General features: G+C 36.0%; 12 protein-coding genes and 1 long non-coding RNA gene across 29 annotated transcripts; 9 read left to right on the plus strand and 4 right to left on the minus strand.

Annotated features, from left to right (window-relative positions):
- Positions 1-34: 34 nt before the first annotated feature.
- On the plus strand, positions 35-6,487 carry LOC109856306 (nose resistant to fluoxetine protein 6). The gene is made up of 10 exons (XM_020431428.1): positions 35-46; positions 2,560-2,861; positions 2,961-3,136; positions 3,635-3,792; positions 4,158-4,295; positions 4,387-4,946; positions 5,112-5,417; positions 5,574-5,748; positions 5,824-5,966; positions 6,043-6,487. Exons 2-10 carry the CDS (start codon positions 2,616-2,618, stop codon positions 6,169-6,171), a joined length of 2,031 nt encoding a protein of 676 aa, XP_020287017.1. The 5' UTR covers positions 35-46; positions 2,560-2,615; the 3' UTR covers positions 6,172-6,487.
- Positions 6,488-6,738: 251 nt separating this feature from the next.
- LOC109856308 (26S proteasome non-ATPase regulatory subunit 5) lies at positions 6,739-8,604 on the minus strand. Its single transcript, XM_020431429.1, has 2 exons — positions 8,332-8,604; positions 6,739-8,138 (listed from the first exon to the last, which is right to left on the minus strand). The coding sequence occupies exons 1-2, from the start codon at positions 8,511-8,513 to the stop codon at positions 6,812-6,814; spliced, it is 1,509 nt and encodes a 502-aa protein (XP_020287018.1). The 5' UTR covers positions 8,514-8,604; the 3' UTR covers positions 6,739-6,811.
- Positions 8,605-8,873: 269 nt separating this feature from the next.
- Positions 8,874-10,799, plus strand: LOC109856288 (protein FRG1 homolog). Its single transcript, XM_020431387.1, has 5 exons — positions 8,874-9,082; positions 9,236-9,312; positions 9,394-9,686; positions 10,234-10,433; positions 10,637-10,799. The coding sequence occupies exons 1-5, from the start codon at positions 9,021-9,023 to the stop codon at positions 10,782-10,784; spliced, it is 780 nt and encodes a 259-aa protein (XP_020286976.1). The 5' UTR covers positions 8,874-9,020; the 3' UTR covers positions 10,785-10,799.
- Positions 10,800-10,952: 153 nt separating this feature from the next.
- LOC109856287 (SHC-transforming protein 1) lies at positions 10,953-15,659 on the minus strand. Of its 8 annotated transcripts, none has more exons than XM_020431383.1 (11): positions 15,508-15,659; positions 14,323-14,438; positions 14,172-14,242; positions 14,030-14,090; positions 13,714-13,887; positions 13,459-13,625; positions 13,121-13,338; positions 12,825-12,983; positions 12,281-12,408; positions 12,046-12,156; positions 10,953-11,787 (listed from the first exon to the last, which is right to left on the minus strand). In XM_020431383.1, the coding sequence occupies exons 2-11, from the start codon at positions 14,419-14,421 to the stop codon at positions 11,653-11,655; spliced, it is 1,323 nt and encodes a 440-aa protein (XP_020286972.1). In that variant the 5' UTR covers positions 14,422-14,438; positions 15,508-15,659; the 3' UTR covers positions 10,953-11,652. The 8 variants fall into 8 exon arrangements, with proteins under 8 accessions (XP_020286972.1, XP_020286971.1, XP_020286969.1 ...); XM_020431382.1 differs by having other exon boundaries at positions 15,467-15,659; XM_020431380.1 differs by having other exon boundaries at positions 15,058-15,659.
- A 920-nt stretch (positions 15,660-16,579) lies between these two features.
- On the plus strand, positions 16,580-18,796 carry LOC109856289 (60S ribosomal protein L11). Its single transcript, XM_020431388.1, has 5 exons — positions 16,580-16,677; positions 17,110-17,289; positions 17,435-17,584; positions 18,138-18,285; positions 18,601-18,796. Exons 1-5 carry the CDS (start codon positions 16,672-16,674, stop codon positions 18,726-18,728), a joined length of 612 nt encoding a protein of 203 aa, XP_020286977.1. The 5' UTR covers positions 16,580-16,671; the 3' UTR covers positions 18,729-18,796.
- A 4,635-nt stretch (positions 18,797-23,431) lies between these two features.
- LOC109856282 lies at positions 23,432-34,136 on the minus strand. Its single transcript, XM_020431366.1, has 9 exons — positions 33,985-34,136; positions 30,333-30,560; positions 29,442-29,725; positions 27,849-28,133; positions 26,968-27,513; positions 26,625-26,861; positions 26,416-26,511; positions 25,590-25,691; positions 23,432-24,628 (listed from the first exon to the last, which is right to left on the minus strand). The coding sequence occupies exons 1-9, from the start codon at positions 34,004-34,006 to the stop codon at positions 24,419-24,421; spliced, it is 2,010 nt and encodes a 669-aa protein (XP_020286955.1). The 5' UTR covers positions 34,007-34,136; the 3' UTR covers positions 23,432-24,418.
- Positions 34,137-34,945: 809 nt separating this feature from the next.
- On the plus strand, positions 34,946-39,827 carry LOC109856294 (RNA-binding protein 33). Of its 3 annotated transcripts, none has more exons than XM_020431397.1 (4): positions 34,946-35,409; positions 35,778-35,893; positions 35,983-36,180; positions 36,325-39,827. In XM_020431397.1, the coding sequence occupies exons 1-4, from the start codon at positions 35,178-35,180 to the stop codon at positions 37,999-38,001; spliced, it is 2,223 nt and encodes a 740-aa protein (XP_020286986.1). In that variant the 5' UTR covers positions 34,946-35,177; the 3' UTR covers positions 38,002-39,827. The 3 variants fall into 3 exon arrangements, with proteins under 3 accessions (XP_020286986.1, XP_020286987.1, XP_020286988.1); XM_020431398.1 differs by having other exon boundaries at positions 34,946-35,059; XM_020431399.1 differs by having other exon boundaries at positions 35,324-35,545.
- A 4,481-nt stretch (positions 39,828-44,308) lies between these two features.
- Positions 44,309-53,340, plus strand: LOC109856314. 2 transcript variants are annotated; one of them, XM_020431436.1, is made up of 6 exons: positions 44,309-44,879; positions 45,232-45,398; positions 49,107-49,431; positions 49,762-49,995; positions 50,739-50,974; positions 51,334-53,340. In XM_020431436.1, exons 2-6 carry the CDS (start codon positions 45,365-45,367, stop codon positions 51,558-51,560), a joined length of 1,056 nt encoding a protein of 351 aa, XP_020287025.1. In that variant the 5' UTR covers positions 44,309-44,879; positions 45,232-45,364; the 3' UTR covers positions 51,561-53,340. The 2 variants fall into 2 exon arrangements, with proteins under 2 accessions (XP_020287025.1, XP_020287024.1); XM_020431435.1 differs by lacking the exon at positions 44,309-44,879 and having other exon boundaries at positions 45,035-45,398.
- Positions 53,341-53,557: 217 nt separating this feature from the next.
- On the plus strand, positions 53,558-58,775 carry LOC109856295. 5 transcript variants are annotated; one of them, XR_002250378.1, is made up of 7 exons: positions 53,558-53,775; positions 54,611-54,898; positions 55,289-55,562; positions 55,759-56,028; positions 56,784-57,025; positions 58,015-58,221; positions 58,374-58,775. XR_002250378.1 is itself a non-coding variant. In XM_020431400.1 (6 exons), exons 2-6 carry the CDS (start codon positions 54,630-54,632, stop codon positions 58,100-58,102), a joined length of 1,143 nt encoding a protein of 380 aa, XP_020286989.1. In that variant the 5' UTR covers positions 53,558-53,775; positions 54,611-54,629; the 3' UTR covers positions 58,103-58,775. The 5 variants fall into 5 exon arrangements, 4 of the variants coding, with proteins under 4 accessions (XP_020286989.1, XP_020286990.1, XP_020286991.1 ...); XM_020431400.1 differs by having other exon boundaries at positions 58,015-58,775; XM_020431401.1 differs by having other exon boundaries at positions 53,558-53,763; positions 58,015-58,775.
- Positions 58,776-59,659: 884 nt separating this feature from the next.
- Positions 59,660-76,333, plus strand: LOC109856284 (UPF0676 protein C1494.01). Its single transcript, XM_020431368.1, has 6 exons — positions 59,660-60,420; positions 71,033-71,148; positions 74,143-74,258; positions 74,351-74,492; positions 74,725-74,907; positions 75,426-76,333. The coding sequence occupies exons 1-6, from the start codon at positions 60,294-60,296 to the stop codon at positions 75,774-75,776; spliced, it is 1,035 nt and encodes a 344-aa protein (XP_020286957.1). The 5' UTR covers positions 59,660-60,293; the 3' UTR covers positions 75,777-76,333.
- On the minus strand, positions 76,012-79,892 carry LOC109856283 (translation initiation factor IF-2, mitochondrial). Its single transcript, XM_020431367.1, has 10 exons — positions 79,786-79,892; positions 79,355-79,496; positions 78,608-79,279; positions 77,974-78,244; positions 77,597-77,850; positions 77,266-77,524; positions 77,033-77,197; positions 76,831-76,971; positions 76,587-76,759; positions 76,012-76,255 (listed from the first exon to the last, which is right to left on the minus strand). Exons 1-9 carry the CDS (start codon positions 79,821-79,823, stop codon positions 76,587-76,589), a joined length of 2,115 nt encoding a protein of 704 aa, XP_020286956.1. The 5' UTR covers positions 79,824-79,892; the 3' UTR covers positions 76,012-76,255.
- A 29,496-nt stretch (positions 79,893-109,388) lies between these two features.
- Positions 109,389-110,400, plus strand: LOC109856309. Of its 2 annotated transcripts, none has more exons than XR_002250380.1 (3): positions 109,389-109,537; positions 109,683-109,846; positions 110,003-110,400. It is a non-coding gene; the product is annotated as an uncharacterized LOC109856309 (long non-coding RNA). The 2 variants fall into 2 exon arrangements; XR_002250381.1 differs by having other exon boundaries at positions 109,389-109,524.
- Positions 110,401-110,603: 203 nt separating this feature from the next.
- LOC109856297 lies at positions 110,604-114,109 on the plus strand. Of its 2 annotated transcripts, XR_002250379.1 has the most exons (7): positions 110,604-110,766; positions 110,929-111,172; positions 111,362-112,078; positions 112,414-112,660; positions 112,811-113,045; positions 113,510-113,698; positions 113,915-114,109. XR_002250379.1 is itself a non-coding variant. In XM_020431404.1 (5 exons), exons 1-5 carry the CDS (start codon positions 110,707-110,709, stop codon positions 113,013-113,015), a joined length of 1,473 nt encoding a protein of 490 aa, XP_020286993.1. In that variant the 5' UTR covers positions 110,604-110,706; the 3' UTR covers positions 113,016-113,124. The 2 variants fall into 2 exon arrangements, 1 of the variants encoding a protein (XP_020286993.1); XM_020431404.1 differs by lacking the exons at positions 113,510-113,698; positions 113,915-114,109 and having other exon boundaries at positions 112,811-113,124.
- The last annotated feature ends 4,090 nt before the right edge of the window (positions 114,110-118,199 follow it).

Genomic DNA, 118,199 nt, shown 5'->3' on the forward strand with positions numbered 1-118,199 from the left:
TTTTTTTTTTTTTTTTCTAAGAAGAGGTTTTTTGTTAGTGAAATCGGTAAGTTACATCTACTGTTCAGGTTCTTAAATGAATCGCAATTTACTTTCTTGTGTTTTATTCTTGAAAAATAAAATTGTTAATTTAAGAGGAAAGTCGTAAAAATGTTGTAATTTACTACAGAAAATAGTGGTCTGGTGTTTTCTACACGGCAATTTTGTAGTCGAGCACGCGAGCTTTGTTATCTTTGAGATGTCTCAGTGAATGTCAGCGAACCATTGCGTTCGTGAAACTTTATGACGGAAAGAAAGACACCTTAACGGCATTGAAACTTTCACTCTCCACGATGCGCGTCATTGTTGCGGTACTAGTGAATTTCGCGGATTTTACTGTTGAGGAAAGGTGAAAGGTACCGCTGTGAGTTTATTTTCTCACATACAATATTCTGCACATCCGGATGCGCGTTGTTGTATATGTGAAAAACCATCGCTTCTTTAGTTTCTATTAGTCAAGTTTAGATCTATTGAAAATGATTTCGTGGTCAATTGACTCGTGTGCGTAAATCGAGATTGTGTAAAATGCATTTTTTTCTTTTTCGCTTCGAGAGACTTATTTATAAATATTATTTAAAACAATTTAAAAGTACATATATTTACGTAACAAGTTGATAACTCTGAAATTATAATACACTCAAGAAATACAAGAGATGACTAAGAATCAACTGTTAGGATATTATATATTACGCAACATTATATTTCCTAGTTAATAACCATATATTCTCGTGAATACGATTCCTGTTTTATCTCGTTGATTGAGTAATTTCTATGATGTAATCTAACATCTCTCTCTCTTTCTCTCTCGTGCACAAGCGACGGATGATTATAGATTACAGTTGCTTGCGATAGACAGTGAAATTAAGTGAAATTAATTGCTATCAATAAAGTTCAAATCGGTAGCAACATTGGTGTCATTAAACGCAACTGTCGTCGCAACAATAGTCGATACGATATTTGTCTCTAACGTTATAAAATGTCTTTTTTAGATAAACGTATGTACTCGCGTAATGAACAAGTTGATGTTGTTGTTTCGTATAATTTTAGAATTAATTTTATTCTTTATTTCAAAAATATTGTTAAATTGTGAAAATTGGTTAAACATACAAAGCGCGATGTTAATATATGTTACAAAGTTCAGAGAAAACCAATCCTGTAATAAAAAAGACGAAGTGAATGAGAATATAAGCTATTTCTAAAGCGAAAACCTTGTTGTTTTGCGCGGTTTTTGTTTTTGTTTTTTTTTGTTTTTTTTTTGTACACGACTGGAGAAAAAAAATTTGTATTTTTGTTTGCTCACTTGCCAGCGATTAAGAAAGTTGTTACTTTAGCAATCGATCGTTCTACCGGTTAATTATAGATTTGCTGTAAAACGTATGGGAGAGAATCTATTGTCGTAATATCGTGACCATAAATAACAGTTGAAACGCTGCATTAGAAACTGAATGCGTTTTCTTTTATGTATCGAGATTATCAAGTACGCCGTATCCATGTATGCAAATAGAAAAAAGAAAGTCACCTCGGAATCTTTGCGGGTGATATATTTCACGTTTTGTGTTTATTGTTGCATATCTAAAGGTCGTGAACGTTACGTGACTTAAAGTTTTATTTTTTAATTTTTTTGTACGTTATTTAATCTTTTGAATCGACTTTTAAAATTAAAAAAGAAACTAGTATTGTTCGACATCTGACGTAATTGTTTTGTAAATTGAAGCTGAACAAATATGTAACAAAACCAACCAAAATATTATAAAAANAGTATAAATGGATAAATATAAATTTTTAGCGCGCGTAAAAAACTGTTATCGTACCCGCGCGGCAAATATGCAACCGCAAGTGACGTAACGAGTTCGCGCGATCGAGTCGTCTATGCAATACTGTCCTGTAACTCTTCCGACGTACTGGATTGGATAATATTTTTTACTTTCTTCGTAGAAAGTATACTTTATCGAAAGCATTTTCCTATGCGAGCCTTACCTACTTTATCCAACGTCACGCTTTAGCGGTGATGATTGAAACACGCGGCTAATACGCGGTTTGCGACGACAACCCTGTAGAATAATATCGTAATATGTAGGCTTTCAGAAAAATAATACTTAAATTTAAATAACGGTGTATAATAAAATTAATACAATTGAATAAGAAAATACATTTTACACGAGTATCTGTTGAAAAAATATATCCACAAATGGAATAAGAGAATTTTTTATGATTTCGAGAGTTTCTGAAACGAGTTATCGAACACGTGAAAAGATTTGATATTTGTTTTCCTCTGGCACGAGTTAAAGTCGTTGACCTACTTAGAATAAAAGTACTTTCGCCGCAACAACTGATTATTTCCGGTCCGATCGTCGCAGCTCTTGGATGAAAGCGTTCCTCGCGTTACACATATTTGCTTTCATCGTGGTGTTCCAGAAATCGCAATGTCAATTTAATCGATAAAATTAATATTTCTTTGTTTGTTAAAAAATCTTGGGCGCCAGACACGTTAACGCGTCAAATTAATATTTCTTGTTGTAGTGGATGACGCATCGGGTAGATATACCAATGGCTTTTTTTGGGGTAACTCGTATTTTATGGGATCGGCTACCGAATGCAACTATATAGGGCAAAATTATGTTCTAAGAGATTCGAAAGTTGGTACAAAATCGTCGATATACATAGAAGAGGTACAGGAATTTAATACGGAACCGCAAAAAAGAATCAATTTGGATCTTACCGGGACCAATATGTGGACCGATATTCAGTCGAGCGATACTCCGCCGTATCGCTTAGGATTTTATATGATGAAAATTTCTATAAATGCGTCTCAATATGCATTGGTAAGTAATATTAAGATCTCTTTTTATTTGTAGTTGTTGTTGTCTTAAAAAACTAATTTGTATGTAAATCTTCTCCGTTCGAAAACTCTTATTTTTCAGACAAGGTTGATTTATTTGGGCGTTTGTTTGCCATTTTCATGTACCGCCTCCGACGTCGCCGTGATTGGAAAACTTGCTTCGGGCGAATTTGCGGCGAAACACTCGTTGATCGAAAGAGTTAGAGATCAACATAATCCGTACAACGTGTATACGGACCCGGTGTTTTGGATTTTATTGTAAGTTGAGAGGAAAAAAATCTCGAAACAAAAGTTAAAACACTCGAACCGCTTGTTTTTCGCGAATTCTGACAACCGAGTCGTATTTTAAATGAGAAATTATCTACATGTGCCCGAATGAATAATATCATCTGTAATATACATACGTGTATAAATATTAGACGTTTGTTATTTGTTACATGGAATTAAAGTTGTGCAGAACTATTCAAATCAAAGTGTAGATTAGTTGAGATTAGATGAGTTACATTAGTATTATTAGATATTTTGGATTAATTGATTTAATTTTAATTATGAAATAGGATTTAATTGTAAAACAATATAATAATTTTGTTTGAATTTAATTAGGAATATGTACAAATTGCCCGTCATTCATACTTCCATAGGAAGACGTTCTAATAAACGTTATTGCGTCTGCGTGAATATATGTTTAAGTAAAATGTTAAGTAAAAATTGTCAACGCGCGCAAATAACATCGCACGAAAATTTGACGTGTTTCAGTGGTGTCAGTATGTTATCCCTGGTGCTAATGATTNTCGGTACGGGATACGATTATTACTTATCGAGAGAGGTAGCCCGCAAGAAAAACGTTATCTACGACTTGGAAAAGCACGGAAAACTCAATCATTTTACCAACAGCGATCAAAAGGTCTTAAATGGTAAACGATTCTTTGAGTGCAAAAGTTTTTTTTTTATTGTTTCTTCACTTGTCGTTACTTGCCGCTGTTACAAGTTGGGCTAAAACGCCGATATCAAAATAATCAAAACCAAAAGCTAAGACAAAACTGCTAAGACATTTTGTACCGAGCGGAGAATTATATAAAAAAAAAAAAAGTTATTTTTGGTTTTTGTTCCGGTAAGTTTGAAAAATGTTGATTAAACGTAGATAATCAGTGTAGCGATATATTGTGAACTATTACAAGTGTGGACTAACGTAAAACTTACGCGACTATCGCTCACAGATCGAGACGTAGACGAGGACGGTATAAAAAATAGTGACGCAATTTATCGTTATATTCCGCAGCTTTTCAAGGTAAGGTCTACCTTCCTGTTCCAGTAGCAGATTCTGTGACCAACAGTGGTGTGCAACCGATTAATAATAACAACGATTGCGCTAATGAGTCGCAGCCGCCTTCAACCGTAATAACCGGANGTCAACTTGGTACGTCGAATTTTTCTCTGTTGTAACACAATCGTTGAATTATTTTCATTGAAGGTGTCTTCTTTTACAATAATGTATTGTATTTTTACAGGTATCTTCGAGGAACTTTTGATTTCGTTTTCCATTCGCGCTAACGTCAAGATCATATGCGACCGTAACGTAGGCGGAGACACTATTAGCACCGTGCACGGACTTCGAGCGATATCAATGGCCTGGGTTATTCTCGGGCACACGTGCATCGTCCTTTTCAAGTACTCGGACAACATGGAGTATCGCAAGGTCGTACAGAAAAAACTTCTTTTTCAGACCATCACGAACGGAGCCTTCAGTGTCGACACTTTTTTCTTTATGGGAGGCCTGCTCGTGAGTTTTTTGTACTTCAGAACAAACGCCAAGGGTGACCTAAAGAGACTCACACAGGGCACACGAGGTTTTACCGCGGGCAGCCTGAAGTTCATCGGGCTTCTTCTGTACAGATTCAGCAGACTCACCGCGCCGTACATGCTTGTGTTGGGAGTTGTTGAGGTTTCGATGAAGTATTTCCATGCAAATTCCATCTTTGAGCCACCAACAGCAGATCATTATAATTGCCCGAAATATTGGTGGAGGAATCTTCTTTACATCAACACCTGGTTTCCAGTCGAGCAAATGGTGTGTTTTTTTACGAGACTCAAAGAGACGCGATAGAAATTTGCAAATTTTAGATATTCATTTAAAGAGAGTTTAAAAAAAGTTGTTTTTTATAAAGGTTTTAACGCGAAGTTTATTGCTCTTATATATGTATATATATGTATATATATGTTTTTTCACACTTAGTGCATGTTGTGGAGCTGGTATGTGGCGNACGATACACAGTTTTATGTTATTGGCGGAGTCATTTTGATACTTGCCACAAATCACTTCAAAATCGCAGCTTTTGCGTTAGTCACCCTATTGATAAGCTCGTGGGCAACTACCGGTTATATCGCTTTAGTTAACAATCACATGCCGAGCTCGGACGATCCATTGGCTCTTTTTGACAAGATCTACGATAAGCCGTGGACGAGATTAGGTCCTTATCTGATTGGAATGTCAGTTGGATATTTTCTTTTTAAGACTGATTGCAAAGTGAAAATGTCCAAGGTGTGTTTTATAATATTTTATATAATTGCAATTGGTGTATCTTTTTCGTTTCCGCGAATAATACATATCTCAATCGTCGTCGCGGACATCCGCGAGATGACCGCGGAAGCTATCGCGGAAGCTTTAAAAACGAGTAAGAAGAATGTTCATTTCTAGACTACCGTTATCATAGGATGGCTTTTGTCTTCNGCGTGTCTTTTAAGTTTGCTTTACGGCCTGTACGAAGCGAAACTTGCACCTGCTACAGCTGCTGCGTATTCCTCGTTGAGTCATTCCGCGTGGGCACTTGGCTTAGCGTGGATCGTAATAGCGTGCAGCACTGGCTACGGAGGTGAGATTAAATCTACGTAAATCAGGTTACATAAATTAACCGTTGTTGTTAATTAACGAACGATTCTATTTTCAGGATACGTAAACAAAATACTATCGTGGCCACTCTTGTATCCTTTTAGCAGAGTTACCTACTGCGCGTATTTGGTTCATCCTCTTGTGATTNGTTTGACCGCAATGAACCTGGATAGTCCTTTTCATCTTGGAAAAGACGTAGTAGTAAGCGTTAAACGGAATTTTTCTAATAACATGCCTACGCCACAAAACTTGTTGTAAAATGTTTTATTTTTTTTAGATGATAACATTTTTGGGACAACTAGTGTTATCTTACGCGTTATCCTTTGTTGTGTCGGTCGCTTTTGAAGCGCCAATCGTCAGTATGCTCAAAATACTGTCACCGAAGAAACGAAGACGTATACAGTAGAGAATAAATAAAACATTTCCAACATCGAATGCTCATACAATTATTTATACATTTTTATTTATACATTATATATAAGATTTTTGTGTTTGCAAAGACGAAACTAACATATATATATATATATGTTTATATGTATATATATATATGTGTATGTATGTATGTGTATATACACATATATGTTGTAAACCTCATTACATACATGTTATACCAATAACTAACAACTTTGTTTACTTCGAATACAACACATTTTTGTGTAATTGTTAGATATTCAAATACTTTTGTTTGTATATCAATTTTTTACATAATTTATCGCGCGCAATACACATACACACGCTGCTCTTTTAAATTAGATATTTCTTTTAAATAAAATATAAAAAATATATAAAATTGTACAGATCGTACGCAACTTTAAAAAACGTAAGAAATAGTTTAGTGAAATTGGATCGTTCTTGTAATAAACTTCAAAGTGAAAAAAATACAACACTTTGTTGATAAAACGTAAAATAAATATTATAATTCTTTTTCTCTCTAAATTTGAAACAACTGTTTGTAATTAATATATGTGTATATTACATGTATTTATACGATATAAATATTGAATATAATATAATGCGCGGAAATAAATCAAATGTCTTTTGTGTTTTTACAAAGCTCCCTCTATCGCTACTTCTGTATTGACGTCAATGAAATACGGACCCTCGCTGACAAATTGCTTGAATTTCTGCATAGTATCCGCATCGAATATATCTCGCTCCGCCTGAGACAGACGCTTGACGATTTCGTATTTCGCGTCTTTGCACTCTTTAAACGATTCGATATTTCTATCTAAGAGGAACTCTGTCAATCCTGGATAATTAGATATGTACTCTTGTCCCCAGACTTGCGAGGCGATGACTGCTAGTACTTCTAAACCAGCTTGTCTGATATCTGCAAACGGTTGTCTGCATATCGCCGCGATCATACCCAAAGAATCGTCGCACATCGAGTCGAACCACAGCTTTGTCAGGGACAAAATCCTGTTATCTTGGTTGACTTCTTGTACTTCGAGTATAAGAGCTAAGTTATTCAGGCCGCGAATTCTCAAAGTGGTAGGCATTCTCTGCACTATTTCGGCGATTTTCTTCATAGCGCTGATCATTGTGTCCCCTAGAGCTTGTAGCGCGTATTTACCTTCAACGCTCGCGGATACAAATCCCAATGTGTCCAATGCTGTTCCCATGATATTCTGATCTCCGCTGTCTATCACCTCAAATAGCGCGGATATTATTACGGGATATCTGAGAAATAATTCGCTGGGCCAATGACGTGCGACGTTACCAAAGAATTTCATTAATCCGGGAATCAGTAGATTTGATAAAGGATTCTCATTGGCTTGAGCTATCTTTTGAACTAATTTGCTCAATACTTCTTGCTGTTCTAAATAACTAAGACCTTCTTCGAATATAGCTAATTGAGTCAGTATCTCCAAGGCGTTTAACTGAAGCAGTATATCCTCGTTTTCCAACAAATCGATTAAACTGGTCAAAAAACCTGATTGAGCTGATATTTCTAAAGCTTCTCTTGACATTTTGGCTATGTTCACGATAACTTCGTAAACGCGAAAACTAATGGTATTTTTCTGCAACAACCTAGCGAATGCTTTCAGAGGTTCACCTTTGTAGAGAACATGTAAACCGTTTGGAGTTTTTCCAATTTTTTCTACTAAACTCATAGCGCATTCGGCAACCGTTAAATCGTTGTCGCCAATTCGATCTATAATCGAGATTAGAAGAGTGGTTTCCAGTAATTGAGAAAGTTTTTCCGGATACGAAGCTGTACGCAAATATTCATGTAACACGAGCAATCTCACGCTAGCATTTGAATTAGTTAACAAGGTCAAAAATTCATCCAAGTATCTTTGATAAATTTCTCCAGGTTCGAGTACATTGAACAGAATGGCCAGAACGTCACATATCTGCTCTACTATTTCTCTGTAAAAGAAATACAGACAAATGTTAAATTGTCACGCGTATTTTTGGCAAATCGCGGTAGTATTATATTGTACGAAATAGCGGTATCTTATATTTTAGAGAGCGTAATGTTTTGTGTGTTAATTTAAAAAAAAAAAATGACTGACTCGCAAGTATTGTATAAACTCCGTAAAATTTATCTGTGTCATTATACCTATCGTTACAGGTTAACTGTAAATAGAATGGTCTATAGTCCAAATTCCTAGCAATTTGTTCGGCATCTCGATTGTTTAAGTTATTGAATTTGATTTTGATGTCCGTCAAAACCTCCCTCTTTTCCTCCGCGTTATTCAATTCGCACAAGCGCGAAATCTTTTCTCGATACCAATCCGTCATGATCGATTCATTGACACGTTTGTTTTTTTTTAAGATGCTTTTTAGCAAAAGATGCGTTTCACTTGCTAATCAAGTTTGATTGTTGCAATGTTCTGTCACATTGGCCGTGTTCAGTGCGGAACAATTGCTGAGTGTTCGTCTCGTCACCAGTCGACGTTGATTTGTTGGTTCTGAGAATAAGAGCGAATCACGTTCTATTGCTACGTAGCAGCTTGTGCTCCGCTGAACGCGGCCATTGGTCGATTTGCCGGACATAACCAATGCGATTGGACAATGTGGATGCGACTTACGCTCGCGATCGTTGTGACTTCCAAGTGGAACATACTCGAGCGGAATAAGTTTATATAGGGTTGAGTGCATTCGTCTGTTGGAGCGTTTCAACAAAGTTTAACCTGATCTAACCTCGTTGTCGCATCGTTGAGTGTAGTACTGTGTCAAAAGTAAAGAAAAGAAAGGAAACAACTGCAACATCGAAAATCAAGAAGAAAAAAACAAGTAAATTCTGAAATGTCCGAATACGAGAAAGTAAGAACTGGAAAGTTAATATTGAAAGGTGAAAAACAATTAAGGTACGATTAAAAAACTCTCGTGTTAAATATTTATAGTATATCTCTTTCTTCTTAGATTTTAAGTAAATAAAATTTAAATATATATATAAGAGAAACATGTACTTTTAAAGTTTTAATAACTTTAATATCATATTTTATACATTTATATATTAGGTCAAAGAAACGAAAGTCCAAAAGACAAGACAAAGAACAGGATATAACTATAGAGGATAAAGATACTATTACTCATGGTATTTGTTTAATTTCGTATTTTATATGATGGAAAACAATTGTGTACATGTCTGTATAAATAATACTTTTTTTTTTTCTAGGAGGATGGTGGAAAGTTAAGAATATATCAGAGATTACGGGAACAGTAGCTATTGAATTTGGCAATCATACTTATATGAAAGCTTTGGATAATGGCTTATTTACTCTTGGTATTCCACATAAAGAAGGAGAAGGTCCGTCACCTGAAGAAATTTTGACGGCACTGCCTATAAGTGAAAGCAAAATTGCTTTAAAGTCAGGATATGGCAAATATCTTGGTGTTGACAAAAAAGGTGTTGTTATTGGACGGTGTGATGCTGTAGGATCTATTGAACAATGGGAACCGATATTCCAAGTAATTTCTACATTTATATTGTAACAGATATAATCTGAAAAAATTTTACACATGGTTTATAATTAGTTTTAATGACTTTTGCAATTTTATGTTTTATATTACAAAATTTTATAAATTTGTAAAGGGAAAGGATGTCGATGAACTCGAAATTGTAATTTAAATGATTGGTTTTCCTCTCATCATTTTGAAGCAAAAATCCAATAATCCAATAATTATTTTGTTAGTTTTTATCATATTGTAAGCATATTACATTAGCGAGAAAAAATAAGGGCTAGATACACGAACGATGGAAAAAACAATGGCGCGTTGTTCCTAAACAGCGTGAACATAGACGAGAACGCTTATTTGTTAACTTTAATCTGCTTTTATTAAAAAATTATGTGTTGGAGTTGTTTCTTTTGGTGTAAATGATCACATTTATTCCGCGCGAGTTTTTAGACACTTAGTACGTACGTTGTGTGTGTACACATTTTATATTTTATATTTGTGTGTGTATATGTATATATACACACATACACACACAAATTTATCCTTTTTTTTTGTGTAGGACGATAAACTTGCTATATTAAGTAGTACAGGATGTTTCATGGGTCTTACAAGTGATGATGACGTAATTTGCCAAAATAGAACAGCTGGTCCATCGGAGTTTGTCATTGTAAGAAATATAAGACAACGTTCTCAAAGTCCAAACAAAGATATTCCAAAAGAAGAACAAGGTTCCCTTACAGAAGTTGAAATAAATTACGTGTGAGTATAAAAGTTTGTCAGTATATTTGTATGCAAGTAGATATATCGATATCTATTTCTAGAATTTTGATAATTCTGTCTAAATGTTACATGTATGTGATACATAATCTGCTACTAAACTGTAGCTTCGTGTCTCGTTTAAAAAAAAATAAAAATATTTTTGACATATGTGTATGTTCTGATAGTAATATATGATTTTGCAGACGAAAGTTTCAAAAATTTCAAGATAAAAAATTGAGACTAAATAAGTCTGATCGATCTGAATTGGAAACAGCAAAAATAGAAGGAAATTTACACGAAACTCTGCTGGATAGAAGAAGCAAAATGAAAGCTGACCGTTATTGTAAATAAATTCAGTTTTGATTATGTGATACTCGTCAATATTTTGCTTTATTTTATACATTATATACACACACGCACACACCTACACGTATATATACGTACACAGCGCGTCATTGAATCGCGGAATAGGCGCGGGGATCGGAGGGCAAGCGGGTCGTACGATTCGTACGGCGCTTGTTGGGGAGCAACCGCGCGCGCCCCGCTTGTCCTCCGATCCCGCGCCTATTCCGTGATTCAATGACGCGCTGTGTACTGTGAAATACTAAAACGTGTCTAAAATATTGCGACCACTTTCTTTACAATTTATATATTGTACCGAAGTAAAGAAGACGGAGAAGGTACTGGAAAAAAAATGATGCTTGGAAACTATTTGTGTATATATTTTCTATTTCAAATAATGAAATAAAAAATTTAAAGAGGATAATTGTAATACGTTATAATTATAGTTTACATATGTTGGTATATAATATAAACACGTTAGTATGTTTAAAGAACACACACAATGTAAAAGGATAAATCTTTTCATTTAGCGATATCTCTAATAAAATAGACGAATAGTAAATAAATTTGAAAAAAGGCAAATAATAATTTATATAAAAACTATACTTTGCTTTGGTTAGAGTGGCACATTTTTATATAGAGATTCACTGGCAACTATTTTTCCTCGCAAATTGTCTATTCGTTGCACAACGGAAAGACAAATAAAATTTGTGTGTGTATTTTTTCTTATATATTCAAAAAAGAACTCGATTTAAAAAATATCAAAAAGCCATAGACTTGTCAAAGATTCTCATATAAAAAATATATGCGAAATAACTATTTAGAAAATCGCTGCCAAGTCTGTGCGCTCTTGTTATTTGACATCTCGTTACAAAATTTAATAATTTATGTCTCTTGGAATAGGGTGACGCAACACTAGAACACTGTCAGCCGATATGATAGGTAATACGTTGTCGCAATGATGATTCACTAAGTGACTTACGCTATCAAATACACGATCTTTCGTGCGAACCTGTAAATAAATGTTTGTTTATTTAGTTACGATACGTTATTTTTGTACGTTTGTTTGTTTACAATTAGTACTTTTTAGTGTTCAAATATAATTTTCAAATGAAAATAATATTAAAATCGCATCTCAGTATTTAACTGTATATAAATAAAATTATTGTTTATAAACTGTATATAAATTTTACAAGCACTGCAATAATTTTCATTGCGTAAAGTTTATTTTACGCTATATATATATATATATATATATATATATACTTACGACGCCTTCTGGATCTATCAGAAGTAAATGCTTTGCGGTGCCATTATGCATACCAGTCAATACATATTGATCAGGAGAACCGTGCGATTCTCGGACCAAGAAGTCGCCATCCTTGTAAGTAAAATAAATAGTAAAATACATAAAATTTATAATAATCTGGTTTGATATACATAATATCAGGTCTGATATAATTATATATAATTCTGATACGATAGATAAATATAATAATATTTACTCGTGTAAGCATAGATTCTGCTTCGGATCGGCTGACGCTTCCGTGAAACCAAATTTCTTGTTCCAACTGCTGTTTTTGCGAATGGGGACTCAATCTACTCATATCCGATATAGCGGAACTAAACGGTTCTGAAAGTCGTAAATAAGTTTTAATGTAACGCAAAAAGAACTAGAAACAAGTTCTGTATGTTCACTCGGCAACACTGATTTTGCACTCCCATTTCGAGTAATATGTTTTCGATAATGACAAAGATGATTTAATGAGAAGTGGTAAGTTGAAAAAAAAAGAGTTTCTTTTCGTCATTTTACTTCTTATCGAGCAATCGCGGTTGAAAAAAAGCTGCGCGCGTAAAAGTCAATCTTTTTTTTCTTTAGCGAAAGGCGATTCGTTGGTTCCGAGTGTGTATACCGTATACGGATAAAAATAACACAAATTGTACAAATATTAAAGTAATGATTACTAATTGACAGCAATTTGAAAAAAAATATATTCATTAAGAAATTGAGAATAGAATTTCTAATACTATGTAGGCAATTATACTTACGCATATCAAAAACATCAAAAAATGATGTTGGATCGCGATGATTATCTCTGTTGGCAGCTATAACACTATCATTCACATAATTATGCTCAGATGTTATATTTACATTCGTTGATGAAGAAATAGCATCGTCAGAATTTAAATCAATCAAGTTTCCAGTTTCTGTCCAGAAGATTGAAATAAATTAAGTCAAGGTATACACAGATACACATGTATAGGAAGAAGTTTTCTATTATTGTTCTAAAAGAATTCTACTAAACACTTTTACAGCTCTGTAAAAAAAATTATAAAAACATTACCTGCCAATTGTTGTGTCTCAGGAGAGAACAAATCGTTATTTTCTTTCTCTCTTTGAGTACGTGTTGAGGCATGATTTTGATGATGCTTGAGATTAGGCAGTGTGGATGCTATAGTGGGTAAAGGAGGTACCGGTGGTGGACCAATGTCTGGTGGTACTTTTCCTGGTAAATCATTATAATAATCCCTATCTATTTCTCTGGCACCATTTAACCCAGGGCTAGAAAAGTAGATATAAATATATATAGATATGTATGTATAAATATGTAAAAAGATTAAATGAAACACAAGTTTATACGTAAACCCGTATAAATGAATCTTTGTGTAATGAAAAACTTACTGTAAGAAAGAACTTGGTTTTGTAAGAAACTCTTTAAATCTAAGTTCAAAAGCTTGTCCAATAGTAGAAATAACATCCTGCGCTAAACCATTTGTGCATTCGAGCACGTAACATGCGCGCCACTCTTGCATATTTTTAGCAACGTAGGCAACAAAATCCAATATTTCCTGTTGCATAAATAGATTTTATCTTATTGTAATAAAGTATTTGTATATAAATATACGCAACATTACCGACGTAAATATAATGCTTTACCGTATCACCACCTGAAGCAAAAGATATTCTTGGCATATCATGTTTAGCAATAATATGTCCAGTTTCGATATTAGTTAGAGATAAACTACAACTACTGATAGTTAAATTAACAGTAGCGGTAGTATGTTCCATACGAGGTTTATCTGCGATAGCTCTCAATACTTTCCTGTCGACCTAACAAGAATTTTATTAAAATTATTGATATACAAATTATAATGCACAATATAATTTGTGTATATATATCAATAATTTTGTATAATATATGTATAAATATATATATATATATTTATTTATTTATTTATTTATTTGTATGTACCCTGCGTTTTTTATCAGCTGATTTTAATCCAGCAGCTTCGCAAACTCTATTTATACATTCTCTGTAATAAAAATGAAGATTATTGACACTTTAGTTTTAAGAATGAATTTTTTAACAGACTATGATGCTCGCAACAACTTACTTAGCTACACATGACCGTGTTTCAAAATCTAAGCTTTTCATAGATGTATATACTTCGAGACATCCTATGTACTGCAATTTTGTATACATATTTGTAAGTTATATATATACACGCACATACGCACAAAGAAATAAAAATATAATGTACATACCTTTACGGTATAAGTAATTCCTTCCGTACTTACTAGATGATCCGGATGTAACCATCCTCGTGGTGGTTTACTTATAAAACTACTACTACCAGTAGCCATTGTTTCATTGATACAGCCTAATTTTAAAAGTATATACACATATGTATATACATATACATATGTGTATATCTTTAAAAGTATATACACATATATGTATAAACAAAGAATAAAATTTAAGCTATACCTTTCAATGAAGAAACTTGTGAAAAGATTGTATTAAAAATCATATGCTTATAAAATATTTACAAGCATATAATTTTTATATCAATGAGACTTTATTTGATTTTATATACAAGCTGAAAAACAATTTCTTTATTTTGCAAACTGTCAACTGTTTATTTTGTTGATGATTTTTAATCAAAACGCAATAATAATCAAATACTTTTATGCCTGTTGTTTTTATAATTTATTTAACATGTTCTCAGCTTCAACCAAAGACTTTGCGAAGCATCTTATACCTCACAATTTCACAAAAGATGCAATATAACGAACGTATATTCGTATATACTGCTTTTCTTATGTTATATGCTTTTGTGCGAACTTCAGAAACTGCCTATTAAAACTTGAAATCACATAATTTACATATCTTAAGAAAGACATTACTTGCACTTTAAAAACATTATATTAATATTAAATTATGTCTAATAATTTTTTGAAGATATAATTATAACGTTTGCAATCAAAATAACAACATACGTGACATCAGTGATCAAAATGTGTTATATAAAACTTTACATTGTGGTTATATATATGTATATTCCGTACGCACTTAGTATTATATGTATGTAATAAAAAAATTATAAAACGATTCATCTTGCTTAGCGCACAATATCAAAAGTATCGCAAAATGTAATACGTATATACGTGCTGCAGAAAACACGCTTGATAGTAGTGACATTTCTACGCTGTCAATGACGAATCGCACAATTTATTCTTGCGCGATAGTGATATTTGAACGTGAAATTATATAATAAATAATTATTGAATTATTTACGAGCGAATTGATCACTTCTTAATTTGTCAACGTAATATCAAATTTGTAATAAAGTTTTGGGCGTTTCTCGTTCTCTCAGATAAGCTTTCACATGGTCTTGCGAGTGCTTACACTACACACTACACACAGCGGTGCAACTCTGCCATCGGTACCTTTGACCTTTGATGGTTGGATGTTGGATGTTAAAACGTCAGCGCGTTAAAGCAGAGAGAAGATTGAGAGCGGCCAAGGCCCATGAGAGAATGTGTATTTGCTTTTCCGCTCTGTAAGCCAGCGCAATGTGGGGTGGTGCACATTGGCAACTACGTACTCAATAACTTGTCGGTACGTACGGTACGGAAAAATTTGTGCATACGAGTAGTTGCTACGAAAAGTTGTGTCATCTCAATTCTACTTGATCTATGGTCAGTGCAAAATTAATATATATTTGCATATCTCATTACAATCTCCATACAATAACTAGTCCACACCGTTGCATGATTGAACATAGAAAAGTATTATTTTTCCAAATATTGCTCATTCTTATAAATAATATTTAATTTAAATAATATTTGTTTAATGATCTTATTCTAAGTATTTTCTTCACTGTTCATATTATATTATTATTTCTATATAACTTTTTTTACATAAGTTTTATATATTATAAAATGTTTCTATAGTAATTTCTTATATTTAAAATAAACTAAAAATGAAAAAAAATTATCTTGGCTAACCTGAAATTTCTCTTTCTATTTTCTTCTAAAAATCATTTTTGATTGGTCAAATTATATCTTATGTTTATTATTGTTAAGTACAGAGGCTTATGGCTATTCAATGATTGGTTAAATTATTCTATACGTTCATTCATTGGCTAATTCCTACGTTACGTCGTATGCTTAGGGCTATGTCCCATTGAGCGGAAATCTATAGCGGAACCAGCTCGACCAATCGTAACCGCAGAAAAAGCGAAGGAAAGAAAACGGAATGGCTATGATTGGTCGAACTGGTTCCGCACATTCCGTTCCGCTATATATTTCCGCTCAATGAGACATCGCCCTTACTGTTATGAAGATTCATGTGCGATGGCCTTAAGAAATTGACTAATCACAATCGATTATTCTTCTGTGATTTATTTGTGATTGGTCAATTTCTTACGACTTAAAACTTACGATTGTATTGTAAAACAGGCCTTAAATAATTTTATGTGTGATGACCTTTACACAGCGCCACTAGTCGTCTGTGTAGCTTAGCTGGAAAGCACTCTGTGTATACTGGCTCCCACTATCTCGGTGCTAGTTGGCCAAAGTTTGCCACACTGCTCACATTCTTCTACTACAATGGCGGTAAGCAGATGTTTTTTGATCCGAAAACATTTATTTGTATCTAAGTAAATCCTTTGCATCATATAGTTCTATTAAATAGTATCTTGCTGAGAAAATAGCTAATACCGTTGCCGAATTATTAATAACATTTGTTCAAAACAAATTTGTTTATGTTTAAACTTTTGTCTCTTTGACAATGTTACAGCTTGTTTCAATCTGCAGTATATATATCATCTATGTAGTGAATTTTATAATAGAATTTTATTGTTTATTTACTTCCCACCAATAAACTGATGTAAAGTCGACCGACATAATCGATTAATTTTATTTTTTTAAATCGTATGTTTTCTTCGAGTAAATTATAATAAGACATTTAATAAATATTTGGTTATGTACATGTTAACAACATTTTTCTGGAGTCAGAAATTAATTCAACTTATATTTTAATATCAGGATGTAGCGAAAAAAGTACCAGAAAAGAAGGTCGCAAAGACCGAAAAGGTACAAAAGAAGAAAGTGAAAAAGGAGCCAAAAGATGCTTCAAAAAATGTAATGCGAGAAGTACGTATTAGAAAACTGTGTTTGAATATTTGTGTTGGAGAGTCTGGTGACAGATTGACACGTGCTGCCAAGGTAAATTTATAGATTTATTCTTTTTTTCTTGAGTAAAATATATTTATACATAATAAATTTATATTTCATATATATATATAAAGTAAAACATATATAATATTGTAGTAGATAATTAAATTATTAAACTCTAGCCCTTTTCATTTAGGTATTAGAGCAACTGACTGGTCAGCAACCTGTGTTCTCTAAGGCTAGATATACTGTACGTTCTTTTGGTATTCGTCGTAATGAAAAAATCGCTGTACATTGTACTGTTCGTGGTGCAAAAGCTGAAGAAATCCTTGAACGAGGATTAAAGGTAGAATAGAGTCATTGTGCAAACTATTTGTGTTTATTGTTTTTTTTTTCTTTTTTTTTTTTTTTTTTTTTTTACATGGGAGAAATCCTTTATGGATACCCTAACTCTGGGGGAAGAGTCAGGGTTATGTGGGAATCCCTCCTCCCACCCACAAGCGGGAGGAGGTGTACCCACTAAAACTCCCATGGTGTGTCTTCTCTGCTCATAATAGGGAGGGACCCGGGATTCCAGTATCAGGATGCGCGCGGGTCCCCCCCCTGGAGCTTAGCTACTTTCTGGAGGGAAAGGTACAAGTCCTCTCCCTCACGTACGGGGCGTACAAAACTTTCTCTTGGTGACACCACGGGACACACACCGCAGTGTCACCTCTACACGGACCGCGTGCAAGACGAGCTGAGGCCCCCACCTCAACTCGTCACGGTCCTGCGGCGACTTAATTGTACAAACAAAACATTCGAGGTGGACGGTACCACCACGGGAAAAATAACGGTCGCCGCAAATCTCTACGTGTGATTCTAATCTAACCTAACCTAACCTAATTAATCCAACGTAGGTACGTGAATATGAATTAAAAAAAGAAAATTTTTCTGGAACTGGTAATTTTGGTTTTGGAATTCAAGAACACATTGACCTCGGAATTAAGTACGATCCCAGCATTGGTATTTATGGGTTAGACTTCTATGTTGTACTTGGACGTCCAGGTTAGTAAAAATGATTTTTCTTAAATATGACTTGTATTAAATAGTAGCGGAAATATTGCACATTACTTGGTATCGTATAGATATTCCTGTTTTATGGCAATGTCTATAAGTGTTTTAATACATGTGCTAAAGAAAATGCTTCATATTTGCAACTCATATCCACTTCATTTTACTGGGTGTGTTACTTAATTGAGGCAACACTTGTGAGGATATTTATTGTATAAATTTATTATATAACTTTATCATAAATGTAATAGAAAATCAAATTCCTTGTACGTTACACGCATTAATAAATTTAAGTTTATATTTCTCTAGGATTCAACGTAGCTCACAGAAGACGAAAAACTGGTAAGGTCGGTTTTCAACATAGACTTACCAAAGAAGATGCGATGAAATGGTTCCAGCAAAAGTATGATGGTATTATTATAGCTGGAAAAAAGTAATGTTGTCTAATTTGTATGTACTACATCCTTAAAATACAATTTAATAAAACTAAATTATTGATCTATTATCTTTATTTCAACCATTTATCTCATACTATTCATCATATATATAGTCACGTCCGTGGCAACAAGTTGCGTAAACAAGGAGACCTGGTTTATTTCGAAGGAACTTTATTAACAAAGATCAGCGAATAAACATGCATCGGGCTGTCTTACGCGCGACAGAATAGGCTGTGTTCTTAGGCTGGATGCGCGCTGATTAGCGAATCTTTATTAATTAATATTTCGTTAATTATCGCGAATTTTGCAAAGTGGTATAGAACTTTTTGTCTTAAAATAACCCTTTCTATCTACCTATGAGCGGTTAGACGGCAATTATATATATGGGACACTCTGTATATATATTATATTAATTTATAAAATAAGAAATTTGGATAGACAGTTTAGATTTTCTATATTTTTATTTCTTTCCTCACACATTCTTTACAATTACCATCAAACTTGATAGAATAAGAATAAATTAGTGATTTTTTATTTCAATGTATAAAAAAAGGAAAATTTAGAAACTCTTTACAGAGAGAGCACTATACAGTAAAGTACACTATATTGTGCGCGGTCGTCTCCTACTATCGCACGCCGCTTTCTGGCCTCTGGCCAGTTACCGCAATGAACATCGCGATAATAGCGATGTTTATGTATTACTATAATATTAACACGAGCATCGACGAAAAGAATAATCCTTTGTTTCGAAAATCTGATACAAAATAAAACAATGATAAATACCTATTTAAATATTTTAATATTTGTGTATAAAATATAATTTTTATTACAAGATAAATTGTAAATTTTTTAATTAAATGTTTTACTTATTTGCATTCACCATAAGTAAATTTTTCACAAAAAGCAAATAATCGAATAAATAAACATTAGGATATACATTTATATTCAAACTAAAATTATATTTAAAACTTTAATATGTACGCACACATAAAATAGAATTTTTTATTATTTTCAATTTTTTTGTAATATAAAATTTTATATTTTTATGTGCACATTAAAGTATCTAAAAAGTGGCGTTTTATTAGCGAAGTTTTTGTTGTCAGATATTCGACAAATTGTTTTTTATATTCATGATAATAACGTTGTCATAGTAAAACATGAGCATCGGTATTATATCGTCGGATATATAGTCAGATCTTGAGTCGTTGGCAAAAGGCAGAGTAGAAGGCGGTCAGAGAACTACTTCCGACCATGCACAATATGATACATTCTATTGTACGTAATTGCACGTAATTATTTGTCAAAAATATTGCATCAACAAATTTATAGTTCTATTCAAAAGATATGAAACGTTTAACAATTTCTTTTGCATCGATATAAATTTATCGATATTTATTTTTCTGGAATGACAAAGCTGTATATATATATATATATATATGTATATATAATCTTTGTAGTGTCCGAGCTTATAGATAAATACTTAGATCTAGCATCGCGCAATGCATGCAAAAGAAACTTTATTATAAAATGAATATCATAACTGAATTTTTTTATAAATCATTTACAATTCACAAAGTTAGATACTTTTGAAAAGTAGTCACTACGTGACTACTTTTAGATATATGTGAAATTATTGATATTGGACGTTTTGATAGAGTGTATATTCGGCTTTTTGATTTATAAACATAGATCAAAGGGAAGAATGTTATTTTAAGATCTGTATGTGGTATGAAATTACATTATTGGCACCTTAGGCATACATTTTTCACACTAATTGCGTCAAAAATAAAACAAAAGTGCTTAAAACATCGTTATCTTCATTTTAATCGCAAATCCCACTAATATAAAACATGCAAAAGTAATAAAACCAAAGTTTATTTCATTCTATATTGCAATTTACTGCAATATTCTTAATCTTCTTGAGCAAATCTAAATTTTAAATTAAAAGTTTTATATAAGTTTTATATGCAACGGTTGATACAAGATCAAGCGTTAATAAAATATCTATGTGTAATAATTATAATTGCCTTCAACTTCTCTTTGGTTTTTTAAATAACAAAAAATATATATATCGTGAAAAGTAAAGAATTATAGTTAAGACATAGGAAGAGTTTTGTGTTTGTCGTGATCTACTAATAGTTGCACTTGAATATTCTTTCGTAATATCTACTTAAACTTGAGAAATAGTTATAAGCAGATAAAAAGGCAAGATATATCCTTCAGTCTCGATATTGTTTCCTTATCTGGACGTCTCATATCACCAGACTTTGATATAGATAATATTTACACAAGATACAAGATTCAGAATTACGATGTCTGAATTTCTCTTTTCTATAGTCACGCTATAGATCTCTTCTAAGTCAAAATTTTTTCCGTCACATATATATGTATGCGTCAGAAAGTTTGACTGACGGAAACTCTGATTTATCTTGTAATACATGTAATGTACATGTTATAAATTTCTTTACATTCTTGGTGATTTACATGTTAACGAGAAAGATACCAACTCTTTCATGTACACCTTTGTTTTGTCTTATACTTGCGTACAAAAAGAAACGGGCGTATGTATGTACAGTAGTTCCTCGCTAACGTGCCGAATTTTTTTCTCGGTATCGTGCCAGGAGTCATCCTCACCAATTCCTAGAAGTGCTTCGCCGAGGCTTCGCGCGAATTGATAGGAATGACTCTGCGGCAGTCGAGCCCATGGTCAAGCCAATCAGAGATAACAGCCAGCAATTCTCGGAACATATACCTTACTTGATATCCATTTGCGGAATCAAGAAGCGAAAAGTTAGTGAGGCACTACTCTGTATTTCAAATAATATATAATTCCATAAAGATAAATTCTTCGAGAAATCGATTTTACACACACTCTCTTTCTTTATCTATATAACTTCTCATCTATATATCACATATCTTGTTCAACTTCGTAATGTTTCATATGTATTTGAATGATATACACACGTAATAAAATCCATTTAAAGAGCAAACTTTGACTCTTGCATAACTAGACAATATATTTTTTCACGTATTAACTAGAATATATATTTTGAATATATTAATTTAGAGCATATAGATCGTGCAATATTAATTTGCAATACATGACTATTTTCGTAGAACAGTCGATACTTTTAAATAAATATCCCTTTCGCGAGTCCAAAAGCCGTATATGTACAATTTATATTTAAATTCCAGAACTTTTAGATAAATATCTCTAAAAGCAACCTATGTAATTTCTTCCTAACATCGCCAACTAACAACTCACACAGCATTGTGATAAAACTGTGATGTGATGATGATGGTGATAATGATGTATGTGTGTGTGTGTGTGTGCGCGCGCGCGCGTTAGATTTGAAGTATTTTTACACTTACATATTTCATAAATCGGTTAATATGCATTTTAGGTCACACTTCACCGATTTTGTTGCGCTTTAAATATTTAGTTGTAGACCAGGTCATACTGAGTTCTAAAATTATTATCTTAAACAGTTTTGCGGGGGACGGCCTTGATTTTTGAGGTATGAAATTGAGGTTTAAGACTTTTAATGCTTTACTCTAAATATTATAAGCTAATATAAATAGTTAAGTTTGTCGAACTGATGTGTTGAGGAATGTAAAATAATTAAATGTCGCTTCATGTCGAAAGTGTCTACGTGTTCTTCGAAGGGGAGAGCAGGGAGTGGCAAAACCTCTTTCTGCCTACACGCTTATAACACGAACAAAACGAACATAGTAGTATTACAAAAATAGTAGTATTGTGCAGAAACCTTAAATTGCCATTTCCAAAATCAAGACCGTCCCCAACAAAATTTTTTTAGATAATTATTCAGTATGACTTGCCCTACAACATATCTAAAGCGCACCGAAATCAGTGAAGTGTGATCTAAAATGTATATTTAAATCTATCTAGAATTATTCTGCGCGTAAATGCCAGATTGTTTTTCTTATACTTCTTGCATCGTGAATATAAATAAAATTTAGTGAAAATGTGTATATATCTGAAAAGACTTGTATAAATTCTTGCGATTAAATTACATTAAAAAATTAAAATTTTTATTACTTTACAAAAAAAACTCGATGTCTTATGCGTGGCGTAGTAAGAAAAGACAGTGTCCGGAACGGTCTTTTTTTCCCAATATCGCTTTCCTTATTAATAACATAACTGTATATTCCGTCGCCAATTTTGGAACATTCAATTTTAGATAAATGAGAGAGAGAGAGAGAAATATGAGCACTCAAGAAAGTTATTATTTATACTTTAGATTACCATTTCTACTTTATTATTGCACATATATGCAACAATTAGACAATTTAAAAATAGCAACCCAAACAAAGCGTCTAATTCTGGCCAATCGTAAAAGAGTCGTTTTTTATTACGCAAAACTACACACTTGCAAAACAGACCTTGCGCAACATAAAAGAACTAAAATATCATATGAAGCACTGAGATATCATATCAAACTTACTGCATTTATTTTTATATCGCACTATCAGATTATCACTTCGATCATTGCAAAACTATATAAATGAAAAAAAACGTGCATTTTTGGAAACCAATAAAAACTTTTTTTTTTCTTCACCGCAAAACTGATGTCTTATGATCGAGGCATCCAGAACGTTGGGAAAAGATGATTTTATCTATTCTTCTTCGAGTAGTTTTTTTTTTAACTTTTTAATAAGCGTTTTAACAGTTAAAATAATAAAAGAATAGTCAATAATCAAGTTTAGATGTAAAATTTTTCACTCTAATTGTGGTATCAATTATTTTTTAAAAAATGAGCATAGCATTAATGATATCAATGAGATTATTATCTACTTTTGATTTTTGGAAATTCTCTTATGACAAAAAACACTTCAATTTGGACAACATATATCCAAGACAAATTAGCCAAAATCAGAACAAACTGGAACGAGAAAACTAATTGCGATGGAAAATAAAAAATCGAAACTATTTCGATACAAACATTGATACAGATGAGTCACCTCGTTAGAGTACTGATAGTAACCATCCAATAAACTAATTAGCAAATAGCTTTTTTAGTTTAGTGGCCTACGGTTAACTATATAGTAATATTCGCGTATTCGTTTATAATGTAGAAGACCATAGATAGTAGAGTCAAAAGCGTAAATGACTTGTTTTTTTCCGTGCGATTCAATTGTTTCAGAAAAGAAAAGAGCGCATTAATAAGTAAGAAAAACCAAAACAGTTTTTTTTTTCTGCGCTGAAAACTATAGTAACATTAAAGAGAGAAACGTCGACTTTTATAAAGAAATACTCCGTGCTTTTATTACGCAAGTCGGAGAATTGAGAATAGATGAAATAGAAATGATTATTTTATTAAATTAAACAATGCTCTAGCTCGGAGGAATAAAAAAGCGTTTAAATTGCGTTCCTGCTAAAACAATATCCGAGATGGATGGATCTTCTCTGTTCTTCTTTACTATGCCACTGATTTTTATGATGAAGTAAAATATACTAACTTCTGTCGTTTGTCATAAATCTTCTTCGTTTTTTCAGTAAACAAATGTCAAGTGAAGTTTATACAAATTTTTTAGATACGTTTTGTGTGTGTGTATTTTTAAACCAGCTACCACGGCGGAGGAAGTTTTAAAATATCTGGGTGTTAAAGCCGTTTAACACCAGATAATTATTATCAATGATACAATTTGAAATAAGATTTCAGGAAATGCTACTTTCTCACCGATCGATATAGCTTATCGATGGTATGTTTCTCCGCGTCGCTGAAACCCAGGATACTTTCAATTGCGTTTAGGTGACCCTGATGATTCTCCTTGTCGGTTAGAAAATAGTAAATCGCCGACTTTAGGAACTGCAGAGTGATTTCCGGATCGAGAGTGCCTTGTTTGCTTCTCGCCTCTACGATACGTCGATACATCGCCTGATCGAAGAGAAAAAACAGAACTTGTAAAAACCAAAACTGTTACAAAAAAATCAGATTCTTTGACATAAAATACTATTGACAGTGTAAAACTGTTGGTGCATATGTGTGTGTCCGTGTCTTATCAACTTTGAGTTCAGACATAGTACATCTATCTCTCTAATCAAGAATTTTATAATGATATAAATATATTATTATAATGTAATGTAAATATATAGTTTCTGATAATTAATAAATACACTTTATATTTAACAATAAGATGTCGCAATATTACTACAATAATATTTTTTCAACGATTAAAAGCAATAAACTTACAATTAGTATTCATTTATTTCCTATAATTACTAATACTATTAGCTGAACTCAAAGATGTAATATATTATACTGTATGCAGTGATGTAAGCGTGCGTCGGAGGCTGTAAGCACGTGCAAACTTACATTGACCGGAGGTATAAAGAGGCTGTTTCTTCCAAGTGCTCTGGATAACATCGCCCGATCTAAGAGCAACGTATAGAAGTATGTAAACCATCTACTTTTTTGTGCTTCATAATCCACATGCAAATATTGCAGCAAAGCATTCACTAAATCGAGTATATAAAAAAAAACAGGAAAAAGATATATAATATATGAACGCAATAGTGCTCTTTTCCACAAAGCCCTTGTTGAAAGTACGAGAATTTTTTTTACGGACGATTGAGCAACGTTAACTGCCGGAAAACTCATATAATGCTTGAGTTACAAAAATTTGTTGTATCGACTTTAGGCGATTAAGTAAAAATTTATAATTACAGAAGCTATGCAGCTAATATTGCGTTTTGTAACTCCTTTGTTATTAAGGAACAACATCGACAGAAGATCGGTGCGTCCAAGAAATGCAAACAAACGCTACTTTAAAACGGGCAACAGAAGGTGGATGAGAAAATTGCGTCACGTTGGCAGTTCGAGTTTTAAAAATACAGACCTTACGTGTGCCAAGGACCCAGAGAGAAACAGCCTCCTGAGCGGTTAATAAACTTGGGCTACATTCGGCTGAAATGTGAGGTTCAGGCGAGTAGCTTGTGTCCTGGAGTGTGAGGCGGCGACCAAAAAAAGGTGGTACATAGTTAGTACAAGAGTATTGTGAAGCTACGAAAAATGCTCGTAATGTGATGTACACATTTCTCTCACATAAAAGTGTATGTTTGCGAAATATGAAAAAAAAAAAAAAAAAAAACTGAACAATGCCTGAGAAAAAACCAAAACATACAAAGCTAATTATACTTATGTGTCGGAACAACTTCGCATTCGAGATTCGCTTTATCAGGCGTGTGTTATTGTGGTTAGCGCATTAATTAATCGCGAGAGGATTTCTTGTGTTGTTTCAGTCGTGAGAAGATTGCGAAAAAAGATTACTACACGAGTTTTCTGGTCGTTCAAAAGTATAAAACACACATCTAGAGAGGAAATAAATCATACGATCATAATGGTCGTAAGCGAACAAAATTAGAAAGAATGCACATGTCAAACCGATCAGAATATCGTTATGTGCAAGTACAGCGATGCAGTTGATGATCATGAAAAAGTTGTCGTGGGAGACGACAAAAACAACAAATTTGCTGAAAAAATTGATTATATATTATATATATAATAACTTCAAAAATCTGTACTGCCTTATTCATTAATATTGATTGGAAACTGTCTGATATAAAATATCGAGTAATCTGCGACATATTTTTGTACTGTCATAATTGTCAACGTAAACGGCTTGGGAATAGTAGATTACATATGTAAATAAGTCTACGTCTCACCTTAACATTGTCTAATTCAGCTTGTGTGACGGTCAATTGTTGAAGCAGTTCTGCGACGGAAACTTTTGGCGGTGTTTGATGCGCTTGCACGAGTATCTGGAAAATTTTACAGTAAGTACATTCAATGAGTACTCAATTTTATTAACGTGTATATCTTCGATATTCACATATCTCGATTTCCACGTATCTTCGATATACTTATCACGTACTTGATCGGCTTGTTCAATGCGAGCGGCTTCTTGACCTTTGGCATACATTTTCAGGTACATTTGCTTATTTCTCTCCTCCTGTTCGCTAAAGAGCGCTTTCTGCTCAGTAAGCTCAGTCTTCACAGTCTCTAGTTCTGCTTCCAATTCGCGCACGCGAGCCTCTGCGACGTCCACGGCCGGTCGCACCTCGCAGTAACGAGTATTAACCTCAGACAGTTGATTCAGCAAGCTTTCCACCTAATAAGTATGTTTCTTTTTAATCTTTTAATTTGTGTAGAAAGAATGCGGAAAAAAGTTACACAGGTACAGTTAAAACAAGTATGTTTTTTTCTCAAAAATTTACTTTATCATTGTGCTTTTGTTTAAGTTCCTGCAGCTCGTCAACATGTCGCCTGTGCATGTCCTCAATTCTATTTTCGTAATGACTAACTAATCGACGTCTTTCCTCATCTCTCTCTAGACTCGTTGGTGTTATGGGAAGTGTATCCGGAACGACATCGCGAGAGATCACATCGGCATGTCTCGGCGTACTGATGACAACTTCCGGCTGCGACTCGGGTAGGCACACAGAATCTTTCGAATGGACGGAACCGTCTTCGAAGTGTCCGGAATCGGCCAACGACGAGGGAAGATCCTGAGCGCGTTTCTCCGGCGTTTCCGGACTAGCGATGGACTTGTCCGCGGCACTTTCGTCAGGAAGATCTTTGCTCGGCGACTCTGGCGAAAAAGGATTGTTTTCGCGCACAGTGAGAGCGTCGCTGCTGTCCGTACGTTCGTCCGGACTGTTCAGAGATGCTTTGTACAATCTCAGCTCCACAACTTCCTTCGTCAGGCGAAGGATTTCTTGATCCTTCTCTTCAATTTCTTTACGCGCTTCTTTTAACAAAGCCTGAACACAAATAAGGTAAAATTAAAACCATTTATATTTAATTTATCAACGAAATTTATATAATCACTATAAATATATAAATACATGCATATTTAATCACTTCAGTTAAAGTTTTTAACTAATTTTAAATTGTTTTATTAATAAAGAACAATTACCGTAACGTGTATTGTATTTCTCAAGATCAACATTTTAGCGAAACATTAATGAATTGAAATCCAAATAAATAAGTAAAAGAAAGTGATAGTTTCTTAATTAAACTCGCGTGTGTATGATTTTGAAAACGCTATAGTTTGAATTAAGAATCGAATAAATACTAATTAATAATAATAAGATACCTGAAACTTCCGAATTTGTCTGGCGGCTCTTTGAGTCGGTGTAAGATACTGCTCGTTATCGCCGATGTGATTTGAGCAATGAACAACATATTTCCGCGATCGACCAGACCAAGTAGTGCCGTTCAGTGCAAAAGAGGCGTGTTCGCAAGCGCTCGCTGTACTGCAAGCGCTGCTGAAGCTCTTCACGCTCTCGACATCGCTGTCATCGTTGACTCCCGTCGCTGTCGTCGTTCCCCCAGAGGCCGCGTGACCCGGTCGCGGCCTCACCGGTGTCAGTGAGAGACTCTGTTCAATTAACAAGATCCGTTAGCGCGAGAACTCATTAAAACAGAATGAACGATGTAAGTTAATTGCACGTCAGTACTGTCAATTTCGCGGAATACAATGCTAATCTCTCATAGAGGTAATTGAAAAAGTAGATAAATACAAAGAAAATACAAGAATTTCTTTTATAACGAGAGCTACAAAAAATTTCAAAAAGATAACTAATAATTTTCAGAAAAGAGATTTTGAATGAATTTGTAAAAAAATCAAATAATTTTGATCATCTAATAAAAAATACAAAGGAGAAGTGTTTTTCTTTGCACTTGAGCAAATTACGAAGTAATGCTAATTACATAATCAGTGGTTCTCACTTCTTTATATCTCTATATCTTCGAGTGCGAGAAAAATTCAAAGTGACGAAGAGAGGTGAAACACGAATAGTTCACACAAGTCGAACGTGGGCGGATTTATAATGAGGTGCCTACCTGTTGGACACAATTTCTTATATTTACCGTTTATTTAGGATAACGATACTTATCTCTCTCCGGAGATACCATTTGGTCACGCGAGCGGAGCGAACCGTGACTACACACTTTATACCGTGCGAACGTGGTGATCCGTTAATCAACGGAACTTCAAATGCTACGAACTCTCTCGCGAACAAAGGCAAAGGTTTCTCCAGAGAATTTCGAGACATATTCTGTATGTATGCAAAAGCCAAAGATCAATTTCTTTACGCTACAGACTTGCCGAATAACATAAAGCGGATCTCAAGAAACGAGCGACGCAATATATAGTTTTGCAGTGTTCTCGTTTCTTATCATAATGCAAGAGGACATAAGAAAGAATATAAATGTTGAATATTTTATATAAAACTCGCGGTGTGTGACATAAAAATTGATCAAAATGCTTAGTTCTTTCTCGAAAACGCTACGTTGCTCAGGTTTTTTTAGAGTATCTTTCAATTAAAAAAATAATCATTATTTCTATTTTTGTTTTTACGTTTCTCTTTAAAAAAATCATATTGATTGTATTTGCAACTAAATAAATAAAATACATCGTCGATTTTTTGTGTTCGAGCAAACATTATTGATACTTGAAATGTACGGCCTAAGAATCTCCGAGAACTTCCGACGTAACGCGAAGAGTCAGTTGCCGAGAAAAGATAGTGCTTGCAAAACTTACATCATCAGTTGATGAGCATGTAAATAATACAGAGCGTAAAAGAAAAAAAAATTAAATGCGAAGTTAACAACTTTCTGCGCTTCAGGATAGTCGAGATTTTTGGAAGAGAACGCGACGACGAGCAAACGATAGATAATTACTCACGAGGGATCGTTGTCGCGGCGAGTCGGTTCCATTCTCCGTGATGATCGGAAAAGTGCGATAATCAGGATGTTGATACTGTTGCGACGATTGCAGGAGGTGGTTGTGACGGCGGTAATGGTGCTGGTGGCCGCTGACCAGGGCCGCGCTACTCGCAGCTGTACGCGGATAGTGCGGCGGCGAAGGCCGTTCACCGCGCAGACGCAGACTGGTGGCACGACGCAGAGCCGACGGCGATGGCCTCGGTATACGGGAGTCTACCAGTGGCGACGGCGGCGAGGTGGCAGCTATACTCAATGGTATATTGCTATTTAATAATTAAAGCGGCGTGGGAAAGATAAGCACAAAACGCGTAGTCGGATCAAAGACGGATGTTATGAAAAGAAAAGCTCGTTTCGAGAACTCGTGATTCTCTTATCAGAAACTCAAGAAATATTTAATCAAGAGTTAATTTTTTTAACTTGCAAGAAGTTTTATCTTGATAAATATGCATGAAATCGCGATAAAACACCATGGAATTGTATTCGCCTTCGAGTTTTTAATTTTTGTTCTCCAACTATTTCTGTGTGTATACTTTGTGACATTTATAATTCAAAAAGAAATATAGCACGGAATTTAATTAATTTGTCTGTTAACCGCTAAGAAGCACAATCGCGTTGTTTGAATTAATATTATGAAAACCTGACTATAGAAAGTCTCATCCTGCGCTTTCGATAAAAAAAAAAACATCTACAGAAAAAATGAGTTGATTGAAAATGACAGTGGAAACTAAATATATAAGAAGAATATCTATAAATAAAGAATAAACAAGTACATAAAAAGTATATAAATAATATTATCACGTTTAAACTGCTAATTAATGCAGGAGATATTAAGACTGGTAATTTAGCTTACTGGGAGTATCAGCTGATCCGGCACTTGGCACGTGAGCAGAACTGGTAGTGGCAGTGACCTTGATCAGGCTGACAGCACACGTTGTCATCATCGATACCGTAGGAGACGTCGAGGCGGCAGTACGAGTTGAATGACCCGAGTGCACCGGCTGTAAGGAGTGTAAGGACTGTTCGCTGCCATAATGAGCCATTCTGTCTGTACAGTTCATCTTATGACCGAGACGATCGCCTGTGAAAGAAAAGTTCACATCGGCAATGTTCGGAGTATAACAAATTACTTGTATGTTACAAAACTGTTCATTAATAAATAAATTGTCTTATCTATTATATCATCGTGATTAAACACAAATTATTGCTCACATATTATAACTTCTCATTAACACGGAGACTTAGATCATTTTTAACTCATAATATTTATGTATTACGCTAGACTAATGCTTTATTTATCTATCTCTATTTATTCATTCATCCATCCATTGAGCTCTGTTTGGAAAATACGTAGCGTTTTTTTAATGAAATTTTAATAAACTATATACACTGTGCTATTCAATGTTTTTGATATCTGCACAATGATTAGGATATGTTGCTATCTATTAGATTGGTAATGCCATTTTTTAGAAAGCTACAAACTTTTCAAACAATCAATCATTTACCTATTCATCTAGATGAAGAAGGCTAGAATTAGAGAGAAATTTCAAAAAGGAATTGCCAGCAACGTTTTTTCGATTTGCATGCGTTTAAATATTAATCCTTCGTAGACTCACTTCCAAAAGCCTACTAGTTGGACTGAAAATTACGAGGGTGTATCCCACGCTGTATATACATGTGTATGTACATACAAGTTCTGGATATCAAATATATATAAAAAATAATATTTCAAGAAAAAAATACTAATCCTCTAAGAGTTAAATGACTCAGGAATTTTTGTTTATTACTGTACATTTTAGAAACATGATTTCATCGTAAGTAAATGGTTCTGCAATACATCGTAAGTAAAATGATATTATCTTAAACACGAAAATTTTTTATCTGCCATACAAAAGGAAACAAATGCGCACGACACATCTCGTTTGTCAACCATTGATACTGTTATCTCTGCACAACAAGCACAGTTCTTTTAGACAACTTTCTAAAGTAAAACGAATAAATCATAAGATAGGAAAGATACAGTAAAAAGGAGGCGGGATCAGAGACATATCAATTGCTCTCTGAGCCTAAGTTAGTTTGTGTGCGTGAGTAATTCAATCTCCTTGATTCAATTATCTTTAAAATTGCAGCATAATAATTTATCACAAAATCGAACCTTTCAGAGAAATGAAAAAACGCATGTATGACGTTGATGTGCATTTATTTCGCGTAGACAACGGCGCCCAACATCGACAATTCGCGCATTTATTGAGTGCATTAAGCGCGTCGTCGTTGTGCGGTTTGTTAATCTAACTATTCCGTCTTTGTACGCGAAAACTAGATACAGATTGTAATTTTACAGCGACGCGTATTCTTTGAAGAATAAATCGCACGAGATTCTGAGACGAGAGATTCAAAGAAACCGCAAAAACCGCGAACACACATCTCTTTGAGCGTGTCGCTTTCTCAAGTGATATAAGAGAACCTTTGAACGAAGAAAATTTTTGAAGCGCAAAAGAGATTTTTTACGATCGCATACAATTTTCATGAATAAAAATCGATAAAAAAAAAAGATTACGAGCTTATGAACGCGTTCTTCCTCCATACATACGGCGCTTTCATATGCTGTGTAATGAGAGTATCAATTTCACTTCGGTTCTAATTTAGAATCGCCGAGACGGTGGAATCCTGTCGATTTCGGATGACTGGACGAGATCGCGATCGAAATCGAAGTGAAAGGCTCGGAGGAAAACTAGCGGCCTTTATAGAAATAAAACGATCGATTCGCGCGTTCTATTTCAAGGATATTGCTGCATTATGCATCATTTACTTGACGGCGTCAAGTGCAACAGCAGCGATTTTACGTTAATAAATGACCCGATACCGGCCACTCGTAAATAATTTTATGTAAAAGAATTTGTTGCGATACGAGTGTCCGTGAAACAACCATCCCAAATTCGTATTCTCCAGCAAGAGAAAAGAATATGATATCAATTGGTGCGCATTACAACAAAAACTTTTTAACAAATGTAACAATTTTCAGCTCATATTAATATCAAACTAACGTAGATTAATTCGGTTGTGTGAGCCAATGTGTTAAGTGTTTATACAAAATATTTTTATTTATTTTCAATTAAATTTTCCAATAGAATTCAATTCAAATCATGTGTTATATTAATTCACACGTTTAAAATATAAAAATATATTTTGTTTAAAAAATACATATTTCGCACGAACACCTAGCACATTGCATCGCACGATCTTTCTAATCTTATCTCGTATCTCTCTCTCAATAGAATTTTATCTTTCTATTTAATTTCATTTGCTCAATAATTTATTTCTTATTCATTCGAACGCAAAGTGATGCTGTATTAAGTAGGTATCTATTAATTATAAAATATCAAATGTATAGTTCTTTAAACAAACGGCGAGTGAAAGTGAATCTTTTGACATCTTGCTTTTTGCATTTACGAACATACTTGACCGGTCGATCACGAAAATATAGCGAACGCGCGTTACATAACGCAAATAGATTACATACGCAAATTATTTACTGGTGGGCCTGACGAGCTGCGAATATGTAAAACACTTGCGATTATTGCTTCGTAAGCATAGCGACGAGTCAACATTACGTTGCGCAAAAAAAAAGAAACCTAACTTTCACCGCATTTCGCTGGGCGTTCGAACTGTTTTGAGAAAAAGTGATGGATGTTACTTTGGCAATTGTTAGTCATGCATGTTTATTTAATGCGGTCTGTAATATCTTGTGATATCTCGCAATAAGACAGATTGGATTAATTTTTTTATTCGCATTATCGTTCTCAAAGGATAAACAATTAAAGATACGCACGCTGAAAGTTCGTTATCTGCGAAATCGATTAGCTCAAACAATCTGTTTTGATTGGCGGCGATTTTTCTTGCACTACTGATGAAACCTCTTTTTTCTGTCTTTCGCAAGACAAAACTTCTTATGTAGATGCTCCGAGGATCGAAAAGATCGCGGACACTCACCTCAAGATCATTGCAGAAGACACGATCATATAAGTACGCTCTCACTTTTCCGATGTGTGAATTGCGATAAATCTCCAAAACAAAAACACTATTTAAAGGCACGATCGCAGCTGCACTCTGTGTACAGATAGTAACCCTATTCACGAGAATATTGTGTCCACTACTGTTGCAAGAGCAGACGAATGTCGATCGTCATTGCGCGTATATACATACGTCGTACTTATTGCACAGCACTCACTGTCAGCCACGTGGGCTTTTCCTAGAGTTGCGATCGAGAATCCGAAAAGAGAACCAGGATCCCGGATTCAACCTCGCGTATGTCTACTCGAACGGCGTGAATGTTACCGCAACTGTGACGAGCGCGACCGGCGACAGGCGCGCAATTCACGCAAATGGCGAGCCGCATGGAAAAAAATCGGCGGCGTCGCACTGGCGTCGCAAGGACATGACGCGAATTGCGGACATGTGACGTTAGCACAACAAAAATTGTATCTATCCACCACCTTCATACATACTTTGGTATTGGTATTGGTGCATATTGGCTCAGTGGACCTTTTTCAGGTTAGTCCATACGCCGTTCTAGGAGTCTTTAAAGTTGATAAGTCAAGTAGATCCCAGATATCTGGGGTTTGTATTAATTGATTATTATTCCCCTGCACTCAGGCTGACTCGAGACCATTGCGCCGGTCCTCTCAGGCTTCTCTCTGTCAAAACATGAACAAAGAAAAAGTGTGAAGCCTGTTCTCCATTGATCGCAAGCGCAAACGCAAGGAACAGGTCTGGTAGAATTGACTAATCGATATTGATCAAATCAGCCAATTGACCAGCGTGATTGGTCAATTCTACGAAATCTATACCTTGCGTTTGCGCTTGCGATCAATGTAGAATGGGCTTAACGTTACACTAGATTTACACTACCTCTCAAGGAAGTGTAAAAAAAGTGTAATGGGTGCGTTCAGACAACTCAACGGTTGAGAGATCATTACTTATGATAGGACTATTCTTCAAAATCTTGTGCGGTTCCAAAAGTATGATCCAATCAGAAGTGATTATCTCTCAACCGTTGTGCAACTGTTGAGTTGTCTGAACGCACCCAATGACGTGATCAACGTCACTTCCGGCAAGAAGAACGCTAAAGTGTACAAAGTGTATGCAAGAAAAACAGACCTAATGGGTGCGTTCAGACAACTCAACAGTTGTACAACGGTTGAGAGATAATCACTTCTGATTGGATTATACTTTTGGAACCGCAGCAGATTTTGAAGAATAGTCCTACCATAAGTGATGATCTTTCAACCGTTGAGTTGTCTGAACGCACCCAATGTCTATGGGTTTCTTTCTGATCTATACTATACGTGACGTGTACTATAGAAAATAAATGCGCGCATATGCGTGAAACGGAACGCAGTCAGAAAGTGTTGGCAGCGTGAAGAAGAAAGTGGGAAAAGAACGCCATGATCCTTGCGCAGTCTCAGGAACAATAATAAACAAAAGAAACGATGAATCTTCTTTCGTGAATCTGTTTGATTGCGCCGTGTTGAATCCGTGGTTGTTTGAGTGTTTTTACGGGCGAAAAACACCACCACGGGGGTGAGTCGTTACGAGATGAATTGTCCGTGTAGCGCGAGAAAATTACACGAATTGCGGTCGCTGTGGAAGCGGCCGCGGATGAACGTATGAGCACCTGTGTCCTGCGGGCTTTGGGGTTATGTTGACGGATCACAGCCTTGGCCGCGGCCGCACGACCTCGTTTGCTTGGAATCCGCTCACAAAACCGCTCTTTCTCGTCGTTGCGTTACATAATGATTTATCGGCTCGCTCGGACCAACGCACAGTGTTGCAGAGGCACCGCGCGGTACTCGCGAGCGCATCTGTCATAAATGTGCAGTCCTCCGGCCGTTCGCTTCGCCATATTGGTGGCACAGTGTTTTTATTCCGATGTAAAACTCGTGTTCTCCTCAAACATCCTATATAACATTCTGTTACAACAAAGACGTAGAAACTACGAAGAACAAAAATTTTTCAATAATTGCAATCTGCAGCAAAAATTGAACTACTAGTCGCAGATCGCGCTATGTAAATATAATTTCGGACTTTCGGATTTTTCGTTCATTTCTCTGTGGTCACTTCGAAGTCACAGTTTGTGTAGATAGTATTTGTGAGACTAAATAATGTCAGAAAATAAAGTCAATTGTTGTGTTCACAAGTGTAATTGATATTGAAAACAAATATTTATGAGATGGAAACTGTTTTGATGTTACAAAAGGTTACATAAATGTTTTTTAGCACAGTGTTCATTACTTTTCAGCTGAGAAGATGGATCCAGTAGAAATCAATGCGCCTTCTCCCAGGATAAAGCGCAATGGTGCACGCATATTTAAAAATCCACCACAGCCACATATGTGTATACAGGATTGCATACAGGTAACATATTAAAAAAATAGAGTATTTTATAAATAAAATTAGTTTAGTAAGATATTTTTATTATATAAATGTTAATTTCTTTAATAAAGGGCATCACTGCTCCCTGTTACGTAAATGTACTATCATGGGAGAAAATAGCAATGCCTCGTAGACCTTCACTGCCTGTGCCACTCTACGGAGGCATGAGAATGCCACCGCCTCGCACAAAGACAGAAGCCATTGTATTTGCTGTAATGGCAAATCCGGAAGTTTTACGAATAAATGGCAAAAATGCTCAAGACCCAAAGGTAAACTGACCAATTAAAAGACAAATATTTTATTTTCTTTCTCTACGGAATTTTATATCGTCACAATATTGTTGCAGTAAATCTTTATAAATTAAGATAAAGTATTTTGTTGAGATACTCACCGCATGTATATCTTTTCAACAGAAGCGTATGAACTTTATCGAGTTACTATTAGACTTCATAGAAGCGATGAATGTGGGAGTAGTTTTTGCTCGTCGCTACACGATACTGAAGGACCGCGATATCACGGGTGAACTAAAAGAAGTGTGGAATGCCGTGCTGGCCATACGCGAGAACGAACAACGTCCTCAGCAGGAGACCTGGATAGACGCTCAACCTGCCATACCCGCGATGGCGCAATATCCTCAATATATGGAGCAGCAGGCGCAAGTGCAACAGCAGCAACCGCCACCGCAGCCGTCGCTGCCGGAATTCGTGCCGCCGATGCAGTATCATTCGAACATCCCTTACGGCAGAACCATGAGCGGCGATAACATGCACTACGAAAACTACCATCAGCCTCAAAACCCGATAGTTCCTAAGAACGAGCCGATCTTCGCGCCCGGTCCTATTATGTCGCAGCAGACATACGGCACCGTTCCTCAGATGGGCTACAATGTACGCGATATAAGCAGAGAGGCTAATATTCTCATGCAGAAGATCATTACGGCGCAGCAGCAGTCCCGTATGACGTGGCCGCAGTTGCCGCATGTAAACATGCGTCCCAACCCTTACGGGCCAACAAACACCTCGCCCGCTCCGCCAATGAATCCATCAAACACAATGAAATCCTATCAGCCGTATATTCCTTATCAGCAGCAACAGCAGCAACCGCCGCCGCCGCCGCGTATGGACAACGCGATGCACGTTGACGTTCGCAGATTGCAACAGCAACAGCAACCGCCACCGCCACCGCCGCCGCATCAGATGCATCTGAATCACACGCAATCGCCATACGAACAATCCGGACCATTTAACGTGCAACCGAATATTCAGAACAACGCGCTTAGATCAGGCAGACCGCACATGGGAGTGGCACAAAAGAACAATGCGACAAGAAGACAAGCAAACTCGCCGACGCATAATTCTTCCTGCACAAATTGTCAAACAAAGGAAGATCAGTCTACGGCGAAATCAAAAAGTCCCGTAAAGGTACTTCAGAGAGAGATTCTGACAGAGCGGCAAGACACAACTAATCATACGGAGAACACCAAAGCTCCGACAAAGGAAGAGGAGCCAAAAAATGTCCCGGTGACAGATTTAGACGAAGATCTTAAAAAAGAAAACACATTAACAAGGAAGGAAGATACCGACACTTCGGAAGCTGCGCGTACTGTTGATAACTCTCCAGTGTATGAGGAAAAATCTGTGAAAATAGAAAAACTTTTGCAGGAAACGAAAGAGACGGAAGCGTCAGCCACGCAACAGAGTCAACAACAACCCGGTCCGAAAAATCCCAATAGATTTGGCAAGGGCAACGGACGAACGCGACGAGGATCGGGTGGTAAGAGTGACAAGGGTCACAACTCTCTTGCGTCGGAGATCCCGAAGCGTCCGCAGCCAACTATGATGAACAACATCATCAAGAACGTGTTCAAAATTGGTCCGGGCGGATCCGGCGAGGAGACGTCCAGCAAGAGGAAGACGAACGGCCAGGCGAAGGCGGTCGCCAATGGCAAGGCGACGTGCGAGACCGAGGAGCAACAGCCTGGATACATAATACTGAAGAAAGAGGCTCAAGAGAACGTGGTGAGCGAGATCGCTCAATTATCCATTCAAGACTGCAAGGACACGACCGAAGTCGGTCCCGTGCTCTCGTGATAGCCCGATTCGCAGCTGATACACGCAGCTGTGCCATCGCGCGTCCGAGGGCTCCGTTGTAAATAGATAGGACGTTTATTCAATAGAGGAGTTATGAGAAGAAACGGTGTGGAAGACCTCGCGCGCGAGAGACACGCACATCTTTGACTATCAGAGGAACACATACATACTCACTCTTCCACAAAAACCTTTCGAGTCCTCCCGAAACAGATCCATGCGTCTTCCGAGTCTTCGGGAAAGCTTCGATGGTCAGATATCGTCGCGCGAACATCTTTCGCGTTGTGACGTCACGTGACTCCCGGGGGATTGCGACAAACTATCACCGTCGGATCCTTCGATACTTGAAAACATTGTCCGAAGACAATTCGATAGTCGATATTTGAATTTTCGATGACAATGTCAATCGCTCAACGCACTTCGAGGCTTTGTTTTTTTTTTTTAATTATTAAAAAAAAGACATTTTATTCTTTTTGAGAAATTAGGATGAAATCGAAGCTAGATAAGATGGTTTAATCAGCAGGCTGCGAAGGTTGTAAACGTTACGTAGTAATGGTATCACGAACGTGAGAGTATTACTGTAAGATCAATGGATTTGTTTACCAGCTACCATCGACTATGGAAATGTCTGGAATCTCATTCGCGGTCTGAAGTGGGTGCAATTTGAATTGATGCACAGTCGGATTTGTTCCTTTTTACACAATGACCATACAACTATGGACTATCTTTCTAAAACTGTTTTTAAGAATTCTTTATTATATTTTCTGAAATTTGAGGCTAACACAATGGAATTGATAGTTTTTATTTATTAAAATATATTTATAAAGTATGAATATATCTATTTTGTGTGAACAAAAGAACCAATTTTTTATTTTTGTACCCACTACGACAGCGAATGCGGTTACTCGAATGTGATCGCGAGTCTCGCATATTCGTTAATTCGTTTGTCTAACAATCGCTCTGTTTTTGATCTCTCAGACGCTCGTGGCGGACATGAAAACGGACGGATAGAAAACAAAACAGTGATATTAAAATACCTATAAGTGTACAAGAGAGAGAGATTCCGGGACTCTTTGTCCCTACGCTGAACGTACGAGAATTGAGATTTATCTAGGATTTGACTACTAATTAATAAGCACCAAATCAGAACAAAGACGCACGTAGCTCCGTTTAAGTAATAGCGGTGTTGTCGACAGTCTCCCAGTTAAGGAATAGATTTTTAAGCCGGAGTTAATTATATCGGGCGCGATTATCGTGTCATAAGTTGAATCAGAAGTCATTTTTATCATAGAGTGTACAATAATAATAGCTAATTATCTCGTACTTATCTTTCCAACAAGATAAAATCGAAGAAAAATTTCTTTTTCGAAGTGCGCAATCAGCGAGTCGATTTCTTTCATCTTATTATTAAAGATATTAAAAGTTATGTACGAAAGAAACACCCGGATATGAGGATCCGTATTTTATTTCGTAGGTGCTCTTTTTACATTATTTCTCACACATTCCAAGAGTTTCAAAAGGTGAAGAACGCTGATTTTACGATTCGTCTCGTACGTTAGCTTTGTTGTATTTTTTTGTTTTCCAACAATAAGAAAAAGTTTAACAAAACAAAATGTAAAATGAGAATCGAGAGAGAGAGAGAGAGAGAGAGAGAAGGAATTAACTTTATATCTATCCGTTTCATATATTTTAATATATGAAAGCACACGTGCGAATTGGACTTTTCTATTTCCGGGTGTTTCTGCATCTGACACTCGAAATTTTCATATATTTATATATTTACATATATATCGTTTTATATATATATATATATATTATTTTACAGGAAACAGCGTTTTTAATTTAACTAAACACGCTGTCTCCTTTTATTCTTTTATATGCAACTCGATATTTTATCAAATTACTTGATTGGAAGGAATTTAGAATTAGAATTGAAGTGTTTTAGGCGACTCGCTGATATTGTTTATAGACAGAAAAAAGATCGTTTCCCTGTAATTTCTCAGTTGCAAATCGAGATCTTTTAAAGAACTCGATCGGTTTTGTTTCGATTGTTCGAGCAACAATGCTTGATACACGTTGGAAAAGAAGTATTCAAAATTAATTACAAAACTTCGGAATGTTAAGAACAGAATCCGTTATTATACAAATTTTTTACATTTCACGTTGTCGAAAAGATACATGAGAGCTGCTATATAGACACCATCAAATGGTAATGATGTCTGAGGACACGCGTTTTATTGGTTGGATGATACTCTGCCAGTTTTTATCAGCCTAAAAGAAAAAAACAAGTGCGCACCGCACCTGATCGAGACTAGTTCGATTACTTATCGCTTACGTAGTCGCTCATCAAAACTATCGATTGGTCGCGATTAGGTTGGGCGTATTATTTTCTTATATGAATCTTTGACGTAAAAAAACCAATAGATTCTAGCACACTTTGATGTATTAATATTAATGCATCGAGTAGCTATTGATATACTTGTAACATTGACGAACGGTCTTCTACTAAAGCATAAAAGCTAATGTTCGGCCTTCGACATAGATGACAACACAGACGCTGTCGTATATATAAAATATTATATTCTACTAAATTGTCCGCCACACCAATGAGAATGGCGGATAAAGCTGCCATTTTTAAATTGAAATAGTTGGAAAGAGTCGATTTTTTAAACGTTCAAATAGTGCCACGGATCGTGCGCATAATATAATAATAATAATAATAATAATGATATATATAATAATAATAATAATAATAACAATAATGACTAATAATAATAATAATAATAAATAAATAAATGATTGGCTGTCTTAATAGATCGATCGATTAATAAAAAAAAGATCAACTTCGTTGAAAAAAAATATATTTTTATACTTCATAATGTGAGCTTTTGGATAAGAGCGGGACTGCTTAGGAATTGCGAGATTTTTATTCTCGGAAGTTGTTATTTTTTATAAATAACAAAAAGTGCGTTGTAACATAATTAATTATTCAGTGACGACGAAATCATTACTGTGCACACAATAACAAAAATGAAATATAATTTAACGCTCTACGATTTCTTCGACTTTTGAGTTATAACTTTGCAAACATTTCCTCTGCAAAGTTACATCTTTTATTTTGCATCTCTTTTTAATTTTTCCAATAAAATTATCATTGAAACATTATAAGAAGCGCGAAACATCTTTTCGCTTCCTGGTCTAATTTTTTAAAGGAATTATATATATTGAGTTCTTATATTCTTTTTAAATCTAGCTCTTATACTTGATAACAAGCACAGAAAAATAAGGACAAAAGATATGTTTTTGAGTGTTATATACATACATATATATATATATATATATATACATATATACAGGATGTTCAGTATAATTGCCGTAACACCGCTTGAAGGCAGGTAGAAAGGGTTATTCTGAGTCGAAAAGTCCTATACCATTTTGCAAGATCCGCAATAATTAACGAGATATCAATTAATAAGGATCCGCGAATGAGCGTGCAGCCACGTGCATGACAACACAATGACAGCTCAGTGTTTCGCGCTCTCACTCTGTAGCAACGGAATAGAAGCTAATAAATAACATGTGATATACATAAACTATACATAAAAATCAATAACTACCGACAACTATCTTTTCGTAAATAAGAGTAACTACATAAATTTAGAAAAAGAACTCATTTTCGACACATTTTGACATTAAACTTATTTATTTTAAAAGAAATAAGGTGCATGCTTTCGCGTTTAGTTGTCGGTAATTATTACTTTTTATGTATAGTTTATGTATATATATCACATGTTATTTATTAGCTTCTCTTATTCCGTTGCTACGGCATGAGCGCGAAACACTGAGCTGTCATTATGCACGTGGCTGCACGCTCACATTCGCGGATTTTTAATTATCTCGTTAATTATTGCAAATCTTGCAAAGTGGTATAGGACTTTTCGACTCAGAATAACTTGTACTTGCCTACGAACGGTGTTACGGTAATTATACTGGACACCCTGTATATAATATATATCTAGAAGTTTAAATGTAAGTACGTAAATGTCTACAAAAAAACAATGTTTTTAAAATAATAATCCGCTTTGACCGAGTTTATGCCGGTGTTTTTCGATAAATCCGGATTATATCGATAGTTTTAAGAGATGCGATTCGGATCTACGGAGGAGACTCTTTGCAACTATTTAAATTTGTGAACCGCACTTTTATTATGTCGCATGCGCTTCTCCATTACTTGCTAAGTACATATTTGCGAGAGCCAAGTTTTTTTTGAGAACTGATATAGAGAGAAAAACAGAAAGAGAGAGAGAGAGAGAGAGAGAAAAAGAGAATCGCCTCTTTGTAAATTTTATTGTCAGACATTAACACCAACGTTTGTTCAATATGCGTTCGAGGGTGCTTCGTCAATAACAATGTTTTTTTTTTCGTTTTCGAGATCTCAGTTCGCGCGAGTTATGTACAAATATGATATGACTCACGGAAAGGACCAAGGAATGCGCGAAGAGAGACGCTGTGTGCAATCGTTGAAAACGGATCAAACATGCTGCATATGGAAAATGTGATGTGAAAAATACCTCTGTTTCATTTTTTTTTCTTTTTTTTTTTTTTTGAAAAATAAGAAAATCTCGTTTTCATCACACAATTAGCAACATTAGAAATGATTTATATAGGAATAAGGCTGTGTACCTACTATAATAATAATAATAATAATAATAATAATAATAATAATTTATATAATAGAATAATATATTTATTATTATTGTTATTATTATTGTTATTATTATTATTATTATTATTATTAGCGTCATTTTTGCGACCTAAGTTCTTCTCCCTATCTTCTATACAATGAGATATTAATTGTATTTAAGTGCACTGATCACTAAGCGCTTTCCTCTCTAAAGAGAGCAACGATTATTAATGATCTGTTTGAAATCTCATCAATAAAACGAACAGATCATGTTTGTATATTACGCGACGTCTTATTTGTATAATCGATTATTAATTCAGCACAATTTTTACTTATGAATGCGAGAAGAAAGACATTTGACATACTGAATAGAAAAAAAACGAACGTGTCCGAAGTTCATCGGAAAGAAACTATAATACTAAAAAAAAACTAAGTAATTGACACAACTGCGTTGATATGCAATTCCGAGAATTACTGAAACGCTCAGTAAACCTCGTTAAAATTACTCAATAAGCGATAAAAATTACTCAGTGATATTAAAATTTATCTTTTTTTTTTCCATGTGCGTAAAAGCGAATCTTCGTTCTTTGATGTTTTTGATAAAAGAAAGATATATTTTAAACGCGATTACAATGAGATTATTAATACGTACGCGATATTTATATATTTGCGAAGGACGTTTTCTGTTTATGTTTTCTGTTAATTCTGAAAAATATGATTTATCTTATATTTATCTGCGAGTAAAAAAATATATACCTTCATATATTATATATATGTATCGTGTTTTCTTTTTGTTATATTTTATTTCTCTTTAACGTTTCTTTCAACAACGCGAATACGGCGCTTAGTGTGTTAGCGGACATTTAATTTGTAAGTTTATTTAGGCGAGAATTAAAATTTATGTATCTTGCAATGTGTGCGAATCTTCAATAACGATATACTGAAGCAAGCGCATGATTTTAAGTGGTTCTTTTAAGAAATACATCTTTAAGAAAAGTAATCCGAACCTCTTTCCCTTCTCCTCATTTCAAATGCTGATGCTGGCTTGAATTTTGTCCGTATTAATGTAGCATTTCTCGCGGCATTTCTCTTTTAATTAAAAACTAAAATTCGGATAACGGCCCGCGTTCCTCTCACATCGTCGGAAGATTTTCTCCGACATGCTGCTCTCATTATTTCCTTTCATTAATTGTTAACATGTATTCAGTATTTGTGTTATTTTAGATTCTTATTAAAATATTGTCAGGTATATTACCGTTTATTATACCAATTATTACCACAAGCATATTGTGTAATGTATTATTATTCTACAAAAAATACATGGTTTTTCCAAAGTCGGCCTATTACCATTCTGTTGCTGTGTCTCATATTATCGATCTATGTCTAATTTAAATGTCCGATTGTTCAATCGAACTTAATATCTGCTGAATTATAAATATCTGCTTGCGGAAAATCCAAAAGAGCAATTTTTTCGATAAAAATGAGTGTACGATAAGTTTGTCATTTCTTCTTTGTTGTTCTTGTTTCTTCACTTAAAATCTATTTTCTTAGCTTTGAGTTTTCTCATTGGTTATTTTCATTTCAAGATCAAATAGAGTAATAAACATTTTTATTTTTTTCAGAAATCATGAAATAGACAAATGGCGGTCGAGCGAAAACACGATACTTTCACTATGTGTTACGTCTATCGTGACGAAGCCAGTTTGTATGAAGAGTAGAGCGAGAAAACTTTCCTTCCCTGTTTTTAGCGAAGAAAGCGAACGATGGCTGCACCGCGAGACGTTTCCCACGAAGTTAGTTCCAGTGGTGTACCTGCCACCGATCAATTTGCAACAATGACACGCGCTTTTCAAATGAACGCGACGATTCGCGCGAAGACATTATCAGCAGATTTGATTGTGATTTTCTCTTAGGAAAGGCGTCGGAAGTGCCACACGAAATTGACAACATGCTTTTGGTGTATATCCACGTGACGACATTGATTAGAAAATCGATCGCGCAAAGTCGCTTTATCTTCCGTTTCTTGATGTGAAAGCGACGTGGCATCACGCACCGCTTTTGTCTCGCGCATTTCAAAATAGATTTGAACTTGTTATGTAAGAAAAAACAAATAATCGTCGTTGTGCGAACAATATAGCGTGAGTGTGCTAATAAACGAGCCGACGATCGAAACGTCGAAACTTCAGTGGATCAAGCTGTATACTTTCATTTTCTCAAACGGAAATTATATAACGCGTTTTATTTTATTTATTTTAAAATTATTTTGAATCTATTTTATTTATTTTAAAATTATAAATTATATAATTTTTAAAAATGTCAAAAAACAGCGGTGTTAGAAGCGGATACAACAATGGAAGTCTTCACGATGAAATTAAATTTACTGTAAATTCTCCTCTTCAGAATCATGTTTGCATATTTCGACGGGTTACTCTTGAAAATGCCAAGGATTTGCTGCGTCCCCCGTAATCTTGAGAACAGGAAAAAAGAGGGGGACTGCACACCTTTCACTGGAAGAGATACATGAACTGAAAACTTACCTATTCTTGCAGCGATTAGTACGACTGAGATCTCGACAGAACACGCTTCGTTTATGAAAAAGCCGCGTTTTAATTTTAATCGATTTACTTAATCAGTGTAGTGTTATTTGTTTATAAATTTTCCTGTCAAATTGAAATAGTCAAGATGATCAATACTGTATCCAGTGACATCATGGAAGGTTGGTACTCAATTGTGAAAGAAATAATGTTTCATATTTGAGAGATTATTTAATAAAAATAATGTGAACTCCGCAAAAATTTGCAAACTTGGTACATATAGTTAAGTTCAGTAATATGTCAATGTAAATACAAATATAGTTCTTAGAATTAATATTTATTATTAAAAAATATTTATTGAATCTGATATTTGATGCTTTCGTGTGTTAAATGAAGGAGAAGAATTCCTAAAGATAGTTTTCGGATTTAAATTGCGTCAGTGTTTTTAGAGTTTCAAGAGCAGCCTGATCATCAGACACGCAATGATACAATAAGTAATGTCCACAGTAATGTCCACAAAACATTGGTGTAAAACTGATACCAACGCGGTTCAAACTTGAAAACTATTTTCAGAAATGTTTATCAATTCTTTGTTAAAGGAATTTAAGGAGCGTCTTTATCTTGTTTATCTTAAAGAGAGATTTTTATTTTTTATCTGAGACAAGAGACAGCATTGATAATAAACATTGATAAATATATTTTTAAAATAAAGAACAATACAAAGAATCTAGCAACCAATTTGGTTGAGGGATGTCGCGATTTTGTCGCCAACTGTCAGCGAAATTTGGAGACCAAAGGTCGTATCGTCTAATACAAGCGAGTTATTTCATGTAAACGGCTACAAATATAACTGCGTATTTTTAACACGTCACTTACACAAAAACATCAAACTTTTTAGTAGTTTCATTCTCTAGCAAAGGCGACGTTGTGTATGTGAAGGAGTTATCGCGTATGCGCAGAGAAGAAAACTAGGTAATCATTATAACTCTAAAATATGTATTTAACACTTTTATGTCATAGGCTTCACTGTCATTTCAATTCGCTCAAATGTACACATATACTATAAGTGATTTATGTAGTTCATGTAGTTTTGTCAATTTATTGCATATTTTGTCGCGGTATAAACTTAAACTTTCTACAATTTTTTATTCCCTAATATGAGACACGCAGCCGCTCTTAATATATGAGGTACTTTATATTAAAAATCTGTCAAGTTCTTTACTTGATGTATATTAGTACGTTTTTAGTAATCCATATTTTCAGATGGAGGCAAAGAAGTAATCGTGGTCTAACAGTTAATTAAAGGCTAAGAAGCAAAGAAATGAGATATTCAAAAGCATCTAAACAATTCAGTGTCCCAGTGCATACTATTGAGCAATATGTTAAAAATGACAATAGTTCTGTTGTTGCTAAGATTCCTATAAGAAAGATCTCTTGTGTCTCATATTAGGAGCCCTTTTTTTAATCAGCAAACTCGGTACTTTTGATTTAAAAAATTCACACAAAACAAAGTATAGCAATTATCGATTGCTAACTTTTGGGGATAAAACTTGAATATATTTTTCATAAGTGTGACATAAAACTAAGGTTGCATATTTAATAAATTATAATACTTAAAAAAAAAAAGTATCTCATAATGGACATTTTATGCTCTTTACCCTACTACAAATTAACAAGCGTTTCATTTAAACTACTTTGTTTACATAATTCTTTATATTGCGCAAAATAAAAATATCAAAAGTGAGAAATGTCACTTATTCTACATTTTCTATCTAAATGTGTCAATATATTAAATACACATCGGCATACCACAAAACTTGTGAAATGTAATGTCGTCATTTTAGTTTCTTACTTAGTTTCTTCAAGGTCGCGCATAAATCGTCGTGTGTAAATTTTGTAAGATCAAGAAATTATACATATTTGCTGTGTGTAATTCATATTATTTATTAATTTGTTGACGTGAAGTATTTCATAAGGATCGATTATTATTAAATCCTTTGATTGTAGTTATTTGGTGAGTGGAACAAATAATATACAGCGAGCGAGTGTAGTTTTATCAAACATTTGTGCAAGGCAAGTAAATACCTCCAAAAAGGATCTCGCAAAAATTACAACAAAAATAAAATTAATAGCAAGTTGTTAATCAATTTCTCATATACATGTAAAAATATTAAAAGCGCGTTTATTTTACAAACACACAGGTAAGATTTAATCGCGACCACATAAATGTAAAATTTATTTGGCACGAACGGAAGGAAAGCTCTCTGCACAATTTTCAATTGCCGTGAGACACGAGCAATCCGTGTCTTAGCATACACAAACGCGGACATATATTATGTCCAATTGTTAGAGACACGAGTTTCTTCGGATTCTATTCACGTGTGGATGCACAAAAGTTAACGTTTGTTTGGACATTTTGACATGCGAAGCGTGTCTCGTACAAGTGTTCGCCCGGTGTTTCTTCTCGTTCCGTCGTACAATTGGAAATTCCTGCCACACACAGCGAGTGATTTTCTTTTTGGAGCTTTACCTTGATTAAAGTTAAGGTATAAATATAGAGTTGGCGACAATAATATAAAGCAGTACGAATTTAGAAGACATTAGAATTTTATATCTTAATGTTTTAAATTATATTATTTCAGTTTATCATGTGAATCCTTATCGGGTAAAACGCGCCTCCGTGCGTAAGTTTACGCGCAATAAAAAATGCTCTGTTTAGATAGGTTGTTTTCCAGCAAGAAAACACACACAAATAAACAATAAGTCTATTTTTTGTAGTTGAACTTCTTACATAGTTTTATCTTTTTTCTTTTTTTGTTCACTTTGAAGAAAAAAAGATGAAAGATAAATGCAAAAAGTTTAGCTCAAAAGAACAGATCTACAGTGTCATGCACAGAAGAGCTGTGTGAAGTTGTGTGTGTTGGAACATCATTCAATTCTGAGTGAAATCGGTGGATCGCGCTTTATATACAAATTTATTGAATAGTATTTCTGGTCAGCACGTTAGTTTCTGTTTAACATACGATATAATATGTACGAAATAAATCTATAGATTTTAAATTTGGAATGTAAAAATTTATGTATATGAGAGAAAGAGAAAAAGAAAAACTAGAGAATAATAAGTATAATTTATATATGTTTTACATATTTTATTTCATGTTAAATAAAATGTTAATTAAATAAAACTGTAATAAAATGTAATATATGTTGTCTACTTTAAAAATTAATTTAAATTCTTTAGATGAATAACGCGATAACAATAAGCAATGCCAATACTGCATTTCTAGTATAAACAGTTTTTGCAATAATAAAAAGTTACCGCATTATTAATAATTTAATCAGTTATTAATAATTTAATCAATGTTTAATTATGTATTTTATTTTATTTTATACGTTGTTTTTTATACGTCGTTGGAAAATTAAATGTCAAATAATTTTCTTTGATTGTAAATTGCGTTAACAGCTCTTTCTCAAGTGCAAAAACGTTATCTTTCTCTTATCAAGATGTAAATATATGCTTGCAAACATATATAAATGTTTGTTGCTAAAAGATTAACAATAGCATTTATTCAATTCAGATTATTTATTTACTTGCATCTTCCATTGTGTATAAAATTTTATTCCCCGGGAAAAGAAAGATTAAATCTAATTTAAATCTAACGAGATAAAAAATAAAAAATTAGATCCAAATTAAATCTAAGTAGATGTAAAGTAGGTCTAAATATATATATATATATAAGTAGATCTATGTAAATTTACATTTTTATTTATTATTAGATCTGCTCAGATCTAATTAGATTTAAGCAGATCTGAATAGATCTGAAGTGAGATCAAAAAAATTACGCTTGTTTTTTGTAATAACAAAAATAAGAAAAAGAATTTTTATTTAGATTCGGTAGAGAAACACCTGCGTATTATCATAAAAGAAGGCGCGGAGACACCAATAAGCTATGAATGGGAGAATCCGGAATTGCCGCCATTCTACGACGAGAAGAAATTTCGGATCGGTCAGCAAGCCTTTTCGAAGAATTACTTTTCCATGATGATTGCAAAGCTCTGTGGTCTCGTGTCCCTCTTGGCTATCAAAACCATACTGGATGTGATCATATTTACCAAAAGAAGCGGAATCCCTTGCTTGGCGTATCGCAGATATGCGTCGACGATTCTTCACACATTAGTATGGCACGAAAAGAACCCCAAGGGCAAACCCAACGAGTGAGTACGTTATCAGAAAAAACAGTGTAAAATCAATTATCTGTTACAACTATATACAATTTATACAATAATAAATGAATTTTCAAGAGACGCGGTAGCGTCTCGACGTCAAGTTACATAAAAGTATCCGCCGAATGAATGTCACTGTCAAGACGCTACCTTGTACTTTATACCGAGTTTTTTCTCTCAATGAATTTGACAAAATATTTCGTAAATTATGTATAACACTAATGAAAAATTATTGTATTTATATTTTTATAAATACAATATTCTTTTGTAAATAAAGTAAACAATTGTTACAAAAAATATTTGTATGTCGTGTTACAATAGATTCTTAGAGTCAGTGAAGATCGTGCGGAAAAAACACTGCGTTTCGTTCAGAAGAAGCACTGAGGCTGGTGTTCACAAACCGACGCAACTGGATATGGCACTGGCGCAGTTCGGATTCATCGGATATACTATAATCAGCGGGGACTATCTGGGAGTGAAAGTCACTCACGACGAACTGGAAGGTGTTGTGCATCTGTGGAGGGTTATCGGATACATGCTCGGGATGGACGACAGGTTTGTACCTACTTGTTCTTTTACTGAATAAAAATAGTAAAATAATGAAATCGAACAATTTTGTTTTCCGGGAAAAAATGGATTAGATCTAACTTAAATTTAACAAGATAACATTATAAGATAAGATTATTCAATCACGAAGAATGTATATGAATTCTAATTGAAACGTAAAAATCTTTCACATCTGAGAGATTGTCACCCTACTTCTGACATAAAAAACATATATATGTTGATTATGTGTCATAATTTTACAAGTGTGCAAAGTTGTCTCATCAAAATCAATAAGTTTCAATGGACAGTTTTGATTTATTTGTGACGTATCTTACAATACCGATACTATTTTCTCACTCAACTTAGTAACTTTGACCTCGCGTATCTCCGAAATGAAAAGTAGGCTCAATCTAAAATTTTTCTGCGATCAATGTCTCATCATAAGCTATCATTTAGAATACTATTTGGTTCAAAATTTGAGAACTCCAAGACGGGCGAAATTTCACCCTATTTAGGATCCTCTATATATAAATCTCTACTTATATCTATTTAAATCTACTTTATATTTATTTAGATCTATTTTATATCTATCTAGATCTAATTAGATCTATTTTTCGATTTTTTTACCTCGTTAGATTTAAATTAGATCTAGTTTATTTTTTCTCGAATTAGTAAGAGAAATAAATATTTAACAATGTTTTTGAAATTTTCTTGATTTTAACTTTGATCGCAAGATTAATTTTCTATTCCAGATTCAATCTTTGCGCAGGAACCGTGGAAGAAACTCGTGCTCTTTGCCAGAGATTGTTAGAAGAGGTGTTTCTGCCTTCTATGGCAAACAGAAACGAGCACTTCGATCAGATGGGCAACGCGATGCTGCAGAGCATGTGGCCCGTCTCCTATGACATCGAACCGATAGCATTTATTACATTCACATTTCATCTTGCGTCTACGACTGCACGCAACAATAATCAGTTAATCAAAATAGGTGATTAAATTTAATGCAACATGTTGAATACAATAAGCAACAATTTTTCTTATTTCAAGATTATGTTGCATATAAAAAGGAACAAATTAAATTGTATCAAGAAAGAAGTAAGTATTGAACTTTACTGATGATAACAGATAATAGAATTTTTATTGATATCTTTATTTTTATATCGTACGATTAATGAGCAACATCAATTTCATTATTTTACTGCCAAATTGTTGCCACGTGTGGCTCGCAACATTAAAATAAATTTATGCCAAAATTGGCATAAATTGTCACTTGAAGCGTACAAAGTTCGATACACGTAAAAAGTGTGAAATACATCACGTAAATGTGTGTTATATATGTTTTCACAGATACGTCGAGTATGCCGTTTCGCAGCTGGTACTTGTTCAATCTGCAGTGCTTTGTCTTGAAATACTTAATGCGACCGGATGCCTGGTGGTCTGTATTTTTCCGTGCATTTTTCAACAGCCTGTTACGACTCTCGATCTTTTTTATGAGACATTTTCCGTTTAACGCTTATTTGTGTTTCGGGAAGAAATACGCCAAAGTCGATATTTTTCATGATCACTATGACTAATAAGTAACATATAAGTATTTTTATAGTCAATTTATCGAGAAAAAAAGATATATACTGCCATTAAACAAATATACAATTATAAAAATTAACAACTTCGATTATAAGAAAAATTTATGACGTGATTAAGCATGATGTTTCACAATTAATTATAGCAATAATTTATTAATCAACACATTTATTGTTATACGGGTATACAGGGTAATATATAATAATGATTGGACAATGAATAATTTTCAAATAATTATCGTAAAATATCAAGATATCACGTTTTTACGATACACAAAAAACTTCTCAGAAAAAATTAATTATATTCTATACGAAACGATTTTATATGTAAACTATATAGATAATTATTTAGTATAAAGGAGGTAGACTTTCGATGACCTTGACATACGTCGTCAAGCACACTCTCCCGAGTAATCTCTAAGAAGTTTTAGCTGTCGCTTATTGTTTATTAAAAAGTTATTTACAAAAAAACTTATGCAACGTTGCTTTGCGTGGAAAGTTATGAAGACAGTGTGTTCCGCCTCCTACGGAGAGGCTCCATTATCAAAGAAAACTAAACATAGGTTTGGGTTGAATCTATTGTATAAAGAACTTGCTACAACAAACGACGACTAAAACCAAGGTTCCACATGGGTTCACAATTTTCCATGCAAAGCGAGATTCAATCCAAATTTATGTGTCTCTAGACACACACACACTTTCTACGCGAAGCGACGTTCCACATGGTACATCAGTAGAGCATTACAAATTCTATTTAGTTGAGTTTTTATTTAAACATCGTTTTGCCATGAACGTATAGACAAATTTTTCACTTTCATGTCAGAAATGTATCCTCTCAGTGATATTTTATTACAAGATACTGAATAATATTTATGTGTCATATTAATAACAAAAATTTGTAGTGTTGTATAATATTGCAAATAATAAGAAAAATGTTGGTTTTTAACATTCGTTTGTGTGGTCATATTTATGAATAACTTTTCAACAAATATAACGAGCGACGGCTAAAAACCTTGATTGTTAATCGAGTATATGTTCTTGACAACATGATCAACATCATCGGAGCTGCTCTAAACTAAATAATTATCATTATGTATTACATATAAAATATCATTATGTATTACATATAAAAAGAAGAAGTGCTCCTGACAACATGTGTACTGTAATGTGGCCTATGTAACGTAATTGATCATCACGGCTAAGCGGAACGAAATGGTTCTTCTAAGAAAACAACACGTGCCTGAAAGCAAAAAGTCAAGTCTTTTTATTCTCAATTTTTTTATACGTTAGCATACAGTGGTAGTATTAAAATTTACAGATAAAAATAACCAAAAATTTACAAACAAAAACTTACAGCTATATTTGATGTATATATTTAAATGTGTATCTTTAAGAGAGTACAACGCAGTGCTCGAATTTTATTTGCATCGAAGGATTTTCATAAGTGTTACGCTGCTCGCTTTCTCTTCCGTGCCGCACTTATCTCAGCGACGGTCATTGCTTTGTCATCGGTGGTGAGACGCGTTTTGATATTGCAACGGGGACCATCGCTGAAGTAAGTGCGGTGAAGAGAAACTGAGAGAGGCGTAGCCGCATACGTATAGCGCTCAAAAAAAGCTTTCGGCAGTTGCAAGTAAATTCAAACACTGGAATAGAGAATAAATTTCTTTATAATTTAATTTTTTTGATCTAATTAACAGAATCATAATTTACATGTTTTAATTATAAACGCGATATATTATACATATTTATAAGCAATATAATAAGGAAATGAAAGTAAATACGTATCTATATATGTATATAAAACATTTCAAAAAAAATATATATTTTATTAAACACTACTTTAAGTAAAATTCGAATTTCTTTTTGTTTGATATGAATATCAATAAATTAAATCAGCTAAAATAAATTAATATTGAAATCTCGATATATCGTTATCGAGAGCAACGATTACTGCATGTTCAGTATACTTCACGTCGGACGTATTTTAACCACGTTATGCAACCACAATTCCCATAACTGTAAATTTCCCTGTAAAATTCAAGAAGTTCGTCCCGTTTTAACATGCCTGCCGGTAAATGTTCTTCGCGTCTTCGCTAACTGACTTTGATCTCAAAGTCGATCTTGACTTTAAACCGAGTTAATGTTATCTAACGCCAAGCGCATTTAAAAGAAGCATTAAACCGCACTCTTCCAAGTAAAGGATCTTGTAAATAAGCTAACAACTCTATATACATAATACTAGTTTCCTCGTTTTTCATGTAGATATTATCTGTTTTCAACAAAAAAACGCTTCTCTTAAATATTTTAACACAATATATCAAATTAGTTGAGTACAATTGAGTAAAATGTTTTGAAAAACTCAGGGATAATTGAAAGAGACGTAAAGACTTTACTGCGACAAATTTATATCTCGGGCGACTCTAGCACATCGTGCACATTTAGGATACGTGCGAGAAGCACGTGCGATCCACACGTTCAATTGCGCGGACCCTGATGAGCGCGACTAATTGTGCCTCGTCAAAATAATTTTTTAGTTCGCATACTTCTTCCGGCACGCACGGCGACAATGAGTAATAAACAGCGACGGCCAACAATTCCTCGCGTTGCGACACGGCGTCACGAAGAACGTTAATGTTGTTTAAAATAGTAATAAGCAACATTACATCAGCATGAAATCATGCCTTTGCTGTTTTTTACGTGGACATAACCAAAACGGCTTATTTTATATTACTTTATATCCTAATATAATGTTGATAACGCGAGACAGTTTTATATTGTTTTTTATACAATATAAATTTTTACATAAATTTTTTTATATAATTTTCTTTGAGATATGCACAAAAAATATTTAATATAATTGAACGTGGTGCAATAAGAATAAAATAAATAAATTTCTTCAATTAACTTGATACTGCACTTGACGCAATTAGTTCTATAAATAAAATGCTGTTACGTACAAATTGCTAGGCGTGTACCGAGCTATTTTGCGTACACATGACCTTTAAGAGAAAAAATAGAACGAAACCGATTAATTAAAATAGACGCGGCGCCGTGCGGCCGATGAATGACCGAAGACAGTCTCGACCACGTTTGATCCATGACCGCGGAAAAACAAACTGCAGTTGCGGATGGAAGGAGAGATTCGGTCACGGTGTGGCGTTCACGCTCGCCGTCTTCGAAGCGAAGCGTCTCCTCGTGCTCGCTCTGGAGATACTTGCGGAGTGGCAGGTGATCTATTTTGCAGGTGGCCTACAGCCAGTCGCCCTCACCCTTGCGGATGTGGTCTTAGGGTTGCTATGTGCTATCATAACCGTACGTGCTATACACAGGTAATGCTCGTCTATCCTGTGACGATTAAAAAAAAGCTAAGAAAATAATTAAGAATTTTTTAATATTATGTATTTAACGAGATGTTGACTTTATTGATAGATGTAGAATTATAAACGTCAAAAAGAGTTAATCAGAGCCAAAAACAATTTTTTGCGTCAAAATTATTACAATTGTAAATTTTTATAATTTGACGATTATAGAGTGTTTTATTTATTTTAAATTATTTTTAATTTTTATGACTAAAATATTGTTTTTCTATTTGTGATTTTTCAGTGTGTAGTTCCTCATTTGTGTCAAAGGGAAATAAGTAAAAAACAGATTATATTGTCTCATTATTAATTGTGTTTTATTAATTATTTGCAATAAACGGATAAGAGACATTATTGCAGGCGTACATTATCGAACTTTCGTCCGAAGACTAAGCGTGTTCTAAGGTACCTCCTGATAATCATAGCCGTGTGTGCCGCTATGAACACGGCGACCTTAGCCTCAATAGGGTACCACATCAGTGTGAGACAAGAGACGTTGGTCGACGTCTTTAATACCTCGATGCGAATGTACGGCAGTGCAGCATCTTACAAATATGCCATCGATGAAATACAATTCATGTTACAATGCTGCGGTCATACTTTCTATACTGACTGGTTCTTCTTCGACTGGCAGGTAAAATTCTGAAAAGTGGTTTTCTCCCTTTTTCTTGTGAAGTACACAGAGCGATAGCGGATCTATACAAATATTTATTCACATTGTATGCTTATCTATACTCAAATGAATAATATTCAAGTAGCCTGTTTTAGATGTCCCGTTCTATATATTCTCACTAATGTATATGTATAATATTCAATGACAACTTTCTAAGAATGTAGATTACGCATCTCGAGAAGACATGACGAGACAAAGCCGGATCTCGGACGAGGATTACAGAGATCGCAGTGTCCCCTTCAGCTGTTGCAACTTGCGTGTAATGACACCTTGCATGCACACGGAGATGACAGACGACAAAACGATAAACGTGAATGGCTGCGCCGCTGCGATCAGCCCCATTCTTCTCAGAATCGTCATCGTCGCTTACGTCATGACCAGCACCTTGATCATTATACAAGTGCTATTAGCGTTTTTAATTACTAGGGTGCGTTATCGTACTTAATCTTGCTGCATTAAGCGCTTTTAAAGTAACAATCGATACATTATCGGTGTTTCATTGCAAGCAGTAATAAAGTAAATTGCATTTCCATTCCATCTGCGTTCATGATAAAGCAAACTAACTTCACACAAATCATTTTTACATAACACAGAAGCAATTTGTTTTTTTTATAGCTCATTTCGGGGCCGCCAAAAACAGAGTTAGTCACAAGATTAAAGAGAGATAATATCTTTACAAGATATTGTAAAATTTTATGACTCATTTTTCGCAATAGTGATAAAAAAAAAGATCTTATAATGAGAAAATGGAATTAACTGTTTATAGAAAACATTATTTTGATATTTTTACATCAATTTTACTTGTACTTTATAACACATTGACTGTCACGATAATCACACAGAGAGAACGGTTCCTTTAAATTTAATAATCCGATTTGTTTGACTCATATTTGTGTTACATTCAAACAACATAATTTTATACCAAACAACAATTTTGTTGAATGAAAATTATATTGTTACGTTAAAATAAATCAAACAGTTTATCAAGATTAATCAAGTGCACTGTAGGGCCAGTATTTATAGATGATTACTAGCAAGATAAACGTATTATTCAACCATATTACTTAATAATTTATTATCACTATATATGTAGAGAATATGCTCAGAATTATGAAAATTCTATTGTGACAAAACATATAAAACTAGCGTAAAGAGCAATATGTAACATCTACTGTGTCACAGATGGTCTCCACGTTTGTTCCGCCTGCAATAACATTTCCTGCTCGATGTCATGCTGCGTTACAAGCAAGTCCAGCGTTGAAGATCTGTAGACAACAATGTTCTCACAAAAAATCAATCGGGAAGAAAAAAGCAACGAAACAACAATTTCCGTTATCGACAGAAAAAAATAGTTGCTTTGAAAAATCCAAACTTAGATGTTCCGTTACCGGACGAGGTTGTTCTAACTCAAGTGACAAAAAGTAGTAAGATATAAATTTATCTTCCCATAAAAAATCATATTTTATTTTTTCTAACACTTGATTTTAAAACCTCAAAAAACTTAGAATTGAAAAGAAATTTATTATAGTCGGATTTTTCTTTAGAATGTTGGCTGATGGTACATTGTTGCTGACATTCTTTTGCAACTTGTGCCTGTAGACTTTTCTGAAGTTTCAATTTTGTTATCTGATATACCCATAGCATCGTTAGTAGCACAAACGTTTCTGCAACGGGTTTTCCGAAAACTTAGCAACGTTTCGTTAAAAGTTTCTAAAACGTTAACGTAGCAGAAACGTCGAAATGTCCGCTTTTTAAGTTGCGGTCCGATTTCGTAGAAACGTATAAAAAACGTTGCCCGATAAGTTGCAAAGTTTTTAATGTTTAAATTTTTATAAACATTGTAAAATACTAATTTTTGAAACCATGCAGGTTTTGTCTGCTTAATTTAAAGATTGCCTGATTAATTAATTAATCAATCCTTTCTGGAGAATAAAACCAAGCAGGCAAAACCTGCATGGTTTCAAAAATTGCAATAAAGAATCAGATTTCTGTTTTACTTATTATTTCGTCGGAACCGAGATTTTTTCGTTATTTATTCTCTTCCATCTCTACTCCTTAGTCTTTATTAACAATCCAGCGCAATATGACCATGTCATAACCAAAATGCTTGAAAAGAGACACTCGCCAACTCTGTGGAGACTAATTGGTTGAAGCGTAGTCCACTTCAACCAAGATCCACGAGTTGGTGAGTCTCTCTTTTCAGAAATCATTTGATTATTTTTATTCAAATGTAAGATAGTAGAATGTCAGCACGAGAGAGGAAAAAGTAACTTTAAAGAGAAAAATTTATGAAAAGGATAAAAATTAGAATAATAATAAAAAGTAAAATATAATCTTTAAATGATGTAAAATTATTAGTTAAATATATGCAAATTGAAATAATTCTTAATCCGATATTTGTAATTTTCGACAGTATCCAGGATGTAGCAAAGATCAAACCGAGCGTTCACGAGGAGCACAGAATATCTATAAAACGTCTTCATAACGTCTGCTTGTATTGAAGCTCTATCGTATTGATGACTTAGAAATTTTCGAAGCAACAGTTCTTCCAAACAAATTTATTAATGACGGTAAAATACTAGTGTCACGATAAGAGATAAGTTGAGAGACAAGTAGTGAGGTAAATAGATTTCCTTTTTATATATTCAAAACGTCAGATTCAGTTCAGTTCGACTCGTGAAACAAAAATACGACGTTGGCTTTGTTATAAAGCCGTTAGTTATCCGACCATAAGCTTGTGTTAATTAACTAAATCTGTTATATCTTACTCAGCTATTAAAAGTGGTAAAATGACTTCTCAATTTTGATACAAAAGTCAAAAGCAAGAAAAAATCACACAAAAGTAGTACGTCAAGATTTAAGTACGTTGAGAGGCTTTGTTATTGTTATGCATAATTATGCTTTGAATTGAGCATCAGAAAATGTTGCAATCTTCCTACAGCTTTGATAACTAAGTCAACAATTCTAAATTGCTTTATAGTATTCATATGTTAATAATCTACCGCATCTTATTTTTTTATCAATATCGTAAGTATAGTTTGATAAGCTGGAGTTTAAAATGTGCTTTTTTCGGGTTTACGCATATAACATGTAAAAAATGTCACTTCTAATTGTAATTATTTCTTTGGAAAAGTTAAACGTTTAGAAATTTCACAGGTGCTTATAAAACCTTTTGTTTAATACGTAGTTCAAATTTGAAGAGATTTGTAAATAATCTATTTTACGCGATAAATATTTTATTGTTAACAATGTAATACAAAATAAAAAGTAACGTCTGTTAAAAAGGCAATTTCTGCAGTTAGAAACAATTGAATTTTAGAACACGTGACTCAACTAGCTTCACATCGATATTGGCTGAAATGTTTTTCTACAACTAAAAACACATAAATAAAGTAACAACATAAACATTACAGTTAAAAAATAAACTACTATACTAATCAAAATAAACGAATAACTAAAACTAAAAACTTATGTTATACTAATAACTTATGTTAAAAAGACTGCTGGTTTTTATTAATCATTATAATTACTAAATAGATTAAAACAAACATAGAACAGATATCTAACACAACATTAGAACAGATAACTAACAATTAGATATCTAATAATTTTACTTTTAAGTTGTTATACACGTTAGTTGCAAGAAGTAACTTATTGGCAAAAACGATTAAGATTAAAATAACAAAGACATATCTAGGATAAATAAATTTGTTAACAAGATCAAAAAAAAACAAAAAAGTCATAGAAAATATAGAACAAAAATTTACCTGAACATAAATAATAATAAAAACACTTAACAGTGTACAATTTCGTAAACGCTTTATTCATTTCTGTGATCGCAGTCCGTCATCATTTCTATTGCAGGTACCAGATTAAAGTGTGTCATCGTAGAAGCGGTTTTGCGCAGAAAAAACGTACTATCACGTGTGTAATAATCCGCGCGCCTGACGATAGATGATTTGCTCGTGCACAAGCGCACTGAATGTCGCGCGCATGCTCAGCAGCGTTCGGCGGCGCTCAGATGCATTCGGGCGATGTTTGAGAACGCGGGTTAAAACTCGACGCTCGAACGGCCGCGTTCGACAGTTAGCGAACGGACGCGCAACGGTTCGGTTGTTTTGACTTTCTTTTGGGATATTGTTCTCCTTCTTTGCAACCGTCTCTTTATCCGCCATTCCGCCTGCATAGCATGTGTTCACTAGTCCACAGCCTTGTCGCAAATTTGCCGTATCACCAGCTGCATAATAAATTTGTTTCGTACAGCCACCGTTAAAGGGCGGTAAACATCTCGTTTGAAGATACGGTTTTTTTCACACATGTGCGACAGAGAATAGCAGCGGCCTCGTTATCGCTCGAACCGTCGCTCCGGTTTTCGTGTGTGTATGTGTGTGCGTGTGTGTACAAAGAAACAGCGATCGTGTGCACGCGCATTGGTAGCATGATCTTCTCATGGATATTCCAGTGAGCATCGTGCAGTGAGCGGAGAGTTTATACCGGGTAGTGGATTTCGAGCAAGCGAGCGTGCGCGAGTGAAGCTATTGGTTTTTTTGTCGTCGCTCTTGCTAACGAAATAGAAAGAGGGAAAGACGGGGGAAGAGAGAGAGAGAGAGAGAGAGAGAGAGAGAGAGGAGAGAAAGTCTGCGAAAGCGTTGCCGAAAAAAATTGATACAGAATAATAATTCAGTGTGAAATATGGAGCGGTCGATTTCCAGAGAGGAGGGCAAGACGAGCTGGTGTACCAGCGCGCCTCTCATCACTCAGACTTGCGAGACTCTCCTCAGCAAGTGCGAGATCCCGATCATCGACCTCGCTCACATGGGTGAGTAGTACAGTGTTTTTGAACATTTTCCGCGCGTTGTATATCGGGTCGCGTGTTTGTTTCGTGCAAAAATCACGCGCGACACGCGCGCTGGCGACATCCGTTTCGTCGTAATTGCGAAGCGGCCGAGATTTATGTAGTTTGACGTTTCGCAAATCTCATTTACGAGCAAAACTTGAACATGATTTTTTCGCGGCGCAAATTTCAAAACCGCTCTGTAATAAAATAACTTCTTGCGTGTATATATCATCGTATAAATACGTCGTTATTTCGTCGTTTCTGACAAATAGAACATTGTTTCCACGTTTTGAAAAATTGCGCTCGTACGTTTTAAGTACGTTTAATGGCTAGTCTACAATGAAGGTAGTAAGGCTGTAGGAGTATAGAGTAAACTATTTTTCGGTGAAGAAACGACGGGAATAACGAAATGAGCAATTCCCATTTGCCTACTGCCTCACTGTTAGCCAATAAAAGACGCGTGTCAAAAAATGCGAAATAATTACTTATATAAACAAAAATGAAATAACTCCAAGAACATTACTTCTTACTCTATACTACCTACTCCCATTGTAAACGGCCCTTAATATGTTGGTTTTTTGTCTATTCGCGAACTGATTGTAGAACAAAACTATTTCTATCGCGTGTGTGAATCTCGCTATACGTGCGAGTCGGTCATAGGTCGCGCGATGACGAAATTAACGGCGTCAAACAAAACTGGCGTGCCTCAAAAATTACATAGAAAACACGAATGGTTTCTGGTCATTTGTGTCAAGATAACAGCGTTACTCCGATTAAAATTGTTTCGATAAAACTCAAATAAAATTTTAAGTTATTTTCATTGATGAATTTTATCGTTATCGAATCACCCCAATATGTACGACGAAAAAAAGCGTTGGCCGAGAAGCCATTAGCGTAATACTGTTCAATTAAGATTGGTTGCCACACGGTGACAACTGCTAATTTCTATTAATATCTCTGACCTTGTACAGCGAAGTTGTTTTTTGCCTCCGAGAATCGTTGTTAATGAGTTTTCGATTTACAAACCGGAAAGATATTCTGCATACGCAGATGTCGTTTCCACGTAAGCTTTGTTGTTGAACCTTGGCTTTCTCGATTCGATTTTATCAGTCTAAGTCATTGTCAAGAGAGCTTTTCTCTCAAAGAGTTCTGCGACAAGTTGTTCAATTATTGTCTTATCGCATGTGATTTCTATTATTGAAATAAAATTTAAGTTTGGCAGTTTAGATTTTTCAGTTTGAGTCAATTTGATTCACAAATGAGAAATATATATTGATACTGTAACGCTTAAAATTACAAGTAAAGAATTTTCCTGTTAAAAAACCAAGTTTTACATAAACATAATAAAATATGAAAAAAAATTATATTTACATTAAGAAAGAATTAAAAAATAGGATAAAAAAAAACACTTGGTTTTGCACTATGAGATACTTTAACCTTTCTCGTAATTGTTTCGGTCAAGTTCGCACGTTTCCACGATCTTGTTTGAAATGCGCGTTTTATTCGATCGCGATAAACGATCGTCGTTTAACGCGCATTGCGAACGCATCAATTCCGTACGACGGATTCTGTATGGTGAAATCAGAAGCGGGACACCCAATATAAACAGCGGCGGGCGTCCAAGGGAGGTGGGGCCCTTCTTTGTGAGAAAGAGGGGCTCTGACCTCAACGGATCGACGGACCCGCGGTAGGCGCCGGTTCGCTTGCCGCTGGGCTGGTTCGGTCTGGCTGTGCGCCTGGCCTCGTTGCCAAGCAGCCGTAAAAACCTCCGTGTCCGCTTCATCGTCGTTGTCGTCGTCTCTCCTCTCACAAATCCTCAAAATTCCGCGTGCGCGCGCGCACACACACTTGAGACTCGAATGGCCAGTCTCGGATCATCGTTTTTTTGTAACCGAAAAAAATCCGCTCCCCTCTCATTCCGTTCGGATTTTATTCGTCTCGTTCGCGAAGATAGAGAATCCCAGACTGCTCTTTCCGAAAGTTCCTCTTTCTTCGAGGAGTTGTTTTCCGATCTCAAAATGTATGACAACGATTTATCTGTGTAATTATAATTTTGGTATATACGCGTATTTCTGCATTTGTTTGTTATGTTGTTCTCGGTTATATGTTTCTTCACTGATGTTATTTGTCAGATATTGATTGACACAAACACTCGGAACGCGCGGCCTGAGAGATACGGTCGCGTGAACCTACTGCGCGGGGGAAATTCTTCGGGAAAACGCACACGAGTCGGTCGATTACTTCACGCGAGATCAATATTATTATGCCAAGTTATACATTACGACGGCGTAAGTCGGTAATATAATTAGATTTCGCGAGTAATGTGCTCTTGTGTTACTTATTACTACATAATTCTAATGTTACATGCCTCGAGCAATTGTTAGTCTTCTCATTATTGTTTTTCTTGTTTACACGGCGTAAAGCACAATTTTTTAATGAATTTCACACACACATACACTATGTTATTAGCACAAGAGATTTTTACCGTGCGGCGAGAGTCTCCGAGAGTGCGAAAAGTCGTTTCCTTTCTTTTTCTTTGTCGTCACTAATGGACGGCGTGGCGTACGTAAGTAGCATGTAAAGACGGCGCGTTCACAGTTGAGCGCGCGAACGTGCGATTCCGCTCACTTGCCTCATTCCACCCAAGCGAGTAGAGAATGCTTGCAGCGGTGACAAGCGACTCATTTACAGAAATTTTTTTCACGGGTCTCGACGCTCCTCACGCGCCCGTCTCGCGCCTTCTTTATGATTCACATATTGACTATATTATCGAAATTGAACGCACCCTCACTTTTCCTACTTGAGAAAGGTATTTTTTGCGAATATTCAAGCTGATAATAAGTCGAAATGTCAACCGTGTACTTAATACTTTTAAATGTTGTTTCACGAGATTCTTCGAATTTTAAGTTGGTCGCTAAGCGAGAGTAGATTCTCAACCGGATGTCGCTCGATCTAAAAGTACTGGCCTACTTGCGATTTAAGAACCGAATTTCTGACGTCTCGCGATTTCGTCGGCGCATACGTCGTGTCTGTAAAATTATATAAGTTATTAACATTTAAATATATTGCAACGCCAGTCATTTGCCATTTAAAGATCACCTTCTACTTATCGCTTTTCAAACCATGCATATATATCACGCCATTCACTTTTCTTGTTCACGTCTAAAAATATATACTAAACACAAAAGAATGTGCTTCTTTACTTTGCTTTCTCGCAAATTTTTCAACTATAAAGAATGTTCCATTTTGAACTTTAAAGAATGTTCCAATCCAGTCAATTTGCTCCAAAATTATTGGTGATAAAAAAAAAAGTTTTAAATGAAAGTGAAACGGTTTCGAAAAGAACATCTTTTTTTCACATTTTTTTCCAAATAGAAGAAAGCATCTAGAAGCATCTTTAAAAAGACCTAAAAAGATAAAAACGTCATCTCCACTGTTTTCAATTGTCCATTTTCAAACAATTGTATCTCTGAAGACGAATACAATGATCAGACATTCAAAGTCACGCCAGTAAAAGCAATAATAGATATTTTATATTAAATTTCGTATTTATTCTTCTTTTTTAGAATTTGAAAAAAAAAAAAAGATTTTTCACAAGAAACAACATTAATTTATTCTTTAACATCTTAATATAACATGACGTGTCAGAAATAATAAAGAAACCAAATGTCTTCAATCAAATATTTATTTCAATATTCTACGGTTTTCGACGCATTTTTTTTATCAACTAGTCTGACCATCATGCGTGCTCTATCGTTCGTGGGTTGTTGCAAGTTATTGCGAATTGTTGCGCGATGCGAAATTCGCTAATGCCGCTATCGCTCGCCCGAAGTGGAACACGCGCGTGCATATTCTTGACTTTAGCGGGACGCGCGTGCTCGTGTTTGCACGCGGCTTAAATAGCGTGTATAACACACTCCCCGGCGGCCAATGAAATATCTTGCGTGCCTTTGTCGCAGGCTGACAGTGTCAGATAATGATTTAAGTAGAGCCGCCGGAGCGCAGAAATAATGGCACGCGTACGTGAGAGAAAAGCGGCCCGATGCGTTTCGATCTATGCGTTCTCGGATCTTCTCATTCACCGCATCTTTCGCATGTCGATGCTCGCCAGAACGCAACGAGAAACATTGATTTGCTATAGATGCAAAATAGTTTTCGGTCATTTTTTTAAGGTTAATGAAACGAAATGTACTTATTGTGAATTTTTATTCAAGAAAAATTCACACAAAAAAAGTAGTTTTCTTCATTAATATAATATCTACACTACTTATGAATTTTTATTCTATATATTATTGACATATTGTATGTTTATTTATACGTGTATATTTTATATTTCTATATTTTTTATGTTTATATATTGTTTTTCTACGGCGCTCTTTTAATACATACCCAAAATTTGTTTCTACATATAACTTTTATTATTACAACAGAGAGAACTTGTAAGTAATAGTACAATAATCTCGCAACATACTTTTGCCTAAGTTAATCTCACTTTTCATATTTCTAAACTTGAATATCTCTTTTTCTCTTTGTTTGCTTATCTGCACGTAGATATTTGCAAGCGTCAATAGCGAGTGCAGCGGGCTAACGACCGTTTCATTTGATTTGCGAAATTTTTCTTTGCGCCAGAGAGACTTTACTGACCCCGAAAACTTGCGCAATTTGCACGGCGCGGCGGCAAGTAGAAACATGAGACATGATGAGAACAGAAAAATTGCGGGTTCGCGTGTAGCCACGTGTACAATCGCGACGAGTGTTTTTCACAATACATATCTGGATGCCGCGCGTACATGTACACATTAAACACGAGATAGGATTTTTTTCCATGAGAAAAACGCGTTAAAACAAAACGAAACGCTTATCTTGAAAAATCTTCGAAGTTACGAAGAAAGAAAAAAGATCTCTCTCGCGTGTATATGTTGCGCAGTTTTTAAGCTTCACAGAACGCTCTTAATTCCATATTTAATCTTTCATAAATCTCCAAATGAAATCAGCGACAAATTGCAAAATAATTTTGATACGCGCGATGACGCGGTTGGAAATCGGACGTTATTGTTAAGTCGATAACACAATGTACTGCTACGTACAAAACATGTTACATCGCAGTTACATTACTGAGTAGAAAATTATAACATTAATGTTACGTTACTGTTATAATTTGTGTTTACTGAGTAATGAGACGCTGCGATTGTACAGTTTTATGTCGAAAATAGCTTTTGCGAAAGATTACAAATCTCGATCGACGAAAGACGATACTCGGATTTTGCATCGAATGAAATATATTACGAATAGAAACTTGCTTTTAATCGTTCATTGTTTTTGCTTTCAAAAAAATTGGAATTATCTTATTATTTTCCGAAATTTATTTGTAAAAAGAGCAACTGCGTCATATTTTACTTATTCACGCAACACGCACACAATGCATCGTATGCGTGAATTGAATTATCAAATGTCGAGATCTCGCTTTTTATCATTCTGTATATCAAAACCGTTTTTCTTCTCGCGTTCATATGGAATTAAGTCGACGTGTTTTGTTTCTTTTTTTTTTTGCACGCATCGATTTACAACGCGAAAAGTCCGTAGTTTTCACAAAACTACGGACTTTCCGCGGTTTTTTCAACATCTGCATCGAAGCCTGTTCGACGAGGATAAAACTTGTTTATATTATGGATTTTTTTATAGACGTTTTTTACGAGCAATTGTCTGACGCAATTGCTATTAAACGCCCGATCGTTAGATCTCAAACAACAAATGATGACTGTTAATTTTCTTGCGATTCAACTATAGAATAAATATGTAAAAAGAAAGAAAAGAAACGAGTCAATGGTGCGTGTGAAATCAGCACTCCAATTAAATTTTATTAAAATTCTAATTCCGATCGGAGCTACATGAAGTTCATTCACCTTCGGAACTTAGAAACTTTATAAAAATTCCCAAAAACATTTAACTCTTTACAATTGTAAAGAGAAACGGTAGTGTTTCGCGCAGATCGACAGGTCATGCAAATGTTACTGGCGTATGTATAATATCGCACTTGCCACATATCGTGCACCTATCTGGAGTCGATGTCCGGTAACGGTATATGTCCGATCATCGTGCACTAGGCGAAAGTACGGGGGCGTCTGTCGCTACCAAGAGAAACTTTATACCGAGACGAGTTTCTCTAGGGGAATTTTGCGTCTCTAGTTGCATCGTGTGTGTACATCATCGCGTATCGGTATTTATACCCAGTCGCGCGACTTGCACGAAAAAGATTCGTTACATTTGACGAACTTTGCTCTTGTGTAGTGAACATTTGGATCCTCACCCTTTTTTTTGTATTATTAACTCTTTGATGGCGCGCGTTTTCAGACGCATATTTTTAGCACGTCCTGTCAAGCTAAATCATTTTTATTTCCTCAACTTTATTTTCTGAGAGTTTTTTTAGAAAGTTGAACACTCTGTTTGCAATCAGTACAATAAACGACACATGATTTCTAGTTTGCTTTTTCTTCTCCGAGAGGATGGAAAATAATATCGAATTTTCTTCTAAAGCCGTTATATAAAAATTAAAAAATAAATAATGCGTTTAGTTAGCGAGATATTAATCAGAATATAACAGCGAAAATAACTCGAATGACATATTGGAATTATTTTTTATCGAGCATCAAAGAGAGAGAGAGAGAGAGACTTGCCTGATAAATCGCGAATGATTCGATAAGCCACAATCTCTCGCGCGATACAAATGTATATGTGTATATATTTCTGTCACGTGGACCAGATGAATACCGTCGCGGTCAATGTTTCGAAACACTTTTGCTCCAAAAGCATAACAGTAGAATGAAAATGAAGACGAATGGAACGCGACGATTCATCGAGAATCGAAATCTTGAGACAGTTGCAGTTTTGAGATCGGGATTAGACATCCCGATGCTATTATTAAACGGTTTCTCTTTACAGTTTCTCGTGATAATAATAAGATTTCGTGTGTGTGTTATCCCCTTCTCTTGGCTTTCGCTGCCGATCTTTTGGCGCCGTGCCCGTGGTCGATGTATGCGTCCCGAGGACGTCGGAAACGAAAGCCGCGGTCTTCCTCTTTGCAGCGTCGCGGCAGCTGCGTTTGTCGTCATCGTTACGTCGCGATGCGCCGAAATAGCAGAGAACAAAAAGCAGGAAGAACAAAACGCGCCTCCCGCTGACGTCGATCGCCCACAAATATATACGTTAGAAATATTAAATATCTAAATATCAGCTGCTCACGTATTGTGGAATTAATGCTTGACGAGATCTTTTTTTTCAAAGGAGCTGAAGAATATTTACGCTCATGTATGAAGAATATTACGCTCATCACTTGAAACAACAACTAAATTTTTTATATGATTTTTAATTTATTTTTAAAAAAGACGTGAGGAGAATTGTCATTTATTATGAGATTTCAAAAGTTCAAAGGCTATATTTATCACGTATGTGACAAAAAGAAATTAAACTCGATTAAACAAACAAGTCGCTACGACGCATATATGTCATCAAGTTTACTTCGGTTTTCATGTAATCAAATTTCAAGTTATGTTCTCGGTATGCTTGTCACATACTTGTAAGTAAATATAGCCTTTGAATCTTGTATGTATTAGAAGTGTGCAAAAGTTCTCGATGGCGCTGTATGGCCTTCAGCTTTATTAGTGATCTTGCTTTTCTGTCTTTCGTTGTATTTGCTTTGTAAACTGTTATAATCTTTAACACAAATAAAGCTTGTTCTAGTGTTTTTTAAAAATGGAGATCGATAAAGTGCATATTCGGCACTGCGTGTTATTCCAATTTAATCTGGGCAAAACAGCTGCAGAAGCACAAAAACTTATATTTGTTCTACATGTGGGAAAAATGCTGTGAGTGCAAAGCACGTGTCGAAGGTTCACGAAATTTAAACGTGGTAATTTTGTGTGATCTCATCGACAATCCTACGCTCTGGAAGGCTTCAAGAGTTGAAATCTGACGATTTGCAAGGATAGCTGGATCAAGATGACTCTCAATCGAGTGTAGAACTTGCTAAACAGTTACAAGTTGATCATACAGTTGATAACAGAGCTATGATGGTTACATGCAATAGAAAAAAATATAGACAGAAAAAATAGGTTCTATATGAACTTTCTCAAGGCAACATTGCACAAAGACTAAAAAAGCACATGCATCGCGCTGCTTGTCAGATAAAAAAGGAAAAGTGTTTTATAGAAAATTGTGACTGGCAATAAGAAGTGGATTTATTACGATAATTCGAAGCATTAGGTAGACCCCGGACAACTTACAATCTCCACGTCAAAACAAAACTTTCACAACAAGAAAGTCTTGTTGCGCATTTAAGACGAGAAGGGCGTTAAAAGAAAGTAGGGTAAGAAGTAAGTAAAGTACCTTTGGCCATGCTCCCTCCTTGTGTTGGAAGACCATCGAGCGATTTTAGTGGTGAGAATCCCACACTCCCTCAGTACTCCTCCGAGCTGAATTGTTTAAATCAAGAAATAGACAGAAAATAACTATTTATTGGCAGAGGATCTAGACGACTTATTCTGTTATACGACAATACTTGTCCTCAAGTGACTGTTGCGACGCAGAAAATAACGAAACTTGAGTAGGAAGTTTTATCACACCCGTGTTTTCTAGACATTTCGCTTTCTGATTTGTTTAGGTTTAGGTTTAGGTCACTACAGCGTATCTTTGGTGATTCACTCTTGAAATATAGAAGACATTCACAAAAGTATATTGATAACTTTATCGTCTCCAAACTTCAGGAATCTTTCACAATCCAGAACTCATCAATTACCTGATAGATAGCGGAAGATAATAGAAAGCAAGGAAAATATTTTAAGTAACACTTTGTATTTTTATAATTATACAGATTTTTAGTAAAAAAACCTTTTGCACTTCTATATATAGTTTTATGTACATATACATTTATAGTGAACATAATATACGTGCACGAAATATATATCTGCACGTTGTTTCTCCTCTCGTCGTTCATGGACGGATCTCGTTACGACACGCAGGCTGCTCGAGGACGATGGCTTTCCCGATTTATGTCCTCGCGTCAAGTTTGTGTCGTCAAGGCTCGCCGTTATCGTCGCTGCTTCAGAATTTCCTCTCAATTTGAATTGACGACACGGAACCGCAACAATTTTCATTATTTTTGCGTCACTTGCTTTACTTCTTTGTCGGCTTAATTTAATAAACTGAAATTTTTCGAAAGAAAGACGTACAAGAGAAAAATATATGAGTATTTCATAATAAAATTGAAAGAAAAAACTTCGATACTTTGAAAATAAATGTGAGATCTTGATTTAATAAAAAAAACAATTAGACAATATTTATTTAGACTCATCCCCCCCCCCACACACACACACGTACACGCACATTTCAAATCTCATTGTGAAGAAAATAAAAAATTAAATAATAATTAAAAAAACAAAAACTTATCTAACGATCAAACAAAAACTTTAATAGCATTTATTAAAATGTTACAAGCACATATTAATTTAACTGAAAAACATAAGGAGCGTTTTGTATTTAGTGATTCTAACACTGTAACAGTTTTTTACTGCTGTTCATTTTCTCGGTAAATGAGAGTTTGAATGAGAAAACCAATACCTCGGTAGATATTTACAGTTACAATTCCGCGTATGACGCATGTATACGTGCAAAACTCACCGAACGTGATTTATAAACCTGTGTATATACGTATGCCATATGTATGCCAAAGAAAGATGATCCTATCTGTAAATTTTATTTTTTTCTTTGGTATTGCGTTATCGGTCTTGTATGTCAACGGACGTATATACAACCAGAGCGGAAAGACACAATCGATCATCGTTACAACCACGGCAAATCTGTATCGGCTTTCGAGAATATCAGAGAAACTCAATATATTAAATAAATATTCGAATGTTTCCTTAATCTGTTGATAGATATGTGGTTGCAACATTCGTCTGTAATCTTCCATGAAATCTGATCCTCTTCAGCGTTAATATCGTTTCGTTTTATACAAGACAATATTAACGTATAATAAATATAAATTGATAAGAGTATAGATATATATATACAAGAGTATACATACATATACATTTTTTTCAACTTAAATCTACAAGAAACAAAAACTGGCATTACCTATCTTATGTTTTTCCTCAATATTTCAATCGTTTGAATTTAAATTTTCAAAACTTCGAAAATCAATTTTTTTGCAGAATAAACTGATAAGTTGCACTGATATTTGTACACAAGAGAATTAACAGTAGGAAAAATGTGTAGGAAATATTAAAAGAAAAATCACAGAACAATTAAATACTAGAAATTGTTCTGCATAATTAAAAAATTTGTGAAATAATATCTTGAGAATTGCGCGTAAATATTAGGTCTGTTCTTTTTCCATACTTTGGCTGCACTAGTTCACAGTCTATCTTTTTCCTTTTAATATAGATAAAAAAAGATAGACTGTGAACTAGTGCAGCCAAAGTATGGAAAAAGAACAGACCTATTGTGAACAATCGTGACTGAGCACGGGAGATCGGCGATTTTTGTGTGCAGATGTTCACTTGTGCGCTACATACTCAAACGTGTGTTCTTCCAATTTCAGGCACAGAAAGATGTCCTCAGAAGGGAGTCGTGAAGCAGGTGGCCTCGAAGCTGGTAAGGGCGCTGTCCGAGAAAGGATTGGCCTTGCTCGTCAACCACGGCATTCCGGAATGCAAGGTACGATAAAAGAAAATGAGGAAGGAAGGAAAAAAACTTGCGCTTGCAAAACAAATATCGAGAGATCCGCGCGAAGGCTTCTTTTGACTGATCAAACGCCGCAGATTTCTATCACTCGCGGATGCGGTCGATATCACGCGCTGTCGCAACTCACCGACGTGATGGATCCTTGTAACGCCGAGAAAACGGAGTGTCGTGTAACTCTTCTGTTTCCGCACTATTAGAGAAAATTTTCCGCGCGCGGTTAAAAATAATTTTATTATTTCCGTTGTGGACCTATTTGGAGTTATAAATAAATCTACTGTAAAAAATATTATATACAGGATCTCGATGAGCACAGAAAAAATACATAAGATTTTAACGGCAACTTTTAAGTAGCTGATCTTATGAATGTAATTAAAACTATAAAAGAAAAAAGAAGCATGTGTAATTAGAAATAACAATATATATGTATTTATAATTTAATAATAGGTATATGTGCAACACTGCAAACATTAGAAAGGGTCGATAAGAGCCGGACGTAGATATAAAATGGCGTTTGAACGAAAGATAAGATTAAGACCGCGCATTAAGTGCGCGCATAATGCTTTAGAGAATTTATCATTATCAGCCGATCGTGTTGTATTATCGATAGTCGTTTAAGAACTTTCTCTTTGGGAACGCTTCTCCAAAAAAGACATTGAAATTCAGCCGTTATACTAAAGCGCAAAACCTTTCTTAGTAGTTTATTATCGGCCGCTTGAGCATATCTCGAGGTTAATGAAGAAACGTTGAATTCTTGAATTTTCAAGGGCCTGCGATAAACATACATTGCGAGCAACGGCCTTGCGGGCGTTTGTGCTTGCTATCGGAAACTTGCGGGTGATACCACAACAGCGTATGTTGTATAGTTTCACACGATAATCCACTCACGACTTGTGAGCGTGCATAACGATAGTTGACTTAAAAACCGAGAATGTAAGAATTTAACGAGTAACGCAACTTTGTCTCTCGTGTTACGCGAGAATATAATATTCTTCTCGGAGAAAAAAACACATCAAAATCATAAATCATAAATCCTCCTACCAGAAAAAGCGTGTGTAAATAATTATAATCGATTCTCTCGATATTGATTGTTGCCACTTTTATCTCGACGCTGATTAGACGTTTTTCGGATGTGTTTCTCGATGTCGTACGAATATATGTATATGTATATATGTATATTCGCCTGTGTGTTGTGCTAGTTATAAAAAAAACGTGCAGATGTATCAATATCAAAACGCAGCCACGAAGTCGAGATATAAGATTTTTCAAGGATACTTGTACACAAATCTCTCTAATGAGATCTCAATTCGAGTAATTCTTTGACAAGTAATCGCGACGCAATGCGGCAAGTTCATTAAAATAATCGCACGACAAATACGTAGAACGAGTCTGTGGAACAGGCAGATTGATCAGGTGTATTTATTAATCATGCTGGATTTCCTTTATAGCTATCAGTCGAGAGTGTACATACGACATATATGTATGTGCAAAATATCAAGTCTCTTAAAAAACACTTGATGTTAAAGAGAGAGAGAGAGAGATCTAAATTATGATTTAAGATACATTTAATTTTACAATTATCGAAAGTTTTTGAAAGAGCGCAAGAGAGATTTCTTTTGAAGAAATTACATTTTCGTGAAAAAGATTATTAGATTAATTTATTAATTTAACTGGCAGTTTAACTAAATTAATAATTTTCATTTTGTTTTTTTTTTTTTATCGAAACTTTATATTTTCTGTTTTATATGTATATATATACATGTATACATTAAAAAATTAATTTTCTATCAGTGCAATCCACAACATTATCTCTGGAATTTAAATGTTGATGTCTCTTTTTTGTGATATTTTCTGGTAAGATAATCATTTTTTTTAAATCACAGATTATTTCGATTCGAATTTTTTTCGCGGTTGACTCACTTGAGAAATTTAGCATAAAAAATATATGCTCGAATAAAAAGTTTTACACGATGAGCCGTGCACTTCGTTCCGCATGTCGGTTTTCATCTCTAGTATTGGAAATAACACATGCGACTCCGTTCTCGGACAAGCTCATACACGGCCAGCAGCAAACGTCACTCGCGCGTGCAACCGCCGATTGTTTCGCGCGACGGAATCACGATCGCGTTCTTGGTTTTTTTCCCCGCGACGACTGTTCTTTCCACGACATTACATAACGGAAGCAACATACATTATTACGCCATCACTAGGTACGAGATTACACGTATTGGCGCTACGGGTGTTCTCCTTTGCAAGAAGATTCATCCGTGACTAAGAAAATCGTCACGACATACGTGTCAACTGTCAACGTGAATTATTTCCTCGATACGCTTCGCTTTCCCGAAGCTACCTGTGATTCGAGGAATCGAAGACGCCACGCGAGAAACACACAAACGCGGCGTGTTATGAAATCGCGTGATTATTTGCACAGAAATAAACGTTTTTTGTTTGCAATTTAACTGACGGAAACTTGATCAATTACTGGAGATTTTAAGATAGAATCTCCGTTTCGCCGAAAATCGATTCCTCATCACGTTCCTTCGAGTTGTTAAATCTATATTTAAAAATAGAACTCGGGAAGATCGAAAAACGCACGATCGAGAATATTACTTCCTGTCAATTCCTGTAACTGATTATTTACATAAGTGCGAGAAACGTACCGATGCAACACTAATGCGCAATATTCATCCCCCCGAACTTATCGCGCGAAATTAAAAGTCAAATTTGCTGCCTGTTACTGGAATGATCTGGATATTTCTTTACAATGTCTACACGTCACACGCGAAATCTAAAAAGTGTGTTTACAGCAACGTCAAGATACCTACGCGAGATACGCGATCTTTCGGATACGCGTATATCCGAGAACAATAATTTTCATTGACAGAACGAATCTTATCGTTATTTTATTTACATGTATATTTTCTTCCTCGCTTTCGTGATTCATTAAGATATTGTCTTCTCTCTTCACAGCTGAAGGCAGCTTACCGAGCTATGGATGCGTTTTGCGATTTGCCGGACGAAGAACGTGCAAAATACGAACGCATTCCGTCGGATAATCATGGCTACGTGAAACCAGGCACAGAAACGTAAGTCGGAAAATTGTATCTCTTCCTTGTGACTTGCCGCTATTGAATAAATTAGTTATTACACAAATTGAGATTTATTTCTATATGTTTAGATTTTCGGACGAAGTGGAAATACGTCATTCTTTCAACATAACCAGACGCGATGGATTGCTGCCTGACAAGGTTGATGGATTCAAATTGGCGGTGGACGAATTGTCGAGCGATTTCACACAATTATCCACTATGCTTCTGACTGTAATAATCTCTCTTATTGTTTTATATTTTTTGAATTATATTATATTTAGTTTTTCTTTCAGTATGTCTGCTATGCTATCGCTTTGTTATTATTTTTGTGATAAACGTTTCCGCCAGAAGCTCGTGTTCCTAATCTCGGAAGGCAGATTTTCATTTCGCTGCTTGCACATCGACTAACAACTCGATCTCTGCAGGAAGAGCAATAAACAATAGAAAACCCTGTTCGTTACAGGCGCTGTCTGTGGGCTTGGAACAGTCCCACGACTTCCTGTTGTCGAAGCACGCGCACATACTCGGCCCCGGGAACTCTTCCACCCTGCGTCTTCTGTATTATCCGCCGGTGGGTGCACCGGAGCCAGGAGTGACTCGATGTGGTGTCCATTCCGACTACGGCACTTTCACTCTGTTGGCGCAAGTATGTAGATTCCGATATTGCGCGCGCGCTTTGCAAAACGGCGCGTATTACGATCGAAAAGATTCACAGTTGTAAATAAATTTCTTAGGAGAAATGCGTGGGAAATGCGTGACGTCTGAAAACGTTATAAATTCCGCGTATCTTTATATTTTCCCGGTAGCCGTCAGATATACAAATATTCTATATCGCGCATTTATTCGTGCTTCATCATCGCTCGTTGCGATAAAGCGGCTTCACTGCTGTCAACTAAAATGAGAAAGTATTTATGAAAAAGAAAAGACGAGTAAAAGATAAACGTATTGGTAAGTCAAAATAGTATTTGCACACGTGATTTACATACTTCAAAAGATGATACGTTCGGTACATCATAGACCGTGATTAAACAAGATCAAAGATATAAAAGCGCGCGACGTTACATTTATATCTATAATCAGTATGTATACCATACATACAGATATACATTATCTATCACGTGTGTCGTTTTAAATCAACAATGTACGCACGAAATCTTTTTTCAGGACTGCGAAGGCGGTCTTGAAATACAGTTTCCACGTGGAGATCGATGGACTAGAGTGGGTCATCTGCCGGGCGCCATATTGATGATTAGCGGCGAACTATTGGCATGCTGGACCAAGGGACAGATCCAAGCACTGAGACATCGCGTCATCATGCCAGAGCACTACGGTCGTGGCCGTCACGCCGTCGCCTTCTTTGTGCATCCAGATGACAGCATTCCGATCGAGCCGCTCGACATGCAGATTGCTGCCAATCAAGAACCAACACTTTGCCGTCTCCAGAAGAAGAAACGCACCGTCTTCACGGCGTATCAGCATCTTCAGCGACGACTTCGCGAGACTTACGCGTCCTAACTACTGTCTGTTTTCGGATATCCCGTAAAATCAAAATCTTCCGTAACGTTATTCGCGGTACTAAAAAAATATAAAAAAATAAAAAAAAAAAAAGTTTTCATGCGCACTCATTGAACAAAAAATACAATCTCGCGATTTAATTTCATATCAGTTCGATATATTACGAGTAAAATTGAATATCTTACAGATAAAAGAATTATAAGTTTTTTTTTAATTTTAAAATGTTTTTTTTTAATTTTGACAAATCGCACTATACATCGCCTGTAGATATACGTGTTACATATAAAAAAAGATCAAATGTCGAAAAATAATTGCACATAATTCATGATGATTCATTCCAGTTTTAATGTATCAACTCGATACAAGTTCATTACCGACCATTTTTAGTTTGAATTTCAACGGCCTAACTTAATTACCATCTTGTCTTCACGATCTGCGTTCACAAAGACTTTTTTCACTGAGCGAAACTATACAATACGCTAAATGTAAGAAAAAAATATGTAAAAAGTATGTAAAAAATGCGAGTCTCAGGCAATAAAAAAATAACGTAATTTGTACTTAATTTTTAATAGAAAATATTTCTATTAAGATATATATATATATATACAGTAGAACCTCGATAACTCGAATCTCAAGGGAAGAGCTAAAATCTTCGAGTTGTAGAGGTTTCGACTTATTGAAGTTCTTTTTTCCTTTCCGCAGAGCAGAAGAGAATGAACAAAATTTTCGTCTTATAGAGGTTCGAGTTATCGAGGTTTGACTGTATATATATATATGTATATATTACATGTATAAACATTTTAACTTTACTTAGAATCCAGGATCCCAATCGGTTTCTTGCGGCTTTTTGTACATCTGATAACAAATCAAAATGTCTCCGGGTTTGAAGGACACGTTAGGATTCTCGAACCTCAAACCGCACTCTACATTTGTTTTTATTGATTCTGTTTCGGACTTCATATGTCTCATAGAAGACAATTTCCCTGAAAAAGTTAAAAAAAAAAAACGCGTTTTATCATCGTTCCTATCGCAACTGATAAACAATATTTCTTACCGACATAGATGGTTTCTTGTCCGCGTATCATGCGGTACATCGCGTCTTTCTTGAGAATACCTTTGGTACATCGGCAACCCGCGACCTTAAGTTTCTTTTTCTTTTCAGTGATCTCGAATTCCTGCAGCACATTTGCTTCGCCTGTAAAAACAGTAAACATTCAAAATACAAATTTACGATGTTAACAGCGTTCTTCACGTACCTATCACCTCTTCAGCTTCGATGTGAGGCAGCCTGTTGTTTAGTTCCTTTTTGACATCGTCTACGAGCTTATATATCACGTTGTATGGGCGAATCGATATCTCATTTTTACTCGCTTCTTTTTCCAAGTCCTTCGTGATGTTCACGTTAAAAGAATATATAATGGCTGTAAAGATTTTAAGGCGGTTAGATTTATAGAGAGCTTCATTTCACAATTTCATCAACGTGTCTCACCATCGAACACCTCCGCCATTTCCAGATCCGTCTCTGTGACGGGTCCGACGCCGTAATGAACGACGCTCAATTGGCACTTATCGTCGCTTCCGTACGTATCGAAAACGTCAAGTATAGCTTCTACGGAGCCAGCGACGTCGCCCTTCACGATGACGTTGAGTCTAGGCTTTCCGTTGTCGGGTCTCTCGTTTTTAATAGGAAGCACCAATTTTGCGTATCTGCCAATTGCCATTCTCTTCTCTCGCAGTGTCTTGTATTCCTAGACTCGGTAATAACAACGTAGATGAGATGTATAACGCATTATTATTAGACCGCAAACAAAACGTCTTACTTTTAGATGTTCTTCATGTTTTTTATCCGCCGCAATTTTATGCTCCTGCGCTAGCTTCTTTGCTTTCTCCGTTTCTCTGTATCGCATCACCATGCGTGCTTTTTTCTCACTATCGACTTCGAGTATTTCGTCCCCAGCATTGGGCAAATCCTTCCAGCCGATGATCTGTACTGCCTCGGACAATTTCGCTTCTGTGACCGGCTTTCCGGAATGATCAAACATGGCTCTTACTTTGGCCCACGTCAACCCACTCACTGTTGAACGAAATAGGAAAAATGTTAAATATACAGGATTTTTTTACTTTACGGAGTTAATTTTACAAAGAACATTAGAAATAAAATAAATTTTTCTTTTTCCTGAAATAAAGCGGTCTTTACCAAGAAACGCTCCTTTCCTCAGAGTACCGCGTTGGATTAAAGCTGTCGCTAATTTGCCGCGATAACGATCGATGTAGCATTCAATCACAACAGCTTCGACCAATCCCATTGGATCGCCCTTCAAACCCATGAGTTCAGCTTGTAATGCTATGGTTTCCGTCAGAAGATTTACGTTAGTTCCATTCAACGCCGATATATTAACGCACTGAATATCGCCGCCCAACGATTCTACCAAAATTCCTTGTTGCGCAAGCATGTTCTGCGTTCTCTCCTAAAATGCACTTCATAACATAAATATTGCTCGTGTTGGGTTGTTGGGAGAATTCGTAACATTTTCCAATATAACCAGGAAAATATGTCCGAGATATGTACACAAGACATCGCGCACAGATCTAACTCAGAGCCTTCCAACTCGCACACGGCGTGCGGTTTGCGCCATAAGATTTCTATGCAGTCACGTGATCATTTGGAAGGCTCTGATCTAACTAACAAATCAGACTAAAAATATCAAACAGCATCTTACATGAACATATATTATAAACGTTAAATTATTTGAGTCAGTACAAATCTTTAAATTTCATTTAAAAATCACTACGTTCTTTCCAAACAAGCAAATTAATTAAAATTCACGTACAATGTCAGCTTCAGGTTTATCGATTTTATTGATCGCCACGATTATCGGAACATTCGCAGCCTTTGCCATATTTATGCTCTCCACAGTTTGTTCCATCACGCCGTCGTCAGCTGCTACCACTAGTACCACGATGTCAGTCACTTGCGCGCCCCTCATTCGCATAACGTTGAATGCAGCGTGGCCGGGAGTATCGAGAAACGTGACTGTTTCTCCTGTTTTTAACGTCACATTGAAGGCACCGATGTGTTGTGTAATGCCACCGAATTCCGTTTTTACAACGGATGTGTTGCGCAATGTGTCCAACAAGGTAGTTTTGCCGTGATCGACGTGGCCCATAATTGTCACTACCGGATGACGTTTAATCAAAACGGATTCGTCTGATAAAGGCCGCTTGACGACATCGTGATCTTTCGTTTCCTTTTCTCTGCTCTCTGGTCGGGAAACTAGTCTAAACTTTGCACCGAGTTTTCGCATCACGTCGTATACTATATTTGGGTTCTCAATAACAGTATTTTCATTGTATTTTCCACTTGAATCAGAGAAAGAAAGCGCTTCGATTATATCATCTATATCTCTTTTTGCAGATGCTGCTAGCTCCGATACTGTCATTCTGTTCCATATATCCACAACAGACATGTCTTTTTTTGCTGATTTTATCTTGAACCCTGTGAACTGTGGTTGTACATGTTTTAATTTTAAAATGTGATATTTTAAAATTTAATATCCAACTGAAATTAGATCACTTACCTTTTCTTTTCTTTTCTTGAAGCATTGTGGCGTTGTGTGATAATGCTGACATAATGTATATGTGATACATAAATTGTGCAGAATTGTATAATTTCTGATATTATCACTTCTGACAATTTCATAGAATGACTGCCTCAGTAAACTGCAAAAATTGTAATATTTTAATAAAACTAACAGAAAATATAGTTTTATTCTTATCTGTATCACAATTTAATATAAATTATTACAATTTAATTGTATTTTAGAAAGAGTAAATAACAGTATAAATATAAATGACTAAACCTAAATTATTTTAAAGTTATGTTTCACTTCAAAGGAAAAAATTTGTAACTTATTACAATTCTTCCTCGAGAACAGATGCTATTGAATAAATCTCAAAGGTGTAACTTCAATCATCGTTTTGTCATCTCATTAAAGATACAAATAATCACCTGAACTCCGTACATATCTTGATCAAGGATGCAGCCATGTTTTGATTATGCAATCAGCTTAGCCAACTTGAGAAAATCAAATAATTGGCGTTAACTGCGTTCCGAGTTACGCATATGCGCGCATTTATCTAGAGTACACGTGACGTATAGTATAGATAAATGCGCGCATAAGCGTGAAACGGAACAGCCCTCGTTTAAACCTTTGACCTTTGACTATATCAGAGAGAAGCCTGAGCCTATGTCACACTACGAATTGGGATTGAGATTTGATTGAAATTTGACCAATCCGAAAAAAGAAAACCAATCCTAAGTTTAGTGATCTTCTCTCTGATTGGCCAAATTGCAATCCAATCTCAATCCTAATCCGTAGTGTGACATAGGCTTGAGAGCGGCCACGGCTATAAAGCCCGTTCTACATTGATCGCAAGCGCAAACGCAAGGAACAGGTCTCGTAGAATTGACCAATCACGCTGGTCAATTGGCTGATTTGATCAATACGATTAGTCAATTCTACCAGACCTGATCCTTGCGCTTGCGATCAATGTAGAACAGGCTTTATATCTCTAAGCACTCTCTATTCAATTAGAGAAAAGAATTTCGACGGACAAAAACTCGTTCGTTTGCGCATCTCCTCTATTAAAAAGTCTTCTTCCTTCACAACCATTGGCTGTCAGCAAGTTTCCGCCAATCCCACACGCAACGCTATCTCCACTTTGTCCGTTCTTCTTCTCTTATGCGCAATAAAAGTTTCTTCAATTTAATTCAATGTTGTAATGGCATAGTGGGCATGGACGAGAGACTCATAAGTCATAAAAGTTTCTTCTCACATTGAACGCAGTATAAACAGACTGGGTTTGTAAGATTCACGCAACTTGAAAATCAATTATCTCCGCGAAAAATCAATATTTTTTTCAAATTTTTTTGGTTTGTTTTGTTTTAATCAAAAGTTTGAACGATTCTGCGTCGATAAAAAACAATTTAAAAAATTTTTAATTTTGAAGATAAAAGCGTTTAAAAAAACTAATTTTTACTAAAGACACTAGTTTGAGTGACCAAGGTCATCGGTTAGAGACACCGAAATTTTTGAGTGGGTCTGGGAAACCCGTGCCTCTCTGTCCACAAAGGGTTAAAGATTCCGAATACATATACTAATTGAAGTGTAAACAACGGTGTAAAAAACTGGCGCAAAAATGACTAAATTTGCGATTTGCATTTTTTTATATCAGCACGAAGAGTGTCAATACTCGACACTTTGCACCCGGGCGTAGTGTTTATGTTGTCGATGACCGACAATTATAAACGATTAAAATGACAGATAACGGGAAAAAACGAAGAAAAAAACAAAGCAAGCTCTGAGCCCGAGAAGCCCCTTTAACGCTGAAACTCGCTGCGGAGAGCGGCCTCGGAGGACTGTAGTTAGCGACTATTAATATCATCGATCGGGATCGATAGTTCTGCCTGCAAGGCGTCATAATAATACGGTGGATGATGCGGATCTCTCTGATACTCTGCCGATACGTCACGTACGCCGTTAACGAGGTACAAGTGGCGCCAATGATGCTCGCAAACATCGCGCCCTGCCGTGCAATCTGTTATCGTTAACTCGCGCCACGAAAATTGTCCGCTAATGCCCGCCGCTAATGATCAAGAAATAAAAAAAGACACGCTTCGCATTGTGTTAAGAAATCTTCCACGTGCATAAAGTATTTGTTTAAAAAAATATTTATTGTGTCTAATTTGTCAAAAAAAAACGATGCTTCTATACTAAATCTATTTGTATTAAATTTATTTTATATTAAATAAATCTATTTTATATTAGAAATATATTTTATAAATTTATTTTATATTAAATGAATGTTTATTATTATGTTATTACGTTTTTCTTCCGTGATTAACAAATTAATTGGAGCATTCTGGTGTCAGAAAATGAAGTACATTCACGGATTTCGCTTCAAAGTCTAAAAAATTAATTAAATGTTTTTTCTACTAAACAATAATCTTTCTCTATTAAAATTTTTTCAAGTTTGTAACTTCACTCTTTTCAATTTATAACATTAAAGTGATATTTTATATCAACTGCGCTCTCTCTTCTAGCATCGAAAGCTCTCGCGCAAACATTTCTTCTTTGGTTGTCGTCGTGTATTCACGGCTCGCGCGAAAATTACACACGTGCGATCATGGAATCGCGCAAGTCCTCGCGCGTCGTTAATACGCGCTCCGTTCGATTCGCACGACCGACACGATCTTGCCGCCTCGTAAGGGCCTTGTAATGCGAAATAATGGCTATCCACCCACCCGATGAAAATTACACGAGACGCGCCAGACCTCTCTCGATCGGAACGGAGAGAAGGGAAAGGAGTGAGACATGCACAGGACGCGAAACGAGAGAGAAGCCCTGAAGAAAAGGACACGCACATAGTAAGATCCGAGAAAAATAATTGTTTAGCGGACGTCGGAACAAAAAATAATTAAAATTTAAGGATTTAGATCTCTCGAGATACGCCTTCTTATTGTACCGCACGCAGGTGGAACGTTATTTTATGAAATAAGATTGACCATAACTTAGAAAGAACAAAACCTGTGAGAGAAATCAAGAGATATAGCTATGTAATATCAGAATTAATTACAAATACGCAGTAAAACAGAACATTTTAAAGTAATATTGAATACCGCTGGTAATGTAAATACAAATTAGAGAGTAAGCAAGGTTCGAGCACAATAATGATTTTACTAATATAATAAATACGATTTCTTTACATATCTTTACATTACACAGCGAAATATTTTGACTCTAACTTGAGTCTTCTTCAGTCGTAACATATAAAAGAGATAACTTAGTATAAGAACATTTTAATTTGAGAAAGGATCTCCTGAGACATGTGTAAACAATATTAAAGTAACTTATTTGTGTTATTTATTGACAAACTAGTAATGTTAAGTAATTAACATTTTATATTTATATTTGTTATTTTGACTTTAAGTGTAATGTAAAAATAAAATAACACATAAAATAATGAAAACCTGTATGCATAAAAGAATAATTACAATAAAACTTGTAAGAAATGTGTAGTTCATGAAAAACATAACTATTCTTTCATGCAGTTTTTAATTATTGTATGTTATTTTATTTTTACATCACACTTAAAATAACACAAAATAACAAATATAAATGTAAAGTGTCACTTAACTTAAAATTACTAGTTTGTCTACTAGTATTACATGATGAATGAGTTACTTAAATATTTTTTACATGTTCCAAGAGATCCACTCAAATAAAAATGAACATTTTCTTTTTTATTGTGTATATAGGTATAGTCAAAATTATCGAAGTTAGATCAGTTTCCGACTGGAATTCGTACATTAAATTATTACAGCTAAGAATTTACTTGCTAATTATTGCAATACTAAAATATGTGTTTGTCGCTGTTGTGATATATATAATCACTTTGTGATAATTACAATTTCACAATAGTATCTTAATTAAAACATATAAATATTATTAATATATTATTTATTAATATCAATGATGAGAGAATCTTGTTGCGTAACACATATAGTTGCGGTAATAATAATAGTAGAAGAAATAACGTTTAGGTTGGAAAGGAAACAGCATGGCCAGGTGCGCCGATTCGTTCCCCACGACCCATCTGACCATTTAAATTAGTCAAGAGCAGCTTCCTTTCAAAAATTAATTGACGTATCGATTGGGGAGGGGGGCCGCTCCGCAGACACATTGTATACCGATGTTGGCGGTGCCAGGGCTTCGGTTTACACTGCCCATCGCGCAAACAACGGTCGAATAATGACGACGCGTTTCCAATTCGAGTTTCTGATAAGACCTGCCGATGTACTAAAAAAAGCGGAAGCTACTCTTTTTACAATTATTGTCTTCGTTACCCAGATAAAGGTGTGATCGCTTCATAATAAATTATCAAACACGATGCCTTTATTATTTCACTCCTACAATTTTGCAGTATAATACAATTTGCATAAAGTCTCACTTAATTTATTAAAAAGTAAAAAATTAAGACTTTGATGTGTAATTAATAATTAATTATCAGGCTGGCAACACGCGCGGCAGTCTCTCCAGTCGCTCTCGTTGCATTTTTCATATTTTTACGAGCCCGCAAAACTGCGCGTCGGGATAATATAATAAACGAATGCAAGAGAGGAGACACACACGCGGATATATAAAAATAAATGGCCGTGGCCAAGCGCGCCACGCAACCCGACGCGCCACACGCAGAGGACCGCGCGCGCGAGACGTGTTTATAGTAATGAGCCTTGTCGTTATTTGTCCAGCGAAGGGGATTTATCGAGATACCTTGTGAGATCTTGTTGCTCGATCTTTCCTCCCTTCGAAAGACGTCCGCTTATTTTCTTCGTCGTATCCTCCACTTCCCCGTTTCTTCCCACCCTGCTGTTCCCCCGCTGAGGTTGTTAAACCTTTTGTGGCTGCATAGAAAAAAGAGCAGAGAGAATGATTTTTTTTTATTGGTGACAAAAGAGAAACGCGCGAGATGAGCAATGGTAAACTTTTCTCTGCCGACAAGATTGTGTATCGTCAATATTATCTTAACAAAAATATTGTAAAAGTGTTAATGATCATCCTTTTGATGAATTTTGAGGAAAATTATATCAATAGAAATTCACGTGCGCAATACGCGCAATACGAGAATAAATGTGAAAATAAAGGGAAAGATAAACTTATCTCGTATCCATTAGCAATTAATTATAATATTTTAATTATATTCGCACACGTGATTTTCGATGAACAACAAAATGTGATCTTATCGCGTAATAATTCGATAATTATATACGCGGATGCGTAATCGCTATATTTAATTTTACCAGCATAAATGTTTTGCAACAAACGAGAAAGCTTAAACCGGGAAATGTGAATTATTTGTCACATCGCGCGCTTTTTGCTCGAATTACGAGCTCGTTGTTTGTAAATCTGGTCCGTTTACGACACTTTTCGTCATTTATTTATTTATCTTTTTCCTTCGTTCGGTGACACCAGTAAATTACTGTGATTTTGCAAAACGATCATTTTTAATGGTTATTTATGCAATATAGAATGACAAATATTTGTCAAGAGATAATCGCGACTGTTAAATATGTATCTCCAACTTCAAAAATTTTAAATTTGAGAATTTTTCCTTTATTTTTATATTTTCTCTTAAAATAGCAAAAACAAGATTCTCGGCAAAAAATATTTGCCGAAAGATATCAGATATTTACGATAAAAATGTTAATTATTTTCACGCGAAATGTGTTATATAAATTCTTTAATATTCTTTTCAGATGATATACAAAAAACATTGATGGAAAAGAAGAAAGAAATAATATTTTTAATCGTTAAATGTCTGTTAAGAGAGAATTTGTGAAGTACGCGCTCTTTTTACATGAAGAATATAAGTTTTTCGGTGCGCCGAATGCGTTTTGCGTTAACTCTCCTTGACAGTCCCACGTCTGGTGGGGCCGCCATTGCGCGGCCAGCAACCGCAGAGTTTCAATAAGGAGGCGAAGAACCGGTGCGTGCACCGGAATATCGCGCCTTATTCGCGAATAAGGTGCACGTCAACGTGACTAAAGAGGCCTCGTTACCATAATCGTCCGGGGGCTTTCGAGGTATATTCTTAAATCTGGCAAGCCAACACCTAAACACGGTCATCATCGCTTTGCGATGTAATAAGATCACATCTCTTCGTCGGGCCCGAGCGGGCTCTTTCCCCTCGTGACCCCTATGGCCGCGTCAGGTCGATCCACGTCTGAATGACTTTTCTGCCAAAAACTCTGTTCGAAACACTCGAATATATATACTTTCCTTTAAAATTAAATTAATTCGAACGCGAGTAAGATGTTTTTTTTAAATTTTTATTTATATTTAATATTATTTATATATAAATAAGATAATTATGAGGAATGAGATCTCAGATTCATCAAAAATTAATAATAAATATAATTCAAACGTGGAAATCTAATTTAATAAATTTGGCAAATGCGAACCAGTGCACGATATTTTTTTTATACAATGAATATACTCGATTTTACTTTTCAAAAACGTTTAAATCCTTCTCATACACACAGTTGATATAACGTACTATAATATAAAGTGATATGCAACATGACAGATTAAAAAAAAAGATTATAATCAAAGAAAAACATAAAAAATAATAAATCACTTTAGATTAGCAATTATTTTGAGACCAAAGTATCCGACAATGCCTTTTCTCATTTTCACTTAGTTATACTATACTTAGTTATACTACTTAGTTATACTATGTTATGTTGTTGAAATGTTTCAAAATAATGTCCATGGTTTTATGAAAAAGAAAAATATATAAAAAGCGTTGTCACATATAAAACGTGTTGTCAATACTAAGTCCCGAACTAAAAGTCAAGATATAGAAATTTTATATATAATATTGTGTGTCACATAGCTCCATCTGTACAATATACATAAATTAATTATAAACCTAAGATCGGTAAATATATGTTAAAAGTTCTGTATCTTTTATAATAATCAAGCTATTATTACATTGTAATGTGTAATATTTCAGATGTTAAAAGACATTTGAAATAATTTGGCTCACTGTCCAAAATCTATACCAAATTCCAACTAAAATCATATCCAGTTTTTAAGCAGTGTTCAGCTATTACAGATGTTTCAGAATGATTCTTTTTTACATGGCTTCTTTATCAACTAATGTAAATATAGTCCAATTTTGTGACATGTATGTAATATTTTTTAGTTTATTTTAAAGATCATTTAATATAATAAAAACGTTGAGAGAATATAGTTTCCAATAGAAAAAATATATAATACACAATTGGGATATACAAGAAATGTTGAAAAAAAAAAGAACTTTCTCTCACGCGCTTAAAGACATTTCGTAATTCAGTTTAAAGAGTTTCGATTTTATTACACCTTTCCTGCAAAACTGTGACTTCTTAAACGGCCGAGAAAGAGCGTAGCACACACCTCGTCCACACAACTCGGCCTGATGCCTATTTAAGAGCGACGAGATGAACGAGCGGGATGATTACCGGCGGTTTAAAGATGATCCGCCGATCGAGAGACGCCTACCTCTCGAGATACCTGCAGTTTGCCGCGCGCTTATTAAGGCTATCCTTCGGACCTGGATCACTGTAATACGTCCGTAATGTGTGACAATTCGGATGATTTGCATCCTCCGTGGATGCGGAAGACATAAAGCCATCAAAAAGTGAGAGAGCTGGGCTGTGCAATCTCAGGACCCCGACGCGATACCAGGCAGGAACGAAGGACCGGCCTCTGTTCTATTAAAGCCTCTTTGCACAAAACTGCGGGGCGCACGTGTGCTGTGCACGGGATATCGAATTACTCGCGGGTATTCCTTTTTTCCTCTCTCCCTTCGCGCGCTCACGAGAGTTTCTTTTTTAATTTCATACGCGCGTCCACTACGTGCGTGGTGCGGAGGGAAAAAATTGATTCGCGAACGGGTAGACGGGAAGACCCGAGGGAAAGCACACCGTTGGCTTCGCGAAAACGAACGATACGGCGGGGAGCTCTCGTATAATAATGATCGGTCTCGCGAAACGCCCCCGAGTTACATGCGTAAATTGTAAATTACCAATTCCTGAGGCTCTTTCTCTCTCTTTCTCTCTCGCTCTCTTGAAATATAAATAATTTGTTTTGCACATCCAAACAACGTTCCGTGAAAATAATGATGAAACAATTATAAAAGAAAGAGAGAGAGAATATTATCTTTACATCAAAAACTACGTCTCAAAAAATATATCGTCTTCATAATTTCCGATTTATTTTAAAAAAATATTTGTTTGATTAAATCGTCATTTGTGCGAAGCGGGAAAAAGATGTGGAATCGTGGGATTTCTCACGAATTGTCGACAGCGCAACTTGTGTGCCGTCGTATTGGCCGGAGAAGGCATTCGAAGTTGCAGGTACGCGCAGACGCGTTAATGGCCGCGAGTGAGAGAGAAGGAGAAAGGAACACCTCGATGTCATTTCTTGTTTGCGATGTGTTGTTGCCGGCGTGAGATATATCGGGTCTAATGACAGGCCGCTTCGTGCCGCCGCGCGGTACCTATCCTCCTCACACCTTGCACGAAAGGTGTTCTTTTTTTTTTTACTTCCCACTCGCAAAATTTTCTCTTTCGCGATGTGCGCCACTTAAGTCTCGAATCACCTTGACTCGAGAAGAAAAAACGCGGCAGTATAATTCTTTTAATATTATTTTACAATATGTAGCTGTCAGAACTGTAATTTAGTCTAAAGAGACGTTCTTGCGTGATCAGGTTTTTTTCACGGTGATACTCGATAATATAATTATAATTTAACGATCTTGAGAAACTCGATATAGAGCAAAAAAAGAAACTTGAAGAAAAAAACTGCAGTCGTTGCAACTAAGTGTAATACTTATGACGACGGCGAACATAAATTAAGGGCACTTTCTGTTTACGTCGACGCACCTTTGGCGTGCTAAACAGTGCTCGTTTGTATTCCCTGTCGCTGCCTCGAAGAGTCAACGCTAAATGGATGTTCTTGTAATGAACGAGGATTGATTGGATTGTGGGCCAGGAGCGGATCAATTTGTTCGGGTGTTTCAAATCACGAGAAAATTAATATGTATTAAAGCAGAAATAAATTGAAAAACTTATCCTTTTCGTAAACAAAACATTTGATAAATAATTATATACTAATAATAATAATATAATTATAGAGAGAGAGAGAGAGAGAGAGAGAGAATATATTTTTATTGAAATTCTGCAAAAAAACGAGATAAATTTTATTTTTATTGATTCAATTATATATAAAACAAATCGAAAATGTTTTATAAACATTTTCTAAAAATCAAGCACATTTTGAACTCCAACAATGTCAATAAAAATTTAATGGTCGCAATATATGTATATTGGCAGATGAGAAAAAATACGCGTTCTAGTAAAAGAAGTACATGATGTTTTAAACCGGCAAAATATCACGTCGGGGAGAGAATAAGGCGGCGAGAGAGGGACATACGAGTAAGGGAAAACGAGCGAGAGGCGCGTCTCGGGCCCTTGGGGCCCGTCATAAACAATAGCGGAGGAGTAATTGATTCTCTAATAACTTAACGCGCGCCAGCACGAGTCGGCCACTAACAGCCTTAGGTAGACATAATGTATTACGGCCGGTAACAGCTCGACCACACCAAAGACAGAAAGAAGAGAGAAAGAGTGAGAGAGAGAGAGAGAGAGAGAAAGAGAGAAAGAACGGAAGAAGCTTTGACGAGAAACAGCACCATGGGACTCGATCTGCGAGTGTGGAGGGGCCTCGGAGATTTAAGGCCGCGAGTCGATAATAAAGCAACCACCCTCGGAAAATGCCGTCGTGCCCGCGCTCGAGGAAACCTCCTCCGCTCATCGAGATATACGATCGCTCGATCCCTTCCTCGATCGATCTGAGCGATCTGTATACTCTGATCGCCGATCCTTACCGAGGCTTCCTTTTTCGCGTATACTTCGTGAATCTCGCAGGAAACGAGATGCGCGAGAGATAAGAAAGGATTTGGTTTTCGTCTTAAATGTTTTTTTTTTTATGTACATTGCAATTGCGATTTTATGCGGATAGAACTATTGCAACCGATTTACAGAAATCTCAAGATAATTATAACTTTTTGGTAGAGTAATGTGCAATACACAAAAATGTAGCGATTTTTCACCTTGTCGTCGTTTTCATTCTTCCGCTTTTGATAAACCCAACTAAATATTCTACTCTAACAGTATCTAATAACATCCGACGTCCAAACGAGCGCGATTCTCAGACTCGCGACGTGATTGCACCTCTTTGCAACTTCTTGCCCGGACGCGAGGAGAAGAGAACGCGATGGTCTGCGATGGGTGGTCGATCGCGCATGAATGTTTCATGGCTCTTAACTATCCACGAAACATGATCGATGGCCGGTTAGCACTCCACTCTCGCCGACCCTCGACGTGTCCAACACTACCACGCCGCGCGGAGCAAAACCCACACACGAAGAGAAAAGCATGTGTGGATATATGCGCCTCGCGTTGCAGCGCCTGCACCAACGAGGCGTAGTTCATAAATACGCGGCCATTTGGCAGTAAATCTTGGTAGCCACCGGAGAGAAAACGGTGGCCTCTCTCTCTCTCTCTCTCTTTCTCTCCGTCTCTCTCTGTCTTTCTCTCTTTCTCCTTTTCTCTCTTGTTCGCATCGATTCTCTGCGGCGTTCCTCGTTGTTAATTACCGTGTTTTAACACCTAGGTCCCACACCCATGTTCGCTCCGAGCTCTTCTTCCTTCCTTCTCTCCCTCCTCCTTGAGCTCCCGGCTGCTCCTGCAACCCTCTCGTCAGTATTGTAAGCATCTATAAAGATTTTTTTTTATTATTCTGCTTCCAGTTTTTCTTATATTTAACATATTATATATTTAATAAAAAAATTAAATAAATTAAAATTTTAAATTCACTTTAAATTCACTATTTTATTATTTTATTTCTTTAACACACATAGAATAAAAGGGTTATACATATAGCAGAAAATATTTTTTTTTAAGTTAAAAATTAACTTAAAATTATATTTTACACCAAATTACATTAATATTAATTTTTACACTGAATTTGTGTAGTAAAAATTATTTTTTGCACCGACATATATAGTTTGATACTTTGAGTCGTTTTTTTCCTTAGTTATCCATTTTATACTTTGTTTTACACTTTGTTCTGTTAAATGTTACGTTATAGAAAATGAAACAAAAAATTCTATCGAATTATTTTCGAAGTGTAATATGGAAGGATAAAGAGAACACACACAGAATGCTTGTGTTGAACTTCTCCAAAATTAACAACAAATTTCTATAGATACATTTGGATAGCAAACATAGGAATATCATGTGGCGTATCTCACGTTCAATCGGTTCGCATATAACGACTCTTTGTCATAAAATATTTCCGTCGAATACATACATACGTACACGCGAACTCCGTGAATGTACATTGATCTTCCAAACGAACAAACGATCGATCGATCGATCGTTCGGGAGAGAAATGTGTTTCACCGGTTCCTGCGCGGGTGGAATCTCTCTCATCCCAGAAGCGACCGCGCCCAATGGCAGCTCGAATTACAATATTTTTTTTCTCCCTCTCGCGCCACTAACTTACCGGACCGCCGTTAACTATACATTTGGCGGATGTTATTACTGGCCGGGAAAATTCCTGCGGATTCTACAACGGCTGAAATGCGCGTTCCCGAAGATTTTGTGTGTATTGTACAAGCCGCCGGCCGATTGTTTGCAAGCAAAGTTGCCGTCGACGGTCGACGATAGTATTTCGATGTTTTCCAACGAGTGTCGAAAATAAAATAACGCACATTGTTTGCGCAGTTTAGAGAGATAGACAGGGCAATCTGCAGTCTCGTTTCGTTTTTTTTTTTAAATAAATCAACGTTGACAAAAAAATAACGATAATAATTAAAGATCCATTCACCGTGTTTGTTTGTTTTTTTTTCTCACACGCTGTTTTCTTCTTTAAAAATATTATTTTATTTTTTTGATACGCGTAGTTATTTTCGTATTTATTTGTACAAAGTTTATTTCTCGTTATATAAAGTAAGTTAAAAAGATATTCCAGGGTTATGAATAATTGCTCTCCTTTTACGTCCGCATTTATTTTAGTATATTTTCTTCGTATGTTTTCTTAACAATAAAAACGTATAAAAGCACAAATTGCTGCAGCATCCGCACTCACTATCGTGAAACACGAAACTAGCCCAGAAAAAAAAATAGCTACGAGGTATTGTCAGGCCAAATGTATCTGCAACGCGCATTCCGACTATTCCGCCCGCAATCGAGATTCGCGAAATTGTTTTTTTTCTTGTGAGTAGCGTTTTTGCAAAGCTTTTTGACGATTTGAATCGAATGAGAATCGCAATAAATTATATTCGACAAGCGAATCGACTCTATGCGAGCTATAATCTCGATAACGGGAGACTTTTATTATTGCGTCGCGAATTTTTGCGCAAACATATTCACGGCGCGAAATTACAATTCGAAGTTAGCGCAATGTGATCCTCGGCGGGGTTTCAAATATAGTAGGAACCACATTCGCGCGCCGCCACGGTCGACAGATAATAACCGAGTGTCTTGTATCTCTCTAATTGCGAACAAAAGGCGTAGTGTAGAGAAGATTGTGAAGAGAGAAAGAGAGAGAAGGAGGATCTCCCTCTCTTCGCGGTTCTGCCTCGTGTCGGATAAAAGATAAGTATCGCTGAAGGTGTGAGCGACGCTAAATTCGACGGTAGTAACTTCGGCCAGCTTGGCATTTAGTGCCAAAGCATCCATTTAAGTTACAGTATTCAATGAATTCGGCGAGCAGTCGTCGAGAAATCGTCCAGATATATTTCGAGGTTGTGATTGCGAGCAGAAGAATAAAATTACACTTTTATAGAGCAAAACATTTATATATATAAAAAATAAGAAAGTTTGACTTCACAATAGCACAGAGAAGATTAAAACTTGGATAATTGAACACAAATAATTCTGCACGTCACATCTTTTAACGAAAAGCTCGTAAAATAATAATTATCCCGTAACAAATCCCGCGATCGATCGTGTTTTGTGCAAGCAGCAGCAACGTGTTTCGAAAAGTCTGGTGAATTTCCGGTCATATCTCGGTGCAATATCTTTCTCTCTCTTTCTCTTCCTTCCTTCGCTCGCTTCCCATTTCCTCTCCGTTAAGTTCGCGAAGAGGTACGAGCAAAGAGAGAGAGAAGCAGAAAAGAAACACGCTATACACTCTATAAATACGAGCGGGTAATTGATTCAGTAATAACTAACTCAAGCGAGAGTCTTTCCACCGCCATCGTCGACCTTTCTCACCCTCCTCCTTCTCCACCTCCGCGCATAAATATGTATGCAGGCAATAATATAAGCAGGCGCGCGCGTTGTTGGTGTGTTTCTGAGGAGGTAGAAGACGCCTTCTCCAGGACCCTTCGTTGCCTATACGTCACGTTCTTTTCCTCGCGCGCTGCGCGACGTCGTTGTCGTACATTCTCTCACAATCTTAACGCGCTTGCTTTTTTAAATCCTTCTTTTCCGTTCCTCTCTATCCATCTTTTTCTTCCTTTACGAAATCATTGACAAACTCTTATTCTCTTCGAATCTCTTGTCGCGTTAATAGCTAACGAATGATGACAACTCGCAAATTGCCTCGCATTCTACTTCGCGGTATCTGAATGTTTTAGCGACGAATTTGTAAAAAACAAAACAAAAAAAAACCACGAGGGTTAAACACGCTGCGACCCAGATCCACGGCGCGCGAACCTGTCGCGCGTATCTCTTCGCGCTGCGACCCTCGTGCGCGAGGACGTGCGACGTTGTTAATGCGTGCACGGAAGTTTTCCGTAACTGATACCTGGCTCCGTTCTCCAGTTACCGGTTGCGGAGTGCACGCTCCGGTACCGCGACGCAAGGTACCGTGAACGTCTCGGTCGTCCTGCACGAACGTGTAATTTCGAAAGACGAGGACGACTCTCTCGCCTCTCTTCCGTCGTCTCAGGATCAATGATTTCTGCGCGTTCCGCTCTCTGGGAAACTTTTTTCGTATGTTTTCAAACGCGACACACACAGCGTCAAGGACGTTGTTGCAAAATTCGTTATTTAATCGATCCGCTTTGATGACGCGTATGCGGAGCGCTTTATGTCCGTGAGTGTTCAAAAAGTGGATCTGACCGCAGTTTTTGTGTTTTGTTTTTCAATCTGAATGAATTTTGAAGTTTTGACACTTTGTCCGGCTTTTGTCCTAAAAAAAAACCACTTTGTAAATCTGACCCTAAAATAAAAGTTACATTTGTTTATTGTTTCGCAATGACTTTTGTTTAATATAAGATAGTTGAACAAACAAAATTAATGAAAGGAAGTATATTAACGATATTAATTTGCACGTTTCTTTTCCGCCTCGAGGGCGAAAAGAAATCGCAAACAATTCTATTGCGCTGGATTAATGGATCTCATCGAGATGAACGGTGCGAATAAAAACACAATGAGTCTACCGAAAAAAGCAACCACACCTCCTTCTCGCGCCCTGAGTAAGTAGGTAGCCGGGCTATTTACGACTATTGCCTCCTGCGCCCGTCTCGTTTCATTACCGATGCATTGGCGGATGCTAACCGGCCCGCCGTCGGTCCTCAAAGTCACGCGACCAATAACGCGCCGGACTCGTAAACGCGCGCCGCGACGCCAATCCTGCGAAATTGGATTTTAGATTACAAATTGCTCCGTGATGTCGATTCCGTCAGTTTCTTTTGTAAATTCTTCGCGACCTAAATATTTGATTGTATCAATCAAATCTTTTTAATTTAATTGACAATAAAAATCTTATCATTAATGTTTTACATTGAAACCTATAAAGTTTTGTTCATAACAAATATATGAATTGTTTTTGTAATTTGCAGGAAGACAAGAGAACATGTGTGCTATATTGCAAATATAATATCAAAAAAGTAACGTTTAAAAAATAAGTATTTTAGATAGTCCAATCTTGTGAGATCCTATGTGGATGATTCTGTATTCGATTTGAGCCCGAACATGTTTGGTCGTTTTAACTTAAACATCAAAATATTTGGAAAATAATACACTTTCGAAAAAAAATGTTTCAAACAAAAGTTGTTGGATTTAAAAAGAGCCATCAGAAGAGCTACTTTGATTTTAGGTTTAGGGTTTACTTTGGGCCCAAATGAATTTTTTTTTTTTTTTTTATGGAAACGTTTGTGTTTTATTGCAGATTTGTATAAAAAAATAAGGAAATTTTGTTGTTAGGTTGATAATTTCTCGCTAAATCTTCTCCAAAAGGCGAAAAATAGCGCTCGAAACACATTTCAGCCTAAGTCGGATACTGCACATCTGCAGGAGATTTGATTATCTAAAATATCCATTATTTTTTCTGTTGCGTGATCTGTTGATTGTAACGTTACTTTTTTTATATCACTTTTGCAATATAGTACATTTCTCTTGTCAGTTTTTATTTAAAATGAGAAACAAAAACTCTAATAAGAAGTAAAGAAAATATACCTATACAACTTTGATGTTAACTCACGCAAGATAGAATTTATTAAATTTTGTTATTAGAGAAAAAGAAGAGAGATATATATATTTTCTGCTCTGAGATTATGGTGTTTTGACGCGAAACATACGCAAGGATGTACAAAGTGCGTGAGGGGGGATACACTTCTCGTATTTGGATTATGGAAGAAGATCTAACAGGAAAGATTGGATAGCGTAAAAGGAAACTCTCGGCACGTGATCGACGCGAGAAGCACGTGTCGGCAGCCCATCACGGGTGATTTCGGTTTTAGATACCATCGATACGTCTCTACCCCGAATAAAAAGGTAAAGGAGGAAGATATCCCTACTACACGTGGTAGGGGCAACGGACACGCGCTCAATCCGCGTTCGTTTTAATGACTCCCTCATTATTGTGTCTCGACAAATTAGTCTTGTTATCTTCACGCCATGCGCATGATTCTCCCGCAAGAGCAATCTTTCAATCTCACGCGACGTTTTCGAGTCAACATTAATTAAATCATTTTAAACCGAAAATAAATTTCTCTAAATTCGCAAAAAAAAGGAAGATTAGTTTTTTGTTCCGACTTATATATTTAGAAGTTTTGAATACCGTGTTTAATAAAAGTTTAAAAAAAACTTGTATTATATTTACAAAATCATATTACGATAGAAATTTTGCAATATTAACTGTATTTTATTTTGATTTTTTTTTGCATCTCAAATTTTAATCTTTACTTGTACCGGATAGGAGAAAACTACGATGTTTGCTCCGAAACGAGTGGATGAAACGAGTGGGCAGGGATGGATTATGAACAGCAGATTGCTCTTTCGTACATTATATGTCTCTTCTCGGTGCCATGATCTCGTTACACGACACCCTCGCCTATTTACCACCCTTTCACGACCTCCAGCGCGACATGATCTATGGAAATATGGTGCACGCGTATATCTCTCGTTCGTACATGCACGTGGATCAACACGTGGCCAAAGGCGACGGGCCGATAATAGGTTTGGGAAAAGCCTGTCGATCATGATCATCTCGGCTCACCAGTGTGCGGTCGTGTAATAAAACTAGAAAAACAACGACGAACGATTCGTTTCATACCTGTAACCTTTTTACACCGTAAATCCGCTTATAACACCAAAGAATCAATGTTCGCCCTTATTTAGACAAAAAAAAAAAAAAAAACAAATTTAGAATATTTTTTAATAATTATTGTTTACACTCGATTATTATTTATACAGTTTTGTTAGAGAGAGATTTACATATTTTTAATATTTTTTTGTTATTGTGTACTTTTACGGAAAAAAAAATCCAAAAATTAATTTTATTTTAAGAGTCCAACGGCAACAAAAAAGATAATTCGCGAAAAGTGCGCCGCGTCTTGTCCGCGCATCGCGACGCGGACATAATTGAGTCCTTCTCCGTCTCGTAGTTCACATCAAGCTACACGCGCACCTTCCCCGTCGAGAGGTGAGGCGCGACGCGGACGGAGGAAAGGAGATTTGTCTCTGCGAGCTCGACACTCTCTTCTCTGGTGGATTCGCGGATGAGAGTCCGACCGGAGGGCGAGCCGGTTGGCGGAGGAGGTGGTAGAACGAGGGGGTGGAGGCGGGTAAAGGGGCTCTCACGTTACCGACGCTGCGGCTTGGTGTCGGGTTACCTCCGACCTCATCTTCCTCGGTGCCTCCGCGAGTTTGCCACCATCGATATCGTCCGTCCGTCCGTCTGTCCGTTGTATGTCTACCGTACGCTCTTGACTCCGATTTTTTGACATCCACCGTTTTTTTTCTTTTCGCTCGAACTGCGACTCTGTGTGAAAACTGATGAAACTTAAGCTTCAGGTACCTATATATCTCTGCTCGGCGAACTCAGCACGAGTTCCATCCGGGGCGTGTTTTCAGAGGGTCGATGTAATTCCCTCAAAAATTTTCCGGATCGTAAGAATTTTTACATACAAGTACGGAAATAATAATTGGACTTTTTTAAAGTCCGAATATCTACATTGTATCTCTCTCTTTCTTGTTGTGTCTCAAATATAGAAATATAAAAAATCCTAACTCGCTTCTAAGAGAAATCAATTAATTTGAAATTTAATTAATTTTAAAGTTAGAATTATACTCTCTCTCTCTCGTATAATCGTATTTTGCTAACCAATATAACAATTGCGTCCGTAGCGAAACCCACTAACATTAACGACTATAATTAATCGTTGTTGATGCGCGCGCGTTTATTCCGACAAAATCATCGCGACGTATCTAGATTGCCTCCGCGCTTGTTTACGGAAGGAAGATGTATGTATATTTAGCAGAGAGGGGGAGGATGATATGCGGCGCGTATTGTCGGAAAGGGTAGGTGTTTCCCGTTATGGACACCCCTCGATGCCGGGATATCGATTATACACCCTCGACGTGCCGAGGGGGCACGCGCGGCGAAGAGAGCGCCGAGGGACCGTTTTAATTATCTACTGAAGTAATTATAAAAGGGCCGTGCGCGCGCGAATCGATAAGTCAAGGGCAGGAACATCGTGAAGCTACCGAAACTATCCGGCACGAGAACGCTCGTTAAGTTTACTGGATGGATCATTCATGAAACGAATTGGGAGAAAAAACGTGACGTAAGGTCCACGCCACATATAAAGTCATGTTCAAAACAGATTTCACGAATTATGCACTTCACTTTCTCCTGTGCTGAAAAAGAAAAGAACTTTTATCAGAGATCGTTTTGTATGTCAGTTTGTATTTTCACCTCGAAAGAGAGATCAAAAACTCCAATTTTGTTGAGTTATTTAAAAAAATCAAATCTGTTTTGATATCTCGTGTCAATCATTGACGTACGAACGATCATGTAATTTTTCTGTTTCCCAAAGATTCTCAAAGATTCACTTTAACGACGAGGACAAAGACCTTCCGAGTGGAAGATTCGAGGTGTACAAGTCGCACACTTTTTGGGGATGATAATCCCACCAAGCAAGAGAGAATAGAGACTCGTAGAAGCGTAGGAGGAACTTCGCGCGAGGGTAGAGAGGCAGAAAAAGCGAGCGGGAGAAAGACAATGCTAGGAATGAAAAGAGAGAGAGAGAGAGAGAGAGAGAAAGGCACGGGGTAATTTAACACCGGAAGCGTCTTGAGCGTGACGCCACCCTGAAGGTGCAGGATACGCGGCGCGGATAGGTAGACAGGAGGTGGGGCGAAAGAGGTGGAGACGATGGCGATGGTGCAGCCAGCCGGTGGGAGTCGGTCGGTACTCGAGGCCGCCATGCAAGGCGAGCTTCCTTCGTATATTTCTCTTCTATCTCTCCTTCGAAGCCCCTCCTTGCCTCATTCGTCCTTCCGCGCACGGGCTTTTTCTCTTCTCTCTCTCTCTCTCTCTCTTACTCTTTCTCCCGCTACCCGTCGTATTTTGCTTGATCTCCTTTTTTTCCCTTTAATTAGAGCAAGGTGCTTGTTTCTCGATTTATCCAGTTCTTCCCCGCGGTGTCCTGGTTTATTTCTTTTATCACGTTAATAAAGATTTAGAAAAATAATCATTTGTGCTTTTCAAGCACTAAACTGTTTTTCTTTCATATTTTCGCTGATTACAGTGAATCGAAAGGAACTATTTTCTCTTATCTATTTTGTCTTATATAATTCCTCGCACGAAGAAATACGAATTGCAATCTTTTCGCGATCTGGTTGTAAAATGAAAACGAGCGAATTACTTTACAAGGATTCGATTATACAACGATCACTGTTGCCGCAACCGACAATATTATTTGCATCAGCTTGACAACTACCGGATCAACAATCTACGCAAATCCCCTTCTCCCCTTCTCGTTCTCAATTAGCCTCCTCATATCTCTCTCTCTTTCTCTCTCTCTCTCTCTCTCTCTCTCTCTCTCTCTCTCTCTTTGTCTCAGCGTTCGTCCTTCTTCATTTTAGATCGCCGCGCGTTCTCGAGTACTTCCCTCTATCCTCTCGTCCTTTTACGCCGGTGTGTGGCCGGTTTTACCACATGTACACGCCCGCACGTAAGTACGCACCTACCTACGTCCAAGAAGATTGAATTACCACCGCGAGCCCCTATGTGGCAACTCTTTTACTTAACCTACCGTGCGTCGCGCGCGCACGGGAACTGTATCGACACATTTTTACTTTTACGGGGTGTCCCGCAAACGGGCCAGTCTCTCCTGTAAAACCAGCTTGTTGCGCGAATGCGCGATCGCTGTTATGGAAAAACTAGACTCACAGACATACGTTAGCCTCGGACAGAACTACATATATAATATATATGTGTACTACATATATATATATATATATGTGTATCGAAAATCAGTTCGATTTTATATTATTTCAGACATATCTTCACCATGACCAAAAATAATTAAACATTATGTATATGTCTAGAGAAAGACAAATATTTTGCTTATATTTTTAGAGAAAAACATTACTTTTATTTATTGATTTTATTAATAGTTCTAAGAAAAAGAAAAAAGTTGAAAGAAAGTTTCTTTCTTTTTTTTTTATTTAACGTGACTCGACCGCATATTTTAAGAAGATACTTAATGACGTGACCAAGTCGTTTCTGTGCCAAAATTACGCACCCGACAAGAGAGAGTCGTTCGATTATCAGGTTTCTCGATGTACTCGCGCAAGAGGAGTTTTGGCGCAACATCGCGTGTACAACAGGCGACACACGAGTGCAATGGGTTTTAAATGTCCTGAAAGAACCTGAAGCGAAAAGTGTACTTTTTTTATAGCCGTAGGAGGCCTCTAATAGAAGGAGCCCACCTATATCGAGGGGGGCAATTTCCTCTTTTCCTTCGGGGCCATTGAAATCTTTGATTTGTCGGACTTGATAAGACCGGATTATTTATTATTTGTAATTTACATGAAAATGAGAAAAAAAGACGAATTGAGAGAAAAGCACACCGTCGCTCTGTGTTCATCTTTACAAAAAATTGAATACATTTAAACTAACACACAAGTGTTCGATTACGACAAGTCCATATTTGATACATACTCATATAACTTCGAAGAATTACAAATAATAAATAATCCGGTCTTATCAAGTTCGACAAATCAAAGATTTCGATGGCCCCGAAGGAAAAGGGGGAATTGCCTCCCAATCTTTGATTTGTCGGACTTGATAAGACCGCCGACCGGATTATTTATTATTTGTAATTTACATAAAAATGAGAAAAAGAGATAAATTGAGAGAGAAGCACACAAGAATACTTACCGTCACCGTTAATTATTATAATTTAATAAGTGAATATCACTTATTTTATTTGTTATATTTCTAAAGTGATATTTAAACTATTTATATTTAACATTATATTTAACATAAACTATATATATTTAACATTCATTTTGTAATAGATATATAGATCAGATAAAAAAATTATCATCTTTAGTAGGTGCAACTTGTTCATCATTTCTAGTTACGCAATCGCGTTTTTGAGACTCAAACTGTACTTTTACTTATTAATATTAATCTTTTACTACCAAGCACACACACAAATATGTGTTATTATGTAAATCCAAATCCAAATTTAATAATAAAATTTATTATAAGTATAACTTTTTATACGCTATATTTTTATAAGTAAAACAAATGAAAGTGACAGTTACTGGGACAGTGGCAGTAATTGGGACATCTACCCTATTAATAAAATCAATAAATAAAAGTAATGTTTTTCTCTAAAAATATAAGCAAAATATTTGTCTTTCTCTAGACATATACATAATGTTTAATTATTTTTGGTCATGGTGAAAATATGTCTGAAATAATATAAAATCGAACTGATTTTCGATACACACATATATATATATATATATGTAGTTCTGTCCGAGGCTAACGTATGTCTGTGAGTCCAGTTTTTCCATAACAGCAATCGCGCATTCGCGCAACAAGCTATTAAATCTTTGAAAGGATGTGAGAAAATCCGGAAAATCGCGTGTTCAAATACACGAGGAAGAAGAAGAAAAGGAAAAAGAAGAAGAAAAAGAGAGGATAAAACGAGGAATAGGAACAAAACGAGAGGGACAGAGACGCGCTGTCTGGCCACTCTATAATTTGTCGGGGTGAGTTACCGCCCTTGTCTTTTGCTCAACACTATGGGCGTTCGTTCGCTCGTACGTCCGTTCGGTTCTTTCTTTCTCCCGGTGATGTTATCGGCGCATACCTCGCTAGACAGGTGGCCACCTTGTGACACCCACACACGCACACGTCGGTCGGTACCGTCGCCAGAATTCGGCGCTCTTTATTCTGCACGCGCGACGAATGATGCGTAAAAGCAGATAAACCCGACTTGCCCCATACGTCCCGCTGTCATGTATATATTATGTAATGCGCGGATTAATCTTCTCATTCATTCCAATCGCGATCTCGAAAATAATTTTCTACTAAGTAAAAGCATACGTATACGTAAAACTACTATCTGTGAAGGATTTTCCTTTGTTAAAAATAAAAATTAAATAAAAAAGTTGCAAATTTACGTACGGTTAAGATTATACTCCGCAAATATAATGACATTTTTATCCGCAGATATCCCACGTATTTTTGACACCCGGTGATATCCTAATCAGGATAAAAAAATAGGACACCTGATTTTCTTGGACTTACCTATATATCTCCGGTCTAATGAAGACTATTGAAATGTTATTATACATGAATCTCACACACAAAGTTGATTACTAATTTTGAAGACTGTTATTTAGAGTAAAAAAAAACTTTGTTTTTTAAAATTAGTTACGGGGATATACGGGGTCTCTCATATATATGATGCAAATATAGCATCCTATATATGAATTTAAGAATTGAAATTTCAATTCGAATTTTCACGTGTAAAAATTTACATGAACATATATGTATATGTATATACAAACTAGGCGACAAACATCCAGCTCTTATTGACCGAAAATTTCACGTTTGAATTTCAAGAGCCTTAAAACTCTTTATTTAAAAAATTTGTGTTTGCATTATTTTTTTTTTTATTAATAGAAAGCGGTTTTAACACAAATTTTCGAAAAACATGTTTTCTTTGAAAAAATAATTCTGTACTTTAAAAAGAGCTAAGAGAACTTTAATATATCAAAGAATAAAGTTTGAGTTGTACTACAAAGAAAAAAGGAAGCTATAACGATCCATTTCGAAAAATATAGTTTTGCAAAATGAAGTTTGACAATTTTCATCTTGCAAAAAACAAGCAGACACAAAATTACGGTTATAAATATATAAAAAATCATTTGGTTTTGTTAATATCAGGCAAAACTGCATACGAACAACTAGATATAATTAGAAATACTTTATTTTTTTTGTTTCACTTGTTTCAAGTACCTCTGAATTAAAACGCAAAGTTTTTTCTGAGAAATACTGTAAACCACTACAATAAACTATTTCCACTGTTTTTGACACTTTTTTTGAAATAAAAATATTATTTTTAGTACATTTACTTATCAGAAGACGATTTTTAATACAATCACACTTTTTCGACGTTGCTATCCCACCAGGGTCAAAAAGGGACAAATTTTTCTTTTTCCCGCTCTCTTTTTGTTATTTTTCACAGACTGAAGCTAGCAACAAACTACGTATGTGTATTACAAATCTTCTACTTTCCTCCGTCTTTCCTCCGCCGGTCCAGATTCGTCCCTCTATTTACATAGAAATGGCGAGCGGTTTAAAAAAAATTTTTTGTCCCCTTTTGACCCGTAGGATATCTGAGGGTTAGTTATCTCATGTAATATATTGACACAATAAGAGAGAGAAAAAGAAACTTAATATTTGAGAATAAATTGCAATAAAATGTTATTTACAGTTATCTTTTTTCTATTAGATAGAACACATCCTGTACCTTTGCCGGACGACGGTAACACTAAAAGAAGATATTGCACTTTCTCGAAGGAATCTTTTATTAAATTACGGAAGAAAAGTACGTGTGCTTCGCGGGGAAGTTTCCATTTCAAGTTAGCGCAATGGCTGTCATGTCTGCGTTCGATCGCCGGGATATCGCGATAGAGTTAAGATCGAGAGTTTCCAGCACGGTAGTTCGCACCCGTGGAAACCGTCTGTGTGGTCCGCATGGGTTCCTACCATCCGTTTTGAGCCCTTTCTCCCTCTACGTTCTCTCGCTCTTCGCCAACACACGATGACGTTAGTAATACGATATCTGCCCCATCCGCGGCCCCAGACGGCTTCCATACAGATGTTCCAAAGGGAATAGGACCGAGGTGGCGTACCATTATCCGTTTATGGAACCGCGGTGACGCCCAGTGCCGATAACGGTAATCAGTTTTGCCGTACGCGCGGCGAATCGGCGACGATTCGATGCATCGCTCGCGCGAACACACATCGATACTGACGTTCGTCCGTCTTGCTTAACCCCAAATACTCAAAAGATATATTTACACAACAAGAGATGTTAGGAAATATTTCTTAATGTAAATATGGCGAATCGCGTAAATTAAAAGTCGATAAGAATCAGTGATTTTTGCAAATAAATAATATTTTTGTAATAATTGTTAGATGTTTTTGATCTCAAAATTCTAAACAGGAGAGTTTCTAAAAAACTCTATATTTGATTATTGAAGGTCCTGCTCTTGAAGAATAAAAAACTATACGGGAAGTTTTAACTGATTTTTTTATAAGTATCATAAATACATTTGAAATTTTTTTTTACTTTAGGATAAAAAAAAGAAAGTCCAATTTGTTAAATGCGTGCGATACACGAAAGAGAGAGAGAGAGAGAGAGAGAGAGAGAGAGAATCGCGCTCGCTGATCGCCGATCGTTTCGACGATAATGACAAGACGACTGTTTCGAGAGGACATTAGATATTCGAGCACGACCGACTGAATTTCGAAGAATGCTCGCGATTCTTAGTAGCGTCGGAGCAGATAGAAACTCACGTGAGGGAAAGAGAAACGGTGTGGAAGAAGAAAACGGGGTGGGCAGACGGCAGACAAATGAGTTGGGCCCGCGAGACCCTGCGACTCGTTTAATCAAAGTTTGGGATGCGTGCCGCCCCGGGATCCCCGAACTAACTACGTCCGATCATGCCACGAAGCCAAGCCGGTCTCTTCGCCTATACTGCCTCGTGCCAGACACTCCGCAGACCGTGCAACCTCCACCTACGATTCCGCCTTTGAGTTTCCTTCGCAAAACTTCGATTCCTCGGCTCCTTGCCGCGATATGTTGCCGACGTTTTCGTGTTACGGTAGGGGTTGCGTAAAGCTCAATATACACGCCGCTTATATAGAAATAGTTATTTATAATATTTAAAACACAATTTCCTCCAAATTTGCTTGTAATTTCGATAAGTCAATTTTTTAATGGAAACATTTAAATATTAATTTTAAAATTTAAATTTTAACAATTAATAAAGAATCTTCTGGCTCTGAAGTCTAATAAAAAATAAAATTCGAAATTTAAATTTTAAATAACTAAATTTCAAAATATAAATATATTTTTTATAACCAATTTAGTGCGTCGTGAGTGAAAAAATAAAAACTGAGCGATTAGATTTTGCACGAAATTTTCGTGGAACGATACGCGAAGGGTGTCAACTCTTGCGACAATAATTGATCGCGAGGAAAGGTGCCACCGGAACTGGCCTGTTAAGTAGAGAAAAGAAAACGTAAGGTCGAAACGTGTATACGATGTATTCGCAAACGATAAACGTCCCGAAATCGAGTGAACGGGCGAACATGTGAGGATGCGCCGCGCGCGCGTGTTCCTGTGAGGCGAGACATAAAGTAGGTAGATATGGCCCTATGGTGCGCGCGTTCCGGGCGTGCAGGCACCTCGTAGATAAGCAATTACGATGGAATTTGTAGATAAGACGACAAATTCGAATTCCGAGATTCGAGGACCCGATACGATCGACACGAAACGTGTCCTCCCGTCGTTCCCTTCTTCTTCCCCTTTCGTCAGATTCCGGATTCGCAAACCTGTTTTGCAAATTGGTTAAACAGCAAACGAACGATTAATATTGTTAACAGTTTCGTCGCAAAGAACATTTCAAATTCAGGAGCCGAAATATGAAATATTCCCGCGGAATTCAAATTTGAGAAAGTTTTTATTTTTGTCAAAAATAAAGCTCGAACTACTACCCCCGTGAAAAGATTTACAATTTGCGAGTTTTCCGAAAAGCACACCGGTCTGCGCTGCGTTCGCGAATTGCTCATAAAACTCTCGCAAAACAAAAGAAAACAACAACAAAAAACGCGGCAATTTGCCTTGAAAGGTGACGCCGTGACGCGCAATCGTTTGGCGCGATTTTCTGATCGCGCGTGTGGACGACACGCAATCCGTTTGTTTTTTTAGCAAAACGGTGTTGTTGGCTGCTAGCGGATTGCGATTTTCGTAAACTACGGCGGCGGCGGCGGCGGGAATCGAACGCGCGCAAAGCGCGCGAGACGCGCTGTGTCGCACGGATGTCAATCACGCGCGCGTTTGTCGGATTGCGCGCCAGTCGATTTCCACGGGCTCTTGTTATCCGAAACTGATAATGGGCGTTGCTCTATGACGGTAATGCGATACGTTTGTGCGTCGCGCGTACTGCACACACGTATATAGACGCAGCCCACGCGTGTGTGCGTCTTTCTGCGTATACACGTGTTGCGTGCAACGTGCGTGTATGACGCGTGCATATTTCAGTCATAAGATCACACAAACGACTTTTGCCATTATTATTATTTCAACTTTAAACGATGCACAACGCGTATTTGTCTGGCGCGCGCGCGTGCACGGCACGAAAAGTATGTATATCGTGTTGCAATAATGCGAAGCACGAACGCGCGTGATGCGCTTGGTGGAAATGTTTTTCCGTAAATGGAATATTACATCGAAATCGACTGTGTGTGCTTTTCACGTTTATACGCATATTCTCGGAATTACGTGAATTTATTTGTTGATTGAAATGATGCTCTCTTTGTTTATCTTGTTGTATTTTATTTTATTTGTTATGTGGTTTTACGTACGTGGTTTCTTTAACTAGAGTTTATAAATTACGGGTGCAATTTTATTAAACATTGTGACACTTTTCTTTAAAAAAAAATATTCTCTCATCTTTCAAACATTTCGTTTATTAATGAAATTGCTTGACAAACTGCTTTTGTTTGGAGTTCAGTTTACGTGTATAGAACCGCGAGGTTTGTCGTACGCGATGAAACCTCGAGGACAAGAAAACCGGAAATAGTAGAGAAATACAGAGCGCAGAATTTATGCGCTTCCGGGTATGGTTCTGGGTTTCTTGCTCGATAAGATTACGAGCGGCGATAGATTTTACTCAGCGTTTTTGCATCGCAACGCATCTCCCGTGTCTATGTTCTATCAGGATTTATGACCTATGCAAACAACAAGGAAGTCGAGTTAAAGACGCGAGAAGCGACTTCGCCTTTTCTTTATCCCTTGTCCCGCGATGTGTAACCTGGTTTAATATATCCTCCATTGTTTTTGCTCGGCTTTGAGCAAAAGTAAAAAAACGCATTTCAATAGAGGTACAATCGCTCCGAGAACAATTATAAATATACTGTTGCAAGAACAATTATTTATAATTAAGAAAAATAAACAAAATCTCCGTGACGTGTGATTATAAATAAATTACGCGCAAATAGCAAATGAGCTTTCCTCGAATTATAAGTTTATTCAGTTAAATTAAAAGTATAAACTAAAACAAAAGAGTAAAACTGAAAACAATAGAATATATGCTAGATGTACGTGCAAAATATATTTTTTAACGTGAAAATTAATATATACTGAGAAAAACAATTTGTTGAAAAACGCAAACTCTGTTTCACCCAACTAAATATTTAGTTGAGTGAACCAGATACGTTCAACCATAAACGTTACTACGATGACACAAGATTTTGATAAGAAAATTGTGATGGTTGATTTGAATGAACCAATTCTTTTCTAGTGCAACTAAATAATTGTTGAATAAATCAAATAACTGTACAAATTTAGTCGGTCCAACAATTTTTTTTCTCAGTTTAGAAAATTTGTAAAATTTACACATTAACTCGTCGTGGTCAGACCTCAAAAATGACGACGAGTTAGTCAGACCGGGTCTGTGAGACCCGTGCGATTTTAAGATCGAATATTTCCGTGAAAAATCAATATTTTTTCAATTTTTTTGAATCAAAAGTTTGAATATTTCTGCGTAGATAAAAAAAAAAAAAAAAAAAAAAAACAAATTGAAAAAATCTCTAATAGTTTCGAAGATATAAGCGTTAAAAAAAATCTAATTTTTTCTAGAAACGCCGATGCGTAATTTCTGAGTAAGTCTGGAAGACCCACGTCTGACTACAAAGGATTAAACATATATATATTTTACACGTACATCCGGTGTATGACTGTAAAGTCTTATTTCGTGACTTGGTTTACACTTAATAAGGCCGTAGTATTTGTCAAATTAAATGTATTAAAAAGATATATGAAACCCAAACCTTCAATATTTGAAAATTACATTTGGAATGTTTTTCCTTTTTATTGTTTAGAAATTTTATCAAGGAAAATTACATAAAAAAATGAAACTTTAAGTTTGAACTAACTTAGACAATATATAAAACAATATTGAAAAAACTACGAGAAAATGAATAATAAACAAATAATCGACGTAGTGAATAAACGATTGGTCCGCGCAAATGACGATGGCAGGTGCGCCTGTCCAAAAAGGAGAGTGGCCTCTTCGCATTGGTCCATCCGCGGTTTCCATGGACGCGAATAATCGATCTGTTCGCCGCTGACGTTTGTCTCTTCCGCACAGAGCATGCTCCAATGAAGCCGGAGCTCTCTTCAGTGGAGGCATCGCGTAATGGGCAACGAATGTATTATTATATTAACATTACGCGAGAGTATATTTATTATCATTATGAGAAATTACGCGTAATAATTTTACTGAGTATTTTTAATTTAAAATCATAGCTTCGGAATTAACATTTATAGAGGAGCTGTAAAAATTACAATTTATTATAATTTCGATACTATTGTAGCGCGATATAACGTTTTAATTCTCTACAACAATTAACAATATTTATAACAAACCGTAGAGATAGAAAGAGAAGGATAAAATGTGTGACAGTTAATACTCTTCGCGGCGCTCATTATATATATAATTCTTCCCGACATATATAAATAACAAAATATTCATTTACTGTCATATTATTCCCGGTAATTAGTAATATCGTTATCGATATACTCATCGACGATCGTTTAATTGCACGAGTGCGTCTCTTGCCGTGTGTGTGCTCGATTACATCATTATTTCTTCAATTATATTTATGTAACGCTTCACGTGATGTGTGTTGTATGAAATTTATTCGTAAATTTAATGTGTTGTGCTTCGTGAACCCCGGACGACACGTATATGTGGGCGCGCACGTATATATATATATGTGTGTGTGTGTGTGTGTGTAACGCGCGCGATCGGATGCGCCGACCGATTTTGTTTCGAGCTTGCTGTCAGATCGTTCAGGTAGTCTGACTCCGTATTACGTTACCAAGCTCTCCGCACACTCGCTCGATTGCGCTCGCTCGCTCGCGCCGCCGGCTCGACGTCACCTGACTTGAACTTTGTTTCGAATTAATCGAACTCGAGGCGTCCGCGGAGAAATGCACCTCGCAATGCGGTGCCTCGTTGTCGGGCAAAATTGATCGTGTCACGCACGTGCCGATTTTGCCAAAAAACGCGAATTAAATAAATAAATAAATACAATCGCGAAAGTTCTTCCGTTGCCGAAACTGTTCATCCGCTTCATTCGGTAAACGGAGCAATCGCGAAATTGTTATTTGCTGTAAATAAATTTTGTAGTTTTGCTTTGAAAAGTTAATACTTGTTAACAATATTTATTATAATATTTATTTATCATAAATTTGTTGATAAATTGTGTTATATGTGTTGATGGAATTAATTTTGCAAAGAGAGTGATTTTTTGAAGACGAAGAAATTCCTAGTTCAGACACGATGTGTTTTCGAACTCTCCGATCTCTATTTTAATGTGCAACTTCGCTTGTGCAACTTCGTGCCTACGTGGCGATGCAACTACCTCGCCAATTCTACTCATTATCTACACACATTGATGCACCATCTATGCAACCAAGTGCGCGCTTAAATTACTCCCCCGCGAGTATCAAGCCCGTCAACGGCGAGAACTTGGCTCGTTAATGCGGTCGGAAACGACGTAGACCAAGTTCCAAGTTCTGCAACACCCTTACGCGAATATTAAGTAACGACTTCGTGGCTCCACTCGGTGGACGAGTATTGTATGCAACGCCATGATTGCAACGATGTTGTTCTCTTCGTAAATACGTGCGCGATAAATGCACACGGTAAGTGACTTAATAATTTGACAAACTAACAGATAAATGACTCTTAGAAACTTGAGACCAAGAATAACAAGAAGGAATATACGTACACACATATGAGTCACATTACACAAACGTCAATTAAATTTAATTTTAAAATTATTGTTCAGATATTCGCGCGGTAAAAAGATATAAAAGAGATAAAAGATTTATATCCTGAAATTTCGCTCGTAATTTGTTTCGCCATATAAAGCGCATAATGACATAATATCTTTTTGGTTAAAAAGTGAGAAATTTTCTTTTGAAAACACAAATTTATTAGCAAAATTGAATGTTTACATCGAAAAAAGCGGATATGAACGAAAAATTAGTTTCGACTCTCAAGAAAGCGGTACATATAATAAGTGCGATATGTTAATTTTATCGATTAAGCGCATTGGTTTATATATTATTAATTTTGATTGATATTTGTGATCCATCTCATTCATGTAAGTCATATATAAAAAGTACGCCGAATCGTTTGTGAATAACATTTTTTTCTCTCTCGAGATTCGAATCAGCGACAATAACAGGGAGAAGTTGTGGGATCCGTTTCGTTCGATTCTCGATCAATGGAGAACGAGCAAGATCGAATTCTGCTGGACGGAAGTTCGTGTGCCGCGCGAATATCGAAACAGAATCCGAACCAGTCAACTGCCGTCTCTCAATACCAAGTAAATCGCTAAAGCTTCGCGCGATATACAAAGAGCTTCTCTCGAAATAAAAAAATAAAAAAAACAATTTTTTTTAAAAAGTTCTTGTACTATCAAATCAATTTTATTATTAATTTGCACAAATGATTTGTAAATAACAAAAACTTCCGCACAAAGAATAAACTTTGGAGTTCGCTGCAACAGACCACGTCCAACGATAATGCAAAAGATGGCGGTGACGAAGAATTAGAGCATCTCGAGGATCTGAAGTTTGCGTTTCCCAAGAAGGTCAAGGCTTATGGGAGAAGAAGAAAAGCGAACGCCAGCAAGCGCAGAGTCACGTTCGCTGATCATTAAACTCGTTCGCGGCGAGCGTTGCATTAGATTACATTAAAAACTACCGCAAATGCAGATATTGTATTACGTCCTTTCGACCGACGTCTGTGATCAGATTTTTCTGCGTAATAAGATTTTTCGTTTAAAGGCGCGAGAGAGCAGATAATGCAGTTCTCGCCGTCATAAAATTCTGTAATCGATATTTGTCGACGATATGTTCTCTTGTGATTAGTAGTAAAGAAAACGATACAAAATTATTGCTGTATTTTTATTTAAACATTTAACAGTTATTGATATTTGCTATTAATATTTAAATAGGTAGAAAATGCAATTTTGATTTGTGATTGTATTCAAATTGCACTATCGATGTAAAAGATGTCCACGAAAGATCGTCAAGTGTCGAACGCAATATCGATCCGGTGAAAGATCAGACCAATCTTGACATAAGACAACAGAATTTCCTGATATGTCAAATCTTCAAAATTCTCAGTGAAAATCAAAAATGTTAAATTAATATTTTGTATGAAATACAAAAACCACTAAATATGAGTGGATTCAGGATGTGGGCATTGCAGGATTTATCACACATATTTAAATTATTGCGGGTACGAAGTTTAATCAACTTACTTAGTTTTGCATTTCGTTATAAATTATACGTATAATTACTATAAAATTTTTTATTTTTTTTAAAGACTGGCTTACAATAAATTTTGATGCTTAAAAATGTTTTATTACATTAAACTTTATTTTTATTCGCAACGAATTAGCGCGAAACACGTGCGTCCTTGAAAGTATCCAAACGTCAATTTTCGAGTTTGCTCGACTCCTCCTGTAAACATAAAAATGCTCGTAATAGCGGGAAAATTCATTTGCCGGCAATTCCCAATGATCTGGGAAAATCCATCTCCGTAATACGGTTGACAATATCGGAAAACGTCAGACTTAGCGCTCAATCGCCTGTGTATTTTAAACACAATGACTTCCTGTCTCGTTTGCAAAGTCCACATTTAGGTATTTCTTTCTCTGTGCAATTTTAAACGTAACTTTTTTTTTAAATTTTCTCAATTAATATTTTTCAATTATATTTAGTTTTCTATATTTAGTTTTATTATAATTTTCAATTGTATTTAGTTTAAGTAATCAATAAATGCTTATCGACAATATTTTTTCCAATACTCGATCGATCGACGATCGTTGCAGGCCGCCCATTCTTGGCGAGACTGCAGTCATGTAAGTCGGGGAAATCCAACAAGTGGGAAGATCGGTTCAAGTCGCAACACCCGGAACCGTCAGGGTGCAAGTCGCGACGTTCAAAACCAGTGTGCAAAGTCGCGAGCAAGACACGCTGTAAGAAAACTTGCGAAAAAAAGAAAAGAACTTGTGAGAAGAAGGAAAGAACTTGCGAGACTCTGCGTTCGGGATGGTATGATCGAAAGTGGGAACAACGGAACCGTGAATCTGCGTGCGAGCGTAAAGTGTGTCCCGAGCGAAAGAAGAAAACTTGCAGCGACGTCAAGAGCGCGAAGAACTGCGACGAACTGCGCGAAGTCTGTGAGCATCCGTTGAGACGAAGAAACAACTTCCGTTGCGACAAAAACAACCGTCATAATTCGGACAAATGTCGATATTACTCACGCCTGTCGATTTCCTCGGTACCGCCTAATTGCAGACTCTTTCCGATTCTGACTTCCGGTGCAATTCGCGAATTCGATACGAGCGAAACGACACGAAGATTTTACGTGAGCTGTTCCGACGACAAAAAAAAGAAGAAGAACGAAACGACAAAGTCGCGCAACTGCAAAAGAACGCGGAAAGTTTGTCGGACTTCGCAAAAAAGCAAAGTCGAAAAACCAGATAAACCCACATCCTGTTACGAAATGTACTGTGCAAATAGGAAAGCAGCAAATGCTGTAGAAGGTTAATTTCTTCAGATTAAGAGAAGTTCCTGAATTTTTACTTTATTATTTACAAAGGAAAAGGATAGTCTTACCGTGGTCTTTAATTAATTCTTTTATTCACACTTTACACTTTATCTTTAATTAATTCTTCTTTATTATAACAAAGGTAAATTATTTGCGCACAAATTTGATCAAACTTTTTCGATTCTCTCGTTATGTTCATTTGATGAAAGAAAATCTTGTAATACATATTATATATATATATATATATATATATATATATATATATATGTATTATATATATGTATATATATGTAAATTCTTAAGAATTTTTGATTTGTCATGTAACTGCAGATCGACCTAAGAAGGAGTCGATGAAAGAACAAATAGAGCGCGAGTTCAGAGAGATAAAAGACTGCAAAAAAAGCTTGAAAAAAGACAGAAACGACGATAAACAGAAAACAATAGACAGAAAATTTGCAAGTGTGCCGAATAAATTGATATCTTACATTTTGACGAGTGTCATGAACATACCGCTAATTCAATCTGAAATCAATAAGAGATTTCAAAATATCGTTTGGTTATATCCACATCGCATTCGGTAACGTTGACAAAAATCTCAATATTTTTTATCTTTTTCATACTGACAATTATAATACAGTAACTAGTTTTGTATGGTGTAAAACAATTTTTGCGATAATTTTTTATTACTAATTATAAAGACTTTCTTTTTGCGCGATACAAATTTCAGAGATGTCAGTCTATTCAACGCGATGTTTGGTCGATCGTTCTCTACGATGAAGGTAGATGATCAGAATGATTCTGCTGTCAAACGTGCCGTGGATCGTGACAAAATAGATCAAAACTATCTCGAGAATAATAACGATCTTATTCAAGGGGATGAATTGCCAAATTATATCGAAGCGGAGGACGTCGAAGAAGAGAACGACGTTTGATTATTAGTCGGCAAATTCTCAAAATCGATCGTAAAGTTGCAAATAATAATTTTGTGTAAAAATAACACTCAATTACTTTTTTTCACGTGTGAATATACACTGTCAAAAATAAATTAAGCATGCAGAAAATAATTTTTGAAAAATTAATTTTGATTAATTTTGATTAAAATACTAATCTTCTCTAACAGTTTTTATAGATTTTATAAGTTTGAGGTACCGATAATAATGAGAGATAATTAACTCTTTGTAGTGCAGACATGGGTTTCCCAGACCCACTCAGAAATTGTCGGTGTTATTTCTAGAAAAAATTAGTTTTTTTCGCTTATATCTTCGAAACTACTAGAAAGTTTGTCAATTTGTTTTTTTTTCAATCAATGCAGAAATGTAATAAAACATTGTAATAAAATCCAAAGATGAAAACCCAATATAAACTTTAAAGGTGATAGTGTGTAAAAAATTGTATTTTATTAAATAGATTTATGTTTCGATCCTAGATTGGATCCTAGATTAGATCTTAGATTGAAGAAAACGATAAGAATGAGATATGGTACGATATGACACAACCAAAGTTCAGTAGTGACACTACACATAATGAAAGACTATTACTTAAGAAACATATATGTCAAGTTTTAACTTCGGTATATTAAAGATGCTGGAGAATATAAGCAAGCAAATACTGAGAAGTAAATATGCATTTTACGTCACTTTTCATCAATTTTCTGTTTAGTTTTGTTGCGCTTTAGATAAATCATACTGAATAATTCCCTACCAAAATTTTGCGGGAGACAGCTTTAGTTTAGAAGATATGACAATTTAAAGTTTCTGAATTTGGTAAAGTCGCACATTAACTACTTCCTCTTCGATCTTTGTAAAACTTGGTATCTTTATGTATTTTTCAGTCGCTGAAAACAAATGTGAAAGAAGATTTTTTGTCGGTTGGACATATTTGTCATCTTGAAAAAACGTGTAAAGAAAGCGTTTTTCACGATCAACACCTTTCTACTACTATCGGTGGATTATAGCTAAGGTTTATTATAATTTTGGATTTCTTCTCAGGAACTTGTGCTTTTTTAATGAATTATTACAGAGTTTGGGTAAACTTCAAGTCGTGCTTTCTCGTTGTGTCAAACATCAACTCTCATTCTGTTTTATACATTCAAGTCTTTTAAATAAACATCACGCGTACAAACTTGTTTTGCTGCGTGTCCGACTGCTGAATCCCACAGAAAGATAATTCACTCTCTCTCTCTCTCTCTGCGGTTTCATACAGTAGTCAATTATTCTCCCATAAGATTTCGACGACCTGCAGCGTTTATTATACTTTTCTGAAGACGAGTCATGGGGAGAAGAGGGATGTGAAGAAGCTCGCGACGACGGGGCCTTCCCGGTTTGCGGCCTGACGTCTTTGTGGCCGTCTGACGAAAGCGTGAATGGGCGGTGGGCCAGGAGGCCCAATTACGAGTTATTCAGTCCTCGCCACGGGGCACCGCTCGTATATACTCACTTTTCTCTCTCTCTCTCTCTCTCTCTCTTTACATACATATATACATATATATGTATATATACCTTACCTGGCGCCTCTCTTTTCGTCCTTATACGCGGGAATATGAAGAGAAAGAGAGACGCGAGAGAGAGGACGTCTCTGCGGGATTCCTCGCCGCCACTTATGGGAATGTGATACGAGCTTTTCGTCAGGATGCTCTCTTGCGTTTTCGCATTGTTACGCAACCGTCCCCCGACCCGCGTGCCGCTCCTCGCGCAACCTGACAAAGGAAATCAATGTCAACGCGCGCTGCTCCGTCGCGCACGCACGTATGTACGTATAAGCAAATAAGTACTCTCGGAATGTATATATACGCGAGCGTCCAAATGTGTATAATAATGATCGAAAAAGTAAGATAAACGTGCGAATGTGATTCGAGCGTATGAGTGTCGACACGGGAAAAAAAAACGATGTTGAATCAACAACATCAATTTAATTGAAATATATCCTGTTGATTCAACATCAATATTATTACACCGCACATAGCAAATATAGTTGCTTAAAGAATCTAGACATTAAATTAATCGCATATGCGATTAAACTACCTATTTGTTTTTGTGATAGCCCGTGTGACGTCGACTTTAATTGAAGCAACTTCATTTTTTTCTGAAAAGGTATATCGTAACGTTTACGTTCCGCATTAGCGAGTCCGCAAAGCAAAATCGTTTTATCGAAAAAACACGATTATGTTTCTCTCTCTCTCTTCCTTTTTTTTTCTAAAACTAAAAACATTTTTTAGGCCGCAGTGTCATCTTCCTTCTGACAAGTTCGGAAAGCACGGAACTGTTTACGCCGATCAATTAGACACGCAAGCTTGTGAGCGCGACAGAACGAATTCACGCGACTTGTCCCATCAACAAGATCGAACGGTCGATTTCGCGGTTGTTTAGGGGCAAAGCCGGGAGGGTTCCTCGGACGTCACACGCGCATTATGACGGTCGACGGCTTCATCGCTATGGACCACAAACCGCTGGTATCCGTGCGTTGAGGATGAATGGCGGCGACGCCACGGGTGGCGTTGAGTCTCAAATAAAAATGTATCAATCTCGTTCGTCACAAGTTTCTTTCCTCGAGAGTCGATTGTGTTCCGCCGAAAGGAAGGAAGTCTTGAAAAACGGACATCATCTATATATATTATTTACGCGACGCAACGTCTATACGTGACGGTATACTTACACGTCGCGCGAGTAATGAATACGCACTTGAATTATCAGCGGCGTAACGCAAGACAGTTTCTTGTCGATAATGAATTATATATTTAAGAAGAAAGAATACAATTACCAAGAGAGATTATTTCGCGTAATATATTCGCTCGTTTGAAATTGCATCCGTCGGCACCGCCGCATCGCTTGTTCGTGCAAATGTTTAGCATTATACACATTTATTCGAGTCGAATATTGTTTAAAACGTCGTGTGAAGTCGGTAGTCGTAGTCTGCACTCCTTTAACTAACAGCAAGAAATATTTTAATTTGTTCATTTCACGGACTTCCGAATAACTGGAGTTAAATTTTTTCTTTTATCTCACTCGGAAAAGTTTGTTTCATTGACTCAAACTGTATAAAATGTAAAAACTAATACATTGCGTTTATAAAAAATAAAACTTCCGTGAGATTCGTTCAGAAACTGCCGAATAAATGAAAATGGCTCTTTCATACCACTTTTCCCACATATTACAAAGTAGTACATATTACAAAGCCTGAAAACTGTCAGTCAACCAATGTTATTGAAAGCAAATGTTTATTTTTTGGATTTTTTTGAATTCAATAAATTTCAATATCATCAACGCAAGAAAAATGTGTTATGTGTCAAAAATGTCAATTCTATATCCTGTCACTTCTGCCATCAATCATTACTATTATTATTTCTTTTGTTTTGGATTCCTTTCTTTTGTTTTAAACTCTGAAATAACTTACTGGTTTAGATCATTCGAACTCTATTGAAAATTGTGTTTTCCGAAAGAAGTTAGATAAACATAGACCTTTTTCATTGGCACGTTACATCTCTATTATTTTATTGTTTCATTGTTAATATAACCATTGTTTATATAAGAAATATCCGTTTTGACAAAAGATTGTCATAAAACTTTTATTTTGAACAATACTCCTATTCTGAAAATTTTCATTCAAAATATTTATGAGAAAGGATTTTAAGAAATTTTAAGTTTTTGGAAATTTGGAATGGAACGTCTCAAATTAGCAACAAAAAGATCTCGTTTGTCAATATAGAAATTTTTTTTACGAGAAAGCTGCGGATTTACTGCATATGCATTTTCAGAGTTGTAAGTGAAGAAAGAAAGAACGAGATGACTCGGCGCACAGGAAGAATTAAGTTTTGACTTTTTTTTTTACATTGTCTACCGTGATTGATTTGTCTCACAATTAGAGTTTTTGTAAATTCTGTTTTGGTTTTTCCCACTTCATGTATCCTTTCGGATTTTGTCGTTCAAGCAAGGAAGAGACGTGGCAAAGCCGCTGACGCTCTCTTTCACCGTTAAAGTCGGACGAGGTCGGTAATTTCGCTATATAGACTATATAGATCAACGCGTGTTATTCTAACCCGAGCACCACAACGACAACGACGACAACGACGAGGCGGTGCCTTAAGTAACGCAAAAACGCGAAGCGCTCCGTGAAACTTTATCCAACTTCTGTTGTAAGTAGCTCCTAAGCGACGTACCTTTCTTCCGCGGGGGCGTTCATAAACCCCGCGAGTGCTATAAATCGATTTTTCCCCGGGGGAGGATAAGCTGTTGCCTCCTTTCGTCCCCGCTGCGTGTTTCCTCCTTCGTCCTACACACCCCGTCGTCTCTTCACCTCCGTGTCTCGCAAGAGCACGAATAAGTCGACGCTAATAACAAGATTTTTGTGCTTCTTCCGGTTATTTTTGCATGTTGCTTTTTCTCTCGAATTGCTCCCGTTGTAACACGTAAATAATGTTCGCGGTATACGCATCGTTGCGGGTTTGTTTGCTTCTGGCAACAGCGTCGCGACGCTATCTTGCGATTGATCGCTTTATCGCACCGTGACGTTGTTAAATCGGTGAACGACATAAATTTGCTATGGCAAAGTCTGGTTTTGACGTGACAGACTCTCGCGAATATACAAGACTCTAAATCTACTTTTCTTTAAATACGTCTCGCACTCGCTATATTTTTTACAATATATTGATTATTATATTAAACTAACATCTTATTTTTTAAACTATTTTTCCTCGTATTGGCTTCGAAAAAAACTTAATTATACAATTGACTGTGCAGTATAAAAGAATTATATAAAATATATATATATTTATATACACGGAAAAAAAAAGTTTTGCTATTATATGGTTAGCAAGAAAAATGGTTGATTCTACGAAATTTTTTGTTTCATCAACAAAATGTTTTGTTGGCAAAACAAAAATTTTAATAAACTTAACAAATGTCTTTTTGCTGGCCATATAGTAACTAATTTCTTGCTATTCTAGCAAATCTTTTTTTTTCGTGTATATTTTTATATACAGGGTGTCCCAGAATTGGTTTAACATCTCTCGTAGGCAGGTAGAAGGAATAAAACTGAGTCGAAAAGTCCTATACCATTTTGCTAGATTCGCAATAGTTACTGAGATTTTAATTAACAAAGATCCGCGAATAAGCGTGCATCGG

The sequence above is a fragment of the Pseudomyrmex gracilis genome, unplaced genomic scaffold (genome assembly GCF_002006095.1).
Source record: "Pseudomyrmex gracilis isolate BER0280 unplaced genomic scaffold, ASM200609v1 scaffold_113, whole genome shotgun sequence".
Taxonomy (NCBI): Eukaryota; Metazoa; Arthropoda; class Insecta; order Hymenoptera; family Formicidae; genus Pseudomyrmex; species Pseudomyrmex gracilis.

Excerpts from the sequence above, each read along its gene's own strand:
- LOC109856283 (XM_020431367.1), bottom strand. The coding sequence starts at position 79,823 with ATGGCTGCATCCTTGATCAAGATATGTACGGAGTTCAG. Across the intron at positions 77,525-77,596 it reads AACATGAAGAACATCTAAAA|GAATACAAGACACTGCGAGA; the intron begins GTAAGACGTTTT and ends TACCGAGTCTAG. Across the intron at positions 76,760-76,830 it reads ACAAGAAACCATCTATGTCG|GGAAATTGTCTTCTATGAGA; the intron begins GTAAGAAATATT and ends TAACTTTTTCAG.
- LOC109856282 (XM_020431366.1), bottom strand. The coding sequence starts at position 34,006 with ATGCACCAATACCAATACCAAA. Across the intron at positions 29,726-30,332 it reads CGGATCAGCTGATACTCCCA|CTGCCACCTCGCCGCCGTCG; the intron begins GTAAGCTAAATT and ends CATTGAGTATAG. Across the intron at positions 26,512-26,624 it reads GCATTGAACAAGCCGATCAA|ATACTCGTGCAAGCGCATCA; the intron begins GTACGTGATAAG and ends AAAATTTTCCAG.
- LOC109856288 (XM_020431387.1), top strand. The coding sequence starts at position 9,021 with ATGTCCGAATACGAGAAAGTAAGAACTGGAAAGTTAATATTGAAAGGT. Across the intron at positions 9,687-10,233 it reads AATGGGAACCGATATTCCAA|GACGATAAACTTGCTATATT; the intron begins GTAATTTCTACA and ends TTTTTTGTGTAG. Across the intron at positions 10,434-10,636 it reads GAAGTTGAAATAAATTACGT|ACGAAAGTTTCAAAAATTTC; the intron begins GTGAGTATAAAA and ends ATGATTTTGCAG.
- LOC109856314 (XM_020431436.1), top strand. The coding sequence starts at position 45,365 with ATGATCAATACTGTATCCAGTGACATCATGGAAG. Across the intron at positions 45,399-49,106 it reads ATCCAGTGACATCATGGAAG|ATTCGGTAGAGAAACACCTG; the intron begins GTTGGTACTCAA and ends ATTTTTATTTAG. Across the intron at positions 50,975-51,333 it reads TAATCAGTTAATCAAAATAG|ATACGTCGAGTATGCCGTTT; the intron begins GTGATTAAATTT and ends ATGTTTTCACAG.
- LOC109856289 (XM_020431388.1), top strand. Across the intron at positions 17,290-17,434 it reads GATTGACACGTGCTGCCAAG|GTATTAGAGCAACTGACTGG; the intron begins GTAAATTTATAG and ends CTTTTCATTTAG. Across the intron at positions 17,585-18,137 it reads TCCTTGAACGAGGATTAAAG|GTACGTGAATATGAATTAAA; the intron begins GTAGAATAGAGT and ends AATCCAACGTAG.
- LOC109856287 (XM_020431378.1), bottom strand. The coding sequence starts at position 14,588 with ATGATTTTTAATACAATCTTTTCACAAGTTTCTTCATTGAAAG. Across the intron at positions 13,888-14,029 it reads CAGCTGATAAAAAACGCAGG|GTCGACAGGAAAGTATTGAG; the intron begins GTACATACAAAT and ends AATTCTTGTTAG. Across the intron at positions 12,157-12,280 it reads CAGAATCTATGCTTACACGA|GATGGCGACTTCTTGGTCCG; the intron begins GTAAATATTATT and ends TTTACTTACAAG.
- LOC109856294 (XM_020431397.1), top strand. The coding sequence starts at position 35,178 with ATGTTGACGGATCACAGCCTTGGCCGCGGCCGCACGACCTCGTTTGCT. Across the intron at positions 35,410-35,777 it reads CACAGTGTTTTTATTCCGAT|CTGAGAAGATGGATCCAGTA; the intron begins GTAAAACTCGTG and ends ATTACTTTTCAG. Across the intron at positions 35,894-35,982 it reads GTATACAGGATTGCATACAG|GGCATCACTGCTCCCTGTTA; the intron begins GTAACATATTAA and ends TCTTTAATAAAG.
- LOC109856297 (XM_020431404.1), top strand. The coding sequence starts at position 110,707 with ATGAGTGGATTCAGGATGTGGGCATTGCAGGATTTATCACACATATTT. Across the intron at positions 111,173-111,361 it reads TTTGCAAAGTCCACATTTAG|GCCGCCCATTCTTGGCGAGA; the intron begins GTATTTCTTTCT and ends CGATCGTTGCAG. Across the intron at positions 112,661-112,810 it reads TTATATCCACATCGCATTCG|AGATGTCAGTCTATTCAACG; the intron begins GTAACGTTGACA and ends TACAAATTTCAG.
- LOC109856284 (XM_020431368.1), top strand. The coding sequence starts at position 60,294 with ATGGAGCGGTCGATTTCCAGAGAGGAGGGCAAGACGAGCTGGTGTACC. Across the intron at positions 71,149-74,142 it reads ACGGCATTCCGGAATGCAAG|CTGAAGGCAGCTTACCGAGC; the intron begins GTACGATAAAAG and ends CTCTCTTCACAG. Across the intron at positions 74,908-75,425 it reads CTTTCACTCTGTTGGCGCAA|GACTGCGAAGGCGGTCTTGA; the intron begins GTATGTAGATTC and ends ATCTTTTTTCAG.
- LOC109856295 (XM_020431400.1), top strand. The coding sequence starts at position 54,630 with ATGAATGACCGAAGACAGTCTCGACCACGTTTGATCCATGACCGCGGA. Across the intron at positions 54,899-55,288 it reads ACCGTACGTGCTATACACAG|GCGTACATTATCGAACTTTC; the intron begins GTAATGCTCGTC and ends ACATTATTGCAG. Across the intron at positions 57,026-58,014 it reads AACTCAAGTGACAAAAAGTA|TATCCAGGATGTAGCAAAGA; the intron begins GTAAGATATAAA and ends AATTTTCGACAG.
- LOC109856308 (XM_020431429.1), bottom strand. The coding sequence starts at position 8,513 with ATGACGGATTGGTATCGAGAAAAGATTTCGCGCTTGTGCGAATTGAAT. Across the intron at positions 8,139-8,331 it reads CAGTTAACCTGTAACGATAG|AGAAATAGTAGAGCAGATAT; the intron begins GTATAATGACAC and ends TTTCTTTTACAG.